General features: G+C 39.9%; 1 protein-coding gene across 1 annotated transcript; it reads right to left on the bottom strand.

The window, feature by feature from the left end:
* Positions 1–23,764: 23,764 nt before the first annotated feature.
* Positions 23,765–86,979, bottom strand: LOC118812040 (CMP-N-acetylneuraminate-beta-galactosamide-alpha-2,3-sialyltransferase 1-like). The gene is made up of 7 exons (XM_036576718.1): positions 86,779–86,979; positions 53,919–54,795; positions 41,441–41,634; positions 29,669–29,851; positions 27,856–27,901; positions 27,565–27,684; positions 23,765–24,404 (listed from the first exon to the last, which is right to left on the bottom strand). Exons 2-7 carry the CDS (start codon positions 54,189–54,191, stop codon positions 24,195–24,197), a joined length of 1,026 nt encoding a protein of 341 aa, XP_036432611.1. The 5' UTR covers positions 54,192–54,795; positions 86,779–86,979; the 3' UTR covers positions 23,765–24,194.
* Between the last annotated feature and the right edge of the window lie 57,200 nt (positions 86,980–144,179).

The raw sequence follows: 144,179 nt of genomic DNA on the forward strand, positions 1-144,179 counted from the left end.
TGAAACACTTCATTCAATAAATGATTGTAGACTAGCTTTGTATACAGTGCCAACAGCAATGCAGTGTTCCTCCCACCCATGTAATTGTTTAATGGTCTGCAGGTAAAATGAGAATTTGTTTACATTTTGTTAAGATCAGCTGGTTTTCTGTAGTGTGAATTTGTAAAAAATCTTATCTGGACCTGTCAGATCTTAAATAGACAGGACGTTTCTGTAACACCACAATAATACCACCTATATTATCTAGTTCCCATGCCACTTAGTAAGGCGTGGGAATGAGATCCTAATGCATAGCTAGGACTTAGTAAGGCGTGGGAATGAGATCCTAATACGTGGCCAAGACTTAGTAAGGTGTGGGAACGAGTTTTTAATGAGCAGCCACGACTTAGTAAGGCATGCAAATAAAATCCTAATGCATAGCCACGACTTAGTAAGGCATAGGAATGAGATCCTAATGAGTGGCCATGACTTATTAAGGCATGAGAATGAGATCCTAATGCATGGCCATGACTTAGTAAGGCATGCGAATAAAATCCTAATGTGTGGCAACGACTTAGTAAAGCATGGGAATGAGATCCTAGTGAGTGGCCACGACATACACTGCTCAAAAAAATAAAGGGAACACTCAAATAACACATCCTAGATCTGAATGAATGAAATATTCTCATTGAATACTTTGTTCTGTACAAAGTTGAATGTGCTGACAACAAAATCACACAAAAATCATCAATGGAAATCAAATTTATTAACCAATGGAGGCCTGGATTTGGAGTCACACACAAAATTAAAGTGGAAAAACACACTACAGGCTGATCCAACTTTGATGTAATGTCCTTAAAACAAGTCAAATGAGGCTCAGTATTGTGTGTGGCCTCCACGTGCCTGTATGACCTCCCTACAACGCCTGGGCATGCTCCTGATGAGGTGGCAGATGGTCTCCTGAGGGATCTCCTCCCAGACCTGGACTAAAGCATCCTGTGGTGCAACGTGACGTTGGTGGATGGAGCGAGACATGATGTCCCAGATGTGCTCAATCGGATTCAGGTCTGTTGAACGGGCGGGCCAGTCCATAGCTTCAATGCCTTCATCTTGCAGGAACTGCTGACACACTCCAGCCACATGAGGTCTAGCATTGTCCTGCATTAGGAGGAACCCAGGGCCAACCGCACCAGCATATGGTCTCACAAGGGGTCTGAGGATCTCATCTCGGTACCTAATGGCAGTCAGGCTACCTCTGGCGAGCACATGGAGGGCTGTGCGGCCCTCCCAAGAAATGCCAGCCCACACCATTACTGACCCACTGCCAAACCGGTCATGCTGAAGGATGTTGCAGGCAGCAGATCGCTCTCCACGGCGTCTCCAGACTCTGTCACGTCTGTCACATGTGCTCAGTGTGAACCTGCTTTCATCTGTGAAGAGCACAGGGCGCCAGTGGCGAATTTGCCAATCCTGGTGTTCTCTGGCAAATGCCAAGCATCCTGCATGGTGTTGGGCTGTGAGCACAACCCCCATCTGTGGACGTCGGGCCCTCATACCATCCTCATGGAGTCGGTTTCTAACCATTTGTGCAGACACATGCACATTTGTGGCCTGCTGGAGATCATTTTGCAGGGCTCTGGCAGTGCTCCTCCTGTTCCTCCTTGCACAAAGGCGGAGGTAGCGGTCCTGCTACTGGGTTGTTGCCCTCCTACGGCCTCCTCCACGTCTCCTGGTGTACTGGCCTGTCTCCTGGTAGCGCCTCCAGGCTCTGGACACTACGCTGACAGACACAGCAAACCTTCTTGCCACAGCTCGCATTGATGTGCCATCCTGGATGAGCTGCACTACCTGAGCCACTTGTGTGGGTTGTAGAGTCCGTCTCATGCTACCACGAGTGTGAAAGCACCACCAACATTCAAAAGTGACCAAAACATCAGCCAGAAAGCATAGGTACTGAGAAGTGGTCTGTGGTCCCCACCTGCAGAACCACTCCTTTATTGAGTGTGTCTTGCTAATCGCCAATGATTTCCACCTGTTGTCTATTCCATTTGCACAACAGCATGTGAAATTGATTGCCAATCAGTGTTGCTTCCTAAGTGGACAGTTTGATTTCACAGAAGTTTGATTTACTTGGAGTTATATTGTGTTGTTTAAGTGTTCCCTTTATGTTTTTGAGCAGTGTATTAAGGCATGAGAATGAGATCCTAAACAGTTATCGAGAAAGTGGGAACCCTAACAACCACCTGGAAGACCTGGTAGACACCAACACTGTCCCAATCAGATAAACAGCACTTAAACTTATTCAATTTTACACAGTGCTGTATATATTTTCCATATATCTGAAGTACAGTTCGTGGGAGGCTGGACCAGCAACTCCAAACACACTCACACACAGATTCTCCACATGAATCACACACACAAACACACACACACACACACACACACACACACACAACACACACACACACACACACCTGAAACTGAACACAAATAAGAAAAACAGGTTGTGAAGTCAGAGCCGCCCAACAGCGGGAGAGATTTCACCAGAGAGCAGAGACTGAGAACAAGAGCTATTAACTGAGTCAGACAGTCTGACACAGAGAGAGACAGAGAGAGAGATAGAGATAGAGCAGTAGGAGAGAGAGAGCAGTAGGATAGAAAGAGAAAGAGAGAGAGAGAGAGAGACAGAGAGAGAGAGAGAGAGACCTATAGGAGAGAGAGAGCAATAGGAGAGAGAGAGCAATAGGAGAGATAGATAAAGAGAGAGACAGAGCCGTAGGAGACAGAGAGAGAGAGAGAGAGTGGTAGGAGAGAGAGAGAGAGAAAGACAGAGAGAGACCAGTAGGAGAGAGAGAGAGAGAGAGAGAGAGAGGGAGAGAGTAGGCGGGTGTTGCTCTGAGTTAAATGTGGTCTTTGTTGGTCTCGGTGTGTGTGTGTGTAGCGTGGTGAGTAACACACCGTGCTGAGAGACACACGGAGAAAAAAAAACAAACAAACACAAAAACAAACACAAAAACAAATAACAGGTCCTCAGTGGAGCTGAGACTCTGAGAGTCAGTGCTGCACAGTAATGACGTAGGTTGTTACTGTACTTAAGTACTCTGTTCAACTGTATTGGAGTATTTCTGTTTGTTGATATGTTTGTTCACTTTCACTACTCCACACTTTACATTATAATATCATATATAATCTTATATCTGACAATTAAGGGCTGCACCAGCATCAGGTCTTATTAGTCATCTAGACACTCAAGACATCCAGAGTGTTCTGGGTGTCTGTGTAAAGTACTGAGTAAGAGAGAGACTGATGAGGGAAAGAGTGAGAGAGAGGGGTGGGATAGAGGGGGGAGAGAGAGGGAAGAAGGAATTAGAGGACGAGAGAAAGAGAGAGAGATAAAAGAGAAAGGAAGAAAGATGAAAGAGGGTGTTGGAAAGAAAAGAGAAGGAAATGAAATGAGAGAAACTGGACTGAAGAACGTTACAGGAGGCACGGCAGAGCGAGGCATTTCACATGACTCTGAGAGAAAGGAAGGGGCGGGGGGAGGGGGGGGGAGGGGGTGGGGGGGTGACTTCATTTCTGTGTTTTATTTAGGAACACTGACTATGAATCACAGCTTTCCAAAACAGCTGATGGCAGAAAAAAACTCAAAATCTCACAGAAAAAGAAAAAACATCATAAACGATTATTAGGATTCAGTTTTATTCATTGCGTTTGTGGTCAAAATAATAATGCAGTGAATTCAGCTTAATTGAACTGAACTGAACTGAACTGTTCACTCACTGCACTGTCACTGAAGCTCATGAAGGGCGTGTACAAAGGGCCATAAGAAGAGGCTCATGTTGTGTTGGGGTGTAGGGTCCGGTTAGTGTTTACCATGAATGCAGATGCCTGACTCTTCTTCTAAGCAGAGGACTTTAAACCGAGTCAGATCAAGCAGAGCTGGACCGGACTGAATTGTACTGTACTGAATTTAATTGACTTGTATTGATCTGAAACTTGGCTGAATTGTACTGAGGTGACTTTTAGTCAATTGGACTTGAACCGAACTGTATAGAATTGAATGAAATTGAACTGAGTTGTAGAGAACTGAATCAAATTGTGTTGTATCAAGTTGTGTTGTATTTTTGTCTTAATTATATTAGGTTTACTTGGACTGAATTGTAAGTTACATTAAATTCAAATTAAAGTCAATTCAAACAAAACTGGACTGGATATAGAACTGAATCAAATTGAACTGAATTGTGTAGAACTGAATTACATTGAACTGAATTGTGTAGAATTGAATTACATTGAACTGAATTGTGTAGAACTGAATTACATTGAACTGAAATGTATGGAACTCAATCAAATTGAACTGAATTAAATTGAACTGAATTGTGCAGAACTGAATTACATTGAACTGAATTGTATGGAACTGAATCAAATTGAACTGAATTGTGTAGAACTGAATCAAATTGAACTGAATTGTGTAGAACTGAATTAAATTGAACTGAATTGTGTAGAACTGAATTACATTGAACTGAATTGTGCAGAACTGAATTACATTGAACTGAATTGTATGGAACTGAATCAAATTGAACTGAATTGTGTAGAACTGAATCAAATTGAACTGAATTGTGTAGAACTGAATCAAATTGAACTGAATTGTGTAGAACTGAATTAAATTGAACTGAATTGTGCAGAACTGAATTACATTGAACTGAATTGTATGGAACTGAATCAAATTGAACTGAATTGTGTAGAACTGAATCAAATTGAACTGAATTGTGTAGAACTGAATTAAATTGAACTGAATTGTGTAGAACTGAATTACATTGAACGGAATTGTATGGAACTGAATCAAATTGAACTGAATTGTGCAGAACTGAATTACATTGAACTGAATTGTGTGAATTTGAATGAAATTGAACTAAACTTTATGGAATTGATTTAAATTAAACTTAATTGTATAGAATTGAATTAAACTGCATTGTAATTTTGTCAGAATTTCCTTATATTCATTTGACTTGATCTGAAGTGTAACTTGCATTAAATTCTAGTTCAGCTGTTGTTTTGACCTCATGGTGTCTTTGTTAAACCACACCTGAGAATGGAAGGAAAGGAATTTGAATAAAGAGCAGTTATTAACTCTTTCATGTTCAACAACTCAACTAAATACCAACTAAAGTATGATGAGGAAACTCTGATCGGTCCAAAGTGGTAACATTGGTGCAGTTATAGCTTGGGTGAACTTCTAACCACCTATAAGGCCAGGGCCCACTAGTGGACACAAAGAGTTATTACACACTTCTATAAACTAAGAATAGCTCAGCTGGTTTGCGACAAAGTCTCTGTAGTTACTGATTAATAAGCTTTAGTATGAAACAAGCTGGGATTTTAAGGGGTTAATTTTTTAAAATGATTTTTTAATGTCATTTTCATGGTTCTGTGAAAAATCACTAGTCCCATATGACCGAAAACACTGAATTTAATTCTATAAATTATGTGATTAAAACTCACTTCGTAAAAGCACTCTTAAATACAGTCTCACTAGCCAGATCATGAGCGATTCAAGGACTGCCAATGTTGATAGGAAAGGGCCGTTTGACTGACAAAATGACCAATCGCAGACCACTTAGCGAAAACACAGTGAAACACAGTTTACCAGCCACAAAGGATCTCGTTCACTTGCTACTAACGTCTTCAAACTAAATTCTTCAATACATTTTAACCCCTTAAAATCCCAGACTTATTACACACTAAGGCTTATTATTGAGTATCTACAGGGACAAACTGGCTGGACCTACCTGTAGGCCCTGACCATTTAAGGGGTTAAACACAGGAGTGAATAATGCTGTGACGCAAACAGGAAATCTGCCGTAGAGCAGGCCGTCTCATTTCGGTTCAGGCTTCGTGGGTCTACGCAGCCCTCGAAGGACACGCCTTCGTAGACCACATCATCCGAAGGATGCAGCCCCTGAATTGGGACACACCTAATGGCTCACTGTAATCCTCAAGATGACATGTTACCTGACTAAGCAGTAGGATAGATAGAGAGAGAGAGAGAGAGAGAGGATTTAAAGAGTTACTTATGTTTTCTTGTATTGTATGATGTCATCCTCTTTAATTCCTCTTTCTTGTGGTGTAATATAGTGTATCATGCCGTGCTGTATTACTGTATCCAGGGCAGTAACCAAGGTGTGGCCGGGAGGGTCATTTAACCTCCCCCAAGCAAACGAAGACAAAACATGGCCCAGAAACACTGCATTCAAACCACACCGCACCCTTAAGATCAACACACAGTCAAACAGCCAAACAGTGAATCAATATAATGATTGAATTTGTTAATAAAATAACTGAACTACTGTCAAAGCAGTGATTGCAGTTAAGAGACTCACACCTCAGAGATTTGAGACTCGACTCAGACTCGCACCTCAGAGATTTGAGACTCGACTCAGACTCGCACCTCAGAGATTTGAGACTCGACTCAGACTCGCACCTCAGAGATTCCAGACTCGACTCAGACTCACACCTCAGAGATTCGAGACTCGACTCAGACTCGCACCCCAGAGATTTGAGACTCGACTCAGACTCACACCTCAGAGATTCGAGACTCGACTCAGACTCGCACCTCAGAGATTCCAGACTCGACTCAGGCTTAAAGATATAAGTAGTTAGTTTTCACTCAGTTGGTTAGCATTACTGCTACTGAGTGCTGATTGTTTAGTGTTACTGCTACTGAGTGCTGATTGGTTGGTATTACTGCTACTGAGTGCTGATTGTTTAGTGTTACTGCTACTGAGTGCTGATTGGTTAGCATTACTGCTACAGAGTGCTGATTGGTTGGTATTACTGCTACTGAGTGCTGATTGGTTAGCATTACTGTTACTGAGTGCTGATTGGTTGGTATTACTGCTACTGAGTGCTGATTGGTTGGTGTTACTGCTACTGAGTGCTGATTGGTTGGTATTACTGCTACTGAGTGCTGATTGGTTAGCATTACTGCTACAGAGTGCTGATTGGTTGGTGTTACTGCTACTGAGTGCTGATTGGTTGGTGTTACTGCTACTGAGTGCTGATTGGTTAGTATTACTGCTACTGAGTGCTGATTGGTTAGCATTACTGCTACAGAGTGCTGATTGGTTGGTATTACTGCTACTGAGTGCTGATTGGTTGGTGTTACTGCTACTGAGTGCTGATTGGTTAGCATTACTGCTACTGAGTGCTGATTGGTTAGCATTACTGCTACAGAGTGCTGATTGGTTGGTGTTACTGCTACTGAGTGCTGATTGGTTGGTGTTACTGCTACTGAGTGCTGATTGGTTAGTATTACTGCTACTGAGTGCTGATTGGTTAGCATTACTGCTACAGAGTGCTGATTGGTTGGTATTACTGCTACTGAGTGCTGATTGGTTGGTGTTACTGCTACTGAGTGCTGATTGGTTAGTATTACTGCTACTGAGTGCTGATTGGTTAGCATTACTGCTACAGAGTGCTGATTGGTTAGCATTACTGCTACAGAGTGCTGATTGGTTGGTATTACTGCTACTGAGTGCTGATTGGTTGGTGTTACTGCTACTGAGTGCTGATTGGTTAGTATTACTGCTACTGAGTGCTGATTGTTTGGTATTACTGCTACTGAGTGCTGATTGTTTAGTGTTACTGCTACTGAGTGCTGATTGGTTAGCATTACTGCTACTGAGTGCTGATTGGTTGGTATTACTGCTTCTGAGTGCTGATTGTTTAGTGTTACTGCTACTGAGTGCTGATTGGTTAGCATTACTGCTACTGAGTGCTGATTGGTTGGTATTACTGCAACTGAGTGCTGATTGGTTAGGCTTACTGCTACTGAGTGCTGATTGGTTGAGAAGTGGATGAATAAAGCAGTTCGCACTCAGTGACATTATGATCATATATGAAGCTCTGTTAGAAAGTCCTACAACTGAAAACTCAGACATATAACAGCAGTGTTTAAATATTTTACGCTGCTCTGTGTTTTTCTATATAGAAACAATTAGTCATTTATAAACTATGAATTTACACAAAAACTCCACTGTTGTCCATCCATTTTGGACTCCCTCGAGAGCGCCCTCTACTGCCTGACAAACACAGAAGACATAACTGAGTGGCAGTTCTTTTCACTATAAATTCTCTGGTCGGTCTGGGGCGACTTTCCATGTAGCTTTTGTTTGATTGGAGCCTTTTTAATGTTGTTAGTAGTGTACATCTCTCTTTTCTGCCTGCCTCTCTTTTTTAGATGACCAAGCATAGCAACCATATAGACTTATGGGGCAGTCGTGGGCTGGAGGTTAGGGAACCAGCCTTGCAGCCGGGAAGGTCACTAGTTTGAACCCCTGAGCTGACAGTATGTGACTGAGGCCCCCTTGGGCATGGCACCTAACCCCCAACTGTTCCCTGGGTGCTGTGGATAGGGCTGCCCCTAGTCTGGGTGTGTTCACTAGTGTGTATGTGGTGTTTCGCTGCATGGATGGGTTAAATACAGAGGTGAAATTTCCCCGTTGTGGGACTAAAATGAGTCACTTAATCTTATCTAATCGTATCATTGACAATGATTAACATCCAGCCTGGGTGTATAGGTGGGGGCCATTCCCTTTAAATTTCCATTTTTCTGCCCCTGGTTGAGGCTGAGGGTAGAGTGAATGCACTTTTTTTTTTTTTACTTTTCTTTTCTTTTTGTTGTGACCTCAGCAGACCCCAAGTAGCTTATGGGTCATAAAAAGGGGGTCAGTCAGGAGACTTTATTACTCTCTTCTGTCCCTGCTGAAAACAACAGTACTGGTTTATGTTGGTGTGGTGCTGCTCTGTGCTGGTATACGCTGGTCTGATGCTGGTTTGGCTGGTCACCCAGCATGACTGCGGTGTGAAATGGTTTTTTGTAGAGAAACTTACAGACTCAGATGTCTTTACAGTGGTGGTGATAGGAACCAGACGTCACAATGTCTTCAACACAAATATAGATATTTTACTTCCTATCAAAACCACCAGTGAACCTACATGAGTCCTCTGAGTGTTTGTAATGTTGATGATGGTAAAACAGTGAGAAATCTGAAATAATAAGTGTGTTTGGGGACTATTTTGCCTCAAAATGCACTGCTTGGCATGAACAGACTTTTTAAAAAAGTATATTTAAGGTCAAAATTTTAACAAAACCATTGTAAAAACAGTGTCTCAGTCATCAGGCAGTGAATTCATAACCATTTCATGTAGTAACTTTCTGCGAGGGAGCTTTTAGAGGTGGACGTCTGGTTCCTATCACCACCACTGTGAACTATTCTGACTGTAGACTGGATGACTTTGACTTTGACTCTGTTTACATCTTAAGCTTTTCATTATGCACAAGTTTTGAATCATCCCCTTTAACTGGGGGCTAACTGGTCTTCCAGCTTGTGCTATCAACATGAGTGACGTCATGTGAAGGTTTTCTTTAGTGCCTGGTTGTATGGCGGCCTCAGAGTCTCCTCCCTCATGGACACCGTGAGCAGCGTAACCTCATCCACCCTGAGAGAGGAAGAAGAAGAGGAAAAACCCTCAGAATAGAGGAACAACAGTGTGTGGAGGAGTGCCCTCCTTACAGCTGAATAGGGGGGGTTAGGTGACGATGGAGTGAATGGACAGGTCATGTGCTGCTGTGACACAGTCAGTAATTACAGTCTCACCACTTAGATAATAATAATAGTCGTATGACTTGCAGGTTTCTGCTGTTCGTCATGAACACATGTTAGTGTGTGTGTGTTGGTGTGTGTGTGTTGGTGTGTGAGGTGTTTCTGTGTGAGTGTGAGGTGTAAACAGGATTGTTCTCCATGTAACCCAACACCAACCTTAGCCTCAATAGCCACACTGTGAAACACTGCTGTTTAACTTCAACACATTAATAATCACTCTGACTCAACGTTTCAGCTCGTTGTCTGACGCTCAGTTAACTCACAACTTTCTGAACCTTTTAAAGGTAAAACTGCATTTATTTACAGAGGAAAACATCAAATTTAGTGTCTTTAACATTTACTAATAACAGCTGCAGTTTCTGGGGGTGAAAAGTCAATGAGAGCAAAATAATGACCTCACAAACACTGAGTGACCATATTTACATCATACTAGAGTGGAGATCTGCTCAGACAGGAAACAGACCCACACAGAAAGACAGAAAGAAATGAAGGAAGACAGAGAGAAGAAAGAAAGAGAGAAAAGAGAGAGAGAGAGAGAGAGAGAGAGAGAGAGAGAGAGAGAGAGAGAGAGAGAGAGAGAAAGATAGAAGGACAGAGAGAGGAAAGACAGAAAGAAAGAAAGAAAGAAAGAAAGAAAGAAAGAAAGAAAGGAGGACAGAGAGGAGAAAGAATAGAATAATGGAAGAATAAAAGAAAGAGAAGGAGAATAGAGAGAAGAATGAAAGAAAGGAAGGAGGATAGAGACAAGAAACAATGAAAAAATGAAAGAAAGGAGGACAGAGATAAGAATGAATGAAAGAAAAGAGGACAGAGAAAAGAAAGAAGGAAAGAAAGAAAGAGATAGAAAGAAAGAAAGAAAGAAAGAAAGAAGGACAGAGACAAGAAACAATGAAAAAATGAAAGAGAGAAAAAGACAGAAGGAATGACAAAAGAGAAAAAGATAATAGAAATTGAGAAAGACAGAAACAAAGAGACATACAGAGAGAGAGAGCAAGAAAGGTAGAGAGGGAGAAGGAAAGAGGGGGAGAAAAGGAAAAATAGAGACAGAGAGAGAGAGAGCGAGAGAGAAAGAGAAAGGACAGGAAAGAAAAGGAGAAAGACAGAGAACAAGAGAGAGAGAGAGAGAGAGAGAGAGAGAGAAAGAGAGAGAGAGAGAGAGAGAGAGAGAGAGAGAGAGAGAGAGAGAGAGGGAGGAAAGAAATGGAGAAAGACAAAGAAGAGAGGAAAGAAAATAAGAAAGAGGGTTAAAAAAGAAAGAAGAGAAAGAAAGAAGGATAGGGAGAAAAGAGAAGAAGAGAAAGAAAGAGCAAGAGTTAGAAAGAGAGGAACAGAGAGAGAGAGAATGCAAGAGAGAGAGAGAGAAAATTAAGAATGAAACAAAGAGGCAGCAAAAGAAAGACGTAATGAAAGAAAGAAAGAAAGAAAGAGAGAAAGAAAGGGGAGAACAGAGAGAAACCCCAGTGGGAATACAGTCCAGTGAAGCAGTGACGTTCTTCCTCGTGGAGATCAGACTGAAGTCCCCACAACTACTGAATGTTCATGTTTTCACCATTCAGTCCCCACAAAGAGATAAATACACACAGAGACACTGAAGCAGGGCCTCGTCCTCAGATCTCACAGCTGTCAGGTGAGATTACTCTGTACCTGAACAGTAACACATGAACTCAGTCACATCCTGAGAGCCTCATCTGCCCCCTGCTGGACACACCAGAGAACAACACCCAACCAATCAGCTTCATTATCATCACAGCAACAAGGAAACTAGTACCTCTTTACAATAAGACTAAACTTATAAAGGCCTTATGAAGGGTTAATAATGAACATATTAATGTTTAGAAATTAGATTGAAAGCACCTTAAAAATCCATAACTAATAAGCAGTTAAAACACATAAATAAAAAGAGCAACAGGGAAATAGTTGGTGCTGCTTACTGATCTTACTTTGTCTTCAATATTAGTTATTACTGCTTATTCATGCTTTTAAGGTGTTTATAACCTAGCTCACAACCCTTAATAAACTATTTTAAACCGTTCATAAACTCTTTATGATGGTGGTCTTATTGTAAAGTGGTAATATTCTATATAGTTGGGGAAAATGGGGGAACAAGACCCCCTTAAGAACAGCATCCATCTACTGTAAAGCTAAACTAACATCAGTTCATTATGTACAGGATGATGATGCACTTAAACACTTAAAAAAGATGGTTCTTCAAGGGTTCTTTACTAAAGGCTATGGTTCTATTTAGTACTATATATAAACCCATATCATGCTTAGATGGTTCTTTGCATGGTGAAATGGTTCTTCAGATTGATGAAGTTTTAAGTTTTATAGAACAGGAAGAATATCTTGCTCCACTATCAGGGTAAGAGCGCCCCCACCTGGAGTAAACCCACCCCCCCCCTACTGCTAATACTTCTACACTGTTTCGTTCATCAAGGTACAAACAATGTAAATGTTCTCTTAAAGGTACAACAATGATTTTAGGGTCCAATTGTGAATCTTGAATAAGTTTTTCCAGGTGAACAGTTTGTATTAGTCCCTTCTAAGAGAATATTAGATACACTATATGGACAAAAGTATTGGGACACCTACACATTACACCTTCAGGAGCTTTTATGTCATTCCATTCTAAATGCATAGACATTAATATGGAATTGGTCCCCCTTTGCAGCTGTAACAGCTTCCACTCTTCTGGGAAGCTTTCTACAAGATCTTGGAGAGAGTCTGTGGGAATTTCTGCCCATTCATCCAGAAGAGCATTGGTGAGGTCAGACACTGATGTTGGACGAGAGGGTTTGGCTCACAGTCTCTGTTCTAGTTCATCCCAAAGGTGTTTGATGGGGTTGAGGTCAGGACTCTGTGAGGGCCAGTCAAGTTCTTCCACACCAAACTCACCCAGTCAGGCCTTTATGGAGCTGCTTTGTGCACTGGGGCTCAGTCATGCTGGAACAGAGAAGGTTCTTCCCCAAACAGTTCACACAACATTGGAAATGTACCATTGTCCAAAATGTCTTGGTGCTGAAGCATTAAGATTTCCCTTCACTGGAACTAAGGGTTCTAGACCAACCCCTGAAAAACAGCCCCATAGCATCATCCCTCCTCCACCAAACTTTACAGCTGGCAGAATACAGTCAGGCAGGTAACGTTCTCCTGGCATTGACCAAAGACTCGTCCATCAGACTGACAGATAGAAAAGCCTGATTCATCACTCCACAGAATACGTTTCCACTGCTGAGTCCAGTGGCAGCGTCCTTTTATCCACCTGTTAGCAATGGTTGTTGCTGAAACACCTGAACTCAGTAATAATGAGGGGTTTCCCAATACTTTTGTCCATATAGTGTATATTAGATATAGGTATAAAGTATGTATAATACAGATAGAGGTATATAACATATGTAAGTATATTATATCACCGTTGTCGGAAGAAAACCTTGTATCTCCAAAACTTTACAGGAGAAGGAAAAAACTCTTAATGTAAGTCAATGGAACCAGACTTTTTTACAAGTCATTTTTGGTCGTTTCTTTTAGTCCATTCATCATGGAATTTGCATACAATATAAAGGACAACAGGTATTTTCACATTATATCAAAAACTGAAAAACGACAAAAATGGAGATACAAGGTTTTCTTCCGACAGCAGTGATATAATAGTGTAAGTATATATACTACATAACAGTGTATAATCAAGTTTTTCATTTGCTACAGTGCAGCAGGTAACAATTATTATACATAATAAACACTGCACAAACACTGGTACACATGCTCACTCTCACACAGCAGATAATACAGGTAACAAACAAGGTCATTTACTGACGTGGACAGCTCGGTTCCAGCCCTGTTCTAACTCACCTTATCTGGCCAGTCTGGGCCATTCAGAGCAGATAAGCATTAGAGGCAGGTTTGTGTTTGATTAGGGTATGAGCCAAACCCTGCAGGCCACCAACCCTGATGGCATGTGATGTTTAGCCTTGGATTCTGGGTGGCAATGTCAGCGGAACGTTCTGCCACAAGAACAATTTGATAGTTAGGTTAGATAAGGGTCAGATTCAAACCCACTGATGCACGTCTGGAACCCCTGAAGATCTGGATGTTCGTCTCTAGTGCACCCTGACCATCGTTCACGCTCTGTGTTAAAGCCACAGTTCGGTGAAAAATCTAATGCACACAATTCCCTTAATGTTGTCCATCCGCCAGGACATACAAACATACATACATCGTCTAAACCGCTTATCCTTCTGGGTCGCGGTGGGGTGCTGGAGCCTATCCCAGCTGTCCGCCAGGACATGTTTATGGATTTTTCCTGCTGTGGTTCCTCCAGCCTTCCACACATGCATGACCACTTTACATAAGCTGCTGACCTTCCTACTGTGATAAAAGCCCTGACCTGCACCTGATCTCAATCACATCCTTCTTCAAATATCCGCAATGATTAAACAGTAGCACAGAGGAGGGAGCATGTAATTGTGAGCAACAGCACGGCTGTGATCTGCAGTAGATCATTACAGGCAGAGCCATTTAGCTTTAAGCAGTAAAAGCAGTCGCTTAGAGCTCCTGAGCCACCAGGGGACTCCACGCGTTTGGACTGCCCTTTGTGAAAATAATGATATTGACATAAAAATATTGAAGACATAATGTAATGCAGAACAAGCCCTTAAACATATACTGTAATTTATTTGAACTTTAATTTAATGTGTGGTAAAAATGTCTTTTTCTTTTAGAAATAGTTAATTAAGTTGGCTCAACACAGCCACACATTAGCAACCACCTGGGATAACACAGTAAGGGCCAGGCAACACCTTAGCAACCACCTGGGATGACACAGCAATGGCCTAGCAACACCAACCATATGGGTTAGCAAAGCAACAGCCTAGTAACTACCTAGAATGCCATAGCAGTGGCCTGGCAACACCTTAACAATCACCTGGGATGCCATAGCATTGGCTTAGCAACACCTTAGCAACCATCTGGGCTTTAATAGCAATGGCTTAGCAACACCTTAACAACCACCTGGGGTACCATAGCAATGGCCTAGCAACACCTTAACAACCACCTGGGGTACCATAGTAATGGCCTAGTAATGGTTAGCAAAGCAACAGCCTAGTAACGACCTAGAATGCCATAGCAGTGGCCTGGCACCTTAACAACCACCTGGGATACCATAGCAATGCCCTAGCAACACCTTAGAAACCACTTGAAACCTAGCAATGGCCTAGCAATACCTTAGCAACCAGTTGAAATGCCATTGCACTGTCTTAGCAACACCTTAGCAACCGTGTGGGCGTTTATAGCAATGGCCTAGCAACACCTTAGCAACCGTGTGGGCGTTTATAGCAATGGCCTAGCGACACCTTAGCAACCGTGTGGGCGTTTATAGCAATGGCCTAGCAACACCTTAGCAACCGTGTGGGCGTTTATAGCAATGGCCTAGCAATGTTAAGATTATTTACTAAAGTTAACTAAGTTAGCTTATTGAACGTCGCCGCTGACAGTCTGATAAGTCAGTCAGATCAAACAGGACTGTACAGAGCTCACATTTAGGATTAAAACATTTAAGATAAATATTAAACTTCATCATTTATACTGTTTTATTAAAGTGTGCTGAAAGATCTCTATAGAAGATGATGAGCCCCCTCAGCACTGACGATGCACCGACAAGCTCCAGCATTAGAGTCACCATCAGCTCATCTGAAGGGGCAGTTAAACCTTCTGCTGAGTAGACATGAAAACCTCCTGCTAACATCCTGTCTTTAAAAGATTTCCCTGGTTTGTTTAGTGTAAACATGATTTTCAGAATCCTTACTTTAATTTAATATGCCCGACATGTATAATATGTCAGTTTAAAAAACCTGTTCACTCCTGGGGAAAAAAATAATAATAATAAAATAAAATAAAAGAAAAAAAACAGACCAAACCCAAAATGACAAAACATTACGCTTTTACTTAACAACAAATCAGTAAACAAATGTATAAATTAAGTTAAACCATGTTTTTTTTTATGTCATGGAAATAAAATTAGACTGAAGTGACTTGATTGAGAGGCTTTGTGTCTACTCTACTTCAATTCCAGGACTGTCCACTAGAGGCCACTGTCTGCCAACGACAGACTACTCTGTGGTCTAAAAGTGTGTTATTGGACATTCACAGTTTTTCCAAAACTGTCAGAAGCAGAGGAGGACCCATCTCTGCTCCCAAAGCCTCTGCTGACCCTAAGACCTCACTGTGTGACCTGAAGTTGCCATGTGTACCTTTTTCAAGCAGAAAGTGACAACTATACGGTTCATGCTGTTTGTCAAAGAAACAGCTGAAAAGCATTGCAGAGCTTGTTTGTGTTTAATGTGAGACTAAATATTATCTATAGGGTTTAAATCTGGACTCTGGCCAGCCCAAGACCATCAGTAAAATATTGGGCTTGGCCTATTTTTTTGCCCAGGACTGTATGTGTCCAGTGAACATCCTGTAAAGTGAGTTTATTCTTACTCTGATTACTCTGCATGACTCTGCTGGGGGATTCAGTTGTGTAGGGCTCCCAAATGTTCAGACCTATAATGGTCCTGATTATAGCTGTGATGTTTCTGTAGCAGCACATGAGGTAAAGTGTTCTACTGATGTTATACTGTAGTCTTGAAAGAGCGAGGAAAGTAGTGCACCAAAGCAAAGAGGTCTTGTACATTATCATATATTTATATTTATCATACTGCATCATTTATTGCAGTGCATTGTGGGATTGTTTGAGTGCATTGGATCTTCTGTTATTTAAACACCAGTACAAAATGGCAGAACCTCAGAATAGCACACCATCTAGTAAACAGGGCACATTTTCAGACGCGGCTATGGCGTTTTCAGATCTAACCTCACAAGTGGAGCACATTTAAACCAATCAGATCGTGTGGTCTGAATGAATTGTTTATAATTTGTAATGAACTTCATGTATGCATGAAATTCCTACACTAGTTGTGGCACCGACCACGTTCTCATATCTACCATCCTGTATGTGTTCCACTCAATGGGGAGATCTCCAGATCTCCATACTTCACCAGCACTTACTGATGGATCTCCTGGATCTACTCAGCACCTCCTACATGCATCCTAACTGCACCATTCAGTGCAGATCAGAGGAGAATGGGTCTCTGACAATGTCTGTTATGTCATGCAAATAAAATTAGACTGAATTGATGAGCGTCATGTCTACTCTGCTGTACTTCCATGATCGTCCACTAGAGGCCGCTGTCTGCCAAATATCTCCACACAGTAACCCCTATAGGTTCCATCTCATTTCAATTCAGTCTCATTACCTTCTCTGTATAAACACTAACTGTGCCTCCATGCTTTATGGAGACTTTCCATTTTTTACCAGAAGCAAGATGTAAACAAAGCCATTCTGAGTGGTTTGATGTGAAATGCTTTGTTTTAGAGGGTCAGAATTGTTCACAGTGGTGGTGATAGGAACCAGATGTCCACCTCTAAAAGCTCCCTCACAGAAAGTTACTGCATTAAATAGTTATGAATTCACGGTCTGATGTCCGAGATGTTGTTTCATGATCATTTTAAGAATGTTTTTATATTTTTAAATAAATTCATGGTGGAGAGGTTAACTAGTGACTAATTGTGGCCTCTGGAAAAGTTAGAGCACATTTTATATTTTGTGTTTTTTTCCCATCTATTAAATTCAGCAAATGAAGAGAAATTGTGCACTAATATTTGCAGAAAATGCCATTATTTAAGAGTGTTCTCTGTAAAGGACGTGTTAACTTCACTTAGAAAATCATTTGGCCAAGGGTGTTCAAACTTTTGCATACGACTGTATATACAGTATTTACAGCCGATGATGTGGGAAGTGAGTGTGTGGGCCAATCTACCAAATTAGATCTAACTAGTTCAAACCAAATTTGTTCAAACAAAATACATTTGCAAAGATTATGATCTATTTAAATCCAAGGCATTAACAGAGATAGTAATAAACTAAATATATACAAAATCATCTTTATTTTTATTGAGAGATATCTGTCAGAAACCCTAACCCCTAAATTTACCCTTCTGAAAATAGTACTTATTTTTTGTATTTTTCCAATGTTGTTTTCAAAAAGGTGTTTTTAATTTGAAATTGTAAGATTTAGATTTATTATGAGTTTAATTATTAAATAAATAAATAAAAACTTTGAACTAAACTTTTGGGTACGTTTAGCGTCAACCCTCATCTCCATGTTCACCAAAGTGTCTTTGGTTTGAACAGTTTCAGATAGCGGGGCCCAATCTAACATCGGGCAAAATGTAACAGATGTTTTATGTAGCTAAACAGGTTCAAAAAGGAAGTGCTTTTGGCCATCGTCTCATATTCCCATAGCAACATCGTCTACCAATTTTGACAGAAATTGGAGAGATATTTCACTGGATTCAACTTGAAGTGCCTCATTAACCTGGCTTTAACTCACTCACATTTAGCAGGTTGTAGATTCTCCACAAGGGGGCACTTCAGTAGCATAATGACACTGCATGTCCTTGCTGACCTTGTTTATTCAAGTGTTTTTTGATGGGGTGTGTTTAAACTGTTTAAACATAGACTGTATATGATATCTACTCTACTATATTCACTCCTGTATTATTTTAACTGTTTTGGAAACAACTTTCAGTACAACTTTATTCAAAAAATGCTGTCCCACGTTTACCTGCCACTACAGAAACAAGAGTTGTAGTCCATAGGTGGAGCCTTATTTTAGCCACGCCCCTGCAGTTTTAATACAATAAACCTAATTAAGTTATTAGGTATTAGGCTCATCCAGAGCAAAAGGATTTTAGTCTAAAGTCCAAGTTAGTTAAAAGTCTGAAATGTGATTTGAACCAATTCAGTTGACGTTTAAAAGGTGCTGCGAAGGCCATTGTTGACCTTCTGTTTTATAACCCAAAACTTCTGATGCTACACAACTTCTGGATTTTGCAAGGACTGTGTGGGAGTGACTGAATATGCATGAGATCACTTCGGTGTAGCACTGTGTGGAGTGAGACTTCATGCTGTTGCCAAAACAAATGCAGCTCACTGTGCGATGGAGACATGCGGTCGAGACAGGTGCCCTCCAAATAGGACAAATTAGCATGAAGAGTCCATTTATTTCCACTAATCAGATACTGCATGGACTGCTGGTCTGAGACTTCTGTACCCTGCAATCTCTAAACTTTATAGTTTTTCCACAACTGTCAGAAGCAGAGGGGTAAGGGTCTCTGTTCCCAAAGCTGACCTCAGGACCTCACTCTGTGACCTGAAGATGCCATGTGTACCTTTTTATAGTGGAACAAATTATTCATGGCAACTAAACGGTTCATGTTGTTTGTCAAAGTAAGCAGCTGTAATAGAAACAAAATGAAATCAGTAGATTTGGTAAATAAAATCAGAAAGCTGAGGCTGCAGTGGACACAAGCTCACTCGCTGAAGACTGGAAAAATTTAGTCTGATTAACCCTCTATTGCATGATGTTGCCTCAGGGCAACAAACTCGTTTTCCTCACTTTACAATGATATGATGCATATTTAGTGATTAAGAGAGGGTTAATACTTAAGGGAAGAGTTTGGACAAACCAATAAAAAGTGTGTACTTTGGTCACATTACAATCTTTTGGACAGTTTGAAACTATTTTTTGGGATGGTGCAGCTTTTGGACGACACACGTTACAGCACCAATGAATTTCCCTCAGAAAAAAAAACAAATTTTCATCAGTTCAAAAATTCGATTCACATCTATTAGTGTAAAATAACTTTACTTTATATTCACTACCATATATACTATTTGAAGAATTTGTTGAAATATGTTTGTTGCCTAGAAGCAACACTGTGGAGTCGATTTAGCTAGTCGTAAACAAAGCGAACAGAACAGCCACGTGAGTGAATAGTGCAGTCATACATATTTTCCATTTAGAATTTAGAATAATATTTCTTGACACTCTGTATCATTTCTTTCCCTTGTTGCATAATGTTGCTTCAAGGCAACATATCCCAAAAAGATCCATTCACACATTTTTTTTTGTTTTTTTAATTTAACGATCAGGTCTATTTTATGCAAAAAGGTGAATGAAACATTTTTTAAACATCGTTGTTTAAGATGAACAGCGATAATTTGGAGACGAATGGACTTATTTACATTTATAATCACTCCAGCTGGTTTCCTGATACGTTTAATCTGCAACAAGAAACTGTTAAACACTAAAGTCACGAAGCTGAAGTCAGATTATCATATGCTTCTCATTCAACGTTTCCTGTTCCACCTTAAGTGGTGCAGCAGCACATTCTGGCGTCTCAGGTACCATTTAAGGTGGAATAGGAAAATTCAAACAAGAAGTCGGCGAATGAGAAGCGACTTCAGCCTCGTCAAAAAACGAATGTTGAGAGACATTTTTCAAAGAAATTGTTCTACTTTTGAGGAAAAGTTTCCTGCCAGAGATGTGAGAAAAGCAGCTATAGCTGAGCTTTAAAGCAGAAAGCTTAAGCTTAAAGCAGAACAAAGTAAGTCTGTGTTTTTGTTTATATTTTTTAGCCTATACTAGGACATTAGCCAGCAAATATGAAGACATACTTTCAGCCAAGATGGTAAAACGTCACTTCAATAAAATGGACAAAAATGTCGTGGCTCCCAAGGTGGATCGACTTTTGTTGAAAGGACAAAAAATTACTCTTCTTAACATTTGGGTTGCCGATACCCCTGGTATAGAGTATTGTTGCTGACCATGTGCATAGAACACCTCTGGGATTTGGTAGAACTGGACATTCACCTTAATAATCTGCAGGAATTGCATGATGTAATCATGTCAACATGGACCAGAATCTCAAAGGAATGTTTTCAACATCTTGTGGAATCCATGCCATGAAGGGAGGCCCTACTCAGTATCTCATTTAATCAAAAAAGTGAGGGATATTCCACGTTGAAGTCAGAACAACAGGTTACAATCACACAGACGCAACAAAGGAGCTAAAATAGGCATCTTTTACTTCACATTATCTCACAGACAACATACATGAAATTAATTTTTGGTCAAGATCAACTGACAAATGTTTTCCCTCTGCAAGCATCGGTGATTCATTAGAGATCCTGGTAATTAGCTGATGAGTTTGATTCTTCAGAATGGAAAACAAAACATTTATTAAATATTTATTTGATTTAAAAAACTGTGATCAAGTTTAAAAACACAGTATTCATCTTGTTTTTTAAGCAACAACAGCGACAACAACAACAAACATCAACAGAAGTAAAGGCACTTTGCAGGACAGTAACCTGACATCTGTTTGATTTAATACTGAACTATTTGTTTTCTCAGTGACAAACTGAAATATCGTCAGTCAGCTTTTCTTGCTGTTTCTCCATCTCTTGTTCTTTCTCTCCTTCTGTTGAATGTAGATCTATACTGCCTGTTGAAGGATTGGGGACACTGTCGTTTTCATTTTTACTGTCTGATCTTCTATAAAGTAAGAAAAATGACCTGCAAATTACAGCGATATGCTAAACTTTTGGGTATGTTTAGCTTCAACACTCAGCTCCATGTTCATAAAAGTGTCTTCTTTGGTTTGAATAGTACCAGAGAGCGGGGCCCAGTCTAACATGGGGCAAAGTTTAATGGAGATTTTATGTAGTTAAACAGGCTCAAGAAGGAAGTGCTTTTGGTCATCATCTTATATTCCAATAGCAACGTCGTCTACCAATTTTGATAAGAATTGGACAGATATTTCTCCAGATTCAACTTTTTTAGTAGATATGAAGTACCTCATGGACCTGGCTTATGACTCACTCACATTTAGCAGCTTGCAGATTCTCCACAAGGGGGAGTAACATAACGACACTGCAAGTTCTTGCTGACCTTGTTTATTCAATGGTTACTGCGTTACTGAGTTATTACTGAGTGACAATGATTTAACAAAAAATTTTACATTGCTGTGTCCCACTCTCTGCTACATTTGGCCCAGATAAGATTTCTCTTTAGTTTAAATACTCGAAAGGTTTGAGTGCTGATGAGGGCTGACATCACAGTATGGGGGTCCAATGGGTGGGCTTTGGCTTTAATCCCAAGAGTGTCACTAATACTGTCACTAATATTTACAGGTGTGATATTTTCCTCCTACAAATAACCCTGATTAGGCTCATGAAATGTTTCGAAAAGGTCAGTGTCCCAAAAACGTTTCACAGGCAAAGCGTTTATCAGAATATTATTCTGCATAATTAAACAGTTAAGATGTAAACAGAGTCATTCAGAGTGGTTTGGTGTGAAATGCTCTGTTCTAGAGAAACTTACAGAGTCAGAATGGTTCACAGTGGTGGTGATAGGAACCAGACGTCCACCTCTGAAATCTCCTTCACAGGAAGTTATTACATGAAATGGTTATGAATTCACTGCTGATGTCTGAGACACTGTTTTTTGATTTGACCTTTTTCAGATGTATATGATATTTTACCATCATCAACATTACATATACAACTCAGAAGACTCGTGTAGGTTCACTGGTGGTTTTAGATAGTAAATAAAATGTCTATATTTGTGTTGTAGTCATGGTGACCCCTGGTTCCTATCACCACCACTGTAAAGACATCTGAGTCTCTACAGTGAACAATTTCACACCAAACCACTCTGAATGACTCTGAATACATCTCAATGAAGACATTTTGAAAAAATGGGTAGAATTGCCCTTCTACTGAGACAGAACCATGTTCTTACTTTCACAGAAGAGTGAGAAAGCTGAGCCCCCCGCCACCACCACCACGGTCCTTACTGTTTGTTTTCTGCATCATAAATGAAGTTGAATGAAGATACTGCTAAGACATCTGATAAATCTAAAAATACAAAGTGCTAAATGGTTTTAAAATTAACAAAAAACCCTAAAGGGCCCAAATCCTACATTTTCCCTGTATTTTAAATTTTCCCCCTGAATTCCAGTCACATGTGTGAGCTTATGTATCCAAAATGGTCATAATTCATTTTTCAAATGACTATTTGCCATTTCCAGCCTCTTTTTATCCCTTAGAGTTAAACAGGCCGTTTTGGTTACTGTCCCTTTAAGAGTAAGATACGTAAATGAGCTCTGTTCTGATTGGCTGCCATCATTCAATAAGTAGTCTGGGAATAAAACCTCCTTCCCCTCAACGTGAATGGGCAGAGTGAAGGGTCTGTATTTAAACCCTTTCATTTAAATAAATTAGAGTTTTCTATGATGTGGCCCTTTAATACAGAGACACAGCACTGCGTTTAAATAAGAACAGAACTGAACACAGCGGTCAGTAATACCTGTGAACCGAACACAAAAACGACAGGAAAGACAGACGGAGGAGTGCACGCTGAGCGTCGCTCAGTCGCCGTGAGAACCGTGACGCGTGCCAACACAACACACTCCGTCTCTCACTCATAATCCCCTGCACATGACTGACCTGCAGTAATACTGGACACCTGTCACTGTGACAGCACAGAGAGATAGAGAGAGAGAGAGAGAGAGGGAGAGAGAGAGAGAGAGAGACGAAAGGAAAAGAGAGGAGAAAGAAACAAGAGAGAAGAAAGAAAAAGAAAGAGAAGAACGAGACATGAGAAAAAGAAGAAAGGAAAGATAAGAAAAAGGAAGGAGACACAAGAAAGAGAAGAAAGGAAAAGGAGAGAGAAGAAAGAGAAAAAGAGAGAGAGACAAAAGAAAAACAGTAGAAAGAAAGAGGAAAGAGACACAAGAAAGAAAGAAAGAAAAAAGAGAGAAGAAAGAAACAGAGAAGAACGAGACATAAGAAAGAGAGGAAAGGAAAAGAAAAAGAAGAAAGACACAAAAAAGAAGAAAGAGAAAGAGAGAGAGAAAAGAAAGAGAAAAACAAAGAGAAGAAAAAAGCGAAAGAAGAAATGAGACAGAAAAAAGAGAAAAAGAGAGAGATGAAAGAAAAAGAGAAGAAAGAAACAAGAGTGAAGAAAGAGAAAACGTAGAAGAAAGAAAAGAAGGAGAGAGAGACTACAATAGGTAGGAGAGGGAGGAAGAGAGAGACAGAGAGAGACACACAGAGAGAGAATGAAGTAGGTAGGACAGAGAGGAAAGAGAAAAAGTGGCAGAGAAAGAGAGGAGAAGAAAGTGAGGGGGAGAGAGAGAGAGAGAGGAAAGAAAAAAAGAGCAAAAACAGGCAGAAGAGAGAGGCAGGTGAGAGAGAGAGAGCGAGAGAGTGAAACAGGTGGAGAGAAAGATGGAACTGCAGCTCTGAGTCTTTCTTTCTCTTTTCTCTCCTGTTTGAATCAGAGAGAGACTCAAACTGGTGATAAGAGACAGACAGTCGAACAAACAGGCAGGGAAAAGAGGAAAGAGAGAAGAAAAGAGAGAGTGAAATCAGTAGGTAGAGAAGGAGAGATAAAAGGAGAGAAACTCAGATTCTTCTCCTTCGTGTGAGACGGTCAGTTCCTCGTCTGTGGTGCTTCAAACATCTCCAGAGTCCAGAAGAATGAAGAAATAATCACAAACAAACAAACGAAAACAGAGAAACGGACGCCAGCAGGACAGACGAGTGCAGGGCCGTCAGCTCAGGGTGGTCCGTCTCTCCCCTCAGTGCGCTGCTGCGATGGACAGTTACAGATGCTTGTCCCACTGAAACGCCAGGGCTTTGGAGACTCCTTTGAACAGTCTGATCTTTCCTTTCTCGGCCAGCAGCTGCGTGATGTTGTGCTCGTAGTCTCCGTCGTGGACGCCGGTCTGTCTGAAAGCTCTGCCCCACGCGGCCTCCTCCCAGTAATGATGCCAGCTACCGGACGGGTCCGCTCCAAACCCGAAGGCGTTCACCTGCAAAAGGATAGACGGACAATTTTTTAACATTTGTGCATAATTAAATGGTTGAGATGTAAACAGAGTCGTTCAGAGTGGTTTGGTGTGAAATGCTACAGTGTATAGTCAGAATTGTTCACAGTGGTGGTGATAGGAACCAGACGTCCACCTCTAAAAGCTCCCTCACAGCAAGTTACTAAAAAGAAATGAAACTATCAAACACTAAAAAGTCATGAAGCTGAAGTCAGTTTCTCATTCACCAGCTTCTCGTTTAAATTGTCCCATTCCACCTTAAATGGTGCAGCAGTTACATTCTGGCACCTCAGGGACCATTTAAGGTGGAACGGGAAAATTCAAACAAGAAGCTGGTGAATGAGAAGCAACTTCAGCCTAGAAAACATGTGAATGCTGAGGGACATTTTACAAGAAACTGTTCCACTTCTGAGGAAAAGTTTCCTGCCAGAGATGTGAGAAAAGCAGCTATAGCTGAGCTAAAGCTTAAAGCTTAAAACAAGTAAAATGTCTAGTAATGCAAGTTAAAGTTTATAAGTCTTATACAATTCTGCGAACAATCGTAAAATGAGAAATATTAGACATATCGACAAGATTTAAGAATATTTCACTTGCCAACCGACAGATGTATGCAGTAATAGAGCATTAAAATGTGCAGGAGTGTGTTCTCTGTAGAAGATGTGTTAAACATCAACAAAAACGTCATTTGACCAGGGGCGCCCAAACTTTTGCATAATATAAACATAATATAAAAATAGAGCCTTAAAAAATAGAACCTTCCTAAAAAAGGAACCTTCCTAAATGTGCTTACGCTTCTTGACGCTAAAGAAGAACTTAAGAAAAAGATAAACGCTGGCAGCATTCAGCCCCAAGCTGCTGAAACAAGCAGATTAGCCAGCTAACAACAGTTTAGCTTCTACTGCATAGTTGATATTGGCTGACTACACTCATTCCTACTCAATCGCTCCCAGCTCTTCTTGTTTTCCTTTTATTTTACTGTTGTCTTGAGCAGCTGAGCGACTTAAACACTCTAACACACTAACAGCTACAGCCTATTCAAACACTCTCGTCTCAGTGTTTGTCTTCAGAACTGTTTGTCAGCATTTGAATCCCCATATTTATACTCAGCTCAGTTTCATTTGTACAGCTTGTCCTAAACTGCGTCTTCATAAGCATCTCCAGGGGAGAAAAAACTCCCTAAGAGAATCACTGAGAGGAACCTGGACTCAAAAAGGGGAATCTCCCTTAAGCTATGTTCACACTGCAAGCCTCATTGCTCCAATCCGATTTTCTGCTCAAATCCGATCTCTCTGACAGGATGGTTCACACTTGTTTAGGTAATCTGTCATTAATGTGACGAACCGGCGTCCTGAAATGACCTAGTGAGCTCATCCTACTCAGTAACGTCTATGAATGAATCACGTCCATCATCAGCACAAACTAACGAGCAGAACGAGCAGAACGAGCTTCGCTGAGAAGACAATTAACTCTGATCAGCTCTCAGCTTCATTATTAGAGCGAGATGGAGGTGAAAAAGGTGAGATGAGCTGCTTTTCCACCGTTTACAGGCTTTAACTTCTGTTCGGTGCTGCTGCCATGGTAACGCTGAATGATGGCGCAGGGCAGTGGAAAAAAGCACATGAATTCTGATCTGAGTGTCACATTAAGGTTGCAGGCCATGAATCAGATACACATCCGATCTAGGACACACATATGAAAGTGGCTCAGGTCGGATTTGAAAAGATCAGATTTGCGTGTCCACACAGCTCTGAAAACATCGGATTTGTGCCACTTCAACCTGGTAATGTGAACGTAGCCTATAAGCATGAGGAAGAACCACTGGGAAGAACCAAGACTCCAAAGGAGAAACTCCCTCAGACAGTGGTCTCCAACCCCTGGTCCTGGAGAGCTGCCTTACTGCTGAGTTTAGTTCTAACCTGTATCCAATAAGCTGCCCCACCCCTTACTTAAGTCATATACATCTGATCCGGCCAATTAGGGACTGGGGAGGAGACTGATTAGCTGGAGCAGCAAACTGTAGCAAAGTGTAGTTGGAACTGGGTTCTGCAGGAGGGCAGCTCTTCAGGACTAGGACTGGAGACCACTGCTAAGATCATGAAGAAGAACAACTGAGAGGAACCAAGACTCCAAAGATGAAACTCCCAAACAGCCTGAGGTAGAACTGCTGAGAGGAACCAAGACTCAAAAGAAAAAACTTCTTAAGAGCCTGAGGAAGAACCACTGAGAGGAACCAAAACTCCAGAGGAGAAACTCCCTAAAAGCATTAGGGAGAAACACTGAGAGGAACCAAGACTCAAAAGGAGGAACTTTTGAAGAACATATCAGGAACCACTGAGAGGAACCAAGACCTTGAAGGAGAAACTCTTGAAGAGCATGATCAAGAACCTCTGGAGGAACCAAGACCTCGAAGGAGAAATTCTTGAAGAGCATGAAGAAGAACTGGAGATCCTCTGATACAGTATGGCAGATATGAGAACATGGTTCTCAGGATTGAAACTTCAAGAAAAAGGTTATGAGTTCTTGAACCAGGTTAAAAAAATCCTGTAATTTAATATAATATTATGTCGTTCATGCTAACGTGACCACAGCTAATTCAACAAGGGGGCTGAAGTGTAAAATTAATTTGTGCTGTGCTCCAGAGTACGTGATCCATAAAGTGGTCAATTTCATTTTATCACACAGAAAAAAAAATCGGAGAGGCAGTGGACATTGTTGGCCATTAGGTGGCGACACTGCACTGTTGGAGTCCTCATATACTGACTCATACAAATGAGTCAAAAGTTATTAATACAGTGCAAGTTAAACATTTGGACACCTTTGCTGCAGTAACAGCCTCTACTCCTCTGGGAAGGCTTTACACTAAATGTTGGAACATGGCTGTGAGGATTTGGTTGAGCATTAGTGAGGTCAGGTACTGATGTTGGATGGTCAGTTCTGGATCTCCAACTCATCCCAAAGGTACTGGATGAAGCTTCATCACTCACAGCCCAATGCTGGGGGGCTTTATGCTCCTCTAGCAAGTGCTTGGTGTTGGTCATCGTGCTCCAGAGCGTCTACTGACCAACGCTTTCCTCTGTAGATCATACAAGCTGTGTGGTCTGGTTCTGTGTGTTAAGAAAAGAAGCATCTGAACGTGTCAAAGTACCTCGTCACATACGTGCACCGCAAAGATGAGTGACAGGAAACCGGTGGACGGGTATCTGCCGTGACCGTCCAGCCACGTCTCATGGACGTACTTCAGAAAGGTGGGACTGTAAACCAACACCTGAAAAATAAACAGGAGTTTATAGAAGAAAAACACAAACAGAAACAAAGTGCTGTCCAACATGGAAGCTTATTCTTAGAGCAGAAATATGAGGATGTGAAAAAGGACGAGGGGAGGGGTCAAAGAAAAGGGCAAAAAACAAGAATGACAAAAAAAGAGAGAAGAGCTCACCTTGTTCCTGTTAGCCTTGATCCGTGACATGACAGGCATGTATGTACTGAGAGAGAGAGAGAGAGAGAGAGAGAAAGAGAGAGAGACAAAGAGGGAAAGAGAAGAAAAAAGAAAGAGAACAAATGAAAGAACAAAAGAAAAAAAAAGAAAGAAAGACAGTAAGAGAGAAAGAAAAGAGAAACAAAAAAATGCAAGGAGAAAAAAGAGAGAGGAAGAAAAAAGGGGGCAAAAAGAGAAAGAGAGAGCGAGAGAAGAAAAAGAGAGAAAGATGAAGAAAATGACAGAGAAGAAAAGAGAACAACAAGAGAGAGAACAAATGGGAGAAATAAGTGAATAAATAAACAAAGGAAAAAAAAGAAAGAAAAGAAGAGAAAGAAAAAAGAGAGCGAGGAAAAGGGGCACAGCGAGAGAGAGAAAGAGAGAGAGAGAAAGTAAGACAGAGAGGGAGACAGGAGAGAGAGAGAGAGAGAGACAGAGAGAGAGAGGCAGAGAGAGAGGGAGAGAGAGAGAGACACAGAGAGAGAGAGACTGTGTGAGTCGTCAGTTCGTCACTCCTTCACTCTGTTAATCAGATCAGATTAATATAAAAACTGTCTGCGGGGTCTTTTTTCACCCTCCTCCCTGATGAAGAGTCTCTTTATGACCTGGAAACATTCCTCTCATGTGTTTAAGCGACGGCAGAAAATCTTCAGCTGATATTAGAAATGCTGGAGTTCTATAAAGATTTAATTGAACTGCTTCTAAACTGTGGGTTTCACAGAGTTGTGTCATTCTGTGTGTAGAGGAGATGAAATGAGTGTGAAAGAGCACTGCAGGACCACAGAGGAGGAATAATCACAAGGATGAAGATAAGGACTGACCCACATCAGCAATAATGATAATAATAATAATAATAATAATAATAATGATAAGCACCTACAGTCTTTTGGAATGGAATGTTTAATCATTTGTTTTAATAAAATAAACATACTTCGGGTATACGGTCACTCAGAGCAAAGGATTTTAATCTAAAGTCCAGTTAAAAGTCCAAAAAATGTGTTTTTATCTCTGACTTGAAATCAATTCTGTATATATTATATATATATATATATATATATATATACTTCATAGTTCATTGTAAATTCATTCTTTCCTTATACATGATATATATTACATACATAAACATTGTTATATTTTAGTTGTTATATTGGTAAACATATTTATAAATATAACACTATATAATATATCTGTAATAAATAATGTATCCTAAAAATATTATGAGTTATTCATATTTTAGTCTTAGTCCAACTTTGTATTGTAACTTTCTTCAGTAAATGATGGTGGTCTGAATCACCACATGACATCAACTGAGTATAAACCAAACAATATAGTGTAATATAGTATAATGAAATGAATTTAATTATAGTATAGTTGAAGTGAGGAGATTTGGTCTCCACAAAGAGCTAAATACGCATACAGAAATCATAGTGTTGAGCCAAACCATCGTTCTGTGTGGTTAGATAACAGACAAACTATTTTTCGACCCATCAGTCGATTTGTAGGGGTAGCTCAGATCAACTTTAAATCCACCAGTCTCCCTGTGGACGACTGTCGCCCGGTTGAGGAGAGTGCTTGAATTTACTAGTGAAATACAGTTACAATGTGAAGAAGTGTGCGTAGAGGATTAGTTCACTTATTTACACCTAGAATGTCAACAAAACATGTCATTTGATGAGTGGTGCTCTAACGATCGTGTACCACTGCATCGTCATTTTGCCCATAACTCACATAAACACTTATAAGACATCAATCTGCCCTCGTCTGCTGTACTCACTATGTGATTTTGCCTGTGGTCAGTGCGCTGATGACCCACTCCAGGTCCAGTGTTTTGAAGGGCACCAGCAGCAGGCTGGTGGAGTTGTTCTGCAGGTCAATGGCGCTCTCCGGATACATCACATGGTGAGTGGTCCTGTAGCCAACGTCCTGCTCGAAGCCCTGCGTCACAGCCTGGTTTATTCTGCATGGAGGCACAAACATATACAGTCAATCGGCCAGTAAATCAGTCTGCATTGTTTCCTAGCTCTCATTTCTGAGGCATTACTGACTTTGGATTGCAATTTGGCTTAAGCGCAAAAAATCTGATTGTTTGATTTATGGAGACATAATTAAATGAATTCTAACATCTATAACTGATTATATCTTTTACATTAAATGTGACTTTTCTGACAGCATCATTCATTTATTCGCCCTTCGTTTTGTGCAAACTTTCTCACTTTGAAATTAACTCACTCCACCAGGCACTTTTGCTTCCAGGGCCTCATTCACCAACTGTTCATAAGAAAAAATTCCTTCTTAAAACCCACTTACGCAGTTTGCATGAAGATTCTGGCATTCACCAATGTTTTCTTGTCTGGGATTTGTTCTTAGGTAAGAACAGAATCTACACACTCAAGAGCACAAAGGTGCCAACAGTTCTGCGGTTTAAGAACACGTCATGAAACTGACGTAGACTTTTTCTTAGGACTTTTCTCAAGAACACATTTAAGAACAAACTTAGGAAGATATTGGTGAATAAGGCCCATTGAAGAATGGGCGACATGTCTGTAATTTAGTCGTATCATTGCCTTTTGTTGGAAATATCTTTCAAAGAAGGCTATAATAATGTCTGTAGGATAAAAAAAAGGTCTGTAAATTTTAGTGAATTTTTATTTAATATAATCATCATGCCTGTTGTATTTAAACTCTAAAGGTACTGTAGTAATTTTCTTTATTTGTTTTGGTTGAAAAAGAAAAGGGTTAAATCTGTCATGTCTAGGCTGATCGACTATTTTTGAAGTAATGGATGAAACCGTAAACTTATTTTCACAGCCAAACTCAAATGAACAATGCACCCTTGTCAGATAAAAGAACACACAATAGGTGTAGCTGGAGCACATATTGTACAGTGTTGTCATTAGTTATCTGTGACAAGCTGGAATGCATCTGGGAAGCATTCGAGTTAATCTAATAATCTTCAAGCTATGATGGCTAAGAATGATTAGTCTGGAAATTACCCTGTGAGGTCACAGAAATGTAAACTGTCAGCTCATGAAACTTCAGGTCATATTACCTGGACATTTCTGTTAGGACAGCGTCACTTTATATGCCTACATGCATGGAGATGATGTGGAAATGGTGGACAGCTTTTAAATACTCAGATCAATTAAAAACAACAAAGGTTTCAGCACTCAAGGAATATGACACAGATTGGTGCTCAGCAGAACAAAGTTGAAGGAGCTTGAAAAGATCTTCAAATACGTCGATTTGTCTCTATAGACAAAGATCAGGATTGTCCAGGCTGTGGTCTTCTCTGTGGTTCCTTATGGATGTGAAAGCTAGACAATAAACAAGCGAGACAGGAGAAATGTGGATGAACTTTGGCATTGATGAAGACCTTTGAGAGAACCTTCAACGGCAAAGAAAAACAAATGGATCATCAACCAAATCCCTTACAGCGTTTGGCAGACGCTCTAATCCAGAGCGACTAACAGTTTGGTCATTTTACACAGGTAGGCAAAGGTAGTGTTAGGAGTCTTGCCCAAGGACTCTTGGTATAGTTCAGGGTGCTTGTCCAGGTGGGCGACTGAACCCCAGTCTACAACGCAGAAAGCAGAGGTGTTACCCACTACACTATACCAACCACTCAAGCCTCAACTCTCACTTGAAGCCCAGATAAGCAAACTGAGCTCTTACTTTGGCCACATTCTGAGAAGAATCAATTCATTGGAAAAGACCATTATGCTTAGAAGAGTTGAAGGTAAGAGAGGATGAGGATGACCTATTCAGAAGCCTGAAGGCCCAAACAGAATACAGGATATTCTGGAGAAACATTATCCATATTGTAGCATTGGCAAAGAAGAGGCAAAAGCTCTATGCTGAACAGGCACTTCAACAGCAAGTCTTTACAAAGACCAGAAGTGCCCAACCCAGTGCTGTTCCAACAAGAAACAGGGAGGTGACCTGGGATGACACAACATACGAGGAGGGTAGACTCTAATTAACTCTAATAAACTCTAATAACTCTAATTAACGCTACTACATTCCAACTACAGCAACAGCATAAACAACAACAACAACAACAAATGTTTACGCCAGTAAAATTCTTTTTACACCAGTAGTGTGGTACCTCCTGAGAGCCACACCCCCCCAAGCTCCTCAAAGCAGTGCGGCCCACAATATGGGCCACAATATGGTCACCAAACCCCACGATATGGCTGCCAGGAGTCCGAAACGAGTTGACGGCCAAAGACCCAAAAGATTTAAAACCCAAAAGATTTTAGTAGAAACACAAGAGCCCAGTAATCACCCAAATAGTCCGAGATGTTTCTGTAAAAACACATCACCAAAACTTCCACCAACCCACAGCTATGACCATCCATGGCCACTTGAACATCTGGAGAGATCAGAAAGTCAAAAAAGTTACAGAAATGATCAGAAAGTGTCAAGTCTTTGACCATGACAGCAGAAATGTCAAGACCTTTAAAAATGCAGATTCAGTGTGTGGCCAAAAGGGTCAAGTAAGGCTTCACAATTATAACAAAAGGAACTTTATTGCATTGGAAAAAAACATTGGTAAAATAAACTCCTTTAGAGTTATGTAGTAGCTGAAGATTTTGGAGAATGGCCCACTCCTGACATCCTTCCCATCCATGCCAAGAAACAGCACCTCTACTCACTCATGTCTATTTCCTCTTAAGGTTATTTATTTGCAAACCCTTTCCTCTGCGTTCTGCTCAGCTTTAGGCCTCGAGGGTTTTGGCACGGAGGTACTGTCAATATGCTGTTCTGAGCTGTGAGCCAAACCATTTCTGAATTCTAACCACAACTACATTCCTGTTTGGTGATACTGAGATAAAAAAGAACATCAGATCTGTTTCGTTTCCAGGAATGTTTGTACTCATGCATGAAGAGATGGCTTCATTTAAGGAAGAACCAACAATAGGGTTGTCAGAAAGCAATGAAAAAATTGAATTATTAATGGTGCACCCACCAGGGTTATTACAGTGAACTAAAACTATTACTAAAACAAACACTGGCAGTGAAAGAATGTGCTTGTTTGCTGTAATAAAAAATAAAAATGACTATATGAAAACTATGTCTATTGCAAAGCAAATAGAATTGCTTTTAGTTTCAGTTTTTAAGTGTGTTAATGAAAGTTTAGAAGTCGATCTCTACTGTGTTTGGTCTTTAAGGAAAGCTGGAGCCAAGCTGAAACGAAACCAAAATCAAAAAAACAACATGATAAACTAAATATAACACTATAAAAATTCAAAAGTATGATGACCCTGGCACCCACACTTACACTGTTTGGACAAAAGTATTGGGACACCTACACATCACACCTACAGGAGCTTTTATGACATCCCATTCTATATCCATAGGCAATAATAAGGAGTTGGTCCCCCTTTGCAGCTATAACAGCTTCCACTCTTCTGGGAAGCTTTCTACAAGTTTTTGAAGTGATGTTGGACGAGAGGGCCTGGCTCTCCATTCTAGTTCATCCCAGAGGTGTTTGATGGGGTTGAGGTCAGGACTCTGTGAGGGCCAGTCAAGTTCTTTCACGCCAAACTCACCCAGTCAGGCCTTTATGGAGCTGCTTTGTGCACTGGGGCTCAGTCATGCTGGAACAGGAAAGGTTCTTCCCCAAACTGTTCCCACAACATTGGAAGCGTAGAAATGTCCAAAATGTCTTGGTGCTGAAGCATTAAGATTTCCCTTCACTGGAACTAAGGGTTCTAGACCAACCCCCGAAAAACAGCCCCATATCATTATCCCTCCTCTACCAAACAGACCAAAAGACCAAACTTTCCTCACTTTCTGAATTGAAAATTTGGTGCAGACTATTAAAGGCTGTTTTGAACACTGTTTTCAAAGGTTTTCATTAGTAAATAAAAGGATGTCGGGTACAGGCACAGGTCACAAGAGAACACTGAAAGAACAAAGATCATAGATGTTGAACTGGTATGTAAATACATAAATACCTAAATACATGAACAAGCTTTTAAATAATCAGTGCGCAGATGCTCAGCTTTGTTTCAAAGAATATCAATCTCTTGTCAACTCATATAATCCTTAAAGGAGAAAACAGCCTTTTTGGAGATCATTGCATTTATGACATCACGAAAGTAAATGCATTTACACATATCTGCCTATTCAGACAGCAAGTTTGAAGGGCGCACATCCTATATTTCCCCTGCATTTTATTTTTTTCTCTTCTTGTATTTGATTTTTTTATGTACCAAAAACAGTCATAATTCATTTTAATTCATAACTGTTCTCCATCCTCTCTTTATCCCATACAATCAATCAGGCTGTTTTTGTTATTGTACCTTCAAAGCTGATATGTTTAAATGAGCTCTGTTCTGATTGGCCTGTATTGTTCTTTCTTCAAAACGCAGGTTGACATAACTTCGGCATGAGTGGCCGGAGCTAAACTGCTGAATAGGTGGATGTATGCCAATGTATCAGGTTTGGTGACATCACATAACATCTCATTCAGTTACCATATATGGAGTCTGTGGGCATCCAATTCTTACTTGTAAAAAGTGAGAATTTGGCTTTTTACATATGGGGTAAGGGGAAGAACATCGTGTAATGTTGGTTCTTCACCAAACTGTTCCTTTAACCTGCCAAGTTTCAAAGCTATAACTAATAAACATTAAAAATGCAGGTTTGACGTGCTACGACACAAGTTTACTTATAAACCGCTTGCAGAAATGCTTCAGTTGTCTCTCTGCCAGATTTCTGAGTGATAAAATTATTCACAGCTGTCAATCAGCCAGAGTGGCGTGGCTTTTATTGTAAGGGCTTTGAAAGAGGCCTTTGTCTTCACTGAGAATGTGAGAGTAGCTCGTCTACCCTCAGCAGTACGTTACAATATGTTCAGCACCCACATCCTTCTGCTGACTCCAGTGGCAAAGCTGTGGGTTTCAACCGCTTCTCTAAACATCTGCTCTTGTGAGCTGTATGGACGACGCTTTGGCTAAAACTAAGGGTTAAAGTTTATCAGAGAGCAGTCGAGCTACTGACTCTCATTCACTCTCGCAGTTCTAACCAGCAGTAACAAAATAAAAGCATGCTGTAGCTTTATATGAATTATTTCTCACTTGTAGCTCACTGAAACAATAAAAAGTGCAAACTCTCAATCTTATCTGTTTTATCCTGATTTGGGAATGTGGGAAAAAGTAAAATTTCACAGAAAAGAATAATTTTCTTTACATATTTGCCCAGTTTCTATCATATCTTGACACAGAAACCTGAACTGTTGATTCAGAATGTAAATTAAAATGCAAATTAAATATGTAATTAATGATGCAATTGCATAATTACATTTAAATAGTATAGCCTCTCTTTTAAGGGTTGACATCAGTATAAAGCTTTCTAAGATTTCTGATTTGAATTACACCTTTAAGGGGAATTCCAATATTGTTTTTTTTCAAACTTTCTGCATAATTCATTGGCTGAGACATAAACAGAGTCATTCAGAGTGGTTTGGTGTGAAATGGTTTACTGTAGAGAAACTTACAGACTCAGATTTCTTTACAGTGGTGGTGATAGGAACCAGACGTCACAATATCTACAACACAAATATAGACATTTTATTTACTATCCAAAACCACCAGTGAACCTACACGAGTCTTCTGAGTGTTTATAGGTAATGTTGATGATGGTGAAATAGTGGTAAACCTGGAAAAAAAGGCCAAAACCTTCTCTACTCTATCATAAAACAGTGTCTCAGGCATCACACAGTGAATTGATAACCATTTGATGTAATAACTTTCTGTGAGGGAGCTTTTAGAGGTGGACGTCTGGTTCCTATCACCAGCACTGTGAACAGCTCTGACTTTTGAACAGATTATTTTTACATTAAACCACGCTGAATGACTTTACACTTTAACTGCTTAATTACGTTGACGAATTCTCCTTTAATTCTTCTGATGTTAAACAGTACATTAAATTAACCCTTCAATATTATGTGGTTGAATAACTGTTCCACTCCATACTGTGCTATGTGCTATTCAGGGATGCTACATGAGCATTTATCTTTATACAACAGATGACGTTGCCCTCTAGATGCAGCGACCACTGGAAGATTCAGAAAAAGCTTCAAAGGTTAACCTGTAAGACTAAATATAATACAATATTTCATGCAGTCTTAACTACATAAATATACAAGCAGTGTTCTTTCAAAAGATATTAATTCTATCAACTCTGCTCTACTGTTTTGTACACATTGTTCCTTTACATGATACAAAAGGCTCATCTTAAAAGGACCATTTCTTACATTTTCTGACCTCTTTTTATCCTTACAAATAAACAGGCTGGGTCTTTAAGACTGATATATGTAAATGAGCTCTGATGTGATTGGCTGCCCTGTATGGGGCCTTGTTCAGAAAGTAGTCCCAGCTGAAACATATAACTTCAACATGAATGGGTGGAGCTAAACTGCTGTTAGCTGTTGGTTTTGTGACATCACAAAAATTCTAAATGAATTCAAAATGGGCTGGTTTTTGATGTATGGACTGGGTGGACTGGACAGTGAATGGTACAATTCAAAACTATTGATGTTCACACACTGCACCATGATAAAGGCCCTTTAAATTAATATATGTGTATTGCAAATGTGTGAGCACTATGCTGTACCGCTATAACGGCAGTATAAAGTGGAAATGGATTTGTTAGCTGTACTATACCCATGATGCTCTGACGCAGAGCTTGGTCCTTAATTCACCATTTTCCATCTGAGACATCTGGTTTCATCTGTCGGATCAACTTGGCCGACAAAGTGCAGTAATTAAGCTCTAATTGAATAATACGGCAATATAGCGGTGGAGTTGATTCTGCATCCATTAGACTTAAAAAAGAGAATGGCTGCATCTTAATAATCTAGTTTAAAAGTACAGACGTGGCTTGTGTTCAATTAACTTTGCATTAGGTTTTTCAGATAAACTTTAGAGCAGGGAGAGTTTTCACCTTCACTAAAATGATTCTGAGAAGCAGTGTTGCTTCAGTGCTGCATTCACAGTGCGGTTAATGAGTAATTGAAAGGTGATGATTCAGTTGTTGTTCTGGCTCTGAACCCCGCACACTGGAATTAAAATGACACAATAATGTTACATTCAATTAGAGCTCACTACTCAGAATTTCCAGCTTCCGTATAGGAAAAAAACAAAGAAAACACACCCTGAACTGGGATGTCCTACTCAGAAAGTTGGAAAGGTGTCCTCAGCAGGTTCACCCCCATGTTCCCAGGATTCCTAGGTACTGTACACTGGCTTCACAAGCATAGTTTGAACTATAAAATTTGCTTAGCTAGCTAGTTAGCTCACTGAGGCAAGCCCAGCTGGGGCAAAACAGAGCCCTGGGAAATTTAAAGCCCTGGGAACACAGAGCCAGAGCAGTGGAAACAAAGAAATTTGGGAACAATGCAAATTATATTACCCCATTTCCAAAAAAGTGAATAGTACAAAGACAACACATCAAATGTTGAAACCTAGAAATTTCATTGTTTTTTGAAAAATACATTTTACCTATTCCATCATGGATGCTGGCTTTTGAACTGTATGCTGATACTAAGCCTGACGCTCTTTAGTTCGGATGCAGAGTCCATGATTTCTGAAAAGAATTAAAAATTTTGATTCGTCAGACCACAGGACACTTTTCCACTTCACCTCATTATTGTGTGCCCAGAGCCCAGAGAAGGCGGTGGTGTTTCTAGATCCTATTTATCTGTGCAGGCAACAGTATTATTAGGTATGTGAATGGCATGCAGGTGAAGAAACCATTGGATTACTAACAACCAGAAAGACATCACCAACTACCTTTACAGGTCGGGGTGAAGGTATCACAATGCATCGTTTGAAAAAGACTTCAAGAGCAGAAATATAGAAGCCATCTCAGGATGTAAACCACTTATCAGCCATAAGTACTTGAAATCCAGATTTGAATTATATGGACTTATAAGACAAGAACTAACTTCTACCAAAGTGATGGGAAAACAATGCATGTTGAAAGAAAGGATCTGCGCATGAAGCAAAACATACACGCCCATCTGTCAAGCATGGTGGAGGTAGTGTCATGGCTTGGGCTTGCATGGCTGCTTCTGAAACAGGCTCACTAATCTTTATTGACAATGATAGTAACAGCAGAATGTATTCATAAGTCTAGAGAAACATTCCCTCTGCCAATTTACAGAGAAATGCATCCAAACTATTCAGGAAGAACTTCATCCTGCAGCATGACAGTGACCCAAAACACACTGCCAACATAACAAAGGACATCATGAGGGGAAAAAAGTGAAATGTTTTAGTCAATTACCAGACCTTAACCCAACTGAGCATGTATTTCACCTCCTGAAAAGGCAAATGAAGGAAGAAATCCCCCAAAACAAACAACAACTGAAAGAAGCTGCTGTTAAAAGCCTGAAAAAGCACCATAAAAGAAGAAAGCAGCAGTTTGGTGATGTCAGTCAGTCACCAGTTTGACACAGTTATTTCAAGCAAGGAATATGCAACTAATTATTAAGAGGTTTTACTTTAATTTACTTTAAGACTGTTTGTTCTTATACATTTGCTTGCCTATAATTGGGAGATCTGCCAATAAAGGGTGCCAAGTTCTAAGTTGTTTAACACATCTGGATATAAAAAATCAAGAAAAAAATGCAGAATTTCTAATCTATCTTCTAATATACATCTGTAGATGGATAGAAATGTTGGGTCACCGTTTATCATAAAGTTCATTAAAAGAGGCTGTAGAGTTTTGGAACAAAGTCTGATGGACAGATGAGATGAAGATGAACCTGAACCAGAGGGATAATCAGAGAAATAGGAGAGCAGCTCATGATTCAAAGCAAACTACCTGATCATCTAAAATATATTGCAGGTAATGTCATGTATGCTGTCAATGGAACTGGATGTAATTGAGCCAAAGAGAACAGAAGTATCGTAACTGCTCATATCTGACCAAACATTCTGAAATGGTCTAGCCAGTAGTATAACCTGAATTGTGCTAATGTTTCAGTCAGTCTTATGAAATGCATGTTGCTTATATGGCATCAAGCTTACTAAAAATTTGGCTCCTGCCAGCGTGTCAAGAGTCTGTTGAACTGAAGGGAGCATATACTTCTCTCTAAATATGGCCTTAGTCAGCTTGGTTAGGGTTATGCATATGCAGACAGTTATATTCTTCTTTGGAACTACCACAGTGCCCAAGCACTGTTCTTCTTTGGAACTACCACAATGCCCAAGCACCTGTTGGTTGGCTCCTCCATGCTACTGGCCCTGATGATCTCCATGTGCTGGGTTTCTTCTTTATCTTTGTGCATGAGCAGTAAAAGAATCCACCTCGGAGTCTTAAAGGAGTAGGGCACTGCAGTTTAAGCTTACTGGCATGAGGCTGTTGGACAGCTGTTGCCTAGCAAAACATTAGCAACCACTTGCCTAACCACATGAAATTACCATATAAAACCCTTAAATGGCCAGGGCCCAAAGTTTTATTACATACCTCTATAACCTAAGAATAGCTTAGCCAGTTTGCATTGAAGTCCCTGTAGTTACTGAGTAATAAGCCTTAGTATGTAAACAATCAAAATCTATCTACAACTGATTTAGCCATTTAAGTGTTTTCAGCTGGCATCAACTTAAAGTTCCCCCTTAAACTTTCCCCTCTAGTTAACCTTATATAGTTCTAATCTAGTAAGTAACTATTCTGTATGCAGAGGATGGCCTGTTTTATTATTCTATGTTTTCTGCTGTTTTAATGCATTAAAGCAATAAATATTTAACACCATTAAATATTAACAGGTTTACTGCATTTTCCTAGTTTGACCTTTTGCATAACTTGTAGTTCCACCTTGAACGCCAAGCTACTCACATGCTGTTGCTATGACTTTGCAACCATAGTCCATTTAAAAAAATTGAAACGGCTTTCAATGGCTGTCTTGATAACATTTCCCACTACTGCCATGCTATAATTTTATCAGTGAAGTACATTAAGTCATTTGCATGCAAGCCACGGCACTGATGGCGGCAGTATCAATAATATCAGTAACATTAGCTCTGGAGGATGCCTCGGCAGACTTCACTCATCAAGTAGCAATTATGGTGAGGGTGAAAAAGTTTTCAAGGACAACACTGTAAAACAACACTTTAATGGAAAAGGCTACAGAGTCCTGGCAAAGACCTTCAACATCACCAATTGGTTAGATTGTATTCAATCAGAAAGTCCTTAGAATCACAGCTAATCGTCCCTGGACAGATTAGCTTTCACAACGTGTTCTCAAACTATTAATAAAGACAGTAAGAGAGAAGCCAACAGTCCCTCGAAAAGAGTTAGAGGATGATAAGAAACAACAGTTACACCCAGAACAGCATTTCCTGACTTGAATCCCACTGAAAATTGAAATCGAAGTCCATCGAAGTCCATCAGAGCGACACTCCTTGGGGGGCTGAAGATGGTTTGCCGAGAGAAGTGGGCCAGAATTAAACCACAGTTCTCCAAAAAGCTAATTACTTCTTACTGTAGACATCTTGAATTTGTAATTGCCTGCAATGGCTTTGCAACAAGTGTAATGTTATTAATTTGTGGCATCTGAATACTTTTTTTCCATATCAGTTTATCTTTTTATAAACATATCTTTGTATACACTGATTAGACATAACATTATGACCACCTCCTTGTTTCTACACTCATTGTCCATTTTATCAGCTCCACTTACTGTATAGGTGCACTTTGTAGTTCTACAGTTACAGACTGTAGTCCATCTGTTTCTCTGCATACTTTGTTAGCCCCCTTTTAAACACTGTGTCCACTCACTGTCCACTCTATTAGACACTCCTACCTTGTCAGTCCACCCTGTAGATGTAAAGTCAGAGACGATAGCTCATCTGCTGCTGCACAGTTTGTGTTGGTCATCCTCTAGTCCTTCATCAGTGGTCACAGGACGCTGCCCACAGGACGCTGTTGGCTGGATATTTTTGGTTGGTGGACTATTCTCAGTCCAGCAGTGACACTGAGGTGTTTAAAAACTCCAGCAGCACTGCTGTGTCTGATCCACTCAGACCAGCACAACACACACTAACACACCACCACCACGTCAGTGTTACTGCAGTGCTGAGAATGATCCACCGCCCATGGGGGTCCTGACTGCTGAAGAGCAGGGTAAAAGGGGGATAACAAAGTATGCAGAGAAACAGATGGACTACAGTCTGTAACTGTAGAACTACAAGAGCACCTATATAGTGTATAGTGTAAAATATAGTGTAAATATGAAGTGGATATATGCACTGGAACTTCATTAAATACAAAAAAAATGTCTAAATACTTCTCTTCTTACACTATAAATCATTTTTATCTGATAAAATGTTACATCAACACAGTTCAGTATTTTAGGTTATTTTCTGTCGACAGTAAATATGGAATCAAAAATTTGCCAATCTGAATCGTCAATTCATTTGAAAAAAAAAAAAAGAAATGGTCCAAATGCTCAAAGAAAGACAATAAAAATCCACCATTGTCATCTTAAACAGATTCACTTATTATGTTGTGTTCTGGTGGCAGCGTGTCCTACCGGATGACGAAATCCCCTGCGTCGATGAGAGGTCCGTAACCGGATGAGAGGAGATTTCCGGAATTTCCGACCACAGAGCAAGTCCTGCAGCGGCTCGGCCCAGAGTCCTGATAACGGTCCTCACCCGGAATCACGGTGAACAGCTTGTCCAGCACCATGCTCAGGTTGGCTGGGTTAGTCTCTGACTGCAGCCACTAGATGAATTAGGAATTAGATTAGATTAGATAGATAGATAGATAGATAGATAGATAGATAGATAGATAGATAGATAGGCTATGGGTCTGAAAGGATATGTAGCTGTCAAGAAGAACCTCACTGAGAAAAGGAGACGGACACATCAAACAAAGAAGCTGAACAATGGACTGACCACCCCAGAGTCCAGACCTCAACACCACTGAATGGGTTTGATTACTTCAGAAAATGATCAACCAGCTTCTAAGACTGAACTTTGGAGGTGTGGAAAATATCCCTGCAGGTTTCTTTGAGAAACTGAAAGTGAGTCTCCTGAAAAGAATGGAAGCTGGAATGAAGGTAAAAAGTGGACACAATAAATAGTGAATAGCTACATTTAGATATTGCATTTAGTTGTTGAGGCTTCTGTGTAATTTTCTGTTGTTTTGAATGTTTTTCATGACATTGAAAAATGAAAAATCTGTACTTCATGGCTATTTTGACTAGAAATGCACAGTAATATATATATATATAATATATATATATATATATATATATATATATATATATATATATATATAATATCAGCTACACTACAAGGTTTACATCCCAGAATAGTATCCTTCATGATCTCCTTCCTGGTTATATTATACATCTTACATGTAAGTCCATATCCTACATTTAATTGGTATTTAACTTGTTCCTGAGGTCTATCTTTGACAATGTGTGGTTTTATGTACCCAAACAGCCCCTAATGCAATTTCATGTGATCATCCTCCAACTTCCTTTTAACCCTTAGAATTAAGCCACTATTTTAGTGTGTAATTAAGATTCATATATAATCTCTGCTCTCATTCAAAAAGCACTCCTTATAACAAAAACAATGCTAATAACTAGCTGGAATGGGTGGAGCTAAACTGATATAGGCTGAATGTGTGGAAACACGTGATGAGCCAAAACATTAAGATCACCTGCTCAATGCACTTTTGGTCTTCTGCATCCATCAAAACAGCTCCAACCTGCTAAGGCAAGCATGCTACAAGACCTCTAAACGTGCCCTGTGGTATCTGGCACCAAGACATTAGCAGCAGATCCTGTAAGTCCTGTTAGTAGCAAGGTAGAGCAGGCCTGACTCCAGCACATCTCACAGGTGCTTAAGATTATGATTAAACTCTCCACCAAGCATGTAGCCATGTGTAGGCCTTGCTGTGTGTGGCCATACCAGGCCTGGTCATAGGCCCATCCATCAAATGGGCAAAGAATATTTATTAAGCTGCAATTTTAAGATAATAAAATTGGATTTCTTTTACGTGAGTGCTGTCATTTTATTACGCTCAATCAAATCACTACACTCTCTACCTCTTTCTTAAATGTGTGAGGTATAGTGCAATCAACCAATCCTAAGCTCCACTCTGTTTTCCACTGACCACTGCTTAGCAGCTGTTGCTACCTGCCTTTACCACAAACATTCAATTTGTTATCAGCACAGCAGTGTTTGAATTCGAAGGTCCAGTGGTGGTCAAAAAATGTAGGACCTGTTAAAGTGAGATCTGTATAGAGTACAGTACGTTGTTTTCCAAAGCCAATTTCCAAATTGTAAAAAAGATCCAGAGAATTTGGAGGCCGGGGCAACACCTTGAATTCTTCATCATGTTCCTCAAACCGTTCCTGAACAGTGTGTGCAGTGTGGCAGGATGTACTATCCTGCTGAACGAGGGCACTGCCGTTGGGGAATACCAATGCCATGAAGTGGTGTACAGATCCGCTACCATGTTTAGGTAAGTGACACATGTCAAATTGATGTCCACATGAATGTCCAGACCCAGAGTTTCCCAGTGAAACACTGGCCAGAGCATCACACTCCCTCCACCGGCTTGTCTTTTTCCCATAGTGCACCCTAGTGCCATCACTTCTCCACGCAAATGGCACATATGTACTCAACTGTCCATTAAATGTAAAAGCAAACAGGACTCATCTGATCAGGTGACCTTCCTCCATCACTCCAAGGTCCAGTTCCAACACTCAGGTGCTCAGGTCTATACGCTTTTGGCAGTGAACAGAAGTCAGCATGAACATTCTGACCAGTCTGCAGCTATGCAGCTCCAAACGCAACAGGGTGTGATGGACTTGTGTTGTGACACATTTCTCCTGTAACCATCATTACAAATTTTGGTGACTTGCACCACAGTTTGGTTTGGACCAAATGGGATAGGCTTTGTTGCCCTTGTACATTCATGCCTCAGAATCGGAACACCCTGTTGCTGGTTCGATGTTTATCCCTCCTTGGACTACTGTCAGTAGGTTTATCCCTCCTTGGACCACTGTTGGTAGGTTTATCCCTCCTGGGACCACTGTCGGTAGGTTTGTCCCTCCTTGGACCACTGTCGGTAGGTTGGTCCCTCCTGGGACCACTGTCGGTAGGTTTGTCCCTCCTGGGACCACTGTCGGTAGGTTTGTCCCTCCTTGGACCACTGTCGGTAGGTTTGTCCCTCCATGGACCACTGTCGGTAGGTTTATCCCTCCTTGGACCACTGTCAGTAGGTTTGTCCCTCCTGGGACCACTGTTGGTAGGTTTGTCCCTCCTGGGACCACTGTTCGTAGGTTTGTCCCTCCATGGACCACTGTTCGTAGGTTTGTCCCACCTTGGACCACTGTCGGTAGGTACTCACCACTGCTAAAAGTGGTCAAAATGTGTTGTTCTCATCATGTAAGTAAATGAGATCACAAAAGTGATTTCAGAGGAGGCTGTATTTGCAGTTTAGTGTCCACATATGTATTGTATGAACTGAGGAGTTAACCCTTTCATGCACAACATGGGTCAAAAGTGACCTGACTGAGTTTTAATTTTCTATATCTTTGGAATAAATTCATTTTATCATTCAGGATTCTATGAGTTCCTCAATTAACTTGTTTTTGATCATCGCAAATCCTTATTTTGATATTGTTTTCTTACTTTTGAATAAAAATCATTTTACCCTTCTAATGCAAAACATGGGCCAAAAGGGACCCATATTGATTTCTTATGTAATTTCAAGCATGACTGAGTGCCTCTTTGCTAGATCTTTGAAGTAAATGTATTTTGCCATTTAATATTCCAGGTATTAATTAAAAAAATTGTATTCAATTGACCACAAATCTTTGTTTTCATTCGTCTTTTCTTACTTTATTAACAAAATTAATTATTGTATTACTATAAGTTTACACACTCGTGTGAAAAATAACCCATGTATGCAGGTGTGATTAAAAAATACACATACCGAATAATACATTTAATACTTGAAATATGTTTACTTGTCAATAAAATAAAAGAAAGCAAAACTGATAAAATAAAATCAAACAGGTATGGCACACATTGCCATGTCAGTGCTTACGTGGCAATTTGCACTGTACACATTTGATTTTCTTCAATCAGTTTTATTTTCTTTTATTCGGTCACATTCACCACAGTTCACTAGAGTTCACTGCTGTTACACTACAGTTCAACATCAGTGTTATCGGTCATCAGTGATACATGTATAGTATGTGTGACAAAGTGACAAGCACATTTTACATATTGAATGTATTACTGTTTGGCTAACTTGACCACTTGGAAAATTAAATGATGAAATTAATTGATTTCAAAAGATATAGCAAAGAAACACTCATGCATGTAATAACATAGGAAATTAATATGGGTCATTTTTAACCCATGTAGTGCCTTAAAAGGGGTCTGCATAGCTGCATATGCATCAAAGGGTTAATGGTATGTTTTGAAACCTTGACATCTAACCGTGTTAAGCATCATATGTGAACTCATCAGCAAACCTGAAACTCAAATGTATAGTTTGTACACAGAATTTCACAAGCAGGCACTCATGTACACACATAAACATATAGAGTATGTACATACACATACCTGCATATCTAAAATTCAATTATGCAGCAGAAGTCATACAGTCATAAATTACACGTACACACGCAGATTTCCACACTGACACAAAACAAAACTGCTTAGTTTGGCTCCAGTCCAGCTGAATGGTGTCCAAGCTGTGGTATGTCTGTTGCCTTACAAGCATTTCTCATAAAGATCACTAACAGATGCAGGTCACCTAACTTACTGTTACATCAGTTACTATCTACATAAACGTCAGCATTCCTGTTCCTATACCATATCCTGGTTCAAGCTTCAGTTAACTGATCTCTCCACCAAGCATGTAGCCACGGGTCGGCCTTGCTGTGTGTGGCCATACCAGGCCTGGTCATAGGCCCATCCATCAAATGGGCAAAGAATATTTATTAAGCTGCATTTTTAAGATAATAAAATTGGATTTCTTTTATGTGAGCGCTGTCATTTTATTACGCTCAATCAAATCACTACACTCTCTACCTCTTTCTTAAATGTGTGAGGTATAGTGCAATCAACCAATCCTAAGCTCCACTCTGTTTTCCACTGACCACTGCTTAGCAGCTGTTGCTACCTGCCTTTACCACAAGCATTCAATTTGTTATCAGCACAGCAGTGTTTGAATTTGAAGGTCCAGTGGTGGTCAAAAAATGTAGGACCTGTTAAAGTGAGATCTGGATAGAGTACAGTATGTTGTTTTCCAAAGCCAATTTCCAAATTGTAAAAAAGATCCAGAGAATTTGGAGGCCGGGGCAACACCTTGAATTCTTCATCATGTTCCTCAAACCATTCCTGAACAATGTGTGCAGTGTGGCAGGATGTACTATCCTGCTGAATGAGGGCACTGCCGTCGGGGAATACCAATGCCATGAAGTGGTGTACAGATCCGCAACCATGTTTAGGTGGGTGGGATATGTCAAATTGATGTCCATATAAAGGTCTGGACGCAGAGTTTCCCAGCAGAGCACTGGCCAGAGCATCACACTCCCTACACTGAATAGTCTTTTTCCTACAGTGCACCTTGGTACCATTACTTCTCCAGGTAAACTGCACACATGTACCCAGCTGTCCATTCAACATAAAAGAAAATGGGACTCATGGATCAGGCGACCTCCTTTTCTATGTGCTTTTGGCAGTGAACAGAGGTCAGCATGAACATTCTGACCAGTCTGCAGCTATGCAACTTCAAACACAACAGGGTGCACTGAGTGTTGTGACACATTCCTCCTTACAAATTTCGGTGACTTGTGCCACAGTTCGGTTTGGATCAGATGGGATAGCCTTTGTTGCTCTCGTGCTTTGTTGCCCAACACCTTGTCACTCAGGGGTGCCCAATCCTGGTCTTGGAGATCTACAATGCTGCAGAGTTTAGCTCCAGCCCTAATCAAACACACCTGATCCAGGTAATGAAGGCCTTCAGGGACATCTGAGTATTAGAGCCAGGTGAGTTGGATCTAAACTCCAGAGGTTGGAAGATCTCCAGGACCAGGATTGGGCACTCCTGCTGTTGCTGGTTCCAGGTTTGTCCCTCCATGGACCACTGTCGGTAGGTACTCACCATTGCTGACTGGGAGCACCTCTCAAGCCTAGCCATTTCAGAGATCCAGACCCAGTCACCTGGCTATAATGATTTGACCCTTGTCAAAGTTGCTCAATACTTCATACCTGCCCATTTCTTCAGCATCTAACATGTCGACTACAAGAACTGACCATTCCTGTACCATCTAATCTATCCCAAGCCTTAACATGTGCTGCTGTTACAAGATAACCAACATTATTTGCATGTATTTGCTCATCATGTATGTAAATGAGATCACAAAAAGCCATATCAGAGGAGGCTGTATTTGCAGTTTAGTGTCCACATATGTACTGTATGAACTGAGGAGTTAACCCTTTCATGCACAACATGGGTCAAAAATGACCTGACTGAGTTTTAATTTTCTATATCTTTGGGATAAATTCATTTTATCATTCAGGATTCTATGAGTTCCTCAATTAACTTGTTTTTGATCATCGCAAATCCTTATTTTGATATTGTTTTCTTACTTTTGAATAAAAATCATTTTACCCTTCTAATCATGATGGAGGATCTTCAAGCATGTCTTCGAGTGTTTCTTTGCTATATTTTTGAAATAAATTTATTTTACAATTTAATATTTCATGTATTATAAGTATTTTGTTTTTGAGCACCACAAATCTTACAAATCTTTTTTTTTCAATCATCTTTTCTTACTGTATGAACAAAATTATTATTGTCCTACTACAACTTCACACACTTGTGTCAGTGACTAAAAAATATACACAAGCAAAATAATACATTTATTATTTGAAATATGTTTACTTGTCAATAAAATAAAATAAAAGGAAACCGATAAAATAAAATCAAACAGGTACAGCACAAATTGCCATCTCAGTGCTTACATGACAATTTGCACTGTACACATTTGATTTTCTTCAATCAGTTTTATTTTCTTTTATTCGGTCACATTTACCACAGTTCACTAGAGTTCACTGCTGTTACACTACAGGTCAGCATCATTATTATCGGTTATCAGTGATACGTGTATGGTATGTGTGACAAAGTGACAAACATATTTCACATATTAAATGTATTACTGTTTGGCTAAATCACTGCTAAAATGATTATTAAATGAATCATAAATTACACGTCCACACACAGATTTCCACACTGACACAAAACGAAACTGTGAGCTGTGGTATGTCTGTCACCTTACAAGCATTTCTCATAAAGATCACTAACGGCTGCAGGTAACATAACTCACTGTTACGTCAGGTACTATCTACATAAACGTCAGCATTCCTGTTCATATACCATATCCTGATTCAAGCTTCAGTTAACTGATCTCTCAACCAAGCATGTAGCCACGAGTAGGCCTTGCTGTGTCTGGCCTTACCAAGTCTGGTCATAGGCCTAGCAATCAAACGGGCAGAGAATGTTTATTAAGCTGCATTATTTGAAATAATGAAACAGAATTTCCAGTCCTATGACCACTGCTTAGCAACTGTTGCTATCTGCCTCTACCATGAACTCTACCATGTTAGTGTCACTGCTGTGCTGAGAATGGAGCACCACCCAAATAACAGCTGTACAACAGCAGTCCTGTGGTCAGAAACTGACCAATGATGAATGGGGTAGAGTGGCGGAAACACTGGGCAGCCACAAATAAGCTACTATATAGTGTCTATAATGACACATCTATGCAATAAAACTATAAGGTAGGTGTTTCTAATAAAGTGGCCAGTGAGTGGAAGTATGCAGTATTTTGTATATTTGGTACTTACAAATGCTTTTACTGCAAAAGCTAAAATAAGCTGTTTTAACACATCAAAGAAAACATCTTCTTCAGTACATCGAGTACCAAAGGTAAGATAAAAAATGTCCATAAACATTTTCATGCTTGTAGTGATGGTAAGCTTTAGCATATGATGATTAGATTTAGGTTTTGAAGTTAGCAGTCTAGTTTTTCCCTCATCTAACTTGATGACTAGACTTAACTGTCTGATTTACACTCAGTTATGTTATCTTTACCGGGTAACAGTTGTGCCTCTGGTAATTTTTCCTTGTCTTTGTATATCTCGGCTGTCCAATTTTAACTCGGCTATGTCATCTTTGTTGGGCAGAATTTGTGTTTGTGTTAGTGGATGCATGATTTATAGCAAAGGGTGCTGCAGTGTTGGTTGTGTTTATGAGAATCCTGACTTCTTGTTGATTTTTACACAGTCTTCCTATTGTTTTGAGTGATTATGAAGAGCCTTTCAAAAGTTTAAAGAATCCTCGCATATTGTGAAAGTTCTAGGAAGAACTTTAAACTTGGTATAGAACATTTACATTATGTGAACTTTCACATGTATAAAAGTGAACTTTGATTTTCATACATGGGTCTGTAGGGAACAAATGGTGTGTATTCTATGGCATCAAGGGACTTCTTGCGATTTGTAAGATTTCTAATATATACTCAAGGTTTACTTTTTTCAACATGTTATTCATTTTTCTAAATGTGTTCCTAGAGTCATAACATAGTTATTTTCTTTAATGTTGCTGAATATAAACCTCCGAATCAGGGCTCCTCTGAAATGGAACACATTCGTGGTAAACTGATGCCTGGCACCAGAACTCTGATCCTTTTAAAACCTTGACACGCTGAAGGACGTTTGGCATGCTTATGAAAGTGTGACATGGCTCATTTGCTACAAATGTCACATATCTCATGGGCATTTTGAATAAGAGCTTTTAAAATCCCAGCAGCACATCATGACTGCAAGGCCAGCCAGGCTGGGTTTTAGCAAGGCTGCCACAGTTTGTCACTGCACCATCACAGAAATGAGAAAAGTCACTGTCCACATTAGTAGAAACCCTCCATCTTGCTGCTGTACAGGTAGTGACTGAGGTTGCACAGTTTGTGTTAATTATTTTTAGTCCCTCATCAATGGTCAGTTTCTGACTACAAAGCTGCTCTTGTTTGGATATTATTTAGTGGCGGTCCACTGTCAACCTGGTAGTAACACTGACATGTTTAAAAACCCCAGAAACACTGCTGTGTCAGATACACTCATACCAGCACCACCCTCACTATCATAAACACCAGTATGAACACTGTCATGAACACCAGCATGAACACCATCATAACACTACCTTGAACATTACCGTGAACACCAGCATGAGCACTACCATGAGCACTACCTTGAACACTACCATGAACACCAACATAAACACCATCATCTACTATGAACATAACCATGACCACCACCATTAACTCTACCATGAACACCACCATGAACACTACCAAGAACACCACTATGAACACCATCATAAACATTACCTTGAACTCTACCATGAACTCAACTTCTTTAGACATACTAGAAATATCAATGTTATTTTATGATTAGTATCACCTTGATTAGAGTCATAAATGCACATTTTGGAATGAAAGAGTACACTCTTAAAAAAGATACTAAAAAAAGAAAGTTTTTTAGTAAAGAAAATGGTTCTGTATAGAACCTTGAACACTCCAAGAACCCTTTGCCTAATTAAAGGGTTCTTTGCATCTTGAAAGTGTTCTTCAGACTGATGGAGAGTGTGCTGTGTACTGTACTTTGTACTGAACTGTGGTGATGTCTGTAACATGAGATTAGCAAGAAATTCAGCTCCCGTATGTCATTTTATGCGGGTCTTGTGTCCGAGTCACACAATGTAACTCACTCACTGATCAGATGGAGAAACAAGAACTCCCAGATGCCACCCATGCTGGTGTCATTTGAGAGGGCACTCAAGCCATGATGGTAATGTGTCTAGCAGTTCATGTAAGTTTATACCCCACCAGTTAGCACTGTGCTAACTGCATGTTGTAGTCATTACACTTCACACATTTGTCAAACTAATTTCTGATAGACCTGCTTAAGTGGTTTTGGACATACTGTTATCTAGAAATATGGACTAAATTATGTGACATAACTAAAAATAGTTAAAGTCCACTTGTGTACATTAAAGGAATAATTGGAATTAGATGGCCAACCTATCTGATAAACACTAGAAGTCAATAGTCACCCAAATCTTTTCTGTAAATACTTCTTCTCAACTGGTTAGAGCAGCTTAAGAGAGGTTTTAGTAATGTATTTGTATTAACGACTTGGGTAACTATTGACTTCTGGTGTTAGCAACGTTAGCCTTGTAGCTACAGCAATAAAATAAAAAAGCAAGATATGGACACCAGGCATGACTTGGCTGATTGACTACATCAAGGGTAAATTTGGAAATCATGTGAAAAAAAAGGGGGGGGGGTGAGCAGGATCAGGAGAGAGAGAGAGAGAGAGAGAGAGAGAGAGAGAGAGAGAGAGAGAAAGAGAGAGAGAGAGAGAGAGATAGATGGGTGAGAGATGGAGGGAGGAATCAGAAAGGTGGCAGAGAGAGAGAGAGATAAGGAAGAAGAGAGTGAGAGAGAGAGAAGGAATAAGAAAGGTGGGAGGGAGGGAGAGAAAGAGAGAGATAAGGAAGAAGAGAGAGATAAGGAAGAAAAGAGAGAGAGAGAGAAGGAATAAGAAAGGTTGGAGGAAGAGAGAGAGAGAGAGATAAGGAAGAAGAGAGAGATAAGGAAGAAAAGAGAGAGAGAGAGAGAGAAGGAATAAGAAAGGCGGGAGGGAGAGAGAGCGATATAAGGAAGAAGAGAGATAAGGAAGAAAAGAGAGAAAGAGAGACAGAGAGAGAGAGAGAGAGAGAGAGAGAGAGAGAGAGAGAGACAGAGAGAGAAAGAGAGAGAGACAGGGAGACAGAGAGACAGAGAGAGAGACAGAGAGAGAGAGACAGAGAGAGAGACAGAGAGAGAGAGAGAGAGAGAGAGAGAGAGAGAGACAGAGATAGAGAGAGAGAGAGAGAGAGAGAGACAGAGATAGAGAGAGAGAGGGAGAGAGAGGTGGTGATGTTCTTAACCGGCTCTGCTGACATTCACTCTGATTGAAACCTACTTTGTCAGAGAATCTGAGCCGAGATTAAACCGAAAACTCCGCATTCTGTTCAGAAGAAACGTCTCTCTCCGTCTCTCTCAGTCTCCCTCCGTCTCCCTCCGTCTCTGTCCATCTCTCTCATGAATTGAATCACTGCCTTTTCATTTAATCGTGCCATGCTTGGAGCATTCTGGGTAATAAGACCAAAGAGTCAATTCCGATTTAGCGGCTTGTGCTTCTAAGTGAAGTCCTGCAGTGAGCCGACAGGATTTCACCGTTTAATAACGAAACGAAGCGAAACGGAGGAAACACACAGGTGGCCCGAGCAGAGACCTCACCACCACAGCCTGGAGGAGCCAGCTTTGACTGTTCTAATCATTAATCCTTTAACACTTGTTTGTTATAGACACATTTCATCCATTTAATAAGCAGTAAATTTTGTTATAGCCTTATTAATGGACCAAATAAACTTCATCAGAATATATATTTATTACTTTCAATTTAAATCCAGTACTATGATTTCTATCATGTCAACAAAAAGTAAAAATCATGTGAAAATCAACAAGAAAATCACATCATTTCCTCACACAGTCTCTGATTTTCATAATCAATGTCAAGCGAGAGCAGCAGTGGCTGCATGTTCCAATCATTGGAATATATTGGAATATATATATATATATATATATATATATATATATATATATATATATTTACTCATAGATTCTTGCTACAGTGGAGGCTCTCGAGGGGAACTAGACCTCCACTCTGCTGTTATTGCATTTTACTGAACTAAAGTATAATGTAGTATGGAACTCTTTACGGAGGCCCTCAAGGGACATGGTGTATTTGTGTTTAGGTAAAAATCTGGTGTGAAGATACTTTCAGGTGCGTACCAGATACTATCAAGTGAGCACCAAATACTATCAAGTGAGCACCTGATACTATCAAGTGCGCACCCAGTACTATCAAGTGAGCACCCGATGCTATCAAGTAAGCACCAGAGACTATGTGGTGGGCACCCAGTACTATCAGGTGAGCACCAGATACCATCAACTGAGCACCCAATACTATCAAGCAAACACCAGAAATCATGTGGTGAGAACCCAATACTATGTGGTGAGCACCCGATACTATCAAATGAGCACCCAGTACTATCAACTGAGCACCCAATACTATCAGGTGAGCACCAGATACTAAAAGAAAAAAATACAAAATGTCTTCAAGTTCAAGTGAAAAGATAACGTTTGCTCTATGCAAAACAGATAAACAATTCCATCGGGTGGGGTACTTTCCATTTTGGTGCTCACATGATAGTATCGGGTGCTCACTTGATAACATCTGGTGCGCACAAGATTTTTACCTGAAAAAAAATACACGTCCCTTTTACCTAAATAAACACACTACATCCCTTCAGGGCCTCCGTAGTTTTCCCTTGCAAGAGGTGGTTTATTTTCACTGCGTGTAACATTCTCTCTGCTCTCATGACACTTAATTGAAGTTTCTTAGGGGCTTTTCAGCCATGCTAACTTACGTTACACCCATGGCTTAATAACAGGCTTGTTGTTCATCAGACGCTGTTAACAAGCACACCATCACCCCCTTCTTTCAGCTCTGTCTTCACAAAGCATTGGATTCAGATTGGATTCACATTTAGTTCGTTTCCACCTTAATAAGTCTATGTTCCTGCCTAAAAAATATCAGGGGTGTCCCCAGACATTACCATATCATGCAAGACTATGCTTCAGCCTGCACAACTAAAGGCAGGTTGAAGGGCCAAACTAGCATAACACATTAATGACGATTTACTACATCAGCTCATGTCTAAGGCCTTCGTGAGGCTGAAGTGGGCACGCTCAAGCAAGAAAATAATAAAATCTGCAGCACTTGGACAAAGATTTCAGCACAGTCTGGATCAAGACGGAGGAAACCCTGAAACAGTTTCAAACAAGAAAAAGGTTTACTAACCTGCCACCATCTGTAGGTGTCATCAGTGATCTCAGCGTTTGTCCTGGACAGCAGCGGTTGGACAGAATGGTTGAGTTTGTCGCTGAACCAGGTGTCGTCTTCTGGCTCCGTGATGCAGCTACGGCAGGCGCAAGGTCCCGCTGGGATGGCCAGGGACCGCCCAAAGAAGAAAGAGGGATCGGGGAGGGTGCAGCTGAAGAGAAATGTGGAGAAGGAAATGATGCAGACGAGCACGCCCAGGGCACGTGTCTTCCTCCACTTCAGGCACTTCATCTTCAAGCTTGAGAACTACCAAAGTAGCTGGAAACAGTCAAACTTTCTGCCTTGTTCTTCAACCAAAACCGTGTGACGCTATGCTCTCCTGTACATACCCACATTGTACGGATGGCTTCCCGAATGGAAGTCAAAAAACAGTTGCAGAAACATCGGAAACAAACGTTGATCTCTTAAAAGTCCTTTGTTTACAGGTACCACAGTTCATCCTCACTCATTGCTTTGCTATGATGATAGTAATACAGCAGAATGTATTACAGAAACTATATGATCTGTTTCAGGTGTCAAGTCTGAGTTTGTTTTTTCTCCTTGCACTTTGCGACAGCTCTGCGATAAAGTGTCCAGGTTAATCAGTTGAGTTCAACACTTATTTCTTACGAGTGAACTTAGCAGAGGCTTTAATTAAACCTGCTTTTCGAGTGGGTGTCAGCTGAGTTCATTGGCGCTGGAGAGTCTCAGTATTCATCACTGCTTCTTAATGTGAAGAAGCGAGCGCAGGAGGGTCAAGCGTTTCAGGATGGAGGGAAGCGTCAGCCTTTTCCGCTCAGGCTGTTGACTTAATGGGGTCAGCGCGGCGTCTGCCCATGTCTGCGCAACTGTCCACCTAGGAGGCAAACAGAAGGAGGGTTTAGACTAACTCACACAATTAATTATGTTCTACAGCATTCTCTCCCTCTCCTTCATCCCCTCAGTGAAGGTCACTCTCCTCGTATGTGCCAGAGATGGTTTTGCCTGGACGCAGTAAGAAACCATCAGGTTAGATGAAGAATCTGAATCTTTCACTGGATATTTTGAGGTTGTAAATGACTTTCATTGGGCAGGTACCTCTGGTTGCCTAAGCAGTCTTATACTAATTGCAGCTTTAGATGCTATTGGCTATAGTCTTTATCAACATTACACAATACATTACAACAATACATTACACAGGAGACAGCAACAAAGAACATTACTGTTAGATATTTGTGGGCAGTACATTCAAAGACAAAGGAAACTGTGAAAACAAAGTCTTTAAGAAAAACAATGAAAACTAGAGGAGCTCAAAAGCTTGTAGCATTGACAAAACGTAGACACTACTGATATGGCAGTGAAAATGGTTCCGCTCATCTGACTGGATGGAAAAAGTGTGCAACACTGGGAAAATATACTTCACTTGTGGTGTTCCCCAGGGGTTAGTCCTGGGTCCTATTCTATTCATTAATTTTATGTATCTTTAGGGTAATATTTCAGCTGCATGGCATCTTTCCTCATTATTACTCTACAGCTTGCTTTATCACGGTCTACCTGATGCCTTGTGTACATTTAAAGTCTTTTGAACAACTCTGAAGACTGTTACTTTTTCAACAAAGGGTGTAGGAGCGAGTTTGACACTGCGGGGACCTGTGCTTCTATGAATCTGCCACTGAAGTCACAGAGCTGAATAGCTGCTGAAAAACAGTTATGAAGGGGACTCAAGAGGCTTGTGAGAAACTATTATTTCTGTATATTGATCTGAGAAACAGGTATTGAACAGTAAGTCAGCTTCTATTTGCCAGCTTCTTGTTAGAATTTTCCCATTCCACAGCAGGTATTAGCACCAGAATGTAACCGATGCACCATTTAAGGTGGAACGAGCATTCAAACTAGAAGCTGGCGAATAGGAAGCCGACTTCAGCCTCATTGTTATCTGTGGTGAAAATCAAGCCAATATGTAACGTTACTGTTCTGTGTCAGGTGTACAACTTAGAACATGTAAAAATTGCAGAAAAAAGTTTGATTTTATGCAGTGAAGTGAACTGTTTACTGTGAATTCTCAGGCTAATGGTGATGCTAATGATGCACTGCTTACATTTAATACAGAAAGGTAAATGTTAGGGTAAATGGAACAACGACTAAATTAAATTTTTTAAACATTACAGATATCCTGAGGTAAACCGGCACTAATCCCAAATAGCCCTTAAGGCTAATCTTAAAAAACAAAAACCAACCAAAAAAAAACCTCATTCACATTGTGTCCTGTGTTGGTTTTATTATTCATTAATTTACTTATCTTTGGTGGCATTACACTAAAATGAGACGATAAACCAATTCACGTCAAGGTTAACAGTGTTCTAGAGTTACAAGACTGAGACAAGACTAACATTAACGTTAGACGGTGAGGCGACTTTACAAACTACACTACTAAAGGCCCTACTAATGGAGGTGTACTATTATTTTACATATTATTTAGTGCGGCAGTATGCAGTCTGGGATGCGGCCAGACCGAAAATGTGTGCAACACTGGGAAAATATACTTCACTTGCGGTGTTCCCCAGGGGTTAGTCTTGGGTCCTGTTTTATTCATTATTTGATGGCTTCGTTAAAGTAATATTTCAGCAGCATCATATCGTTCCTCATTGCTAATCTACAGCTTGCAGAGGCTAACATTACCTGAAGTTTCAGGGTGTTTTTTGATGACTTGAGCAGAGTTAATAGTAACATTAGCTAACACAAACCCTCCTAATACTGTAACAAGAAGTTATACACAAGCTGTCTTCATAGCTATAATTAGCTGCCATTGGTATTTGTTGTGCTTTCATTACTGACCTTAAGTTCAAAGGTGGTGAAAGCTAACCTCACTACCAACGAGACACTCTGATGAAGTCAATGCTGAGGCCAGTGAAGCTGGTGATTGGAGGATATTTCTTTAAGCAAAAAGCTCTTTTTTTTTGAACAGGCACCTCAACAAAAGCCTTAATAGAGGCTAAAAGAAGACCCAGTGCCACCCAAAACACAACATAGCATCAAATAGGAAGGTTGTCCCTCTTTCAAAAGGTTTTTTCCTCCCCCACGGTATCATTTTTGGGTACAATCCTCTATTAACTTATCGGTTATCAATTCTCCGTAAGACTATAGTAGTTCAACAGTGCTGGCCATCGTGCTGTATTTTTGTGTGAAAGCATTGAGGATACTTTCCCAAAAGCACTGCAATCTTAACCATTACAGTGTTTAATGTGATAATCACTGCTTCTGAAGCTTCTGGACACATCTCTGATTGACCAGGTGGAGCACTTGCTGGGTCTGCCTGGATATCCTGCTGTAGCTACTGGTTAAGTTCTACTTGTTCATTAATGAGAGGGTTTATACTTCACATATTACCGTCTGGTAAGAAAATCTGGATATTCAAGCTCAGAATAATTTGCAAGGTATTGTTTCTAGAGCCGCAGAGATAATTGGAACATCCCTCCCTTCAGCTGATTCTATTTATATTCAGCACAATAAAGGGATAATTTAGGAGCCCCCTCTTCTAGCTTGACGTCTTTTTAGGAGGTGCCACAACACTGTATACCTCGCTCCTATACAAAAACCAAGACAACACAGTTCAAGAATGTTTACCATAATGCTGTAGGGCCATATTACTGCATATTACAATGAGCTTTTCAACTGTTTTACATACAGAAACCTGGCTTCAGAGAGGCACAACTATCTAACTGCCTTCTGAGTGGGAACTCTGGCAACGCCACTGAGTAGGGTCGATGTCCACCGATATTACTGACCAACCAATATATAGTTCAGGCTTTAGATAAGGTAACTCAAGACAGCTCTGCATCTGTTCAGTTGACCTGACTATTACTCTGTAAACCTTTACTATATAAACAGTGAAACCTAGCTAATGTTAACTGCCCTCTATTTAGCAGACCAGGGTTGGATTTCCTCGCTTGGAAAAACACTTCATGCTACACCAGTAAAGTCTTTGGGCAAGACTCCTGAGCCCATTTCACACCGCGCCACATGATTCCCCGCACTGCACCATGACCGATTCATGTGTTTACTATTATAATTTACTGATACAGAAAGAAAGATAAGACTGTTTCACAACATTGCATAGTAAAAAGGAGAACATACAAAATTAGAAACATAAACAAAGGAAACACCGCTTAGGAAGAACTGCACATGCATTAAAAAGTATGGGGAATTAAAATGCTGTAATGCAAAATACAAGACTGAGTAATCTCCAAAACGGTAACTTAACAGGAGAAGGAACAAACACACTTTTAATGTAAGTCAATGGGACCAGAATTTTTTGTCCAAATAATTTTGGGGCACTTCTTTTGGTCCATTCTTCATAAAATTTGCACACAATGTAAAGGGCAATATGAGTTTTCAAATTAGGTCAAAAATTGAAAAAGGACAAAAATGGAGATATGAGGTTTTGCTGTCTAAAGAAAACAAGTATTGATAAAATAGTAACTTTACAGGAGAGGGCAAAAATGTTCTTTACTTTCAGTGTAAGTTAATGGAAAGACATTTTCTTCTAAGCGATTTTGGAGCATTTCTATAGGTCCATTCATCGTGAAATTTGCACACAGTGTAAAGGACAGCTGCTGAGCTCAAATGATACAGAAAAGTAAAAATAGCAAAAAATGGAGATACACTTTTTTTTGACAGTGACGATATACATATATGTACATGTGTGCATATTACAGCATATATACAGTATGCATTTGTATAAAGATGTTTACTGTATATGGTAACATGCAGGTGGAATACTGTACTATGAATTGTTACAGTAAGTATACAGTATTACAGTACACCTGTTCTCTCTATGAAACGTTTCAATCACAGTTATTCTCCCAGCATTCAGGTGCACCCTTTGACCAACCTCGGCTATTGTAGAGCCATCATTGATAACATGGTCCATAATTTCAGGCCTCATTTCATCGGGAACGTGCCCATGTCTTTGGCCTTGTCTGTCCCTTCTTCTCCTGCCTCCTTACCCTTCCACCACACATCCTTACTTCTCTTCTTCTTTCTGACTGGTCATTTCCTTATCGCTCCTCCATTGTCAAAAAATTGCCAACTGAAGGTTTATGAGACATTTTTAGAAAACTGGTTGATGATTGGTTAATCTGAAGCTTCACACACTCCCCCTTCATCAGTGAAAGCCATGATTCTCCTGAGAACTACTCATCAGTTCAGGAGATATTTACCAATACAGGCTAATAGAACAACTGGTTCAGCACTTATGAATGTATTGACTTTTGCAATGAACTAAAGCATAGACTATTCAACAGAGAACAAGTATAATAAGTTTCGATTGACATGACAAAAGTAATTGATAATGTAGGAAACAGCAGACAGTTGTAGAAAATCATTTGCATGATTATGCCAATGTATTATATTTGTTCAAATGAATGAGAAATGGCTTTTATGATGTGCACGAGTGACTAGAGGATGTGGAGGCTGGACAAGTAATTTTCAGAAATTCAATTCTGAGTAATGCACCAGAGCGACTTAGGAAAACTGTAATCAATGTAGCCTTTTATACTGCCTGCATGTGGCACCATGTGTGAAGTGAAAAAATATCCCTTAGAACCTCCTGTGTTCTGTTGGCTTTTACAACAATTCTGCAAAATAAAGGAAAAAGTAAATCAAATAAGCTGTTTTAATATCAGCAATTCCTTCCACCAAAATGTAGCGTCCTTTTATGTTATGAATAGCATGGGGAAGTTAGTTTTATGTTGGACGTTCGCTGGAAATTCACCATTATCTCAAGTTCTCATTAAATATATATTAAAAAATGATCAATCCTACATTTTTCACTCAGAGAACAAATCACAACCATATATATTTCAGAAGATGTCCTTCATTAAATTTCACTGAAGGTAGTTTTCCGGAAACACACATTACTGATAGTCAATAAGAGGCCGTCCAAACAGCGCAAACCATATTTTCCATGTATTTAAATAATTATAGAAAATGACTTGAAGTATAGAGAGCTGAGTACAAATTCCAGTTAAAGGAAGCCGATTTTTTCTATCTGTCAATTTTGCTGATATATTTTTTGCTTCTAGATTTGTTCTTTTGCTTCTGACTCTTCACAGGTCTTAGAAGAGGCTGTTCACTTTCACTGTCTAAGGGTCAACTTGTATGCAGTGACAGGTCTTGTGACATGTAATCATACATTCTCATTACTTGTATTTGCAACACAATATGGATGCTTTGATATTTTACTGTATATTATTACTTTATTAGAGACTTTTGACACAAACTACATACTACGAGTGATTTGGTGTGATTATTAATTCTTTTAGCAAAATACATCTGAAATAAAACTTAGAAGGACGTCCCCATTATGCACTTTTTAGACGGTTCCTTAATGACTGAAATCAACAAAACACTGTCAGACTTTTGCATTCAACTGTATATCATCACTGTCTCGACAAACCTTGTATCTCCAAAAGGGCAACTTTAAAGGAGAAGGAAAAATCACTTTTGAATGTAAGTCAATGCAACAATTCTTTTCTCCAATGAATTCTGGGACTTTTCTGTTGTTCATCATTTTCACACAGTGTAAAGGACAGCAGACGTTCGACTGTCGTCCCTGTGCTCGTATCTGTCTGTGTATCTGAGCGTAGAGCTCAGAAAGCACTGCTGCAGGTTCACCTTCACTGTCAACAGCATGTAACATCAGCCATGCAGCCAGGAGAGCGCCTGCATGTTAATTACTGCATGCGGTGGGCTGTGGACCCCCACACACTGCACTGACACTAAGGAAGAACAGGGGTCTGTATGTGACTGTGTGATAGAGGAGTATTGGTGTTGGTGAAAGGAGGGAGTCGCTGAACAGAGCAGGAAAAATGAGGGGGGCGAGTGTAGGGTGTGAGTGTGTGTGTGTGTGTGTGTGTGTGTGTGTGTGTGTGTGTGTGTGTGTGTGTGAACAGATGGTGTCACGGCTGCGTTTGACAAACACTCCAGAGCTCCAACACATAGAGAGAGAGAGAATGACCCACTGATCAAAGAGAGAGAGAGAGAGAGAGAGAGAGAGAGAGAGAGAGAGAGAGATAGACAGAAAGAGAGTTAGAAAGTCAGAGAGTGGGAGAGGAACATAGAAAGGGAGTAGGAGAGAGAGATCGATAGATAGGCAGATAGACAGATAGATACAATGATAGATAGACAGAAAGACAGATAGATCGATAGATAGATAGATAGATAGATAGATAGATAGACAGAAAGACAGACAGACAGAGACAGCAAGATAGAAAGATAGATAGATAGACAGACAGAGACAGACAGACAGATAGATAGCTAAATAAATAGACATACAGACAGACAGATAGTTAGGAAGACAAACAGATACAATGATAGATAAATAGATAGAAAGACAGACAGATAAATAGATAGACAGACAGACAGACAGACAGATAGATAGATAGATAGATAGATAAATAGATAGATAGATAGATAGACATACAGACAGACAGACAGGTAGACAGACAGATTAACAGACAGACAGATAGACAGGCAGACAGACAGACAGACAGACAGATAGACAGACCAACAGACCGACAGACAGACAGATAGTACATAAGAAGACAGATAAAGTTGAGAGACAGAGAAACAGTAAAACCAGAAAAAAGTGAGAGAGAGAGAGAGCGAGAGAGCAGATTTGAGGAAGAGGACTGTGAGTGAAGGATGGAGGGAGTTGAGATTCTGCTTTAATCTCAGGCTCAGAAGAACCATCATCAAGTTTTCAGAGCAGCGAGCGGCAGACGGCAGACGGCCGAGGCTCCGGCTGCGGCGGAAATGGCTGCGTTTGTGGGTCAGACACGTCAGATTTCTGAGAGCAATTTCAGCAGAGAAAACCTTCTGCTGCCGCGATTACGAGAATAAAGGAGGAAAAAACATGTTTCATTACTGCGCTCAGCCTCCACGGCGCAGTGGGCCGCGGTGGGCTCCCTCCCAACAACACGGCCAAAAACACAGCCACTGCACTTCCCAACTGCTGAAATCATGGACTGATCTGCAGGGAATTAAAGCTGTAAACTAAACTAAAATGTCTTGTTGTGGCTCTTTTTTGATTCGCTCCTGGAACTGAAGACGAGCCAATAAAAGTAAATAAATAAATATTCATATCACGACACAATAAATAAAGAGCTTTGATGCAGGAGTGGGCGAGCGAGGCAGGAATGAATGAGATCGTGAGGAGAAAACGGTGACAGGAATGCAATGAAATGGTCTGAAAGAGCCTGAAATCTGCAAAATACTTCAAACCATCTCAAAAAAATTAAATTAAAAAGAAACACTGGCCACAAAATGCTGGGACATTTTTCCAATATAACCAGTTTAAAGTGACAGCTACACTACAAAGTGTTCTACATTAAGGCCTCGGCTAATGAGATACAGCTCACAATAACATGAGAACAGGAGATATTAGTCCATGAACAACCTCAATAAACACCTACAAAGTAGGAGATGTGAAAGACCAGCCTTCATTTATTTCATTTCCAGTCCAAAAATCCATTCAGTACAAGTTGTTCATTTAGCCTCACCTGCTTAGTCGTTACAACTGAACTTTGGAGGTGTGAAAAAAAACGTGCAGATTTCTTTGAGAAACTGAAAGTGAGTCTCCGGAAAAAATGGAAGCTGTAATAAAAGTGAAGAGTGGATAACAAAGAGTGAAACAAACATTTAGTAGTTGAGGCGTCTGTTGAGGAACAACTTGTAATTAATAGCTATTTTAGCAGGAAATACAGTAAATGAAGGGTGTCTGTCTTTTGTATATTTAACGATTTCACATTTGAGACCTAAACATTGAGCCAGACCTTCTTTTTGAGACTGATAATATCTAAAGATGCTCGATGTGGTTTGAAACACTCGCAAAAAGTATTGAGGATTAGTTCAGGCAAATAACATTAAAAGGTGCATTTTGAGTCTACTTTTATAATCTGATGATTTTAAAATTGTATGGGCATTGGTTATTGTGGGATAGATAGATAGATAGATAGATAGATAGACACTTACAATCTTCAAGGGTTCTTTAATAAAGAAAATGGTTCTATATAGAACAATAAACACTAAAAGAGATGTTCTTTGTATCCTGAAAGTGTTCTTCAGATTGATGGAGAATGTGCTGTGTATGGTTCTATGTAGAACCTTTTTGAAAAGGGTTCTATGTAGCACCACAAAAGGTTCTTCTAATGTTACAACATCAGACATGTAGCATTAACATCACCCTTCACTGGAACAAAGGGGCCCAAACCTTGAGAAACAGCCCCAGCCCATTATCCCTCCTCCACCAAACTTGTGGTAGGTAATGTTCTCCTGGCGTCTGCCAAACCCAGATTTGTCTATCTGACTGCCAGACAGTGAAGCGTGATTCATCTCTCCAGAGACCACGTTTTCACTGCTCCAGCCGACACTTGGCATTGCGCATAGTGATCTTAGGCTTGTGTACAGCTGCTTAGCCATGGAAACCATTTCATGAAGCTTCCAGTGCACAGCTGTGCTGATGCTGCTTCCAGAGGCAGTTTGGAACTCTATATTGAGTGTAGTAATAGAGCAGAGACAAATCGTATGCACTACGTGCTTCAGCATTTGCCAGCCTCGCTCTGAGAGTTTCCGTGGTCTACCGCTTTGTGCTCAAAGATGCTTCCTTTTCACAGGAACAGCACTTTTTAGTTGACCTAGGCAGATCTAACAACACAAAAATTCACAAACTTGTGGTAAAAGTGACATCCTGACATCCTGTGACTGTGTCATGTTTAAAGACTCTTCAGCACAACCTATTCTACTGTCAGTGTCTCTTATTTATATTCCATAAAAATGGGCGAACTCAGTAAGCATGGGTTCATGAACCTTATTCATTCTAAACTGTAATATCACCTGATACCGTGATATAGATATATTCTAGAAAATGTGTCCATTATGAATTTTATCAGCACTAATTTAACAGACAGACTCAGAAAAAAAGACCTACATTATTGAAATATTAAAACATCACAGGTAAGTAAACATTCCAGTGGGTCCCACGGCAGTTCAAACAGAATGACTGTGGGTGAAAGTGAAATTTGAGTGGTTTATGAAGATCTGCACTCCGACATCAGAGAGCAGATCTGTCAGTTCACTCTCTACATTAATGTTCCATAGATTCAGAGCCTGTATGTGTTATTTTGAGTCCTCTGTCATCAAATATTCCCATGTACAAACATGTCCATTGGCTTTATTTGTAGAGTGGTTTAGCATCACGTCAAGACACACAACAACCACGTTGTGCATTAGGCCAGCGTTTCACAACCTGTGGGCCGCAGACCACCTATGGGCCGTGAAGCACCCTCTAGTGGTCCTCGGGCCTGTACTCAAGAGGAGGCTGGTAGTGGGCCAACAGAGACATATAAATAAAAACATAATTTTTATTATCTTCTCCCTTTTTGCCATCTCTGCACTTTTTTTTAACATGTTATGTCTTTTAAAAATAACTGCAAAATTGAAAATTTGTTTTTTCTGACCCTAATTCAAAGGTTTTCAGTGTAGGCAAATAAGAAAAAAAAGAAAACATTTTTTACAAAGTTGATTTTAGTGTTTCTGTGGGCTGCTATGCTTTATAGATATAAACAGGTGGGTTTTGGGGTGGAAAAGGTTGACTGCATTAGGCTGACATGGTTCCCCATTTCATTACATTTAGCTCCATATGATACAAAATTCAATGCATTAACAATTGCAGAGACCCATTTCATTAGCCAGCGAAATGAGATTCAGTTACAGTATTTAGGAGAGGGATGTTGCGGGAGGCAGTTTGCAATTCTGAGTACCCAGAGCTCAACAGCGTCTATATACATTTAGAATATCTCAGCACTTAGCTTGTCATTTAAATGATGTTTGTTTAGCATCTGTGGTGCAGAACGAGCGCTGTGACTCGCAGTGAAGAAGCTAGTTATGCTGCTTCAGTCTGAGAAGCAGCAGTAATGTGTTTTTCTCTTTTCATTCGGCTTGTTAATTCACCTTCTACAGTGTCTGAATGTCAAAACATCTTCCACAAAGTTTGCAAAGTGTTGTTTTGAATGCTACTCCTTCACTAACTGAGGTACATATTGATTAGTAAATCAGTTTGTCTGCATGCAAATATATTACACTTGGTGTTTTTTTTATGATGAAGACTCTTCAATGTTTAGAGGACAAACAGCATGGGGATAAAATCAGCACTCATTATTGTATAGGATTTTCATCACTTTACAAACCTGTGATTAATATTATACAATGATATAATGTAATTACACAATTATTAGCATGTTACTACATAATTAATTAACATATAATTACAGAAATACACAATTAATTGCACAGCTACATAATGAATTTACTCAATTTTGATTTACAATCTGTATTAACCCCTTAACAAGCAAAGTATTGTTACACACTTCAGTAACCTAAGAATAGCTCCATTATTTTGCATTGAAGTCCCTGTATTTACTGAAAAATAAACCTTTCATAAGCCTAGATATGTTATAAAAGCACAGTTCTGCCTTTAAGTTTACATTAGGTTAAACTCACACAATTATTAACATGTAATTACACAATTATTAACATATAACTACATGATTGCAAAATTAATTACATAGATACAAAATGAATTTGCTAATTTTTCATTTACAATCTGTATTAATAGGTTTCTGTTCATGACTGTGCACTTTTTTCTTTGCTTCAATATCAAAAATGACTAAAAATTGCAAAATGGAACAAAACAAGACAAAAGATTTAAATGATAATAAAATATCTCCTTGTCTACTTACAAACACAAATGTGGCAGGAATTGAAATTTTAGAATTTGCATTTTTAATAGGTTACAAAAGAGTGCTAATTCATAACTTGCACTGTTTTTAATTATCACTGAGACTTAAGATTCAACAGAAATGCACCTTCAATTTTTAGTTTCATGCAGCGGCAAAAGTGAACTCTAATCTCTAATCTCTAGCGAGAGTACATAACACACAATCTACAAACTAAACAGCTCTAACTGCAAAACGGCTCGAGATGATCCAAAAGAAATCCACTTCCAAAGTAGGTCGGCTAAAAAAACAGGGAGAGGAGAGATTTTGTTTTTGGCCCAGACTGTGTGGCTTTCTTACCAGAGAGATAAAAGAGCAGGTTCACATCTGGCGAGACACGAATTAACATCTGTTCGTGGAGCTTTTTTTACGAGCGCAAGTCTGTTAGTGGCAGAAAAATATGCCGACTGCACAACCTGCTCCCTACAACACGCTTAAATTTAGATCAGAGATAGTTCCCATCATCTTTAAGGAGAAGGAAGTGTGAGAGTCACAATAATGACATTACTTAAAATAATCAGGGTGTAATGATACACATATTTGCACGTTTGATAAGATTTTTTAAGCTGAGGTCAAGATTCAGTTTGATTCTTGGTATTTTAAATTTTTCAAAGGAGTCAAAATGACCTGATAGAGACTGATTTATGGAGGATTTTATCAATAAAAACCTTTTACTTCTTTGATATTCAATTTATTCCTCAAAAAAACGTGTTTAGGAGGCTCATTTTGTCATTTCGAAGGTTTCAGAAAGAGGCCAAAATGGTTTCTATGCAAATTCCTTAGAAATTAATCCACATTGTCTCAGAACAAACAACAGTGATTAGAGCAAAGGTTGGGGGTCGGGGGTCTTGGGGGTCCATATTGTCATCATTTTGCTTTAAAACATCTGCTTCATGTTTTTTGTTACCAGTAAAGGCCCAACATGACCACAGTAAAGCAGCAGTTTAGCAAAAAACATTGAATTTACATAATGCACTACATGATTACTGTGGATACACAGGCATAGCCAAGGTTGGCCAGAAGTGGCCAGTGTCACCCTTGAATGAAGCATGGCCGCCCTTATGGCCACCCCAGTTATGGAAAGTGAGACAGGTGTCATTGATGAAGCATCAATAAGGCTATAAACTCTCAGATATAAAGGTAGTAAACTGTCACTGGGGCAGGACCCCTCTTGTCACTGGGGTGATTCCCTCAAGGGTCCATCTCAGTACCTTTAGTCAGGGAACATAACTGTACCATAATCCACTGAAATTATATGTTCTAAGCTGTACTGACTCCACACACCCCGCCTCGTCTCCAGGCTTTTATTTTATTGTTCTGTTTTAAAACATTTGGTTATAAAAAGGTACAAATGCATATTTTCACCTAGAAAAAACTTACTTAAGGTTCACAACTGGACCTTAAAACCACTGTTTTAAGTTTGAAGGTACATTTACATTACCCTCTGGCTAGCTTTCTAATAATCAGACTCAGGTATAAGCTGCAGTGAGGGTAGCCTAAATGAATAACCTGTCTGGCCTGCCTGTATGAAATATTTTCTGAAATATTTGACAATATTGATATTAAAATGACTTAATGTAGATAGAAATTTCCTCATTAATAATTAAAATATGTTACAGAAACACTGTTTCATCTTTGAGTTTACACTGGGCAATAATTACACAATTATTAACATGTCATTACACTACAATTAACATGTAATTACAGAGGTACATATTTAAGTCCATGGATACATAACGAATTCATTCATTTTTTATGTACAATCTGTATTAACAGGTTTCTGTATAGGAGTGTGCGTTTTCTATTTGCTTTGATATCCAAAAATAATTAAGATATGGCAAAGAAAATAACAAAAGACAAACGTAATATTTTAATTATGTGGAAATGATGAACAGATTTAGTTATGTACAAATGCCCCCCAGTGAAATCTTACCTGACCACCCCATTCTGAAAGTTCTAGCTACGCCCCTGTGTGGACAATAACTGACAGAAACTCACAACTGAAGCTTCTACTCTTTAAAAAAGGCCTTTGAACCTGTTTCTTTTTAGGTGACATGAAGTGATAGAAGGGCATAGAGATAAAAGGACAGTAGAAGTGGTGCATAGGAGTCTCTTCTCTCTCTCACTGATTATTTCAACAGATAATCTTTGTATCTGTCTCTGTCTTATCTGCTCTTGCTCGGTTTAGATAAACGATTGCTGGGAAACCCGTCCGTGCTTCTCATGTTCAGCATACTTTCCACTGCTTACCTTAGCTGTTTAGCTGGAGTCTGTTAGTCAATCATAAACGCTCTACTAAATATTCATTAGCTCCCTGAACACTCCTCCACAGATGAGCACCGCTCCAGTTCCAGAGGGCTTGAAATTAATTTCTCAGTAAATGTGATGACTAATCACCACACAGTAGTTTATCAGCAAGTAAGCACAGATGCTAACGTTTGAAATGTTTAAGAACCTTAGTAACGTGTTTGAAGCCTTTGAACCTTTTTTATCTGCCCAAAAGAATGTCTGTTTGTGGGTGGACACTGGAGTTTCTTCCCTAATGACAGAGAATCTTCTGAGCAGGAAATTCATTTCAAAGATAAAATCTCACAAGCAGAAACTCTCTGTTGCCAGTTGCTGTTCTTTGCAAAAGGAAAGTAAAGAGGCCTGAGGTGACCGGCCCTTACAGATCTCCAGACTTGCACTGTATAGTGCTGGAGGCAGGCTGCTCTTCTAGATCTTTAGAGTTGGATTGTTCAGCTCTGAATGTGAATTGTTCTTTTAGATCTTCAGAGTTGGATTGGTCAGCTCTGGATGTGGACTGTTCTTCTAGATCTTTAGAGTTGGATTGTTCCTCTCCGAATGTGAGCTGTTTTTCTAGATATTTAGGTTTGGATTGCTGCTCTCTGAATATGAGCTGTTCTTCTAGATCTTTAGAGTTGGATTGTTCCTCTCCGAATGTGAGCTGTTTTTCTAGATATTTAGGTTTGGATTGCTGCTCTCTGAATATGAACTGTTCTTCTATATCTTTACAGTTGGACTGTTCAGCTCTGGATGTGAGCTGCTTTTCTAGATATTTAGATTTAGATTGTTCATCTTTGTGAACTGCTTTTATTTTTTAGATCTTTACAGTGCGATTGTTCAGCTCTGGATGTGAGCTGTTCTTCTAGATCTTTACAGTTAGATTGCTCAGCTCTGGATGTGAGCTGCTCATCTAGATATTGGATTTAGATTGTTCTTCTCTGTGAACTGTTTTTTTTTTAGATCTTTACAGTTGGATTGTTCAGCTCTGGATGTGAGCTGCTCTTCTAGATCTTTACAGTTGGATTGTTCAGCTATGGGTGTGAGCTGCTCTTCTAGACCTTTGTAGTTGGATTGTCCAGCTCTGGAGCTGTTTTTCAACAAACAATTGAGCATAATTTTCATGCATTGCCATGATTTGGTGTCCATAAGCTCCAAAAATATGCACGTTTTCTTTGATACCATAAGAAACACTTTGAATATAGGAGAGGTTCTGCTCAGAAAAGGACCCCTGATTCAAGAAAGGAGAAGAAATGTGGAGTTTTCAGTTGGTCTGGTCAATATCCAGACCTGAGCCCCTCTAAAGACACTGCTGTAAGACCAGAAATGAAAAGTTCGCGCTCAAAAAGACCCTCAAATGTCACTGAGCTAAAACAGTCCTGCAGCCCTCCACAGTTCGGCGAGAGGCTGGTCGATAACTGCAGAAAAGCTTTTCCGGCTAAAGATTTCAAAAGGTGCAATTACTTTTCACATAAGAGCACTAGGCAGTCGATTTGTTCTTTGATAAGCAGGACACATGGTTATTTAGTAGAAAATGTGTAGTGCACTGCTGCTCCATAGAAAGTAGCTTATAGAACTGGCCAGGCAGTGGCAAGAAGAACTGACCACTTCTCTATCGGTAAGCAAGAACTCTTAATATGGGGGGAAGTCGGCTTTACATGGATCATTAGACATGAACAATACATTCATATTTATAACTAAATAAGTACATTATCAGCTAAGACATGTATTGCATTATTGGGTAAGTTATTACGTTACTGGGTTTTATTACATCTTGACCAAGTTAAGTGCAAAATGTTATTACATGTCTGGCTGTTATTACATTATTGGGAAATTATTTGTGAAAGTTTGATCAAATCAAATTCAAATCAAAACAGAGAGCTGTCAGTGGAGGCTGAGCAGTGGTTTGTAAATCTCTTGTTACTGACACCATTTCTGTTCCCCTCCATACAAACACGGTTCCTCCTTTAGTGTGTTTCTAAATGAGTTTTTGAAGCTAAAAGGCCGTTGTGTGGGGCACGACTGAAATAAACGCTCGCATTCCTGCTACGGTCGCTTAACCTGCTGCAGTGATCAGGCAGTCGCTTCTAGCAAGGTTTTATTTTCCAAAACAGCATTAAGAGCACTTCTGAGAGAGCGTGTGTGTTCCTGTGAGTGTGTATTTAGCCCTTTGCGGGGACCAGAAGGATGTAAACATGACCATTTTGTGATTATGGGGACATTAATCTGCTCGCCTCCAAACACTGCAGCTTTTATTAGAAAAATTAAAGAGATCAAAGGTAATTTGTTTGTTGCTGAGGTTGGAGGATTGCTTGGGTGGGAAAAATCAAATCTATACAATTTCCTCCTCACCCCGGAGGCAGACAGTCAGCCGAGACAAGTTTGAAGTCCAAAATTTGCTTCTTCAGGTCATTTGCTAATGTTGCTAACACTAGAAGTCAATAGTCACCCAAATCTCATCTCTAAATGCATCTCCAACACGTCTCTCAACCTGCTCAAATATGGGGACATGAATCTGCTTCTCCAAAAACTGCAGCTTTCATTAGAAAAATGAAAGAAATCTAGGCTAACCCATTTGTTGCTGAGGTTAAAGGATTGCTTGGGTAAACATTACAACACTAGAACAGTGTTAACACTAGAAGAACACTAGAAGTCAATAGTCACCCAAATCCTTATCTCTAAATGCATCTCCAACACATCTCTCAACCTGCTTAAACTGCATCCAGGTCTTCATTGAAGTAGCACGGACGTATCCATGTGGTTTAGAGCACAGCATGACTTACTGTGAACTGTAAAAATGAACAAAACTTCATCATGTAGCCGAACACAGTGTCCAGCCACTGGACAACAGGTGTTGTGCTAAATTCTGACTCCTGTTCTTATGCATCACATCATGCAAGCACATGAACGTTACAGATTATGTTCACAATTTTTGTTATTTCTTTTTATAAATAGTTGTTAATTGTTAATTTTTTTAAGGTGAAACTATATGTTTAACCATATATCTGTAATGCAAAGGGGAGCTGAGTCTCTCTCTCTTTCTCTCTTGGGCTAATAGGCTGTAATGTTATTAGGGTAAAGGTTGTTGGTCAGCGGCTGCTTTAACTGTTCGTTGACGCTGTACTGTAAGGAAACAGTTCTGAGGTCATCTTTATTCATGAGGAAAGAGTGTGTGTATTTTAGAAAAATGTCTGTTGTACAGAGGTTTTAAATGTTAGACACTCCTTTGTTCCCACAGCATTATAAACACAAAAACCATCTGAACGCCCGGCTGCCATGTGAAGCGCCTGTGAGTGAATATTATGGGATGGCTCATCAGCCGTGGCTGTAGTTTAGTCCAGATGGTTGTCGGGGGAGATTTGTGCTTTGCTGCGTCCACAGGGAAACTAAGCCCCGGGGCTGTGAAAGAGGAGTAAGTGGTGTGGGTGGTGGGTGGGGTGGCTGAAACGCGTTTAACACATGTTGTCTTCTGCCACTGAGCAGGCAGTATGGCCCTCAGCCAAACCACACAGAGTCAGTCAAACTAACCACACAGCACCAGCCATACTAATCACACAGCACTGGCCAAACTAACCGCACAGATCCAGCAAACTAACCTCACAGAGCTGGCCAAACTAACCACATAGCACCAGCCAAACTAACCATGCAGAGCTGGCCAAGTTAACCACGCGGAGCCAAGCAAAATAGAGCTGGCCCAACTAACCGTGCAGAGCCAGCCAAGCTAATCACACAGAGCCAGCCGAACTAACCACATAATGCCAGCTAAACTAACCACGCAGAATCGATCAAAATAACAATGCAATACCGGCCAAATTAACCACCCAGCACCAGGCGAACTAACCTACACCAGCCGAACTAACCACATAATGCCAGCTAAACTAACCACATAATGCCAGCTAAACTAACCAAATAATACCAGCCAAACTCACCACATAATACCAGCCAAACTAACCACACAGCACCAGCAAAACTAACCACACAAAATCATTGTATTCATACTGAGTGTGTTAAATGTTGCTTGGCTAGGGCTTCTTCTTTTATAGCTCACCAAATCTTAGAAAAGCTAAATATGGTGATACACATCATATTCTCAAGTGTTGTTATATCATATATTCATAAGGTCTTCCCCTAATGGAAACATGCACCACTTTCATTTTCCATCTCTCCTTTTCAGCCCTGTGGCTTTTATCAAACCAGTTTAACTGCTTTGAATTTTCATAATTCAAATGAATCTGTTGCACATGAATAAAATTTTAGATAACACAATTGCTGTCTTTCAGCAAGAACTGTGTTGCTGTCGCATATTTTATTCACATGCAACTGACACATTTGAATCATGTAAACTCAGGCAATATTGTAAAAGAGGTAGAACTGAAAAGGGAAAATCATTCCACCAAAGCTGCAACATGTATTTTTTATTGTTGCCATGTAATTACAGCAGACTGATGGGTAAATCATCATTATAACGACTAATTCCCAAGCTGACAAGGCTAAAAACGGAAACGGTTCATCCTCATGCATTCAGAATAACACACGCTGACAAAACGACATGACAGGTGCAGGTGTGCAGGTTTGGGATCTATTTTTTCACAGTTCTAAAAATGTTATTTCTACACTTCTGTTAGCGATGCTTTGCTGCTACTTTTCCAGGTTCTGCTCTCTCTGGCACTCGCTGTCAAAGTCCCCCCTCGGGAGCGAACAGACTCCTCGTTCAGAGCGGATTTTTCAGACGTCTGATCGTCGCAGAAGGAGCCGACATTAATATTTAGAAAGCAGTCAATCTTTGGTGACGCATGGTTTGTAATGATTCATGCGGCTGAGCTTTCTTTCGCACGAATAGAGAGAATTAACAATAGTCAAAACAGGCACAAAAGACAAAGAGAGGACAAAAAGCAAAAAAAACAAATCTGCATTCGGATGCAAACCACCAGATTCACAGGCAAACAATGCCCTCCATTCACTGCGTTTTTTTTGGAAACAGAGAATGAACAAAAGTGCCTTTTGTTGTTTTAAAGAAAAACAAAGTTAAATGTAAGTAAACACGAATGGAAGCCTTGTGGAGGGAAGGAGGAAGAACAAAAAGGCGCTGCTGCATTTGCCTGGCTTTATCGGGACGAGAGCAGCGAGGGCAGTTGCAGAGACTGTGGTTTGGCCTCGGGCAGTTGCAGAGATTTTGTAAAACAGACTAAACCACACGGGCCCCATTAGGACGGAGGGATGACAATGTGTCAGACGAGTTCAGAGCAGAGCTGCTGCACACTGAGGAGATGGCAGGAGATGGTAGGGGGATACGCAGCTCCTTTCTGGCTTAGTTTCCTCAATAAAACTCAAGTCAGAAAGTTGTAAGAACTTAGAAACAAGGTCCTGAAGAACGGTTCTGGGCCACAACACAATCAGACACTTTTTATGAGGCTCTGCTGTTTCAATCTGAGTTGATTTTCTCAGGTGTGAGTCTGAGTTGAGTCTCGAGTCTCTGAAGTGAGAGTCTGAGTCAAGTCTCAAGGCTCTGTTGTTTCAGTCTGAGTCGATTCTCTGGAGTGTGAGTCTAAGTCAAGTCTTGAATCTCTGAGGTGCGAGTCTAAGTCGAGGTGAGAGATTGAGTTGAGTCTCTGACGTGCGAGTCTGAGTTGAGTCTGAGGTGCAAGTCTGAGTCGAGTCTGGAGTCTCTGAGGTGCAGCTGTCCTCTTCTGTTGAAAGCCAAAAAGAGTTTGTGCCTTGATTTTGCCAAGAAAAATGTACAGGAGACGAGATCCAGCAGCTTAGAGAGGAGCTCACAGGCCACTAAACAACAAACTCCCAAGATGCCAGACCAAGAGGTGCAAGAGAGACAAGAGACTCGACTCAGACCCGCACCTCAGAGACTCGAGACTTGATTAAGACTTGAACCTCAAAGACTCAAGACTCAACTCACATTCACACACCAGACACTTCAGCTTGAAGTTCATGAAGACTCCACCCAGGTCTCTGGAGTGCAAGTCCAAGCTAAGTCTCATGACTCTGAGGTGCAGGACTCTCACCTCAGAGATTTAAGACTCGGCTTGGACTTGCATCTCAGAGACTCGAGACTCGACTCAGTCTTGCATGTCAGAGACTCAAGACTCAACTCACACTCGCACCTCAGAGACTCGAGACTTGATTGGACTTGCATCTCAGAGACTCGAGATTTGACTCAGATTCGCACCTCAGAGACTCGAGATATGACTCAGATTCGCACCTCAGACACTCAAGATTTGACTCGGATTCGCACCTCAAAAACTTGAGACTCGACTCACACTCACACCTCAGAGACTCAAGACTTGACTTGGACTTGTACTTCAGAGACTTGAGACTCGACTCAGACTTGTATCTCAGAGCCTCGAGACTCGACTCAGACTTGCATCTCAGAGCCTCAAGACTTGACACCAACTCGCACCTCAGAGATTTGAGACCACCCAGACTTGCAAGGAGTGACTCGTGAACGGTAAATTAGGACTAATGAAATTAAATGAGGTGTTTGTGTGAGGATGGCAGACACAAACCTTCAAACTCACCTCAGCGACTCGAGACTCGACTCAGACTGAAACACCAGAAACTTGAGACTTGACTCAAACTCTCACCTCAGAGACTCGACATGGACTCTAACCTTAGAGACTCAAGACTTTACTTGATCTCTCACCTCAACTCAGACATGCACCTCAGAGACTCAAGACTCAGACTGAAACGCCAGAGACTCAAGACTTGACTCAGACTCACATCTCAAAGACTTAAGACTCCGCTCCAAATCTCACTTCAGAGACTCAAGACTTGACTCAGACTCTCACATCAGAGACTCGAGACTCGATATGAACTAAAACACCATAGTCTCGAAACTCGACTCAGACTCTCACCTCAGAGACTCAAGACTTCACTCGGACTCTCACCTCAGAGACTCTAGACTTGACTCGCACTGAAACACCAGTGAAACTAAACATCTTAGAGACTCGGGCCTCAACTCAGACTTGCAAGGAGTGACTTATGAACATGTCTGTTCATAATGCCCTAATGAACTGTAATGAGGTGTTTGTGTCAGGATGACAGACACAAACATGAGCAGATCACTCTGTCCTGAAACACTGAGTGTCTCTCTGTGGGAGAACTGGAATTCAGCCAGACTGTTTCTGTGTCTGCCCTAAATCATCAACACTGAGACTGCTAATAAACCACAATAACACATCACTTGACCTAAAGAGAGAGAGAGACTCTACAGTCTCAGACTGGTGTGAAATCATGGCCTCCTGGATGATTGACTGATAGATAGACAAATAAATAAATAAATAAATAATCAGCATTTTCGAAGCATGTATAGAGTGTGTGTGGGCGTCTGTCTGTGACTTAAATCAGGGGAGAGAGGGAGAGAGAGAGAGAGAGAGAGAGAGAGAGAGAGACAGAGAGAGAGACAGAGAGAGATCTGTAGGCTGAAAGCCACAAAAAGCCATTAGAGCAGCTACAGCACTAATCTGAGGGCAGAGCGAGCTTTTACTGGAAATACTCTGAGGGTCAGATGTGCCTGGATGCGGCAGCAGTACGCTCCCAAAATGCACTTGTATTTATTTACACATGTTGGTTCTAGCTACCTCCACCCGTCTTTCACGCAGCACCAGCTCCACGTCGTCAGTACGGCACGGCGGTGTGTGATGTCACCCACTCATCTTTATTACAGTCCTCCCTCAAATGCAGATACACGAAGAAGAGAAGCACATTTCACATTTTTACACTAACACGGCCAGGAGACTCTGTTTACACGAGAGAGAGAGAGAGACAGAGAGAGAGAGAGAGAGAGAGAGAGAGAGAGAGAGAGAGAGAGAGAGAATAATAAGAGAGCAAGAGAGAGAGAATAAAAAGAGAGAGAGAGAGAGAGAGAGAGAGAGAGAGAGAGAATAATAAGAGAGCAAGAGAGAGAGAGAGACAGAGAGAATAAAAAGAGAGGCGGAGAGAGAGAGAGAGAGAGATAGAGAGAATAAAAAGAGAGCGAGAGAGAGAGAGAATAAAAAGAGCGGGGGAGAGAGCGAGAGAGACAGAAATAGAGAGAATAAAAAGAGAGCAAGAGAGAGCCAGAGAGAGAGAAAGAGACAGACAGACAGAAAGAGAGTGAGAGAGGGAGACAGACAGAGAGAGAGAGAGAGAGAGAGAGAGAGAGAGAGAGAGAGAGAGAGAATAATAAGAGAGCAAGAGAGAGAGAGTCAGAGAGAATGAGAAAGAGAAAGTGAGAGTGAGAGAGAGACAGAGACAGACAGACAGAAAGAGAGAGAGAGAGGGGCAGAATAAAGAGAGAGAGAGAGAGACAGAGAGAATGAGAAAGAGAGAGAGAGGGGCAGAATAAAGAGAGATAGACAGAGAGAATGAGAAAGAGAAAGTGAGAGTGAGAGAGAGACAGAGAGAGACAGACAGAAAGAGAGAGAGAGAGGGGGCAGAATAAAGAGAGAGAGAGAGACAGAGAGAATGAGAAAGAGAAAGTGAGAGTGAGAGAGAGACAGAGAGAGAGACAGAGACAGACAGACAGAGAGAGAGAGGGGGCAGAGTAAAGAGAGAGAGAGAGAGAGAGAGAGACAGAGAATGAGAAAGAGAAAGTGAGAGTGGGAGAGAGATAGAGAGAGACAGAAAGAGAGAATAAGAGAGAACAGGAAAGAGAGAGAGAAAGTGCTAATCAAAGGGCTGGAACAGCTGCTGTGATGTGGAGGAGGAGGGTGTGCGTGTATGGAGAATAAAGAAAACAGCTCCCTCACTCTTTCTTTCTTTCTTTCTTGATACTAAAAATACTGTAAATAACTGACTGTTCTATTATTCTGTTTGTTTTCTTATTCTTCCTTCTTTTTCCTTCTGTTTCTGGTTGTTACTTGAAATATTCACACCAATACGGAGAGAGAGAGAGAGAGAGAGAGAGAGAGAGAGAGTAGAGAGAGAGGAGAGAGAGAGAGAGAGAGAGAGAGCTCTGCTCATTAATAATGTTTATTATTTATTATTACCATCTTTATAACATTGTTGTTCTGCTGATGTTGTTATTATCAACATTAACTCTGTGTTACTTTCATTAATTATGTTTAGCTTTAAACTTTACTGTGCTTTGATGACACTGTCCTTAACTCAGTCATGCCAATAAAGCTTTGAATTGAACTGAACCGAGAGAGAGAGAGAGAGTGTGTGAGAGAGTGTGAGAGAGAGAGAGAGAGAGAGAGAGAGAGAGAGAGAGCTGTGCTCTGCATTAAAGGGCACCCTGTATGCTGTATTGATTCGGAGTTACTCTGACTGATCCCTCAGAGCTCCTTTAATTAAACACAGTCCGGCGCTCTGAAGGTCACTGAAGGCTGAGACACGGTCAGGATAATATAGATTAATTACACACACTGAACATGAGAAATAAACACAGTCAGATCTGTAGGACCGTCTTTACAGCCATGACACACTCTTAATTTTTATAGAGAAACTTACACATTCAGAGATCTTTACAGTGGTGGTGATAGGAACCAGACGTCACAGTGTCTACAACACAAATATAGGCATTTTATTTAACATCCAAAAATACCAAAAAAGTTTTTATCTGTAATGTTAATGTTGGTAAAATAGTGACAACTTTTTTGCCTTATAATGCCCTGCACTCTCCACCATCAATGTATTTTTAAAAAATCTTCTCTTAAAACTATCATAAAACAGTGTCTCAGTCATCAGGCAGTGAATTCATAACCATTTCATGTAGTAACTTTCTGTGAGGGAGCTTTTAGAGGTGGACGTCTGGTTCCTATCACCACCACTGTGAACAATTCTACTCTAGAACAGAGCATTTCACACCAAACCACTCTGAATGACTCTGTTCACATCTTAACCACTTAATTTTTGAAATATCAGTGGAATTCCCCTTTAGCACTACGTTTGATTACATGATTACAGTGTCTTTCTTGATAAGAGTCACTGCAACATACATGACATTATATTAACTTTAATGCTACCTTTAATCCCCATTGAGCCCCAGCCCCAATGTCTGTGCACAGGCCTGGTGCACTGAGACAAATGTCTTGCAATGATGAAGTGCTGTAATATTACAGCTAATGAGCCACATATTATTCAGGAGAGAATCCACATGAGAGCCACATTTACAGCAAAATCACCAAACGTCCACCCATTCAGGAAATCTGCCCACAGCACATCCCAGCGTTGTGATTATTGTACTTTATCCATCCACAAAGGAAAATCTGTCATTTCGCTTCCTAACTATGCCCAGTACATCAGCATAGAGTGGCCAGCAGAGCAGCACTGCCCGAGGCAGTCTGGGTTTAGTGCCTCGCCCAAGGGCATAACCAGGTATACTCCTGGTTCAGCCCTGGGACTTGAACCCACAACCTTATAGTAAAAGGCTACACAACCTTTCAGTTGTTGGCTCACCTTCCCTACCACTAGGCTACCAGCCATCTAGATTAATGATACTGTGTGATGCATTCATATGGTCATCAAGATAGCCATTTACACTGGGCACATGGGGCAAGCAGAGGAGCATGCACCAAGTTTAAGTTCACTTTGATTTGTTTTTTTTCTACCTATGCTGTGGAAATGTGTACAAACACTAGAAGGTGTAGTGAGGCATGATAATTGGTGAGTCTCTTGACGCCAGGCCTGGGCAGGGAGTCATCTCATGGACACACCCACCTTCAACTGGCAGGTTGCTTATAAATTCCAATGCAGTGGTCACCAACCCTCTTTCTGGAGATCTACGTCCCTGCAGAGTTTAGTTCTAAACCTTCAACCTAACATCCAGCTCCACCCCCTTACCCAATACCAATGCATCTGATTCAGCCAGTCAAGAAAATCTGTGGAAGTTAATCGGCTGGAGCAGATGTGGCAGATTAGAGTTAGAGCTAGACTAGAGTGCAGGAAGGTATATGTATATGTATATATATATATATATAATGTTGTATATGTATATATATATATAAAACACTGATAATATAACACTAATAATAACCAATAATAATACTAATAATAACCTACGCATAAATACCATTATATTTTTATTCTTTTCTTGTCCACCCTCTCCTGTAATATTTATTTCTTTTTATTTATAGTTTTACACCTGGTCCTTTTAATGACATCCACATTCATTCTTGTCAGTGTTTGTGAACCAACACTGCTTGGAATGATATTCCGTGTTAAATGTTTCCTCAGCCTCGACTTTTCATATCCATAATTCACTATCAAAACAAACAGCCATTGTTTTGATAGCAACAAGCAGCTAAACCTACGCTTAGCATTAAAAAAACGCTCTAAATACTTGTTTAGCAACCTTTGGGACACACAAGGCCTTTCAGATGTTTAGTAGACCCAGATTGTGGAGTGAGAACAGTGTTTGGCATCTTCAACTGTTTTAAATTGCACTTTAATAGAAATAACTTACAAACACAGTGGTTGGGTATAAATTCCCCTTTCACAAGGACAGACTGCGCCTCTGGCGAAATACAGTTTAAGGTTTACTGGCCTTAATTTGCTCAGCAGAATAGAAAAGCTGAGACTTAATTCAGCCTGGAGTTCTGGAGTGGCATCTCAATGTGGATTAATGCTCAAACCCCCTTTCAGGCCTATAATGAGAGATAATAATATAGATATGAATAATAAGTAATAAAAAAAGTGTGAGTGAGGACGGTGGTGGGAAGGGAGGAACGTCAGACATGGTCCCAGTCCTTAGCCAAAGATACTAGGTTTGCCATTACATGTCAAAATGGCTGTTAAGTACACATCAAGGAAAAAGACAGAAAACATATTTAACAGAAAATGATTCAAAGCCTGAACAACTTCTGTATGAGACTCACTTTCAGTTTCTCAAAGAAATCCACAGGGATATTTTTCACACCTCCAAAGTTCAGTCTTAGAAGTTGGTTGATCATTTTCTGAAGTAATCAAACTCATTCAGTAATGTTGAGGTCTGGACTCTGAGGTGGTCAGTCCATTGTTCTGAGAACACCAGCAGCTTCTTTGTTTGAGAAAATGGGGCTCCTAACAACCACCTGGAAGACCTGGTCAACACCAACACCGTCCCCGTCAGATAAACAGCACTTAAAGCTTTCATCTTTGAGAGAGAGGAGAAAATCAAGCTGCTTCAGATCTGAAAACATCCACAGGTGTTTCTGTCCATCCTTCCACTGTGAGAAGACCACTCAGCGCTGTGGGTCTGAAAGGATGTGTAGCTGTCAAGAAGAACCTCACTGAGAAAAGGAGACGGACACATCAAACAAAGAAGCTGAACAATGGACTGACCACCCCAGAGTCCAGACCTCAACACCACTGAATGGGTTTGATTACTTTAGAAGATGATCAACCAGCTTCTAAGACTGAACTTTGGAGGTGTGGAAGCAGTAATAACACACTAAATACTGGAAAAATGTATATATATATATATATATATATATATATATATATATATATATATATATATATATATATACCCAGACACACACAGTGCCTGATGTCTGATAAATTTTACAGTGTTTATGCAGCTGTCCCTGTCGTCTGTCATTAAAACTCTATTAGCAGTAACACAATATCTCAACCCAGAATGAGTCCCGTGCTGTAATATACACCACTGGCAACTTTCAGCAGCATTTAAAAACAGAACATCAGCACGTGTTGAAGCCCAGATAGCACTGTACCGCAGCTAATTAGTCTAAAGGTCCTTCTTTAAGCTCCACCGTCGGTTCTCTGCTGGCTTCTCGGTGAAGTGCGCGCTGCTGTTTCAGTCACTTGTTGATAGAGCGGCTCTATCTGAGCTGCTGTTTTTATCACCACAGTGCCAAAAGCTTCATTATCACCAAAAACTCAGCGTGAGAACGACTCATACTGCTCACATCTGCTCAGCCAGGCAAAGACCCTCTGCTGGAGAGAATTCATTAGCCGTCACAGACTCAAACACATCGCACACTCTGACTTATGAAAATATGTTTATGGGCCTGTTTGCAAAAATACTTAGATGTTGCATCACTGCGTAACTAATTCTCATCCAACACACGCTCGGTCAAGCCGAATAAGATGACTCAGTGATGAATAAATGAACAAAAATATAATCAAAATACTCAGATCAGGCATAACACTATGACCACCTCCTTGTTTCTACGCTCATTGTCCATTTTATCAGCTCCACTTACTATATAGGTGCACTTTGTAGTTCTACAGTTACAAACATAACAACAAATGATGTCTGATACATGAAGTATATAAGTATGATACAAGTAGTAGTAGCTGTAGTTTTGCTCATTTATTTTTAACAGTAAGAAACATTTTCATTTTATTCAGCTTCAGATTAAGTGAATATTTATATGGTGATACAGAGCCGTGATAAAATGAAAATACAATATTATGAAACAAATCAAGCTGGTCTTGCTGGCAGCTCTTACTGCAGGCGCCTAAAAAAATAAAATTCACCAACGTTGTGTTTGTTTTGCAGTAACCCTGATCGTCTCTGCTCATTTCACTGCTGTTTCATAATCAGTGCCCAGCCAGTGAATCTGAAGCAAAGCCAGAAAAACATGAAGATTCCAGACGTCACTTGATCAGAAACAAAATATGCTTTTCTTAGTATAAACTCTTAAAAAAAGATGGTTCTTCAAAGGTTCTTCAGTAAATAAACTGGTTCTATATAGAACCTTAAACACTCAAAGATCTCTTTGTATGATTAAAGGGTTCTTTGCATCATGAAAGTGTTCTTCAGATTGCTGGAGAATGTGTTAATTATATATATTGATAAAAAGCGTTCTACATACCACTCAAAAGCGTTCTGATATAGGTATGATGTCAAGCTTGTTTGAATAGAACAACCTGTTTTTTGGTGCTATATAGAATTCTTTTCAACAAGGTTCTACAAAGAACCATATGGAACACATTCTTCATCAATCTGAAGAACGCTTTAGACAAAGAACGCTTCAGTCATGCAAAGGGTTCAATGTGTGTTCATGGTTCTATATAGAACCATTTTCTTTACTAAAGAACCCCTGCAGAGCAAAGAGCAAAGGGTTCTATATAGTACCAACATGTTCTTTGGTTCTTTTGGTTCTTCTATTGTTATGATGTAAAGCTTGTCACAACAGTAGATCCTTTTTAGTGCTATATAGGACCACTTTAAAAAGGTTTCTGTGTAGAACCATGTACAACATGCAACATGCAAAGGGTTCTTTGCGTGTTCATGGTTCTACATAGATCCATTTTCTTTATTAAAGCACACTTGAAGAACCAACTTGTGTATACCAGGTGTGTATAATCCAGGGGTCGGCAACCGAAATGTTAACAAGAGCCATTTTGTCTTTCAACAAAAATCAAACCACCTTGAGAGCCACAGCATTTTATGTCCACTTTACCATCCTGGCTGTAAATATGTCTCAGAATGTGCTGATGTACTAATATAGGCTAACAAATATAATATAAATGTAAACACAGACTTACTTTGCTCTGCTTTAAGCTTTAGCTCAGCTATAGACACTTTTCTCACATCTCCAGCAGGAAACTTTTCCACAAAAGTAGAACAGTTTCTTGTAAAATGTCTCTCAACGTTCGGCTTTTTACGAGGCTGAAGTCACTTCTCATTCGCCAGATTCTTGTTCGAATTTTCCCGTTCCACCTTAAAAGGTGCCTGGGCCGCCAGAATGTAACTGCTGCATCAATTAAGGTGGAACGGGACAATTCGAAGAAGAAACTGGTGAATGAGAATCTGTCTTCAGCTTTGCAACTGTGTAGTGTTTGACAGTTTCTCGTTGCAGATTAAACGTATCAGGAAACCAGCTGAAGTGATTATAAACGCAAATAAGTCAATTTGTCCCCAAATTATCAATGTTTGTCTTAAATCTTTCTCTTTGCTGTTTCGTTAGCCACTAGCTAGGCGTGTACATTTTTTCATAATCATATGGTTCTAGGAAAAACCTTTAACTGTTACAAAACAAGTTCAATTATGTTATGTTAGATTGTGACGGTTCTTTATACTTTAAAGAGGATCTTCCCACTTAGATATACAATTTACAAACTGGTTTCTTAAAGAACCATCCATTGAAATGTTCTTTAGGTTCTTTTCAGTGCACTTTCAGCGATTGGTGCATTTGACATGGTGTATTTTCTTGATTTAAACGTGTAAATGATTTCCTCATTAATAAAATATGTTACGTCAACACATTATTCTCAAATCTAAGTGAACTGAAAGATGTGGAATCAAGTAAATTCATTTAAATGAATGCATCACAGTTTTTAGTGTGGTTCTTTCATAGCACCGCTCCAAAGAACCCATTTTAGCACCTTCATTTTTAAGAGTGAGCCTGCCTGATTCAGCTCCATAATTACCAGATGAGTTAATGAGGCATCCAGCCGTTTGAGGACCCCCTGCCCTGAGGGCTTTAGACCCCTGTTGGTTTGAATAATAAGAAAACTGTAATATGCGTCATTCCCAGAACCATGTCTGAGAGGCTTTATCTCTTAAAGCAAACGAGAAGCAGCAATGAGAGGCAAGATTCTACCAGCTCAGAAACTAATTGGCAAAGTTACAGAGATTAGTGGCCGCTGGTGGAGCAGCATTAGCTTGCATTAGCATTAGTCAGCATTATAACCATCACTGCTGAAAACTGACTTGTATGGTCGAGTGGTTAAACATCACTTCAAATGCAATGCAAACAGCCTCTTCTGGCCCACTCGAGAAACATGAAAGCAGGCTTAAAGCCTCTTGTTAAGGTATTAAAACAGGCTTTGGATTGAATCGTCTAGTAGGGACAACCCAAGGTGACTGGTGTAATCTTGTCCACCACCCAAAAATGTCTAACCAAAATGTCTCATGTGGTCAGAAATTGAGGGCTAATAGAAACTGAGCAATCAACAGATAATCATCAATTATCAACAGATAAACTACAGCCTCTCGCTGTACACCTGCAAGGTGCAGGGAGAGGTTTCTAATAAAGTGGCCAGTATGTAATGTTTAAAAAGCCCAGCAACACTGCTGTGTCTGATTCACTCGTGCCAGCACCAGCCACACTACCATAAGCACCACCATGAACTCTACCATCAACACCACCATGAACTGTACCATGAACACCACCATGAACACCACCATGAACACCACCATGGACACCACCTTGAACTTGACCATGAACTCTACCATGAACACCACCATGAACACCACCATGGACACCACCTTGAACTTGACCATGAACTCTACCATGAACACCACCATGAACACCACCATGAATTCTACCATGAACACGACCATGAACTCTACCATGAACACCACCATGAACTCTACCATGAACACTACCATGAACACCACCATGAATTCTACCATGAACACCATCAGGAACTCTACCAATAATGCATCATGAATACCATGTAGGAACGAAAGCTACACTGAACACTACCTCATACTCTACCCTGAACACTACCATGACAGTGTCACTACTGTACTAAGAAAGATCTACCACCCAAATAATATATGCACAAGTGAATTGACCAGAGGGGGATGATAAATTGTTCAGCATCAGATTACTACAGATTGTAACTGTACACCTATAAAATAAACCTGTAAGGTAGATGAAGCTGATAAAGTGATCTCTGCATCTCTCTATATTAAATATCAATTTATCCCCCAGTACTTCATCACAAAATACCTCTAAAAACACTGAAATGCAACCTGTCAGAAAAAAAATAACCCATAAAGACACTCAAATACAAACTGAAGAATACAAATACACCCCTAAAAAGCTGAAATACAAACTAAGACACTAAAATGCAAAAAAGAGGACACAATATACACCATAATGCATTGAAGTACAAACTATAAGAAAATATACACCTAAAAACACTTAGGAATTATTAGACCCAATATTCCCCCTTTAAAATACTGGAGGATGAGCTATAAAAGACACAATGTACACCTAAAACACTTAAGTTGTAACGATTAGAGTCAAAACTCCCCATTAAAATACTTGAACATGAGGTACAAGACAGAAGATACACCTTAAAGACTTAATTAGGAACTATTTGAGCCAACACTACCCATTAAAATACTGCAGTATGAGCTATAAGACACAATATACACCCAAAACACTTAAGTAGGAAACATTAGACCCAATACTCCCAATTAAAATTCTGAAATATGAGCTTGAAGACACAATACACATCTAAAACACTTAAGTACAAACTAATAGAGCTAATATTCCCTGCTAAAATACTGGAGGGTGAGCTATAAGACAAAATATACACCTAAAAACGCTTAAGTATTAATTATTAGAGCCAGTACTCTCCATTAAAACACAGAAGGTATGAGCTGTAAGACACAATATACACCTAAAACACTTATTTAAAACTATAAGCCCAAATACCCCACACACACACACACACAGTACTGGAGTATGAGCTATAAGACACATTACACAACTAAAAACACTTAAGATGAAACTATTTCAGCCTGTACTGTACATTAAAATACTGGAATATTAGCTATAAGACACAATATACACCGAAAACACTTAAGCAGGAACTATTTGACCCAATACTCCCCATGAAAATACTGGAGCATGATTTACAAGACACAACATACACCTTAAACACTCAAGTAAGAACAATTAGACCCAAAGCTCCTTCATAAGAATACCAGACTATGAGCTAAAAAAAAGACACAACATTTAGGACACAATATACAGTTAAAAACAGTTAAGTATGAACTATTAGAGCCAACACTGTCCATAAAATACTGGAATATGAGCTTGAAGACACAATATACAGTTAAAAACACTTAAGTAGGAACTATCAGAGCCAACGCTGTCCATTAAAATACTGGAATATGAGCTATAAGACACAATATATAGTTAAAAACACTTAAGTAGGAACTATTAGAGCCAACGCTGTCCATTAAAATACTGGAGTATGAGCTAGAAGACACAATATACAGTTAAAAACACTTAAGTAGGAACTATTAGAGCCAACGCTGTCCATTAAAACACTGGAGTATGAGCTAGAAGACACAATATACAGTTAAAAACAGTTAAGTAGGAACTATCAGAGCCAACGCTGTCCATTAAAACACTGGAATATGAGCTATAAGACACAATATACAGTTAAAAACACTTAAGTAGGAACTATCAGAGCCAACGCTGTCCATTAAAACACTGGAGTATGAGCTATAAGACACAATATACAGTTAAAAACACTTAAGTAGGAACTATTAGAGCCAACGCTGTCCATTAAAACACTGGAGTATGAGCTATAAGACACACTGTACAGTTAAAAACACTTAAGTAGGAACTATTAGAGCCAACGCTGTCCATTAAAACACTGGAGTATGAGCTAGAAGACACAATATACAGTTAAAAACACTTAAGTAGGAACTATCAGAGCCAACGCTGTCCATTAAAACACTGGAATATGAGCTATAAGACACAATATACAGTTAAAAACACTTAAGTAGGAACTATCAGAGCCAACGCTGTCCATTAAAACACTGGAGTATGAGCTATAAGACACACTGTACAGTTAAAAACACTTAAGTAGGAACTATTAGAGCCAACGCTGCCCATTAAGACACTGGAGTATGAGCTATAAGACACACTGTACAGTTAAAAACACTTAAGTAGGAACTATTAGAGCCAACGCTGCCCATTAAGACACTGGAGTATGAGCTATAAGACACTGTACACCTATGAACCCGCATAAAGGCGCAGCGCAGCGCACGCTTTAAAAGCGCTGAAATTCAGCGCTCGGTGTTCCGTGTCCATGCATTTACTCACGTGAGCTCGCGTGCAGGAGCAGCAGGTGAGCCGTTATCTTCTTCTGGGGAACAGACCTCTCAGCCCGGCTCGCTGTCCTCTTCTGGAGCGCGGGGCGTGCGCGCGCCTGTGTTTGTGATGATCGTGCCCCCTTCGCTCAGCCTTATGTCCAGCTCTCCCGCTCGCGCGCTCTCTCTCTCTCTCTCGCTCTCGCTCGCTCTCTTTCCGTCTTTTTCTCTCTCTCTGCACTCTGTGCTGACAGCATTGAGGCGCTCGCGCGCCTTTAACACCCCCCCTCCCCTCTGCAGCCACGTGGAGGGCGGGGCAGCGCGAAGGACAGCCCACCCCACCACCAGCGCACACCATCCCTCAGAGCAGAGCACGAAGGCTACGTTCTCGCTGCTGTTACAGGGCTGAAGGCACCGATCCCATCATCTGCGCCCGAATGTGACAGATACGCTCTACATCCTGCACTGTTTACTATGTAGAAGTTAGAGACCACCTTCATTTATTTAGTCTCCAGTCAAAACAGCCATTTAAGTATGAGGTTTTCATTGTTTAGGGTCAGAAAAAAAGCAGAAAACATATATTTAACAGCAAGTTACACAGAAACCTTAACAACTAAAGATGATATTAAACATTTCCGTATTTTCTGTGTCCACTTTACCTTTATTCCAGCTTCCACTCTGTTTAGGAGACTCACGTTCAGTTTCTCAAAGAAACCTGCAGGGATATTTTCCACACCTCCAAAGTTCAGTCTTAGAAGTTGGTTGATCATTTTCTGAAGTAATCAAACCCATTCAGTGGTGTTGAGGTCTGGACTCTGGGGCGGTCAGTCCATTGTGCTGAGAACACCAGCAGCTTCTTTGTTTGATTTTTTCTTTTTTGTACACAGCAACTCAACTACTACTACTACTACTAATAATAATAATAATAACGATAATGTTTATTTATACAGCACCTTTCAGACATTAAAAATGCAGCTCAGATTGCTTCACTACACAAAATAAAAACAACAGAGGAGGAGAGAAAAAGAATATTCAAAAATAAAAATAACAAATAATAAATAGCAGAAAAGAAATATATCAATAATTACAACTAAAAAGCACAGATAAACAGTATAAATAAAAAGGAAAACAATACAATAAAAATGCAACTAACAAGACAATAAAAGTAACAGTAATATTCCAGTAAAAACAAAGGGAAAAAAACTAGTTAAACGCTAAAGAAATATGTTTTTACTGTTTTTTTTAAACAGTGAGTTTACATGCACGCAGTAATTCGATCATAATCAGATTTCTGCAGTTATCTGATTATTCAAATGGTCATGTAAACAGCACACTCTGATTTCTTATATTGGAAGAAGGTCTAGAAATCCGACAAGAAATCTGATAAAGAGGCTGGATTTTAGCTCAGTAATCAGATTTCTCAGTGCATGTAAACTCTTACTCTGATTTCTGTTCTGTTCATGTTTTCAGGTAAAGTGGTGCGATATTTAAAAAAGAAGCCGCTGTATGAAGTTTGAGTTCTACATTACGTTCTACATAACACTGGCTGGTTACAAGGCAGAAATTACTGTCTGACTCATGTAGACCTGGAGTTCCACATTATCTGATTAATCAAGTGCATGTAAACGCATTGATTTAGATTACTGACAAAATCTGATTTTCTGCAGTTATAGGATTATTAAGTGCATGTAAACACACTCATTGACAGAAGAAGCCTGACGGATGTTTATTGGTAACATGGTCCAGACCTTTGGTGCATAAAACAAAACCCTGCCTCTCCACTCTGTTTAAATTTCATACGTGGAACATGGAGAAGCAGCACTGAATGATCTTAAAGCTCAATTGGGAACAAAATCTATCAGCACTCAGAAATGCATGAAGGTACTAAACCATTTAGATCTAAAAACTAGTTAATATTCTCACTGCTGCAATTTGCACAAGTTGTAGTTTATTGGTTCCACTTGTACTAAGTCCTATGAAAAAAGCTGACTTGCTAGGGGAAAGGAAATTGTTGTATTTAGAACCATTTTCATGCTTATATGGTTCTTTGCGTGTTGAAATGGTCCTTCAGATTGATGGTGAATGTGTTGTATATGGTTCTATATAGCACCAACACAGGTTCTTCTATTGTTACAAGCTTGACATCATAACAATAGAAGAACCATTTTTGATTCTTGTCAAAAAGGTTCTATGTAGACAAATATACAACACATTCTCCATTAATCTGAAGTACCATTTCACCATGCAAAGAAACAGTCAAGCATGAAATGGTTCTATATAGAACTTATAGTTGTAAATAGAAGCACTGCCTTTACTAAAGAACCCTAAAGAACCCTAAAGAACCATCCTTCATAAGTTAAATGCTTGAAGCTGTAAACTTAAGCACTTAAGTTGTTGACAGTTGCATTGTACATTTTTTCACTTTTGACTTAAGCATTTCACTAAAGTGATTTTACACAGCTCACTTAAGGCAAAAGGAACACTTAAGAAGATATTTTATGCTGGTGAGCACAGGCCTTTAAAATTTGTAGCTTTGTACTTTGAAATCCTAAGTGAATAAAAGTGAGGAATGAAAGTGTTTAACTTTAATAATTCTAAAGCCAAACGCAAATCCAATATAATACTTAAGTATTGCGATAAAACACAGTTACTCAAGTATTTAAAGCCCATGCTTTTATTCCGATAATAATGGGTATTGTAGGGAGGCAATTTTAAATGTATTCTTAATAAAAAAAATCTCAAATTTGTGATTTGAAGACACAATTTTTGTATATTATTTGTCGATTCTCAAAAGGAATTTCTAGGATTGGACATATCCACATTGTACCCCCTCAGCTCCAGGCCTGTGAGAGTTTGACACCATAAAGCAAATTTAAGACTCTTCAAGTGGTGGTAATATTAATATATTCATTAACACTGTTATTTTCATGGCTAAGTTTTATCCGCTGTTATAAACGGGGTGATAAATCTTCCTCTCGTTGTCTCCTTCTATGCTGGATTCCAACTATGAGCGATTGCTTCGTTTTTCTAAGGAAACAAATGTGCACTTAAATGGTCAAATGTGGATAATAAGTTTGCCGAGTAATACTTTTATGGATATGAGTTCCTTTCTTGTAGTCTTATAGGTGGTTGTTTGCCTTGACTTGCCATGCTTGTTGATGCAAATTAAAAAAAAAAAAATCTTCCAGAGAACTCAACTTCTCCAAACACTGAATTTTAAAATGTTTGAACAGAGTGTGGTAAATGAGGGTGGGGTGATCGGCTCACTCTTTACGTGTACGGGCAGCAGGATGGAGGAGGATAATGTCCCAAACTGCTTTTAATAATCGAGTCTTGCATAATCAGGCTTGTCACGAAAATGCAAAAGAGACACATTGAGTTATAGTCATATGATCCTCCAGTCCGAAGGCTGAAATTGGAAATATTTAAACTTAGAAAGTTCATTTTGAGAACTGTTTTTTTTTACTGCTGGAATTAAAAAAATATTTCAACATGTAAACAGGTAAATTACGGAGCCCTGCTGGTGACGTCCTGTATAAATGAAAATAATGCGTGGCTATGCTGTAGCAACTTAGCAAGGTGTGGGAACGAGAAAATAAAGTCGTGGCCACAACATAGGCTTTTTTGTTTGGCTGTTCACAGTATTGTTTAAATGTGATCTGTATGCGACATCAGTCTGAACAGATCAGCTCCTAAACTGACCAACATGCGCAAAAGAACAGTGCTGCCTCACGTGGCTCATCCAGAGGTAAACAACTATGACTGCCAACGAACGCCAGTCACTCCCAGAAGGTTCGGCTTCATCTTCGCCAGCATCACAGGATTATGAAGCTACTTTGACTGACAGCTGGACTCATCACCCAGAATGTGTTTGAGGTTTCCATAAAAAGGCACGGTCACTTCTTTGGCTCGTGTCCTCGGATTCTTCAAACTTTGCTTTCAGACTTCTAACTGTTCTTTGACGCTGCAGCCTCGTAATTTTTTGCACAGAAACAACAGCCTAAATGTTTGTGAGTCTCAGCAGCACAAAATTATGATGAATGTCGAGTTGGATTGATATAAATTCGCATGAATTCCGATCTGGCTGTTCAGACTGAGTCGCATTGCTGCAGATCGGATTTCAGTACCACATATGAAAACGTCTCAAATCGGGATTAAAAATGTTCGGATTTGGGCCACTTTTACTTGCTGTATGAACAGCCTTAGTAAGACGTGGGAACAAGGTCATGCCTTATTAAGCTGTGGCCAGGGCTTAATTGTCTTATTCCTTCGCCTTACTAAGTCATGGCCACACACTGGGATCTCATTCCCACACCTTACTAAGTTGTGGCCACGACTTAATTATCTCATTCCCATGCTTTACTAAGTCATGGACATGTATTACTATTATTTATGGGATGTCACCAGCAGGGCTGTGTAGCAGATGATTGTTCAACTATGTCAAAACTATCAGTGCATGAACGTTTAACAGTACTTTTAATACACCTTACACTACTACACTCTTAGAAAAGATGGTTCTTTAAGGGTTCTTCATAAAGGCAATGGTTCTATATAGAACCATGAAGACTCAAAGAACTCTTTGCATGCTTTAATCGTTCTTTACATGGTGACATCGTTCTTCAGATCGATGGAAAATGTGTTGTATATGGTTCTTTACAGAACCTTTTTGGAAAGGGTTCTATATAGCACCGAAAAGGGTTCTGCTATCGTTACGAGGTCAAGCTTGTAACAATAGAAGAATTATTTTATCATGCCAACGGTTCTTAGAGTGTTTATGGTTCTATGTAGAACCATTATCTTTGCTAAAAACCTTTTTTTATGTAGAACCGTCTTTTAAAGAGTGTACACTCTGCACTCTGCTGTATTTTCTCCTCCACTGTGTGTCCACTAGCGTAGCATCCAAGCATGCAGGGTATGCACTTGCATATGGGCCCATGTTTTAGGGGGCACATTAATCGCTTCTGTGTTTTATGCTATCAGTGCATAATTCCCTCTGATTCTCAGCAGATGAAGCCACATCTCATTTTACGAGTCCAGTCACTGATGAGTCTGAGAACTCGTCCGCTACATCAGGGTTTTTCAACCACTGGGCAGAGGACCACAAGTGGCCCGCAGAGCAAAGAAAGACAATTGGATTTACAATAAAAAATACGTTTTTTTTTGCTAAAAACATAAATACAAGCCCCACAATAACAGTGCACAAAGGCAGCTTCGTCATTTTTTTTGCCCTTTGCCTCTAGAAACACTATTATATTCTGCTGATATTTTATGTTTACTGATCACATTTTGCCAGCGTGGGCACTCAAACATCATTCTGTTGAAAATTTCTCAAAAATGACATTTTTAAGCAAAAAATGCTGAGTTTTGTTTTCTTGTGGGCCTTCTTCCTTTCTAGTGATAAACAGGTGGGCCTTGAGGTTCAAAAAGGTTGGGAACCCCTGCGCTATGTCTACTTATTCATAGACCCATAAAGGACAAATGTGGTAAGACATAACAAATTACATTTCGTGAGTTCAGACCATGCCTTCAACATGGTGGTGGTAGTATGAGGGAAGACTGATTGAGGGAAAGGGGAGAACTCTGAGAACTTGGGCTGGAGTTCTGGGCTGCTTCAGCCTGTAGCTAGAAGGCCGGACCCCATCATAGCTGTAGTAGAACTGATGTAGGACTGAGGAACAGAGAGGAGATGGGGTGGCGGTGGAGATTGCGAACACTTCATCATGGGAACGGAAGGTGGGGATGTGAATTTATAGGGCATTAGTTTGGAAGAAGGAGGGGTTTCATCCATGCTCCTCCCCCAAACTTCAGTTATAACAGAACTACATTCATATTCAACTTTATTAGGACCCCTCAGCTTTAGATGCTACAGAACAAGGTTGGTCAGTGGTTTTGTTTGGCAATGGGGTCTATGGTTAGTATTGAGCATCCAGAAATATGGTGTACAGTTTCAGTTACAGTTTCTACCAACCTTTACAGTAATGTACCTTCAGGGATTCATAATGTCACTTTGACATGAACTCTTTGAGTTGTAATCCTGCTTTGCTCTCATCATCTTCTCCACCAATTTCTCATATATACCATCCTGTATGTAGAATTCCAGATCTTTACATATCCTGCTTAAGACCAGGCCCATTATCTTAAGCCCCTTATCTTCCAACAGTATTTAGCTCCAGCTGTTCAGTTTTCTGAAGAGACCCTGATTCATGAGTTAAAACTGATCTACAGAAAGAGGTCCATACATACCTATATGTACAGTATTGACTAGTAGAGCTGTATTAGTTTTGTGTGAAGTAATTTGTTGGGATTTGATTGGCCGAGTGATTCAGCATAGAGTGTCTGTATAATGTCCCCAAATTTCCACAGATAGTTCGGATAGAGAGCTCATAGCCTGGATGTTCAAGTCAATTCACAATTATTACTGTCAGACTGTATAACTACACACACTGCCGATTCATACTGGATTATAATCAGATCTTGTTGGTAATTACTTAAATTACTCTTTACATCAAACGAATCCTGCTTGAACAAGGCTATAGACATTTAAAAGACTGTTATCTGTTGATGGGTCAATAAGGGTGGATACAGAACAAACTATGTCAGAGATAAGACCCTGTAGCACAAATGGTGCTCAGGTGGGTTTGGTTGATTTGACTGCTGCTTTGCTCAGAGGCCGGATGAGGTTCCTGTTTGACTGTTAAACATTTTTAAAGCCCCTCTTGCTGAAATTGAATGAGTTCAGCACACAAACTCATACAGTCCTATGTTAATTGATTGCTAGTCATAGAGATGAGAGTACTATGCAAAAGTCAGAGACCGCCCTTCATGCACTTAATTTCCAGTCAACATAGCAATTAATTACAAGTTACTCATTTTTCAGGAGATATTCTATATTACAATGGATGTAAGATATAAGATAATCCGCTTACATAAGAAAAGAGAAAGTCAAAGGAAAAAATTATTAAAAAGCTACAGAGAATATTGGACTCCTAACAACCACCTGAAACACCCGGTAGACACCCAAACTGTCCATCTTTCAGGGAAAGCCTTCACTGAGAAAATGAGATTCAAACAAAGAAGCTGCTGATGTTCTCAGAACAATGGACTGACCACCCCAGAGGGTGGTGTACATTACAGTTATTACTGTAAGACCTACACACTGCAGATTCATACTGGATTATAATCAGATCTCGTTGGTCGTCACTAAAATTACTCGCCACGTCACACTAATCCTGCTTGAACAGGGCTATGGACACATAAGGCTGTTACGTTTTGATGGGTCAGTAAGGTTGGATACAGAATAAAAACGGTTAGAGATGAGACTATATAGCACAGATGTTGTCAGAGTGGGTTTGGTTGATTTGGCTGCTGCTTTGCTCAAAAAAAGAGGAACATGGATCCTACACTAAATAATTTTAGACCAATTTCAAACCTACCTTTTTTAAGCAAAGTCTTAGAAAAAGTAATTTCCAAACAATTAGATGTTTATCGAATACCAAACAGTTATATGAGAAGCTTCAATCAGGTTTTCATTCTAATCATAATACTGAAACAGCATTGGTTCATGTTGCAAATGACCTCAGGCTCAGCGCTGATGCACAGAATCCTTCTATTCTATTCTCTTCTATTACTGGATCTTAGTGCAGATATTGATACTATTGATCAAAAGATTCTAATCCACCATCTTGAATGGTGGGTCGGCCTGTCGGGAACAGTTTTATAATGATTTAAATCATATTTCATAGTTTTATAGTTCATAGTTTCTCTGGGAAATTATTCATCAATCTGGAGTCCCACAAGGTTCAATTTGAGGGCCTTTGATTTTTTCTTTGTATGTTACCTCTTGACCTGTCCAGGGTGTATCCTGCCTTCCGCCCAATGACAGCTGGGATAGGCTCCAGCTCCCCACCGTGACCCAGAAGGATAAGCGGTTTAGATAATGTATGTATGTATGTATGTATGTATGTATGTTACCTCTTGGTGATGTCATTAGGAAACATAATGTTATTTTTATAGCTATACTGATGACACACGATTATACATTTCCATTCCTTCTGATGATCAAGACTAGTTTTTCAGGCTGTAAATGATCTTAAAGCACCGCTTACATCACAGAATGTCTGTCTGTTTATGATCGTAGATCTGCAGATACTGACCTTCTGCAAATACCTTCTGTAAGAAAAACAGAAAATGTGGAGAGACTCTTTCAGTTATTCTGCTTCTAAACTGTGGAACTCAATTCACCTTTTATTAGACAGTCAAGCTCAGTGCTCACCTTTACGAAGCATCTAAAAACGTATCTCTTAGCATTTCATTTAAACTGAACGGCTTGTGGTGTTTATTTAATTTGATCTGTGTTATTTTCTTATATGATTTAAAATGAACACTCATAATTTCTTGTACTACTCTTATGCTTTATCACCTGTCTGTAAAGCACTTTGAGCTGCCTCCAGAATGAAAAGTGCTAAATAAATAAAGATTATTATTATCATTATTATTATTATTTGCTCAGGGCCCGGATGAGGTTCCTGTTTGATGTTAAACAGTTCTGCTGAAATTTAATGAGTCCAGCACAGATACTCAGACCATCCTATGTTAATCAACTGGTAGTCATAGTCTTTCATACTGAGGGCACAAGCATTGCATCAGCATGCTCAGTTTTCCAAAGAATTATTTGTTTCTGAGTCTTATATGCTATTAAAGCAGGGCAGTAAGAGTTTGGGATACACTGTTTGGGATGTCTTTCATATGCAACCCCATTTCTTTTGCTGTGCAAAATGTAAATAAAAACAAAATGCAATGATGTGGAAATCATTTAAGCCCTGTATTTCACTGAAAACAGTACAAAGGCAACATATCAAATGTTGAAACTAATACATTTTATTGTTTATTCGAAAAATATATGCCTAATATAGCATAGATAGCTATATAACAGTACCAGACCTAATCTTATGTCCGAGACTAAGTACAAACTTTGTATTTTTAATTTGTTTTTAAAACAAATTTAAAACAAATGCATCAGAAGTCTTTCACCATGTCTGGAAAACTAACACCAAAGCACTTGACTACTCTGATAATTTATAAGCTGGGAAAAAAACCTTTCAGTGGAACTTTTGATTAATAAGTCATCATGGCTTATCTGATGTTAACACAATATGATAAGACGTTGACCCTTTACGTCATGATCTGTTCAGCTATTCCTCATATTTGCTCTCTGTTTTTTTTTCATGGGCGACCCAGGCTTTGTTGAATAGTGTGAGTTATTGGACATGCCAACCCCTTACTGTGTATCTAAGGTCTGGCAGGATGTGAGGGCCTTGGTCCCAATTCATATCTGCATTATATCAGTGTTGATTGTAAATGAAGCAGCAACTGTATATCTCCAAAATGGTAACTTTACAGGCGGAAAAAACCTACTTTACTTTTAGTGTCAGTCAATGGAACCAGACTTTTTTTCCAAGTCATTTTTTGCCATTTCTTTTGCTCCATTCATCATGAAATTTACACACAATATAAAGGGCAAGAGGAAATGATGTCAAAAACTGAAAAATGATAAGAATGGAGAAACAAGGTTTTGTTCCCGACAGCAGCGAGATGTAGATTGTCTGATTTACCACGTCTGTGTTAGATGGGGAAGACACTTGTGGGTGCTCCTCTCTCTCTCTCTCTCTCTCTCTCTCTCTCTCTCTCTCTGTTATAAAGGCAGCAATAGGCCTGATAATGAGGCCTTGAGCCCTGAGAAAGACACAACATTCTCTCAGCTCTCACTGTACCTTTAATTTGATCTGTGTGTGTGTGTGTGGTGTATATGTGTGTGTGTGTGTGTGTGTGTGTGTATATGTGTGTGTGTGCTCTTCTAGCTGAGCTGGCTGAGCTCAGGTCGTTTCCAATTTGGACAATCTGTCAGTGCTAAACTCTTTCACTCCGTAAGCCTCTGTGTGTTTGAGTCAGATCTCTTTCCAATCTATTTATACTCAAAGTGAAATTATGAGTTGTCACCAAGTTTTTATATTTTTCAATCCACTTTCTCACGGTGTAAAGTTTGTTTTCAGGCCTCAGCGAAGGAGCTGCTATTATTAAATATCCGTATCACAGACAATGAACTTTCTTCTCTTTAATAATCCTAAAAAATTGGTATGTAGACAGCTAAAATGGTAGATTAAATTCTCCAAGAGTGGAGCCGTGAAAGTAGAGAATGAATAGAGGAAGTTAGGGATGTGAAGTGCTTAGAAAAGTGTAGTAAAGAAATGTGATCATATTTGTATGAAAAAAGAAACCGAAGGCTTGAGGCAACTGTGGATAGCAAAAGTTGCTAAGCAGCGATTAGAAGGCTGAGAAAAAAAAGGCTGAGCTTGGTGTAGAGCTTAATGATTTGACTGGCCGTAAAAGAGTGACAACACTCACAGAAAACCACTCAAATTTCATTAACTTTAAAAAAGTCAGTATAATAAAGATTTTTTCCCCATTTGATTGGGTAAGACTTTGACCAATCAGTCCCCTGGTGTACCTGCATCATGTGCAGCTCTTCTTTTTATAGTATGTTTATCATTTTGCAGCTGATTAACGTTCCCTTTCTGTTGGGACCATCATAACATTAGCACCAGATATATTTGCACTCTGGTTGCTGGTGAGGTGAGGGGAGGGGAGGCAGTGGAGCCTCATTCTATGGGCTTATCAGATATCCTCATGCATTAAAAGGGTGGGACCCATCTTGAATTAGTGACACTGATTTTATGACCAGTGACAAACTCTACCTGGTGCCAAGCCTGCCGTAACTCCCCACATAAAACCAAATGTGTTTACTCTCAACAGTATCATCACGTAGCAAATCATGTGACCAGGTTCCAGAGAACCCTGCCTACCTTCACAGGTACTGATACGGTGCAGGAAAACACTATGAGTCACCAGCTGCTCCTGACTTCAGACCATTATTCTCCATTTCTGGTCAGTCATGGCTAGGCGTGGACGTTAGAGAGAGATGTCTCGCTCTCGGAGAGCTTTGAAAGGGTTACTGTAGTGCTGGCAGGCTTTATGTGCAGCCTTGATCTCTTTTGATCTATATGAGAGTCATCTGCTCTGCACAGGAGAGGAGTTACTGATATAGATATGCAGTAATATCAGGTCTTCATGTGCTGCTTCCAGGATTGAGGAACTTTCCAGGCCTGCTGTCTGAGAACTGATTCAGGCACTGCTAATAATGATGATATCGCTCCCGAGTGGCGCAACCGTCTAAGTGTTGGCCCTGTCATTAGGAGACTGCGAGTTCAGTCCCTGGTGATGCTACAGCCTTCCGTAGCCGGGACTCCGAGAGAGCACAGTTGGCCTCGCTCTCTCTGGGTGAGTGGGATGGCCCCTCCTTCTCCCCCCATCACTCACTCAGCGCGATGCTAGTCAGCGCAGGCGTCTGTTAGCTGACGTGACAGATCTGGCGGTTGGCGCTTTCCTCCGAGCGCGTTCGGCTGTCCAGTGACGTTGCGTGAGCAGCAGTTCGAAAAGAAGCGGTGGCTGGTTTCACAGGTCTCGGAGGAAGCCTGTGTTAGCCTTCACCCTCCTAGCGTTGATAGCATTGTGTGATTGGGGGAGTCCTAACTAGCGGGTGGAATTGGAGACGACTAAATTGGGGAGAAAATCGGGTAAAAATAAAAAAATAAATAAATAAATAAAAAAAATAATGATGATATTAATCGCTGTAAACCAATCATAGTCTTTATTTATTAATCAGTGACTACCCTGTTAGCAAAGCTGATGCTCTTTGTGATACTCATAACAGTATTATGTTTGTTTCTTTTACCAGCACAAACCAGCACAAATGTAGCACAAACAAATGAGACCATTTTTGTGCGATTTAGATCTTGGGTTGGGGGGGCAGGGGGGCGGTTAAAACCACTGCCAGCCCGAATGGTGATTCCTACAGCACAAGCCAGCATAAGCGCAGCACCAACAAATAGTTACATTTTTATCAGCTTTCCCTTCGTCTCCTCAATAGATTTTGACTTCAGTTGTTCATAGTAGATTTTGTTTGCTACTTGCCTCTGGGCCTCATCCATATAAAAGCTTTTATCCATGACCACTAATGCACCCCTTTATCTGTAGGTTTGATGATAATTTGCTTGTTTCGTGCTAGAATATTGAGCGTGTCCCTCTCTCTTGTTGTAAGATTAAGTCTTTGTTTTGTTTAATGCTTTACTGAACAGAATGTGAGGCCTTTTTAGTGAAAGCAATCAAAGTGGGGTTACAACTTATTGGCATAAAATTAGACTTAGGTTTAAAATGACTCTGGGCACTATGCACTGAGTCAGATTTAACATCTAATATACTTTTTAGATGTTTATCCTTCTGGTGGTACCATACTTTAAGATGAGGGTTTCGGTAAAATTGGAAAAGGTCCACTTTGATTTGAAACTCATTAGCATCGCATGTGAGGGCCCAATGCCGGGCCTTTTAACAGACCCAGCGTTGGGCCCCCACATGCGACGCTATTCCATTTGTAAACACAGTCTTGTGTTAGAACACATTTAGATATGTTGATTATCATATATTCTTTCTCTGACTTTGCAGGCCTGTCCATAATTTTATTAGCATTAGCATTAGCCTGCCAACTGAGTTACAGAGCTAATGTAGCTAGTTAAACAAACCTGACTACACTAGATTTTGTATCAGTCAGGGCTGAATACGTGTATTACAGCAACTGTAAATTTCCCCCGAGAGAGAGAGAGAAGAGGATCCTGTTGTGTTGGACTCCCACACATGGGTGGCTGTGGCATCACCAGAGATTGAGCTCGTGATCTCCCAGTGACAGGGCCGCTGCTTAACCCCTTAACATTCCAGGTTTATTTCAGTTTATTACATACTAATGCTTGTTATTCAGTAACTACAGGGACTTCAGTGCAAACTGGCTGAGCTATTCTTAGATTATAGTATAATAGAAGTGTGTAATAAAACTTGGGGCCCATGGTTGTTAAGGTGTTAAACAGTATTACGAGCCACTTTTTTGTCTAAAAATGTGTTTTGGATATAGGCTATTGCTTCTTATAGTCTGTGATGTTGAAATTTGGATTTTGTTGTACTGGAACAACTTCAACCAGGTTGAGGAAAAATTGAACTCTTGATGGAACATCATAACTGGTGTTATGACGAATTGTGCTACCTTGTTGAAATGTCCTCCCGTACAGCATATTTTTAGGTAACACTCTAAATAAAACCATAGGTAGGATATTTTGATGGCCTAAATTACCCTATTAGAGAATGCTGCCAGCACTGAAATCTATAGGTAGGATAATTTGATAGCATAAATCTCCTTATCAGAAAATGTTATGAAATCAAATCAAATCATGTTTATTATCACATCACATTTACACAGATGTAATGTGCATCATTACACCAGATGTGGTGTAGTACTTACCTACACAAAAAATTTATAAGAAAAGAAACGTCATTTTGGGTCGTTCCTTTTGGTCCATTTGTCATGAAATTTACACACAATGTAAAGAGCAACAGGCATTTTCACATCATGACAAAAACTGAAAAACGTATATGAGGTTTTCTTAGGCAGCAGCAACATTAGTTCAATGACTTTCACATTGATTTTATTAAGAAAAGAAAAGAAAATATAAAATAATACAAAGATGAACAAACAAACATTAATCTCAGATAGTAATCTAAGAAAATACGTAAAAATAACACAGTGCTGGACCAAAGTGCTGGACCAAAGTGACCATGTTTAGTGTTACTGTTCCTCCCTGTAGGTTAATTCTATCCAGTGACGGTGGGAGAGACTAACCCAGCGTGTGTTGTGTTAATACATATCTGTATTCTAGTTAATGCTGTTTCAGGCAAATAAAACCTGCACTGCGCATCATCATCTCAGTGTGAACACACTGAGGTCTCTGATGCTGAAGTGGTATTTGGGTTCTTCACTAGTTCACGTTTTAACGGCCGTCCAGTCCGGCCTTCAGAGACACACCACACTGCAGAGTTCAGTCTCAGCCCTGATCCAGCTCACCTGCTGCTGAACTCCTGAAATTTCACTGTCTGTTTCTGGGATTTGATCCAAGTCCAAATCCATTCGGACTGCATTAGAGAGGCTCACAGCTGGCCACTAGAGGAGGGCAGGAGAAAATCAGCGGATCTGGACACATCACCAAGAAAAGAGAAGGGGAGGGAGAGAGAGAGAGAGAGAGAGAGAGAGAGAGAGAGAGAGAGAGAGAGAGAGAGGTGAGAAAGTAAGGAAGAAAGAAGTAAAGGGAGGGGGAGCACAAGAGAGAGAAAGAGAGAAAGAAGGAAATGTGAAAAAAGCAGAGAGAGGATGAAAAACAGAAAGAAGAGAGGGAGAGAAAGAGAGAGAGTGCAAAGAAAGAGAGAGCATGGAATGATAAAACAGACTGATACAGAAAGAAAGGACAGAAAGAGAAAGAGAGTGGAAAAGAGAGAGAGGAGAGAAAACATGATAAAGAGAAGGAAGAAGAAAGAGAGGAACAGAGGCCAGAGAAAAAATACACAGAGAGACAGAGAGAGAAAGAGAAATTGTGGAGATAATGAAAGAGAGAGAGAGAGACACAGGGAATAAAGGGAGAGAGAGAGAAAAAATAGAAATTAAGGAGAAGACAAAGAGTGGGAGAGAAAAAGAGGGGGGAGAGAGTAGATAGATAGACAGAGACAAATACAGAAAGTAGAGAGAGACAGCGAGAGAGACATACACACATGAGAGAGAGAGAGACACACACAGAGAGAGAGAGACAGGGGGGGTTTTGCATGTTGTCTGTTAGACAGGGTGAGGTGGGGGTGGGTCACTGCATGAGTGAAGCAAAATGCAAAGGGCGTGAAGTTTTTGTCACAGTCACAGCTTTCATCACCTTCATCACACAGGCAGAGCGAGAGAGAGAGAGAGAGAGAGAGAGAGAGAGAGAGAGAGAGGTAGAGAGAGAAAGAAAAAATAGTGAGAGAGAGTGAGAGTGAGAACAGTGAGAGAGAGTGAGAGAGTGAGGACAGAGACAGAGAGAGAGAGAGAGTGAGAACAGTGAGAGAGAGTGAGAGAGTGAGAACAGAGAGAGAGAGAGAGAGAGAGAGATAGAGAGGGAGCAAGGGAGAGAGAGAGACCTACAGAGAGAGAGAGAGAGACTGAGTGTGAAAGAGAGAGAGACATGCAGAGAGAGACAGAGAGAGAGAGCAGTGCTGTTGTGACTGAGGTGTGAATAATATTGATTTTACTCTTTAAGATTCATACAAAACATCAACCCTTTCTGCCTTTTCCTCTCGTCTCCTTTAACAGGCTGGTTTCTCGGTGCTGCTGCTGAATGTGAACACAGTATAAATGGAAATGTAAAGATCTTAATAAGGTCTAAAATTCCTACATGTTTATTTTGTCATGAAGCACCATTTTGAACAGGCTAATGCAGAATGTGACTGTACTCCTTAAAATAAATCAGCTATATATAAAATGATGTGAACTGTGTTCTGATTATGCATGCAGGCTCACTCAGAACCTCACAGTGCATCCCAGCCCTAAAGGCAGCATGGAGCTTCTTTCATACAGTGATAGGAAACATGAGAGGGAGGTTATCACCAATAACATCACACAGTAACACTCACCTTAACACAGGACCTCCACTGTTCTATGGCTTTTATACAAGAGTTCTGCAAAATAAAGGAAAAGACCCAAACCTTGTATGAAATGTGCTTTATAATAGGCCCTTTTCACAGAAAACGGAAGTGTGTAAACTCTGGGTAAAGAGTTCCACTACTGCCTTTCGGACAGTTATTAACCACAGAAATGCAGGTGTTCGTATCACTTCAGCTCACCACAGAAAGAAGTGTCACTTTATCTTTGTCGTAGTTGCCAAGATTGAAATTTGAGGATGAGTCTAGAACTGTTGGAAAACATCAAACAACATGGGAGTCCAAACTAAACAAAGGATATAAATGCTTTTTGGAAAAAGTCCTTCACAGCTATCAGAGAACAATAAGGTCAACTAACATCTACAGACTGATAAAACGATTAATGTGTGAAAATAACCATAACCAAAACACTAGATAAGCCATATTAGCTGGAGATGTTGAAACAGCTTGCTAAGAATAAACTAGTTCGCAAAAAAAAACTAAACCTGCGCACATCCCAGCAGGTGGGGGCGTGCCGGGTCGTCAGGGTCCGCAGCGCCACTGTAGACTGTTGTACTCAGCTGGTTTCCTGATACCTTCAATCTGTAATGAGAAACTGTCAAACGCAAGTCAGTTTCTCGTTTGAATTGTCCCGTTCCACCTTAAATGGTGCAGCAGTTACATTCTGGCGGCTCAGGCACCAGTTAAAGTGGAACCACCGGCACCAGTGAAAGAACATCTACTCTCGGCTGAGCACTCGCTCTCTCAGTCGCTGATCATTTTTGAGGAAAATGAAAAACTGTTCCACTGAAAGCGGCTGCAGCAGCGACTTTAAAGCAGAAACTGCATTCAGTGTAACGTCAGTCAGCAGCGGAGAAATGCAGACACAGAGGTTCTTTTACTGTGTATGACAAAGTTTATTCTTATATAAGGAATAAACTGCTCTCTCATCTCTTTCCGCTGCTCATCATCAGCTGAGAAACCACTGAAACTGAGATGAGGCTGTTTTTGCTTCAAGCTCTAATACTTGAGCGATCTGTACACACTCAACCTGACATTGTTGCCATTGTAATTGCTTTAGCAGAAGCAGCGTCACCTGCAACGAGAACCTCCAGCAGAAAAAAATGTCACAATATCATATATATAGAACCTATTTGAAATGGATCTAGCACCAAATAGGTTGTGCTATTGTTATAAGCTTGACATCGTAACAAAAGCAGGACCCTTTTTGGTGCTATATAGAACCCAAAACAACACATTCTCCATCAATCTGAAGAACCATTTCACCATGCAGTTCTTTGATTGCTCCTGGTTCTATATATATATATAGTTCATAGTACTTAAGAACCCTTGAAGAACAACACCAAAAGAACCTGTTTGGTATTCTGTAAATCAATTTTCACGTAGGTTCCATGTATATAGAACCATGTGGAGCACATTCTTCATCAATCTGAAGCAACATTTAAGCACAAAATGGTTCTCTGAGTGTTCATTGTTCTATATAGAACCAGTGCCTTTGCTAAAGAACCCATGAAGGACCATCTTTTTAAGAGCGTAACTGTAATTTGTTATTTTACACTGAAGTAAGAGGACATATAAGTTTCCCCTGTTAAGAGAGGTTATTAAGTTAATGTAAGAGGAGCACATTGTGGTCACTGCTGCGACGTTTGTTGCCATGTGTCCAGCCCGAGGGACAGAGAATTAATCAGCACTGGTAGCCCTGCTGACCTGGAGTCACCATTTCAGCTGTAGATGATGAATTCAGTTCAGTGAGTCACTCTCCGAATGCTGTGTTGCTGCTTGTGTTTATGTGGGCACGTCCTGTTCACGTGGAGACGGTTTTGTTTTGGACTGATTGATTCACACTGAGTTTATTACAGATAATGACACATGCAAAGACACATTTTACAACCCCTGTCTTATTATTAGTGGCATTATTAGCATTGCTGTGATGATTGGTAGCCTCACGCTCTCTCAATTTGGGTAAAAAAGCAAGTATATTAAAATTATAAGCATTGAGAGAGAGAGAGAGAGAGAGAGGAAAGACAAGTGAACAATACAAATCTTCAAAGAAACAACAAAGTATCAGAGGTGGGACCAAGTCACTAAGTTGCAAGTAACAAGTAAGTCTCAAGTCTTCACCCTCAAGCCCCGAGTCGAGACAGTCGAGTCTCCATTTCAAGTTCCGAGGCAGTACAGGTGAGTCTCAAGTCGAGTCCCGAGTCAATAGTCCTAATCTTCGAGTCCTGAACAAGTCAGTCTGCATTCTTCAGCTAATTTCAGGCCACAACACTGAATAATCGTAAAAAACGAAGAATTTAGACGACAACAGAAACCAAAATGGCAGAGCTGAACGAAGTTTACAGAAAAGACGGCAAAATGATGGTGAATGTATGAAGCTGAAAAAAGCTGGAAAATGGTCAGTTCGCCTGGTCAGTTTCTCTAGTAAGGCTGGAGCTTAAGTGCTGAGTAAGGCCGCATTGATGCTTCGCTTGTTTCCAGCTTATGAAAGCAAACTTGAGCTCTAACACTTCTCTTGTCTTTCCAAATAAAATAGCCAAGCATAAACACGGTAATCCATTCACATGAACAGTAAGCGGCTGTGTCAAGTCCTGTCTGCAGTCGGACTCTCCACTTTCCTCCACTTTGGGTCTCGAGTCTTACCGAGTCATGGCGCTCAGGTCCGAGTCAGTGGTGTTGAAGTCAAAGTCGAGTTGCAAGTCTTTCTCGATTTACTCGAGTCGAGTCTAAGGTCATCAAATTTGTGACTCCACACCTCTGCAAAATAGTACCAAATGTTTTCCAGTTAACCAGGTAATGTCCATATGTTAGATGTCCTTTGGTCCATATGTTTTCATATGTGCACAAATCTAAACGAAATGTTTCAAATCAATCAAACCATGTGGCTAAAAATTGAGTTTTTGACAGTAATCCAAATTTGACTGCAAATAAAAGAATGAAAATGACGTTATCAAACAAATTCAGATGAGTCCAGTTGAATGCAGGAATAGGCACCCAGGAACTCTGGCTGAAAGTTAGTGGTAAAGTGGACTAGAATGAGGAATTGGTCTAAAAGTTGTACGGTTATTAAGGCAAGATGACGCATAACCGAGCATTAGAAAAGAAATGATCCAGGGTTCTATGTTTTTGTCTGATGAGCTCATATATAGTTGTTCTCTGTGTTTTATTGCCAGTTCTATTACTATTGCAATGTCTATTAGCCTGTAATTGCTTTGGCAATATTGCATGTGAAGCAGCCATGCCATAAAAGCTAGAATCCTGAAAGCCTATTAAACTGAGAGAGAGAGAGTGAGAGAGAGAGAGAGAGAGAGAGAGAGAGAGAGAGAGAGAGAGAATTCTGCATGTAGGAACATCCAATAAAACTCACAATCCGTCCTCGGAGTATGCAAACAAAGCAGGGTGAGTGAATCATGGGAAAGCAGAATGCAGAATGACCAGCTGGAGAAGAAAAGGGTCCAGCAAAAGTGCAGGTACAGCAGGAGGGCTGCTTACTGCAGGGAACGGTCGAAAAGGGCACTTAGGGCATTATTATTACTTATTTTAAGGGAATTTATTGGAATTTGTTGGTTATGTTTAAAAACATGCTGGAGAACCAGTTTAGCTTGGTGAAAAATCAAATTAATAAATTACTCCAAATACAGTCCAGCCACTGTTGCTGTTACTGCAGTGTTATTAGCCGTCATCATATATTATAATGTCACTTTATTTATTTATTATTATTTAATTATTTATTGTGTAAACTCTTTATTCCAGCTTCCATTCTTTTCTTAGGAGACTCACTTTCAGTTTCTCAAAGAAACCTGCAGGGACATTTTTCACACCTCCAAAGTTCAGTCTTAGAAGTTGGTTGATCATTTTCTGAAGTAATTAAACCCATTCAGTGGTGTTGAGGTCTGGACTCTGGGGTGGTCAGTCCATTGTTCAGAGGACACCAGCAGTTTCTTTGCTCCATAAGTACGTCTTGATCATGAAACAGAAGCTGCAATGGTGATGTAAGCTGGTAATAAGTGATTCGTAAGTGATATTTTAAGGGGTTACAGTTATTTGGCTTTGTGCCTGGTGAGCCACACTGTGACGAGTCCACCTTTCAATCTGTTTTTGGAAATAATGGACGTTGTGTTCCCCAGGCCAAACTGTCCCAATTGTTACCAGCATAAAGATCAAAATCCGGCATCTGTCATCATAAGGGAGGATGTTAGTGGATAATGTGCACATCTGTGAAGGCACCATTAAGGGGTACTTATGCATTTTGGAACAACATATGCTGCCATCTAGACAACGTCTTTTTCAGGATTGTTTTACATTATCCTAAGCTGACACGGTAGCCCAGAGCTAATACATTATCCTGAGCTAACACGCAAGCCCAGAGCTACTACATTATCCTAAGCTAACACACTAGCCCTGAGCTAATACATTATCCCGAGCTAACACGCTTGCCCAGAGCTAATACATTATCCTAAGCTAACATGCTAGCCCAGAGCTAATACATTATCCCGAGCTAACACGCTAGCCCAGAGCTAATACATTATCTTAAGCTAACACGGTAGCCCAGAGCTAATACATTATCCTAAGCTAACACGCCAGCCCAGAGCTAATACATTATCCTGAGCTAACATGCTAGCCTAGAGCTAATACATTATCCTGAGCTAACACGCTAGCCCAGAGCTAATACATTATCCTGAGCTAACACGCTAGCCTAGAGCTAATACATTATCCTGAGCTAACATGCTAGCCTAGAGCTAATACATTATCCTGAGCTAACACGCTAGCCCAGAGCTAATACATTATCCTGAGCTAACACGCTAGCCCTAAGGTACTATGGCTATAAGCTAATACTTTGCAACAGCCTGGCTTCATGTTAGGAGAGTTCCTGAATATCTCCAGAGTATTTTATAAAAACTAATAAAAGTGGTTATCAAAGCTGTCAAAGCTTTTAAACAATACACTCATACATATGTATATATATATATATATCAAGCTCAAGTCAGCTTCTTATTCGCCAGCTTCTCATTCGAATTTTCCACCTTAAATAGATGTTTAACTTACTGCACAGTTAATAGCAGCACAGTGAAGCTATAATCAGCCGCTGGAGCTGCTGATCGTGTTTCACTGGCTGAACTAACGCCGTGTCTCAAACCACACACTTCTGCACTTCAGCTACTACACTAATGAGTGCACTTCTAATGGTGTAGGTGCTTTTTTTATACTATTTAGTGTGCTAGTATGTGCTTGTACACATCCAAGATGGCGGTGCGGTAACACATGCTGTGGCCTCGTGCTATTTCTGTTTTATTAGTTTAAGTTTTATGTTCTTTCCGACGCAAGTACATGGAAACCACCGCCAGACGCTGCTACAGATAAGGAAACAGACAGAAACCTTTAAGACGAGCTGCTGCAGAAGCTTTGTGAGCTCAGTTTGCTAAGAGAACAAACACCCAGCAGTCCTCGGCGTTTCCTGACGAGGGAGGCTGGGGGGAGGCCTGATCAGATTTCTGCTTTAGAACCGGCCAATAAACTCACAGAAGAAGATGTGATGTAAACATAACATAAAACTCAAACTTCATGCCGTGGCTTTTTTTTTCAACATCGTTCCACTTTACCTGAAAATATGAACATTCATCATCTAGAAGAAGAAGAACATTTAAACCCTTCATTTCGTCAAGTATGTAGTCGGTTTCAGCGTCGCTCCGAAAGTGTTTCACTGCTCGCTTATTTCCAGTACAGTAGTCTGTTTTCACACATGTGCAGACTGAGAAATCCGAAAGAAATCAGAGTAAGGGTACCCATGCACTGAAGCTAAAATCCAGCTCTCTTTATCAGATTTCTAGATCAGAATATGGTGTTTACATGACCATTTGAATAATCGGACAACTGCAGAAATCTGATTAAGATTGGATTATTGAGTGCATGTAAACGCACTGATTGTAATAGAACAGTAGCTCTAATGTAAGGCAATTGACACAGTATAACCTGCCTGCACTGTCAATATTTTCCCAGAATGCAATTCAGTATGCTGTATAAAACCGTAACACACATTTAAAGCATCAAACAGGCTTTTTTATATTTTAATAAGAAACAACCTGTAAAGCCTGATGTGTCCAGGCCTTTGTTAACCAGTGTGTCTACAACAATTGTGTACTGTGTAATGACTCCACACGGTTTAATATATAACAGAAGGCCTCGGATGGCCACCTGCTACACCCACCAGCCTGGATGGGCGCTTTCATTACATATGAGGAATGAAGAGAGAGAGAGAAGGAGAGATAGATGGACAGAGATTGAAGAGAAAATGAGAAAAATAAATGAAAATGGCGAGGAAGGACGACGGGAGAGAGGCAAAGCGCGAGAGAGAGAGAGAGAGAGTGATAGAGAGGCACAGACAGGTGGCAGAATGAGGAGAGAAACAGTGAAAAAAGGAAAAAAAAAGAGGGAAGGGAAAAAGTGACGGATGGAGAGAAAGCATGAAAGTGAAGGAGGGCGACAGGGAGAGAAGGAAGGAGTGAAATGGAGAGTTTGAAATGAGGTTCCCCGCTGAAACAGCATTCGGCTCCGACGCATGCGTGCATGCTTATGAATGGAGTCTGAGCGTGTGCGCCAAATATCAATGTCTCTCAGCGAGCAGCGAGAGCCTCGGGCGGTATCCTTCTCTTCCTCAGCCAAGGTCGTCCTGCTGGCCGCGATGGCCGCACATACGCAGGCACATGTAGACCGGCCCCTTCCCCCCCGAGTAATCTGTACCAGTTCCCTCCCTCTAATTAACCTCCAGAGGCTGCGTCCACCACTCTGGACGCTCGGCTGGAGAGCGGCTGGTTTGGGCCGCTTTGTCGTTCGGGATCAGAGTCAGAACCGCTTTGTTTACCGATGCGTTCTAGGGTCATACGGTCATTTACAAAAATTTAGGCACCTCTGTCGTTTTAAAACAGATGGTTCTTCAAGGGTTCTTTAGTACAGACAGTGGTTCTTTGCATGGTAAAGTGGTACTGCAGATTGATAGAGAATGTGTTATGTGTGTTTCTATATAGCATCAAAAAGGGTTCTGCTGTTACGATGTTGTTATTACAATGTCAAGCTTGTAATAATAGCAGAACCCGTTTGGCCCTATATAGAACCACTTTCAAAAAGGCTCTATATAGAACCACAGAACCACGCAAAGAACCATTGTTCATGATAGTAATATAGTCATGGTTCTACACAGTATTATATAGTCCATGGTACTAAAGAACCCTTGAAGAACCATCTTTTTCAAGAAAATGTTTGGCACTGTATAGAACCACTTTCAAACAGGTTCTGTAAAGAAGCATGTACAACACATTCTCCAGCAATCTGAAGAACCATTTCACCATGCAAAGAAACATTGTTCTTTGATTGTTCATGGTCATGGTTCTCGATGGTACTAAAGAACCCTTGAAGAACCATCTTTTTTTAAGGTGTACAGAGAAGATTGTTTAATTCACAGGTATTGTTTATTTGCTGGATTTAATATTGGAAAACAAAACAAAAAAAGCATATAATGCATCCTGTGCAAATGTAATGGCACCACATTTTTCCAATATGATATTCTTAGCAAATAAATAGAAATTGTGCACTAAAATTAGCAGCATATTTGAGTTTGTTGTCCATAGAAGACGCGTTACACCGTGTCCTAACAGCAAGCGACGCAAATTATATATATATATGTATATATATATATATATATATACATATATTTATATATATATATATATATATAGAGAGAGAGGGGGGGGGTATGGTAGTTTACTGTATTTTTACTGTATTTTAATATTTTAATTACAGCTTATTACTGTTACAGAGTAACAGCAGAACAGTACAGCAGTTACATCAAGTTACTGTCAAAGTAATGCAACAAGTACACAGTGATTTATTGTAATTTTACACTGAAACCAGCTTTACAGTGCGGTGTGAACTGTGCTGTGCTACACTGCTTTAATACTGGAAGAAGTTATCACACATTACATTAACCCCAACAGTGGAAATGACCTATCCGTGCTCTGCCTACAAAAGCATTGTTTCATAGCTGTTGTTCTGTACAGAACATTGTCAAAAATTGTGTTCAGCTGAATGAGAATATGCAGCGCTCAAGCAGTGGACCAGTGGACTCACCTAGGACCACTTATAGGGCTCTAGATACTTTATTTCTTGATTTATGTATGATTTGTTTACTGTTGACGTCATTATCCTCTATCACTCTCATATCACTTCCATCATGTAACTGTTTAGGCAGCACAGCAAAAAAGGCAATATATACAGCGTATAGGGCCACTGAACTGAGCTGAACTGAATGGACAGCTCCTACACGCATGACTGTACAGACCATGGTGGAAAAGAGGATAAATGGTGATGAGTAATGCTGAATGTTGTGAAACAGCCTTGAGTTTTGTTTTTAGAGTGGCCTGCTTGACCACTCCAGGCGGCCGTTCTTCTGTAACTGCAGCTCCAAGACCTTCTGAACCCTTCACTCTGAAGGCCCGAGGAAGAAACAGTGTAAATCTGCTTTGCTCTACACACACTCAGGCGCAGCTTGACCCCAGAGTGGCCCTGCGATCCGAGGGCTAAAGCGCTGAAGGCTTCATGCCATTCCCACCATGTTCTCTGAGTGTGTGTGTGTTTTTTTCTAATAACATTGGTAATTAGGATTATGTCCCTGACTGGCTGTAGAGACGAGCAGCGGCAGAGAGAGAGAGAGAGAGAGAGAGAGAGAGAGGGAGGCAATGATAGGAGACTCACCAAAGACCCAAAAAATGTATTAAAGAGGGATTTATCCAAACAGCAGAGAACAGCTCCACCTCAGGGACTGACCGCTGTACCAAATCTCTGACTATTACATTCAGCTTTCAATACAGAGAGAAAGAGAGAGAGAGGGAGAGAGAGAGAGAGAGAGAGAGAGAGAGAGAGAGACTAAGAGAGAGGGGGGATGAAATAGAGGGAGTACGAAAAGGGAAAGAAGGAAAAAGAATGGAGAGTGAGAGGGAATGAGTGGGAAAGAGGAAGGAGTGGGGGTAGAGAGGAGAAAAGAGAGGGACGGTAAATAAAAACAGAGAGGAATAATATATATACATATATGTATATACACACACATATATATATATATATATAGAGAGAGAGAGAGAGAGAGAGAGAGAGAGATAGAGACGTTGGAGTGAGAGATGAGAGAGGACAGAGAGAGAGAGAGGGTAAAGAGACAAATTAAAGGAAGAGTGGGAGAAATTGGATAACAAAATAGAGGGAAAGTGAGAGTGAAGACAGGGACAGACAGAGGGAGAGAAGAAAGGAGAGAGAGAGAAGAAAGCAACAGAGAAACAATAAAGTTAGAATACAAAGAGAAAGAGAGAGATAAAGACAGACAGAGATGTGTAGAGACAGAGAGAGAGATAAAGACAGAGAGATGTAGAGACAGAGAGAAGGAGAGACAGAGATAAAGACAGACAGAGGTGTGTAGAGACAGAGAGAGGAGAGAGATAAAGACAGAGATGTGTGGAGACAGAGAAAGAAGGAGAGAGAGATAAAGACAGAGAGATGTAGAGACAGAGAGAGAAGGAGAGGGAGAGATAAAGACAGACAGAGGTGTGTAGAGACAGAGAGAGAGATAAAGACAGAGAGATGTAGAGACAGAGAGAAGAAGAGACAGAGATAAAGACAGACAGAGGTGTGTAGAGACAGAGAGAGAGAGAGAGAGAGAGAGAGAGAGATAAAGACAGAGATGTGTGGAGACAGAGAAAGAAGGAGAGAGAGAGATAAAGACAGAGAGATGTAGAGACAGAGAGAAGGAGAGACAGAGATAAAGACAGACAGAGGTGTGTAGAGACAGAGAGAGAGAGAGAGAGAGAGAGAGAGAGATAAAGACAGAGATGTGTGGAGACAGAGAAAGAAGGAGAGAGAGAGATAAAGACAGAGAGATGTAGAGACAGAGAGAGAAGGAGAGAGAGAGATAAAGACAGAGAGAGATGTAGAGACAGAGAGAGACAGAGAGAGAGAGATAAAGACAGAGAGAGAGATAAAGACAGAGAGAGATGTAGAGACAGAGAGAGACAGAGAGAGAGAGATAAAGACAGAGAGAGAGAGATAAAGACAGAGAGAGATGTAGAGACAGAGAGAGACAGAGAGAGAGAGAGATAAAGACAGAGAGAGATGTAGAGACAGAGAGAGAGAGAGAGAGAGAGATAAAGACAGAGAGAGATGTAGAGACAGAGAGAGAGATAAAGACAGAGAGAGAGACATAAAGACAGAGAGGTGTGGGAGCTGAGTAAGTGGTTAAAAACACCTTTAGTTGGAATATTAAGTGGATTTTAATATGTCAGGGAGATGGAGGTGGAGATGGAGATGGAGGTGTCTCCACCGTTTCTCCGCTCACTGCAGTCGTTTCCATCTTCTTCACGGTGCCGTGTGAAGCGCGCGCTGCTGCCGTTTACAGCGCAGAGCGATACGCAGTTAGACTTTTGTTCCTTTTGCAATCTATTATATCGTTCTCCGTAATCTCATCAGTCTGGAAGTGCAAATCATTTTCTCCTGCCTGAGCGTAATGTGACTGCAGGGAGACTCTGTCAGCGTGCGGTTCTTTACCCAGCACAGTATGATCTTACCTTTGGATGGATGCCAAACTCTCTCTCCCTCTCTCCCTCTCTCTGTCTCTCTCTCTCTGTCTCTCTCTCTTTAAAGCATTATTGAATTGGATGAACAATGCTAGCTTGATTGCACCTGCCAGTAAACACACATCACCTCACTATGAGCGTTTATGGAGAAATAATTTCGGCGCTGTACTCTGGGGAGAGCAGGTGATTTAGTAGCGGTGTAATAAATCGGAGACGGTGCGTAAGGGACCCGAGGCGGCTCTAAAGACCCCTCTGGGCCCTGATTGTGCTGTACATGAGTGCTCGGCTTAACCCTTTATCAACTAAGCCTTGGTTTCTGTGAACATTCTTATGTTTTCTGTGTCCACCTCCTTGTTTCTACACTCACTGTCCATTTTATCAGCTCCACTGACCATATAGGAACATTTTGCATCCCTCTTCAGTTTAGTTCAATTCACACAGTATTGCTTTCTCCATCACTGCAGGTCCAGCATCCTAATGATAAAGTCAAGGCAGATTTCAATTCATTTCCATTCAATTCAATTCAAATTTATTATATTTATATATAGGACAAATCAAATCTACATCACACCAGCAAAGAACGTACCTCGAGGTGGGTGACCCCAAGATACTGGAAAAAGAGAAAGCTTTTTAAAACTGACCTTCCCAGGTTGATAACTTCACTACTTTGTCTGGTTAATTTTTATCACATGATCATAAACTTTCACCAGCCACACGTTTCATTGCAGCATTTAAAAGAGCAGTTTGTATGATTTTTAGTTGAATACATTCCAAAATCAACAGAATGTGAAGAAGTAGTAGTTTTGACATGATATCAGACATCTATATACCGTGTTGTAGAGATACCTACTGAAGTTAGCATGCTAACCAGGCCCATCTTGTCTCGTAATACCGCTTTGCACCTCAAGAGGTGATAGTGAGTCGCTGTAGCATCCAGTCTGTCCAACGTGAGAGGATGAAGAAGTAAATAGACATAAATCAAGACATGAACAGAAGCAAAACAAGAGTTAGAACTGGCAAACATCAACCAACTGAACTCACTGTTCTAGCTTTAGTTCATTCCCCGCCAATAAAGACTCCCAACATAGAGCTGCTGCTGTTTTCCATTCCTAACTAGCTACTTGAAGCCGGGTTTGACTGTGGCTTGTATTCCCAGTCAGTGATGTATCTAGAACACCCGGAGGGTCTAGATCAGGGGTCGGCAACATGCGGCCCTTTTACTGCCCTGTTGCGACTCCACATCAGAGTTAGATGTTTTAGGGCCTGGTTAGCACGTTGGACTGATGGCAGACTGGATGCTACAGCGACTCGCTATCACCTCTTGAGGTGCAAAGCAGTATTACGAGACAAGATGGGCCTGGTTAGCATGCTAACATCAGTAGAAATCTCTGCAACATGGTGCATAGATGTCTTTGATATCACATCAAAACTGCTATTTCTTCAGATTCAGTGGATTTTTAAATGTTTTCAATGAAAAATCTGCAATGAAACGTGTTTACAATTATGTGGCAAAAGATTAACCGGACAAAGTCGTTAAGTTATCAACCTGGGAAGTCAGTTTTAAAAAGCTCTGTCTTTTTCCAGTATCTTGGTGTCGTCAACATGGAAGTAAATTCTTTGCTGGTGTGATGTAACTCTGATTTCTGATGTATAATAAATTGAATTGATCTTGGAATTTAATTCCAATAAATACTCAATAAATACTGTGTGAATTGAACTAAACTGAAGTGAAAAAATAACTACATTAACTACATTACATTATCTGCATGTACACGTAGATCTCACGCTCGCATGTACGTACACGCATCAAACCAAACCCACATGTGGTTTTGACAGCATTTGCATTTGGACAAAAGGAGCCGTGTTTCCTCTGTTAAATTCCTATTTATTAAAGTCTTTTTTCTTCTTTCTTCTTTTCTTTTCTTTCTTTCTTTTTCTCTTTTGTAGATATGCAAATTAAATGTCATGTTCGTGCCGCAGTGTTGTGCAGTGTTGGGAAGTCACTTATCATCAAAAATGTCAAAATATCACCTTTGCTTTTAGTTTTTTTCAGTGTTTCAGGGCTTTACACATCACCGGAGACAGAAGGAAATAAACCCAGAGGAGGCGGTGGAGGATGTGCATATTAAGGCCAGTGTCACATCAAGGTTAACTATTCACCACGCTGTACAGAATGGTAATAAGCAGATGGGGCGGTGATGCTGCTAATGCTAAAAGGCAGGAAGGATGATTTAAACACACTGAGTGATGTCTAGAACATGAAATCAGAGCAACACGCGAAATGTTCAGTCTATTAACGCCCCTCTGCCGCTTTCATCAGTGGTCGGTTTCTAATTGGCCAGTGAGTGGAAGTAGAGGATGATGTGGTGTGTTGAGTGTATTGATGTTCTTGATATGAGCCCAAGCAAAGACGGACGTTTAGCTTGGCCTTGTGTTTTGAAAAATGCTGTACTGTATTATGTTACTATGTGGGTTGTTTTTTTTCATAAGAGAAGTATCTGAAATATTCTCTGCTTATCTGTGTCAGACCAAAAGAAATCAAGGCATGCTGAGTTTTTCACTTCGGCTCCACCTCTTTAACAGCCTATGAGAATCTCCAGGATATCATTGATTAATCTTAAAGGTCATCCGATTCGATCCGTTAGTGAATCTTTGTGATAGAATCATTTTATATGCTGAACAAGTGGAGCAGCCGTGTCTGAATTAGACAACATGTATTTAGCCGCACCCGCCCTCCTTCTCAGAGACAGAACATATCACCACTGACGGTGAGTATGAAGGGATGATGAAGGAGGTCTTGAGTCAGTGACTACAGAGACAAGAGTCAAGTATATTTGGCCATTTCAGGAAATCATAGTCATTACCTGCAGTGGGTTTTGGACAGAGGGGCATAGTAATTTTGCACCCCCCTGCACACTTCATGTATGGACCTGTGCCTCACCACATTTGCCTTAGCAGAACTGGCCACAACATTAAAATGTAACAAACTCTTATAATGTCTCTATTTTGTTACATCTCTATTTCAGTTCCAGCTTCTACTTTCACCACTGATGGAACAGGAAAGGGTCAAACTTTAGCCCAAAACTGTAGCCACAAAATGTGAAGATTCTCTAGGATGTAATGCTGTATAAGATTTCTCTTCACTGGAACTAGGGGGCACGAAGCGTGAAGAACAGCCCCCCCATTATCCCTCCTCCACCAAACTTTACTGCTGGCACTATGTATTCTGGTAGGTAGCGTTCCCCTGGCATTCACCAAAAGGCTTCGTCCATTAGACGAAGGTGAAGCAAACTTCATCACTCCAGAGTAGAGGCCTGTTTTTCAGTCCCGCTCCCGCAAGATTTCATTCCACTCCCACAGTAAATTGGAATCATTTGTCCCGCTCCCACCCGCACAGTTCTGTTAAGGCAAACTGGTATCCAATATCTGACACAGTCTATTCACAAATACATTATTCTCTGCTGAAATAACATGGCAGTCATGGTCATCAGGCCCACTGTGAAGTAACATCACCAAACATCATTTATTCCCAGTAAACACAGAGCAGGAATTAAACAACAGAGCGGTTATTTTCCGTGTTTTGCTGGACAGCTGTGGCCGTTGGACTGAAGGCTCTGCCATGTCTGTAATCTACATGTTTATGTGATCGACTGCTTCTCAACTCTTTAGAATGTCTTCATTTGAACTGTTTTACTGTTATCATTTTATATTGTTTAGTGGTCGTTCTACTTTATTTAGGCCATTCATTTGTGGGATTTCTCTTCATGCGTGCTTCGGCCCACTCCCGCCTGCAGTGGGCTGGTTTCCTGCCCGCTTCCGCACACAACACTGAAAATTAGTCGTGCTCCAAAACATGCTGTGACAAGTCTCACGACAATCTGCGGGAGTGCAGACCTCTACTCCAGAGAACATTTTCCCAGCGCTCCAGTGGTTGTGTGCTTTACACCAATCCAGTCGGCGCTTGGCATTGCGCATAGTGATCTTAGTCTTGTCTTCTACTGTATTGTTTAAAGTCAGATTTGTAACTGACTTGGGATTTATTCGGTAATTATGTTTATTTTATTAAAACAATTGATTGAACAATCCATTTTACCATTAACAAAACAGTCAGAACACTACCAAACTTTAACAAATGTTTCAGTAGCGACTATTTTAATAGTGACAGTTTTAGCTAGTACATGAATAGTGAACACAGCTTGTGAATATTTTCATTAAAACACAAAAAAGTTTACTTAATTGCAGAGAATACGTGTTTCGGTAGTGACAATTCCTGATGTTCCACACTGATTTTCAGACACTGGGACTCATTTACTTCACAACAATGGGATCTAACTGCTCACCATGTGGCCATGAGGGACAGGGATGCAGCCTCACTTGCTAAAATATGGCTCCGCCTACAGACTAAAACCCTTTGTGTTTCTGTAGTGACATTAAAATATGAAACAGCATTTTATTTTTTTTTTTCTAAAATTAAACTCATTATAAATCTAATTCTTTCAACTTCATTTTCGAATAAAGTAAAACTTTTAAAAATGACATTAAAAATATGTATTTTCACAATAATATAAATAGAAAATACCCTATAAATGATGATTTTGTATACATTTAGCTTATCATTATGTCTATTAATGTATTGGGTTTAAATAGGTCATAACATGATCCTTGTAAATAGCTATGGTTTGAATACTTTATTGTTTATATATTATTGTTTTGTGGGGCTTAAGTTTTTCCAGTAATTCAGTATGATGGTCTATTTACACTAAGCTACAGAGTAAATTGTTGTAATGTACTTTATTATTTAACCCAACAGCAGTGTCATGACTAGCCAAAGTCAGAAAACATCAACATCACCTGACAGGTTTCATATCAACTTGACACTAAAGTTAACAAAAGCTGCCTTTGTTACAGATCACGCCTGTTGGAATAAGCCATTGTAAATATTTATATAGGTTTATGTCATGATGAGCCCATGTAGGTGATGTAGCTCCGCCCTACAGTGTTACCAACAACTGAAGTAAGCCTCAAACATTACTGAGTGTAAATAAGTCACTCTGCACAAGTGAGTTCTTTGTTATATTAAAAAAAAAACACAAAAGAAAGAATGAGAAGTTAAACACAAGCTGTGTGTTCTGGTTTAACTTTGGGCTCCAAGCTGTTTCTGTTCACATGACGCTGCTCTACCATCCATAATTCACTGAGATGCATCACTGATGCGGAAGCATCTAGATTGATGCTGCTGTTGTGGCAGTTTGACAGAAACTGTGATTGAAGAATTTTGTTACACCTTATAAATAAATAAGCGATTGTATTATTAAGTTTTCTTCGATTCTGTTTTAAAAGCTTAAATACACATGCATTGTTCTGTTCAGTAGGTTGTACTTTTCCATGGAATGTAAAACATCAATGTGTGTTTCCATGGCAGCATGCTGATGTATGAATGATGAATTTGGCACAGCCATTTTTAACCCATAGTCTTTGTCTTGCTTGCAGCAAAAGCATTAGCAAGTTTATACCAGCTGAGACTTTACTTATAGATTGGTAGTGTAACCAAATTTAGTGAAATTACAGGTCGGAACTAACTAGTGTTAATTACAGTCCTAATAAATCCTTTATGCATAAAATTAACCCCTTAAAATCTGATTAAATATTAAGTCTTATTAGTCAGTAACTACAGGGACCTCAATGCAAACTGACTGAGCTATTCTTAGGCTATAGAAGTGTGTAATAAAACTTTGGGCCTGCTGGTGGACCCGGGCCATTTAAGGGGTTAATCATAACCTCATTGCAGGAAAATTTTAGGAACTAGAAAACTACAAAAAAGCCAAGAAAACAAAAAGTATAAATAACAGAACTAAGGAATAAGAACCTGGGAATTAAAAGCTCAGAATTGCAGAGAACATTTCAAGATTTTTTGAAAATGCTAACAAAGCCAGTCGGAAACTCCCAGTTTGGAATTTCTAAACTCTGTCTAGGAAAAGCAAAAGAAAATGCCTAGTAAATTCCAACACAGAAAGCTGACATGTTCTCAACTCATGTTCTCAGCATATGACATCATATAAGCACATCGTTAACAGTAAAGAAGCAACACTTCTCTACATTTAAATAAGATTGTGGTAGAATTTATTTAGATTGATTAACATACAGACACAGCAGCTGGATAAAAGTACTACATTGGCCATAAAGTTTGTTGTTTTGAAAAGGTAAATCCATCACGGATGTTAAAGTTTAAACTCACATCAGTGACATTCGTTGATTAGCTTGTTGCCAACAACACTTGCTTTCATGGAGGCTTCCATGTTTCTTTTTTTGTCTTTGTAGCTTGAACGCATGAAGGTTAAAAGTGACTCCATTCCGACCTCCAACAGTCCATTTTCGAGTCAATTTAAAGTCAGCATTAATATAAACACAGGCCTAAAGGGCTAACAAGACACAGGCGAGTCCAATGATGAAAGGGAAGAGCCTATACTCTGGTCAGTATTTCTAATATGACTCATTACAAGATTAGGAAAAACAAACACATCAAAATACTGATAACTTACAAAACTAAACTTTATTGAAAAATTGTTTCTTAATTTAATTTTTATTTTTTGGCAAAAGCAGATAACTCCACTGATTATCTCAAGTTTCAAAGTTAAATAAAGCCATTTAAAGCCATTTAATGGAAGTTTCTTTTAAGCGCAATATTTAACATTCTTTAACGTAAAGCAAGAAGATAAAGAGCTGAAAACTGCAGCAAAAACAGACCATTAATGGTCAATATTAAATCTATATTCTATAATCTATAAATCAATATTATCTACAAAATCAGACCTCGGAAAATCCGAAGGCTGAATCTCAAATGGCTCATTGCTCCCTATATAGTGCACTATGTGAGTTTTGGCTTTTTTTGGGGGGAAATTTTGGCTTTTACACCCAAATGTTGTGCTTCATGTCCAGTATGAATTGTGCTCACATGGCTGAATCCAGAGTGGTTTCTCTGTTAGACTCACTGAGCTCTGTTTAGATGCAGTAGCCGTTATTTTAAGACCCACATGCTGCACTTTGCAGGGAGAAGGCAGCCGATTGAGATTTTACCTGAAACAAGTAGCGGCAGTGTTGAGTCACCTGACCCGAATACTGCGCACCGATTGGCTGAACGGATTTATCAGGTTCTGTTTGAGAACAGCGCTGTTGTTGGCTGTAAAACGTGAACTTCCAATGCCTTGACAAGGGACAATAACAGCTTTTATGACAAAACGTATTTAGGGTTCAGAATGTGCTGTGTGTTAATAATGACTCATGACAGCTCATTTTTTAAAAGGATGCTTTTATCATTGTTTGCAAATAAACTCTTCTCTTGCTTCAAGCAAGTCATTTTTAATGTGCTCCATATCCAATTCACGTCTGTGCAGCCGTAATGAGAAATGTCAGATGTGAATTCATGTGTTTTTCAATTACTGTCAGCAGCAGTAAACTTGCAAGGGTGTGTGCTGGCAGTGCGGGAAATTGACTTGATATTTGGGGAAATGAGTCAGTGCAGTCTGGAAAACAGGAAGGAACACATTAAAATTAGGTAGCATTCATAACCATTATTGGGAGCACTTTATTTGGATGGTCCACTGTAGATGCTTTGTAAATGCTCAGTCTGTCTATAACTGACATTCAACTGAATATCCATTAAATGCCAGTGCACTTTAAGTTCAGTGTGAAAGAGTTTATTAAATCTATTCCTAACCCTAACCCTAATCCTAATCCTAACCTCAAGGCAAAACCTACCTCTACTCCCAACCCTAACCCTAATCCTAATATTGTATATATGCCTGTAGATAGGTTTTTTGTTTGTAAATCTGCCTGTAGATAGGTTTATTCTTTGTATATATACCTGTAGATAGGTTTTTTTCTTTGTATATCTGCCTGTAGATAGTTTTTTTGTTTGTATATCTGCCTGTAGATAGTTTTTTATTTGTATATCTGCCTGTAGATAGCTTTTTGTTTGTATATATGCCTGTAGATAGGTTGGCTGCTAAATATCTATCTATCTATCTATCTATCTATCTATCTATCTTTGATATCAACTGAACATCACCAGAAGGTTGGTAAAGCATCTCTGGGGGACCATCCAAATAAAAGTGTGACCCAATTGTTTGTTGTCATTGTTCGTGGTGCACATGGAATTATTGATTTTGTGGCCACCAGTATGTTTATACTAATCATAAAAATGAGTCACATAGATGCAAATATAAACTGTCAAGGCAGGAGGGGATTCGGACAATATGGCTCATAATGTTAATGCAGCTGAACTCTACACTTTACCAAGAGACCTGAAGGCACAGTGAGAGTGAAGGAGAGCATGTGGAGATGTTGATGTGGAGGGTGGCGCTCCTCTGAGCAGGGTTCAAGCTCAGGTTCAAACACTTGCTGTTCAGAAACTGTGCATTTTACCACCCACTCGCAGTGCACAGTGCTGGAAAAGCATCTCTGCCATCTTAAAGCAGAGTACAAAGGGCTCCCGAGCTTGTCTTCCTCAGTCTATTTACCAGCCGTGCTCCACTACGCAGGAAATGTGGCGATTCATCATTTCTGCCTCTTCCTGCTGGACCCGCGATGATTCGCTTCAGTTTTCGCTCCGAATACTAATGGCTGCAACACGAACGACGCATCAATCATGGCTCATGAGACGGAAACTGAAGTCTATAAATAACCAGAGAAGAAATGAAGGTTCGTCATTGTTTTCATTTTCAAATGAGCTGTCATCAAAATCTAAACCTCTTGGAAAAGGAGAGTGATTTTTTTTTTTTTTACATCTGGTCTTTGCAACAACAACAACAACAAAATTAATAGGACAATGGCTGTTTATGCAAACTAATGATGCAATTGTAAACATTCAACACAAAATCATGCTTTCCCCTTAAAAACTGCTGGGACCAAAATAAATAAATAAGTACACAAAAATACATACAGAACTAAACATCGCCTAAATTTCATCTGACAAGAAAGAAAAAGAAGAAAATCACTTCAAAAGACTTTCACCGTTTCAAAAACGTCTCAAAGTCTGCTAGAGATGGAAGGATATTTTTGTCTTGCCAGGAAATAAAAGTCGCCAAGCCGTGAAAGTTTCGCTGAGCTTAATGATTCAGTTCAGGTTTTTCCTTCCTGTGTAGATGCAGTGAAAAGGGCGAAACATGAGGTGAAGGTTAACAGCCTCAGCAGCGATACAGCTCGGCCTGTTATTCAGCACTTACATAAGGAAAGAGGAGTTCAAAGGAAAACGAGTGAAAAACAGAACTTTCCAAAAGTGGAGTAAATGACTGAAAGATGCCATTAACCACTAAACTTCACCTGCCATTAACCACTAAACCTGACACTGAACCTGACCCTCAACCACTAAACCTGACACTGAACCTGACTGCTAACCACTAAACCTGACCGTTAACCTCTAAACCTGACACCGAACCTGCCCGTTAACCACTAAACCTGACGCTGAACCCGACACTCAATCTCTTAACCTGACCATTAACCACTAAACCTGACACTGAACCTGCCCGTTAACCACCAAACCTGACACTGAACCTGACCCTCAATCTCTTAACCTGACCATTAACCACTAAAACTGACACTGAACCCAACCCTCAACCACTAAACCTGAACTTTAACCACTAAACCTGGCCCTCAAACACTAAACCTGACCTTTGACCACTAAATCTGACCCTCAAACACTAAACCTTCCCCTCAACTACTAAACCTGACATTGATCCTGCCCATCAACCACTAAACCTGACATTGATCCTGCCCATCAACTACTAAACCTGACATTGATCCTGTCCCTCAACCACCAAACCTGACCTTTAACCATTAAATCTGACAATGATCCTGACTTTTAATCTCTAAACCTGATACTTAACCTGACCCTCAACCACTAAATCTGACCTTCAACCACTAAAACTGACACTGAGCCTGACCCTCAAACACTAAACTTGAGCACTAAATCTGACCACTAAACCTGGTCCTGAGTCACTAAACCTCACCATTAAATGTGACCCTTAATCTCTAAACCTGACCCAAAACCTGATCTTTACCTACTGACCACTAAATCTGACAACTAAACCTGAGCTTTAAGCATTAAACCTGACCCCCTTAAATACTAAACCAGACCTTAACCACTGAACATGACACTAAACTATGAAACTTGACCTTTTACTGTCAAACCTGACCATTACGGTCTAGACCTGATAACCTTAAGAACTAAAGGCAACCTTTAAGTACTAAATCTGACCCTGAACCACTAAACCTAAACTTTTACCACTCAATCTGACCACTCAACCTGACCTTGAACCACTAAACCTCATCCCGAGCCACAGGAGACCTTGAAATATCAAGGCTTTTCAGACTGATAGCTTTATTTATGAGTAAACTGATTTAAAAATATACAAGTGAGTCATTTTCATATTTCAGTTGGTTTAAACTGACAGCCAGTGATTTATTGCCTGTAATTTTCAGGCACATATGCTTATCATCAGCTCTTTTGGCAGCATGATCACTCATCTGTTAGCATCAGGCTGAGCAGATGAGCTGCTGTCTTTTTACAGCCTCTCATTAACCTGTTCTTCTGAGCTAATGCAGATGATGCAGTGCTGTTAGCTAATACTCGCATGACTAAACTGCACGTCTGCCTTGCTTGTCTGTTATTTGTTATGCATGAACTGCAAATGTTTCTGAAAGAAAATGTTGATGTTCATAAAGTGGCATCCTCTTAATCCCTCAAATCATAATCTTATTATTCAGTTATTAGTCTTAGAACTTACTTTTCAGTAACCACTATGACGTTTTAGTGACTACTACGAATTATTAAGTAACTACTATAAATTATTCAGTAACTACTTTTAACTTTTAAGATCTCCTATGAATTATTCAGTAACTGACATGAATTATTAAGTACTTACTAAATAATTTACTACTATAAATTATTTAGTGAGTACTATTATTTACTCAGTACCTACTATGAATTATGTAGCAACTACTATAAATTAAGTAACTACTGTAAATTAAATAACTACTATAAATTATTTAGTAAGTACTATAATTTATTCAGTAATTACTATTAATTATTTAAAAACTACTATAAATTCAGTAACTACTCTAAACTACTCAGTAACTACTATGAACTATTAGTATATACTATGAATTAGAATCACATAATTATTAAGTAATTTACTACTATAAATTATTTAGTAAGTGCTATAATTTATTCAGTACCTATTTAGAAACTACTATAAATTTAGAAACTACTATAAATTCTTTAGTAACTACTATGAATTATTTTGTTACTACTATAAATAAATTAACTACTCTAAACTACTCAGAAACTACTATAGTACTATAGAAAGTACTATAATGTATTCAGCAAGTACTATGAATTATAAGATAATAAAAACTACTACAAATTAAGTAACTACTATAAGTTATTTAGTAAGTACTATAATTTACTCTAACTACTATTAATTATTTAGAAACTACTACAAATAAAGTAACTACTATGAATCATTCAGTGACTACTGTAAATTATTAAATAACATATAGATTATGCAGTAACTACTATGAATTATGCAATGGCTTCCATAAATTATTAAGTAACTACAATAAATCTTAAGTAACTACTATGAATTATCCTTTATGAATCCAATATGCACTTTAAATGATCCAATATCTACAAGGAATTATTCAGTAAATAGTTTTAATAGTTCACTGACTATTACAACTTAGTAGCTACTATGAATTACTGAGTATCTGCTATTAATTATTTAGTTATTACTATGCACTATTTTGTTACATAAATCATCTGCATCATCCAGCATTTACTATGAATTTTTCAGTTACTGCTGATTATTATTCAGGAAGGACTACAAATTATTTAGTATCTCATATGAATTATTCCACAACTACTATTAATCATTCAGTACCCACTATAAATTATTTAGTACCTACTATGAAACCAGTGTGTATGTTAGGAATTGGATTGTGGATCCACAAACACACATTTAGTGTTGAAAAGGCTAATAAAAGCAAGTTAAATGTTTTGACTGTGGTCCTGAATGTCCCATGACATGTCCCTGATGGAAAATGGAAAAAGGGTGAACTGTATTTACTGTATCTACAGATTAACTGAGCACATTTGAACTTAACTGAACTTTGAACTTAGTTGAACTTCATAAAAATAAAATGAAAATACATAAATAAAGAACACGTACATTCCACAAAGTTTAGATTAAATATTATGGCCATGTTTTACTAAGGTTCAGCTAACATTTGGCATGAGACACTTTAGTTTGTGGAGCCATTTGTCTCTGTCAGCGGCAGCTCCAAAGCCTGCATTACAATGTCTATTCATTAGGGACAAGGCATGTGCTGGACACGCATCTGTCTGAAAGCACAGATAATTACATGCTGCAGTGTCTGTGGTGCTTTTCTCTTTCAGGACAAAGATTAACACTGATTTCTGAATATTGTACGCCGTCAATGGGGATTCATTACTGCAAGTCCTCTTTCTCCAGGATAAAGCTCTGAGTCTGAAAGCCGTGTTGGGAGCTGGAAAAGAGCCACTGATTGCTCAGATACAAGATGACATCAGTTTAAAGCTCTATATTTACACCACACTGTCTTCTATTCACTTTGACTGCTAGACAGCAAGATGTACGACAAATAACGTGGTAATATTAATCGTTTTATTCTTTGCTTTTAAGAGCTACATTTATGTTTTACACTCCTTGGCTACTTTATTAGGAACTCCTACTTTGTACATCTGTTTACTGGCCACTTGATTAGAAACACCTACCTTATTATTCCTCTCACTGGCCACTTTATTAGAAATACCTACCTTGTACTTCTACTCTCTGGCCACTTTATTAGAAACACCTACCTTGTTCTTCCATTCTCTGGCCACTTTATTTGAAATACCTACCTTGTACTCCTACTCTCTGGCCACTTTATTAGAAACACCTACCTTGTACTCCTACTCTCTGGCCATTTTATTAGAAACACTTATCGTGTTCTTCCACTTTCTGGCCACTTTATTAGAGACACCTACCTTGTACTCCTACTCTCTGGCCACTTTATTAGAAACACCTACCTTGTTCTTCCACTCTCTGGCCACTTTATTAGAGACACCTACCTTGTACTCCTACTCTCTGGCCACTTTATTAGAAACACCTACCTTGTTCTTCCACTCTCTGGCCACTTTATTAGAAATACCTACCTTGTTCTTCCACTCTCTGGCCACTTTATGGGAAACAACCAACCTTGTTCTTCCACTAACTGGCACTGTTAACAGAAACATTTACCTTGTCCTTCCACTCTCTGGCCAGTTTATAAGAAACACCTACCTTGTTCTTCCACTCTCTGGCCAGTTTATAAGAAACACCTACCTTGTTCTTCCACTCACTACCCAACAGAGCTGAATCATGTACCTTGTTACTGACGTGTAAAAACTCCAGCAATGCTGTTGTGATACACTCATACCAGAACTACTCACAATTCCATACAAGCTACCATAAACACCACCATGAACCCCTTTATAAACTCACAAACACTACTATGAACACTTACATGAATACCACCACGTCAGTGTCACTACTGTGCTGAGATTGGATCACCACACACATAATATCTGGACAACAGCGATCCTGTGGTCAGAAACTGACCTATGATAAATAGTGTAGAGACAGGCTGATAAATTGTGCAGCAACAGATGAGCTACAGTCTGTAATTGTAAACCTACACTTAAAAAAAAAAATGAACAGAAATTGTACCATCAAAAAATCACCAGGACGTTTCAGTGAAGTTAACAGACAGTTCCGTCACTTCTTTAACAGAAACTTCTGTTAGATTTCAGTACATGTTCTGTGTATATACAGAGCAGTACTTTTACCTTATATACACAACGTTCTGTAATTTTACAGTTTTATCCATTAAAACTCAAAAGAGAAAAATCTTTTGTAAACTCCACTAGAACCCAATACATTGGTGTGACGGTCCACCATGAGCCTAAGGCTGTCATGCCTGTGCTGGACAGTATGTTAGCAGTGTGGAACACAAACCATTATGGTCTATATCACCAAGTTATGATTCTCATCTAATAATTTTAATTCTGCTCTTTACTTTAGGAAGGCACACTTGTAGTGGAGATTTTGCGAATAAGTTGCCTCTTCACATCTGCTTGGTCACACCCTCACAATCAGTGGACTGATAATATCAGGTATTAGTCATGTAAAAGATATTGTTGATGTTTCCATTGTCTATTGTCTTTTTTTGGCTGTTGTATCACCAGAATTTAAGCTTGTGACATCCTGACAGTAAAGCGAAACCTTACAAGGCTGCAGTTAGCGACTGCTACGTTTAAAGATTTTATCACAGCAGGACAAGTTTTACTGGTAAATCTGAACACAAAGCAACATCATGATGAAGGTGCAGTTTTCTCCTCTAATCCCGTTTGACTTCCCAGCATGCAATGTGTGCTTGGAAATATGGAAAAGTTCCAATGAAATGCAAAAACAGAGATATTGTGTTCATATAATATGGAATAACCCATAAAAAGACATTCTACAGTGTATATAGTGGGTAATAGTGGTCTACCTCCATATAGGAAATCCACAGAATATAAATCAAATATTTGTCCTTATTAGCTGGACACTGTTGTCTCTCTGTGTGTAAAAGAAACTGTGACTCAATTGTGCTTGAGATGAGCTGCTAGTGAGCAATGAGGGGTGAATAAAGGGGAGGGGTGAGAACCCCCTGCTGTTATAACTATTTACACCTCTCCACAAAGACGGCTGTGCTGACATACAAGAGCACAGCTGCAGCTTTCTATATAACAATGAATCCTGTAGAACCGACACAATAAAAAGCAGCATTTAAACACAATAAAAACACTTTTATAATTGCTGACCCGCTTCCTCACGTACAAAGACCAAAGTTTTCTTCCAGTGTTGTACAGCATTTCCATTTCCATAGAAGTCCACCTCCTTGTTTCTACACTCATTGTCCATTTTATCAGCTCCACTGACCATATAGCTTCACTTTGTAGTTCTTCAATTACAAACTGTAGTCCTTCTGTTTCTCTGCATACCTAGTGTGTGGAAGTACAAGATAGGTGTTTCTAATAAAGTGTCCAGTGAGTGGAAGAACAAGGCAAGTGTTTCTAATAAAGTGGCCAGTGTGTGGAACTACAAGGTAGGTGTTTCTAATAAAGTGGCCAGAGAGTGGAGGAACAAGGTAAGTGTTTCTAATAAAGTGGCCAGTGAGTAGAAGTACAAGGTGGGTGATTCTAATAAAGTGGCCAGTGAGAGGAAGTACAAGGCAAGTGTTTCTAATAAAGTGGCCAGTGAGTGGAAGTATCAGGTAGGTGTTTCTAATAAAGTGGCCAGTGAGTGGAAGAACAAGGCAAGTGTTTCTAATAAAGTGGCCAGTGAGTGGAAGTATCAGGTTGGTGTTTCTAATAAAGTGGCCAGTAAGTGGAAGAACAAGGTAGATGTTTTTAATAAAGTGGCCAGTGAGTGGAGGAACAAGGCAAGTGTTTCTAATAAAGTGGCCAGTGAGTGGAAGTATCAGGTAGGTGTTTCTAATAAAGTGGCCAGTGAGAGGAAGTAGAAGGTAGGTGTTTCTAATAAAGTGTCCAGTGAGTGGAAGAACAAGGCAAGTGTTTCTAATAAAGTGGCCAGTGGGTGGAAGTACAAGGTAGGTGTTTCTAATAAAGTGGCCAGTGAGTAGAAGAAACAAAATAGGTCTTTCTTATAAAGTGGACAGCTAGTGTTTCTGCTGTGACACAACTTTGGTTAGTTTTACTATTGAATGAATGGCTGACATTGGTTCCCTATTACTCATTAGAGAACCAGTTCTAGCAGTACCAGTTCTACCCTTTTAGACACTGTGGGCCTAATATATTAAGCCTTTTGCACCACTTTCAGGTGCATATCAGATGTGCAAAACTGGGTGGGGCTGTACGCTGTTTGCACAGCTGGAGTAAATCAAACCTCAAATCCAGGTGCATTGTTGGTGCATGTCATGGTTCCATCAAGACACATTTTGTGCTGTGTTTGCACACATACATCCATCTTAAGGTAAAAGCCTGTAGTTCAGTCTCAGTGGAGCTGCCTTCATCCATTATCCATATCCCCTTATCTATTGTCCATTAAATGAAACTAAAATAAAGATAAACGAAATGAAGTTTGTCAGATCTGAACAGTCCACAGATCAATAGAGAGAATAAACAAGGACAATCAACAAGGCTGTAGAACAGGCTGTTTTGCATTAGAAAAGCACAATGTGATTGAAAAAGCTTGATAACCCCAGTACTACAGGCACAGAGTGCAGTGTGAATACATTGAGATGATTTATTGGATTAGAGACACAACAGTGGGCGGTTTGGCATCATTCAGTGGAATAAAGCAATGCTAGTTCACTGTTGAAGGGATAGTAAAAAAATATCTAATGTATGCCCCCCACTCCCCTTCATCCCACATGTAATTGATCAACTGAGGCATGTTTGGCGCCTGAAGTTAGCTTCTTTAGTTTTTTGATGACTTGAGAATTGACTCGAGAAAACCAAAAAAAGAATTGCAACTCGACTTTGACTTGAACACCAGTGACTCGGACTTTGACTCGGACTTCATCCTTAAGACTTGGAAAGTCTCGAGATTCAAAGTAGATGAAACGTGAAGCCAAGCGTCATCGGCATCAATAAGCTCTCAGCACTTAAACTCTTACTGGAGAAACTGACCAGGCGAACTGACCGTTTTCCGCATGGTAGCCAAACAAAAGAAACACAGCTCTGTATATTTGACCTTTTTTAACAGCTTCTGCAGGTAAAACAAGCACAACATTCACCATGAAGCTGAAGTTGACTTTTTATTTGCCAGCTTCATAGTGGAATTTGTGGTTCCACCTTAAATGGTAGAGCAGTTAGGCATAACTGCTGCACCATTTTACGGTGGAACGGAGAATTAGACTAAGAAGCTTTTAACTGCAACTGTCAGAGGATGTTTTGAGGATGTTTTCAGGGCCACAGAATATGTTACATGATGATGTTTTTAGAGAACGTTCCCAGAAGAACATTCTGGGAACCAAAAAAAAAAATTCCCACTGACAACATTAAAAGAACAAGTGTGTAATATTCTCAGAACTTTTTTAGAACAAAAATAAAATTCTAGCTGAGCACGGACCACTGACTTGTTACCTAGAATCCTAGAATATCTCGGTACAATCATGAGAAAGTTTCGGCTAAATATGGGGGGAACAAAGACTAATTAGAGTGGGAAAAACTGAGATTGAAAGCTCAAAGTATGAGGGGCTGATGCGCTTATCATTATCTAACAGACAACAAGCATACTGTTAGCCCAATGGATATAACAAAGGTTAACATGGCTGAAAAGTCCCCTCAGAAAATTTCAATTAAGCATGTAGACATGTGTCGCATCTGTGGAGAACATGTTATTTGCTGTAAAAGCAAACAGTACTTCCAATTCTGCTAATGATCAGTTTTTGCTTGCTAACATGTGTAGTTGTGTTATCAATCGGACATTAAAAGAGAATGGACCAGAGGAATTCAGGGTAGGTTTTAGAGGGGGTGTACTCTTGTTTGAGGTGAATTTGGCTGCAATCCAGCACCAGAAGTTAATTTAAAATCAAAATTAAATAACAAACCTCCATTAAAATCTAATCAGGGACTATTGTTGAAAATTAGCCAAATCTGTCTAAATTGGCACCTTTTCAGACAATGTTTATTAATGTGCATTGTGCCTATGAATCTAAACCGAATAAATGTAACTAAAACATTTCCAGTGGGCTGCAGAACATTTCCCAAAAAGTGAAACTTGTGCAGTGTCATGCTTTTACAGTGATGCACGAACTAATATTTATGCACTTGGCCACGGTTAATGTTACCACACTATGGTAAATACTTCCTACTCCTACCATACTAAGATTCAGAGATGTGAGCTACCATAATTAGTTGAGCGAACCCAACAAACTCACAGGGTCACAACAGACAGTATTGACATTGTTCATTACTAACGTTTATTGGGGCAGTTATTATATATTGTAGTATGTTGAAGATAATTGTGTCATGTTAATTTTGGGATATGTGTTCTGTAGCATGTGTCTTGCTAAGGACTCTTATTCTGAAGGGTGGGACTAGCTGCTGGCTGTTTTATTTTTTTTTGACACTCACACATTTTGCACCACCACTGTTTAACCTGTGGTGCCACCTTAGGCCTAAAAATTTAGGTTTATTTGATAGAATCATCATGATTGTTGTATTGAAACTGTATAAGTATTGTAGAAACACTCTTATTTCATTGTTTTGTTTGGGATGGAAACAAAAAGGCTAAATTCTTGAAACAGTCAATGGAAAATTGTCCAATCAGCGTTTTTATGTAGATACAGCCAAGCAAGCTCTTCTATTGGTTAGGACTTCAGGAGCTTAATTCATGAGATTAACCAACATAATTAGGAAGTAACAGTGGAACCAATCTGTCACGTTTTGACTTATAATAGGATGGATTTTGTTAAAAAAACATTGCTCTAGACCTCCTGGAAGTTCTAGATATGTCCCTGACTGTGAGTATGTGCCATCCTTTAACCAGGTTTCCGTTAGTTATAAGGAATGGACAACAGCAGCAGCTCTATGTCAGGACTATTTATTGTAAGAGTCGTTGTAAAACTGATTATTGATTGATCATTGATATTCAATGTAAATATATATTAATGATCTGTTACAAGCTTCAAATAAATTTTGAAATGCCTTTGACAAGCTTCAAATATCCACATTTAATCAAGCCAAGCTAACAACTGTTCATGCGAATCGCTGTTACCTTATCACTAACATACCACTAGAATCCCATAGAGGGTGCTATAACTGAACTGAAGGCTTAGCTTTAATAGTCACTGATCCCCACTGATTACACAGCATCAGACACCGCATACGCAAGTCTATGGAGAATGGTTGACATCTGCTTCTGTCTGAGGAGCATATTCATGCAGTAGAGATCTCTGTTTATTGCTGTGGGTTATTTACCATTAATATATTCCCCTTTTAATCAGCAGATGGTGAGCGATGATTTATCAGAGATGAAAATTTAGATCTGTGCTGGCAAAATCCACTTCAGAAGACATACGTGATGTTTCCAAGGTATGTTCATTTGGCAAGCGAAAGCGATTCAATTTGTAAATAATAATGAGCAGTGCAGCAGGGCCGCCGCCGGTGACGCTATCAGCCGAATGGCACGGCTACTCTGGAACGGATTCTCTTTTATGACCCGTATCAGCATTTGGCACGTCTTTTTCGTGTAATGAGCTTCAAGGGACAGGCGTCCTGTTGATTTTCCTTCACACTGATACATTCCCGGAGACGCCTTTCGGTTCTGATGGCAGGCAAAAAGCTCAAACAGTCCGTCTCAAATGGATAGATAATTAAATAACTGGAGTAAAAACTCTTCTTAGGAAGGAGCGATGTGCATCTTTTTTTTTCCCCACCCCTCTCCGGCACTCACGGGGGAATTTTCAAAAGCACTTTCAACTTTCTTTCCCAGCCTTCTCCCCGTGGTGCGTGTCTTAAGTGAGAGCGGGAGACGAGGAGAGATTCTTAAGTGCTGCGGTTATGCCTAAATCGCACTGGAACGTGCTGCTCGCTGCGGCTGAGGCGAGGCTTCAAAGCCAGATTGAGTTTTTCTACGCTGGGGAGCGCAGAGGGGGGAAGGCCCGTAGAGGGAAGCCAGATTCCAGCAAAACACTGAAACTGCTTTGACACGGTTAAGATTCAAACAAGCTGACGCTTGACTTCTGGATGCTGCTCTGGATGCAAATGAAGCCACATTATCTGTGTGAACTCTCCATAGAAACTGCACCGACTTCAGGAAAGAGCGTACCAATTGGCCGGAGCTCGGCTTGAAGCCAGACAATCAAAACTGACCTTTTTATCTTGTTAGCGCATTTTCCTGCTCATATTCAGCATAATTCATCACAGCGTTCGAAAGACAAAATGCTTGTTTTTTTTTCTGTAAGCATTGAAAAAAGCAGAACATGTACTTGAATGAAAATTACACAAAAGTCTCAACAACTAAATATAGAACTTATTTCAGTATTTACTCTTTACCTCTATTACAGCTTCCATTCTTTCCAGGAAACACACTTTCAGTTTTAAAAGAAACCTGCAGGGATATTTTTCACACCTCCGAAGTTCAGTCTTAGAAGCTGGTTTATTCAGTGGTGTTGAGGTCTGGACTCTGGGGTGGTCAGTCCATTGTTCAGCTTCTTTGTTTGATGTGTCCGTCTCCTTTTCTCAGTGAGGTTCTTCTTCACAGCTACACATCCTTTCAGACCCACAGTGCTCGAGTCGTCTTCTCACAGTGGAAGGATGGACAGAAACACCTGTGGATGTTTTCAGATCTGAAGCAGCTTGATTTTCTCCTCTCTCTCAAAGATGAAAGCTTTAAGTGCTGTTTATCTGATGGGGGCAGAGTTGGTGTCTACCAGGTCTTCCAGGTGGTTGTTAGGAGCCCCATTTTCTCTGTAGCTTTTAATTAGTTTTTAAACTCTTGTTCATGTTTTGGAATCTCCTGTTCTTTTTGGATTATCCTACATCTAATCTCAGAAATGTTTTCAGAAAAATGAATAATTTACACTTATCGGATGCTTGGACTAGAAATTAAATGAATGAAGGGTGGTCTATGTCGCCATGCACCAGCAGGCAGGAGGAAAAAACTGGACCTCCCCCAAATATCATGGAAAGAAAATGCTTAGCTAGCTCAGAGACCCTTGCAGATTCCTTGACTTACTCTGAAATATACCATGATATGGAAGAGTATGGGTTATATTTCATTTTGATAATCCACTGTAGATGCTTTGGAGATGCTCAATCTCTCTTTAACTGACATTCAACTAAATTTCTACTAAAAGCAGCTGAACTTGAAACCCTGAACCTAACCCTAAGCCTAACTTCAACCCCAAACCTAAACCTAACCTTTTCCGTAATGGTGTCGATAATCAATTGAGCAATTGAGCTTAATTAAGCAATTATGTTTTTAATAATTTAAGTGTCTGTAGATCATCTATGGGGAGCCATCAAAATAAAGTGTGAGAATATGTTGATTTTCCTTTATTGTTGACTAAAAAATCTAAAAAGAGTTTAGTCCCAAAATGACATCATAGTCATCATCATAATCATCAACATTGTGATCATCATCCTCATCATCATCATCACCAACCACCTCAGTGCTGCAGTGCAGTAGAGGAGCGCAGGGAACAACCTAACTCGGGGCACAATTTAACACTGACTTTTTATGCTGTTAAAAAAGGTCAAGCAGCCTGAGCTTCTAGCCACATTACCACGTTCCCCAGCCACCATCTCCCACCAAAATACAGAGTGATTCGTCAGCGTTTTAAAGAGATCTGAGCCAAAGAGTGTTTTCAGGGCATGTAAGTTATTTTTTCAACACATTTTTTGACGATTACTGAGCTGTTTGCGTAAATCACAAAATCCAGCCTTATATTACCTTAATCACCATCTTGTTGTCTACAGTGTAGCCCCTTTTTGAAGCATGAGACAAGCTCATAGCAAGCGTTAGCTAGGCTTAACCCTGTACTGCACACACGAGAGCCATTTAAAAACGTCACTTTTTCGCATTCACTTTTCTTGCATAAAATGGTCCTTGATTATTAAATTATAGAATTATAAAAATATATATAATGATTATTAATAATCGGTCACGATTATCAAATACAAAAACATTAAAATGTGTGCAGAGGTCCTTTTCGAATATGTTGCCTTGGGGCAACATTGTACGACAACAAGAAGAAATGATACAGAGTCATGTTCCCTGTCGTGGTGAGACCTGACTTGTGAGTGGCTAAATTCATTCCACTGTTATACAATGTTGCTTCTAGGCAACAAACATATTTCAATGAGTGTGTTGCCCTGAGGCAACATCGTGCAATAGAGGGTTAAGGTCAGCCTCTGTACTGCAGGGTTAGTTTTTACACGGTGTTACAGCTAAAACACCTTTAGTACACAAAGACAGATAAAGTCAATTTGAGTCTTTTTGTTTTGTATGTTTACACAGATTTTAAAATGAAAAGAGTAAAAAAATAAAAGTAATGGGTGTGTTTACATTCACTCAATAATCTGATCATAATCAGATTTCTGCAGTTATCTGATTACTCAAACGGTCATGTATCAAGCACACTTTGATTTTTTTTAGATCAGAAAAGAAATCTGATAAAGAAAGCTGGTTTTTAGCTCAGTAATCAGATTTCTCAGTGCATGTGAACTCTTACTCTGATTTCTTTCGGATTTCTCAGTCGGTGCATGTGTGTAAACAGACCAAGGTATGGGAAATAAACAAGCAGCGTCACTGCGAGATGCAGCAAAACACTTTTGGAGCGTCGCTGAAACCAAATACATGCTTGGCTGGTTGCAAATCAGAAATCTGATTACTTCCTGATTCATGTAGACCAGGAGTTTCCCCATTATCTGATTACTCAAGTGCATGTAAATGCGTTGAGTGGATTACTAGCCAAATCTGATTTTCTGCGGGATTATTAAGTGCATGTAAACACACTGAATGATTTTCTTTTGCTTTAATAGTATCTTTCAGATGTCAGTATGTTGGTGTTAAATATGTATATTAATGAGATCGACGTTAACAGCTGGTAAAGCTGTAGTTATTCAGAAACATTCCGAAAGTTCCATATTTTAATGATGTGTGATGTTTTTCCTTCACTGGGCAAAAAATAAATCTCGTTGTTGTTGTTTGACACACAGTGTCATGTCAGTTTTCATCTATAATTTGATGTGTGTGTGTATCAATTGAGCTGTCTGTCTGTTTTATAGATGATAATATATAATGCAATTTGGTTAAATAAAAATATATTAGTTTGTTGCAATATAGAATTATATGGAATTAACTCTGTGTGCACTAATTCATCAGACTTTTCTAGTGAGTGTTAAACTCCATCTGTTACAGGTAACCCACCCATGGGGTAAACAGTAATATGCTACTATTTTTACAATACGCTTCCCCTCATTTTGGGTGGAATTGTACTTGAACGGTAGGTGCTAGAAACAAAGTTTAAGTGTCTGTTTGTAGCGGAGATGTTTACGTTGCTTTTATAAAACTATGATTGTTCCAACTTAAACATTTTTAAAGTTATTCAACAAAAACCCTAAATGTTGTGTTGTGCCCGGCTCTGCCCTACATCTCTCCTGGTGGATGTGGTTGAGAGCAGAACAGCAGAACACAGTGATGACAGAGAAATGCATAAAGCATGAAACAGTGTCGCTTTAATGATTCAGTGAGAGAGGCTGGTGGAGAACACAGCACTGTGAGCAGAGCACATATTAACATGAGTGCGTTAGAGCCGCACAGAGAGGGTTCGCCTTAGAGCAGCCCGACTGAGGACCACGCAATACACAACAACTACACAACCTAAACAGACTACACAACTACACAACCTAAACAGACTTAACAAACTACACAAACTACACGACATTAACATCAGCACTTTAGAGCCGCACGGAGAGGGTTCGCCTTAGAGCAGCCTGACTGAGGACCACACGCTACACAACAACTACACAACCTACACAGACTACACAAACTACACAACATTAACATGAGCGCGTTAGAGCCGCACAGAGAGGGTTCGCCTTAGAGCAGCCCGACTGAGGACCACACAATACACAACAACTACACAAACTACATAGTAGTACATAGACTACACAACCTATACAACCTACACAACTACAAAACCTACATAGACTACACAACCAACACAAACTATACAGCATTATAACTACACAACCTACACAGACTACACAACCTACTCAACCAACACAAACTACACAGCTATATAACTACACAACCTACACAGACTACACAACCTACTCAACCAACACAAACTACACAGCTATATAACTACACAACCTACACAGACTACACAACCTACACAACCAACACAAACTACACAGCTATATAACTACACAACCTACACAGACTACACAACCTACACAACCAACACAAAACTACACAACTGTGCAGCTAAAAAATAGCTACACAAACTACACATAGCTACACAAACTACAGAGACCACACAGCTACATAACTACATTAACTACACAACCTACACAAACAGCATCAACTAAAGAAGCTACAGTACAAAACTACACAACCTACACACCTATGCAGCTAAACAAAATACGCAAACTGCACAATTCCATAACTACACACACTACACAGCTTCACAACTAGACAAACTACACAGCTGTACAAACTACACAACTACAAAAACCATGCAGTTTCTCAAACAACTACACAATGATAGAAATATACACAGACTACAGACTCTCTCTCTCTCTCTCTCTCTCTCTCTACATGTGCCTATACCAGACCTTCCTCTCTCTCTCTCTCTCTCTCTACATGTGCCTATACCAGACCTTCCTCTCTCTCTCTCTCTCTCTCTACATGTGCCTATACCAGACCTTCCTCTCTCTCTCTCTCTCTCTCTCTCTACATGTGCCTATACCAGACCTTCCTCTCTCTCTCTCTCTCTCTCTCTACATGTGCCTATACCAGACCTTCCCTCTCTCTCTCTCTCTCTCTCTCTCTCTCTCTCTCTCTACATGTGCCTATACCAGACCTTCCTCTCTCTCTCTCTCTCTCTCTCTCTCTACATGTGCCTATACCAGACCTTCCTCTCTCTCTCTCTCTCTCTCTCTACATGTGCCTATACCAGACCTTCCTCTCTCTCTCTCTCTCTCTCTACATGTGCCTATACCAGACCTTCCTCTCTCTCTCTCTCTCTCTACATGTGCCTATACCAGACCTTCCTCTCTCTCTCTCTCTCTCTCTCTCTCTCTCTACATGTGCCTATACCAGACCTTCCTCTCTCTCTCTCTCTCTCTCTAAATGTGCCTATACCAGACCTTCCTCTCTCTCTCTCTCTCTCTCTCTCTCTACATGTGCCTATACCAGACCTTCCTCTCTCTCTCTCTCTCTCTTAATCACAGTCAGGTCACATTCTCATAGCAGAAATCAATCAGGGGCTTTTGTACCCTGTTCTTTGCGCTGGACCTTGGCGTTCCGTGAAGCGCTGCAGTTCGCGGGCGATGAAAGAGGAACGTACGCGCAGTAAATGAGATACTGGAGAGCTAATAGAAATGAAGCTGTTTGTAAATATGGCTTTGTAAGGTCTATAAAGACGTTCTGTTGGCTCGGGGCTGTTTTGTGTTGTTCGGCTGCCTGGATGAATCATCCGTGTGCCGGACGGTAAAGGCCGTCGTTCCCCCGCGGCGCACTGGCGCTGTTACGGTAAATGATGTTTGGCGTGTGTACGGTGGGCAGTGTCGTTTTCAGTGTAGAGGGTGGGTGTCTGGCTGAAGAGAAGAGACCGTCCATGTCCTGTTAGGCTGGGTGTAACCACACCATTTGCTTATCATTTTATTAGCGGCTGTGCTTCCATTTAATAGGAAAACAAGTATTTACTCACTGTTTACTATTAAAGAAGAGATCAGAAATAAGAGGGCACAATAAATCGGACTGTCGTGTTCATATTTAAGTGGAGGTGCAGCGAAGCAGGCGAGAAGCTAAAACATGCGCTGAAAACATCAACACAAATCAGATATCAGATCAGTGACTCTGTGACTGCTGTCGGGCGCTGTAGAGGCGAGTAATTACAACAAAAATAAAGTAGATTAGAAATGTATTACATGAAAATGAAATGACTAGACAAGTGCATTCACTGCCATGCAGTTACTGTGGTATTGTAGGTGGTTGTCAGGGTGTTTCTAGGCAGTTGCTGTGACATCCGAAGTGATTGTTAGGGTGTTGCTAGGGGGTTGACATGATATCCAAAGTGATAGGGTGTTGCTTGGTGGAGGCTGTGGTGTCCCAGATGGTTGCTAGGTAGCTTGTATTGGTTTCTATGTGGTTGCTAATTCATCTCACATAGTGGCTAAGGTGTTGCTAGGCAGTTGTTATAGTATCCCAAATGGTTGCTAGCATGTTGCTTCGTGGTTGCCAAGGTATCCTAGGTGGTTGCAAGGTTGTAGCTAGGGGTTTACAGTGGTATCCCAGGTGGTTGCTAGGTAGTTTATATTGTATTCCAGGTGGTTGCTAGGGTATCTCACATATTTTATCTCACATAGTTGCTAGGGTGTTGCGAGGCAGCTGTTATATTATCCCAAATCATTGCTAGCATGTTGCTGGGTGGTTGCTATAATATACTAGATTGTTGCTAAGGTGTTGCTAGGTGGTTGCCAGGGTATCCAGGGGGTTGTTGTGGTATCCCAGGTGGGTGCTAGGTAGTTCATATGGAATTCCAGGTGGTTGTTAGGGTGTTTCTATATGGTTGCTAATTTATCTCGCATAGTTGCTAGGGTGTTGCTAGATAGTGTTATATTATCCCAAATCAATGCTAGCATGTTGCTTGGTGGTTGCTATGTTATACTAGATGGTTGCTAAGGTGTTGCTTCTTGGTTGCCAGAGTATCCCAGGTGGTTGCTAGGTTGTTGCTAGGGGGTTGCTGTGGCATCTCAGGTGGTTGCTAGGTAGTTTATATTATATCCCAGATGGTTGCTAGGGTGTTGCTATTTTATCTCATGTAGTTGCTAGTGTGTTGCTAGGCAGTTTTATTATCCCAATTTGATTGTTGCAAGCATGTTGCTTGGTGGTTGTTATGGCATACTTAATAGTTGTTAAGGTGTTGCTAGGTGGTTGCCAGGGTATTGCAGGTGGTTGCTAGGTTGTTGCTAGGGGGTAGCTGTGGTATTCCATGTGGCTGCTATGTAGTTTCATATGGTATTCCAGTTGGTTGCTGGGGTGTTTATATATGGTTGCTATGGTGTTGCTAGGCAGCTGTTATATTATCCCAAATCATTGCTAGCATGTTGCTTGGTGGTTGCTATGGTATACTAGATGGTTGCTAAGGTGTTGCCTCTTGGTTGCCAGAGTATCCTGCTCGGTTGTTGCTAGGAGGTTGCTGTGGTATCCCTGGTGGGTGATAGGTAGGTTATATGATATTCCAGGTAGTTGCTAGGGTGTTTATATATGGTTGGTATTTTATCTCACATACTGTAGTTGCTAGGGTGTTGCTAGGCAGTTGTTATATATCCCAAATCATTGCTAGCATGTTGCTTGGTGGTTGCTACGGTATCCTAGGTGATTGCTGGGTTGTTGCTAGGGGGTTGCTGTGGTATCCCAGGTGGCTGCTAGATAGTTCATATGGCATTCCAGTTGGTTGCTGGGGTGTTTATACTTGGCTGCTATTTTATCTCACATAGTTGCTAGGGTGTTGCTAGGTTCTTGTTATGGTATCCCAAATGGTTGCTAGCATGTTGTGTGGTGGTTGCTATGGTATACTAGATGGTTGCTAAGGTGTTGTCTCGTGGTTGCCAGGGTATCCCACGTGGTTTCTAGGTTGTTGCTACGGGGTTGCTGTGGTATGCTAGGTGGGTGTTAGGTAGGTTATATGGTATTCCAGGTGGTTGCTAGGGTGTTTATATATGGTTGATATTTTATCTCACATAGTTGCTAGGGTATTGCTAGGCAGTTGTTATGGTATCCCAAATGGTTGCTAGCATGTTGCTTGGTGGTTGCTATGGTATAGTAGATGTTGCTAAGGTGTTGCTAGTGTATTTATCATTATTTTCTTGTCCAAACCAGTCTGCCACTCAATTCTATGTAAAAAAAAAAAAATAAAATATGTCACCACCGAAACACAGTTTTAGTCCATAGGCACAATCTTATTTTAGGACAGACAGATAGATAGACAGTATTTATTGTATATATCTAGCTTATTACTATACCTAATAATGCAATACGGGTTTAAATAGAACATATCATTATCAAGGCCCCTTATGTCAATACAATGTCATTTACTTCACCAGACGTGAATACTGGCACAAACTGCTCAAAAATACTGCAGTATGGCTTTATAAATACATTATTCAATGCTTATGCATGTGTTACAAAGTCCTTTTACAGGCAGCCTTCAAAGAAAGTGTTGGTGAATTAATTATTGTTAAAATTTCTCCATGCTTTTGTTTTCCTTGGAGATAAGTGTGATGTCTACAGATTAAGCTAATAGCGAAAGACTGTTCAATAGCGGTGTCCCTATTGGACAGCCTTGCGTCAGGGTAAGTACACATCCCCAGGATAGGTGGGACACAATTAGCTGGAGCAGCATATCAAAATAAAGAACCATTCCCAGGCCTAAGTGGTGGAGCTCCTCCGTACCACTGATGACTGCACACTTCTTCTGGACACAGTTATGGTGAAGCTGTATGAATGGCCTCTGTTCTGCACACACCTCCATTCATTTGCATCTCGAGATGGACCTGATTGCTTCTGGCATCACGGACATACTCCACAATGAACAGTGTTTTTCCAGTCCTAGCACTCTCCAGCTGAGGTGGGCTGGTGGCACTTTACATTACCCCCTTAACATCCCAGGCTTATTACATACTAAGGCTTATTATTCACGATGTACAGGGACTTCAATGCAAACTGGTTGAGCTATTCTTAGGTTATCAAAGTGTATATTTAAATGTTTGGCCCTGGTCCAGAGCACCTAGAAGACATCTTCTGTGAGATATGAAAGCAATGGACGAGCTCTCTTTCAGAGGGCTGTATTTTATTGTAATGGATTTTTTTAGTAGTAAAACCGTTTGCATACTATTACATCCTTAGGAGAACAATCACACCATTTTTCACAACAGGGTGGGACTGTTTATCAATCACACATCGCTTTACAGCAGATCCTGCACTTATACAGATCATAAAGACTGAAAAGATAACAGTAACCAAATGTCTATTATGACATTAGGATAGACAACACTGTAATCATTCACTGTGAAATTACAATAGATTATTGTCGAGTAGTTGCATTAATTTCATAGTAATTCGCTGAGCCATAATAACTGTACAGTTAGGACGGATAAGTGATGAACATGGCCTAAAAATCGGAGAACGATGGTTCATTTCAATGTGTACAAGTTATATATAGGAATGACATTAAAGACCCCTTGGCTTGGCGACAATGGCAGTTCTTTACTGTGACCTAACAATCACCCGGAACACAAAATTACAGTGAAGTATAAGCAATTTGCTGTATACTTATGGTAATAAGCTGTGATAAAAAAAAAACGGTAATCTCCTGTACTTTTACGTAACAACTGTAAAAGTTATGCAACTCAGTAGCCAGTAATTCACTTTTAATTTGACCAGATCTGTAACTTTCCAATGTTATAAATACATAATTTAAAAAATATTATAAAAATGTTAAAATCTAATTTTACAAATAAAAAGAGAATTTATACTTTAAAAAAATCTTAATTATACATATAAAATATGATGTAAAACTTAGAATTTAAAAGTATCAATGAAACAAATTTATTTACCATGTTATGCACCATATACGCATAGAATATCTCAATTATGCATTTTTAAACTGCAAACACACATTTTACAGTCATTTTAACTTTGCTTAGAATTTGTACAAACATGACCAAAAACATATATCTGGCAATAAACAATAACATTTGGGATAAATAATGAATTGCTATTTGCGATAAAATGATAAATAAAATATTTTATATGTTCTTATCCAAGAGTGCAATTCACTGAAACACAAAGCACCATCATGGCAGGAATAAGAAAACATGTAAATGAATTCTAACTTTTTGGGGAACAATAACATTTTCCAATGACAAAAGCTCATGTAAAACAAACTGTAGATAAAAATAAAAGCAAATTAACATGAATAAACAAAATCACAAAGCATGCTGGAAGGCTCCACCGCCTCAATTTGATATTCAGAGAGAGGCTTCTCAAGACTGCACGAAGCACCAGCCAGTGCAGGAGCTTTACAGCAGATCTTTACATTGTGAGGTCAATAAGGGCTGCAACTTTACAAGAGATCTTTACAGTGTGGGGTCAAAAATGGCTGTAACTTTACAGCAGATCTTTACAGTGTGGGGTCAATAAGGGACTGTAACTTGACAGCAGATCTTTGCAGTCTGGGGTCATTAAGGGCTTTTACTTCACAGCAGATTTTTACAATGTGGGGTCAATAAAGACTCCAACTTTACATCAGATGTTTACAGTGTGGGATCAATAAGGGCTCTCACTTTACAGCAGATCATTATAGTGTAGGGTCAGTAAGGGATCTAACTTTACAGCAGATGTTTACAGTGTAGGGTTAAAAAGGGCTGTAACTTTACAGCAGATCTTTACAGTATGGGTCAATAAGGGCTGTAACTTTACAGCAGTTCTTTACCGTGTGGGTTAATAAGGGCTGTAACTTTACAGCAGTTCTTTACTGTGTGGGGTCAATAAGGGCTGTAACTTTACAGCAGTTCTTTACTGTGTGAGGTCAATAAGGGCTGTAACTTTACCACAGATCTTTACAGTGTGGGTTAATAAGGGCTATAACTTTACAGCAGAACTTTACAGTGTGGGGTCAATAAAGGTTCTCACTTTACAGATGTTTACAGATCTTTACTCTGTGAGGTCCATAAGGGCTCCAAAGATGCCATACATTGTGGATTGCATGCAAGCTTCACAACACTGGAAACAAAGAATGCAAATTTTGTTCTCACAAGTAAGAGGAACCAACGTCTGAGGCTACAGCTAACATCTGGCTCTGTACATGTAGAACTAGGTGAACCAGGCATGCATTATTAGAGTTATGATATTTTCATGATATCTGATATTGATATTAAGAATAACCAGTTTGCATTGTAGTCCATGCAGTTACTGAATAATAAGCCTTAGCATGTTGTTCACCTGGGATTCTAAGGGGTTAAGCTGAAATAAAAGAGGTTATTAATAACTGTTATGGCATGAATCAACAAATGATAACAATACAGTAAATACAATCCGACAATGATGCTAACATACAGGCAGGGTGGGTTGCTTCTTTGTTTTTGTCACTACTGACTATCAGTCTATGTATTTGGAGTTTAATTAAGGTTTTAAAAAGTATGCACTCTCAGAAATAAAGGTACTAAACAGTCACTGGGGCAGTACCCCTCTTGTCACTGGGGTGGGACCCTCAAGGGTACATCTCACTATGTAAGTTGTACTGACTCCACGCACCCCGTCTCGTCTCCAGGCTTTTATTTTACTGTTCTGTTTTAAAACGTTAGGTTCTAAAAAGGTACAAATACAGACTTTTC

Source organism: Colossoma macropomum, unplaced genomic scaffold, assembly GCF_904425465.1.
Source record: "Colossoma macropomum unplaced genomic scaffold, Colossoma_macropomum, whole genome shotgun sequence".
Taxonomy (NCBI): domain Eukaryota; kingdom Metazoa; phylum Chordata; class Actinopteri; order Characiformes; family Serrasalmidae; genus Colossoma; species Colossoma macropomum.

Excerpts from the sequence above, each read along its gene's own strand:
- LOC118812040 (XM_036576718.1), bottom strand. The coding sequence starts at position 54,191 with ATGAAGTGCCTGAAGTGGAGGAAGACACGTGCCCTGGGCGTGCTCGTC. Across the intron at positions 41,635-53,918 it reads ACACCTACAGATGGTGGCAG|TGGCTGCAGTCAGAGACTAA; the intron begins GTTAGTAAACCT and ends TAATTCATCTAG. Across the intron at positions 27,902-29,668 it reads ACCACAGGCAAAATCACATA|TACATACATGCCTGTCATGT; the intron begins GTGAGTACAGCA and ends TCTCTCTCTCAG.